The sequence below is a fragment of the Marmota flaviventris genome, chromosome 14 (genome assembly GCF_047511675.1).
Source record: "Marmota flaviventris isolate mMarFla1 chromosome 14, mMarFla1.hap1, whole genome shotgun sequence".
In the NCBI taxonomy this organism is placed as follows: domain Eukaryota; kingdom Metazoa; phylum Chordata; class Mammalia; order Rodentia; family Sciuridae; genus Marmota; species Marmota flaviventris.
Genome location: NC_092511.1, coordinates 3,222,606 through 3,366,784, shown reverse-complemented (window position 1 = coordinate 3,366,784; position 144,179 = coordinate 3,222,606).

The following is a 144,179-nucleotide window of genomic DNA, read 5'->3' as shown; positions in this document are numbered from 1 at the left end:
ACACTGCTTCCACAGACACGGCACGCACCTGGCAAACCAGGAGATGCTGCACCGATTTGGGATTTCTGGTTTCCGTAGATTCTAGGATTGCAACATTTGGGCCCTTCGCTGTGCCCCATGGCTATCAGCTATTGGAGCTGTGCCAGGCGCCTGGCCTGCATGGCTGCTTGGCTTTTCACCTCTGTGTCCAAGGGACAGGTTCTCTGTGTTCAGGTCCAGAGTTGCAGGAGCCCACACCTTAGCTGGTCCCAGGAATGCGCGCGCACACACACACAAGTGTCTCACAGGCTGGGCTTGGCAGAGCCTTATCCAGAGGGCGTCAGAATGTCCATTTAGCAAACTCTAGGCACACACAAAACACATCCAGCTGTGGCGACGAAAGCTGCTGCTCATGACATCACATTTGCATCGATGGTGGAGAGAGTGGACATTTTATACTTAAAATACGATACAACGATGGAAGTGACATAGCTATTACTCTCCACGCCTGTGTAGAGAGTGACTTTCGCCATGTTTAAATTAAACCAAGCTGATTGTGCCTACAGAGTTTGTCCAACTGTCTGTAGATTTTATTGAAAAGCATAGATGGTATGTACGCCAGGGAAATCAGGCCCAGGTCAAGCTGAAGGGGCTGGGAACCCCTTTCTCTTCCTGGGCCCCCTGCAGACACCAGAATAATGTCTTGGCCATAGAGGGGCTTGATAAATATTAGCTGACTGATTGGAGATGTGAACAGCGAATGGAATCTGGACACCCTGCGTCGCTTTATGGAGTAGATGCTTGTGCTGCAGCCAGAAACCTGGAGAGCTGGGCTGGCCCAGGCTTTGAGCAATCACACCTCATAAAATGGACAAAATCCATAGAAATAAAAAATAATAACAAGAAGACACCAAATAAGAGAATAAGCAAGAAAATTGTCTTTGCATCAGTGAAGTAGAAGCTGAAATTGCCTATTGCAAATGCCACGTCCCTGTGTGGAGTTGAACTCATGACCTGGAGGTAGGTCAAGAGGAATGGAGAGGGGTGCATGGGGGGCTCGCCTGTGTGTGCATGTGTGAAGAGATGCACAACTGACACACGATAATCAACCTCCAGCGCCTCGCCCTGTGCTCCCTGGCGCCCCCTGCAGGTCCACGGACCCCAGGCTGTCCTTGGCTCACATGCGCCTCTGTAGCTAGCTGCACCCTCCAGTTCCTAGATCCCTCCAGGTTGGAACACAAATGCAGGGAGGAACACGGCTGCTATACAGAAATGCACCAAGCTTAGTAAAAGCAAGAACTGACAAGTGACGTGCGGAAATAAAGATAAAACACTCTGCCAAAAACTAACACAGATACTCCAAAAAAAAAAAAAAGGTAACCAAGAACACATAAAGCCATAGAAAAACTTGCTGTGGAATCCTGAAAATACACTACGTCACAGCTTGTATTGTTTGCTTTTCTCAGGAAGAAAGAAAGGTATATAATAAACGTTAAGGATCTCTGTACAAAATCAGTACAGCATTACGACATAGGTGCTTCAAAAGCACACGTTCAGCTTTGTGGGCAAACAGCATCCCGCGTTGGCGCGCTACTTCCTGACTGTCTCAAGTGCCAAGCTGTTCTGTTTTTAGTCATTAGATCACGTTTGTCCATAAAACTATGAAAATTGTGTACGGCCTGAGACGGCACGGAAGCCGGCCTGCAGTGCCTCAGGGCCCTAACCAGACCGGAGACACACTGTCTCTGCACCAGTGTGTGCACTGTCCCAAAGAAGCAGAGGCTGAGTTCACGAGCCATGTTGGCCTCCACCTCCCTCCCTGCTACGTTCCTGCCCACAGTCCCAGCCCACTGCCCCTGACCGTCCAGGAGCCCACTGTGAGCCCAGAATGAGTCAGGGTAAAGACCCTGTCTAAACTGACGGGCACCTTGAAAGTGTCCACACATCCAAGATAAGAGTGGGACGCTCGTCCCAGCTTCTAGGTCATGCCACAGACGTAGAATCCGCTGACTGGGAGCTGCTATTTAAACACCCCGGTTTGCACTGATGAGCTGCTCATTTCCTCTAGTCTGCTCCTGGCCACGTGCTGCCTTCCTCCTTTCTTTTTGTTGTCACATTTTGTCAGCAAAATAGGAAGTCAAGAAGGACAGGGAGGAGAGCAGGGAATTGGCTCCGGAGAGAGGCCACGGGACAGAGCACATTCAGCAAGGACATATGAGTCCCTGCACTCAGAGCTGCCCTCAGGCTCCGCTGCCTCCTGCCGTGCACCTGCCAAGGGGAGTTGGAGACAGGCTGGAAGAGTCTCGATGGAGCTCAAAGGAGACCTGAGTCAGGTGCTTGGGAGCAGCATTGCTCCAACAAGGCCTGAAGAATCCTGTTGGGAGTTCGAGATTATTCTGGTGAAGAGGACATAAGCAAAAGCAAGAACATAGGAAAGGGGTGTGGGCTGGCTCACTGGCACACTCCTATAATCCCAGTGGCCAGGGAAGCTGAGGCAGGAGGACTGCAAGTTCAAAGCCAGCCTCAGCAACAGCGAGGTGCTAAGCAACTCAGTGAGACCCTGTCTATAAATAAAATACAAAATAGGGCTGGGGATGTGGCTCAGTGGTTGAGTGCCCTGAGATCAATCCCTGGCACCAACTACCCCCCCGCCCCAAAAAGGGGATGTGGGAGGAGCTGGCAGCAGCAATACTGGACTAGAGTTTAATCCAACCTCACTGTTGACAGGCTGCTCCCAGAGGGAAGGAATGCACCACCCACCTTCCCTGGACCCCTGATTGTGCTGCATGTTCAAGGGCCTCAGGGGTTCCTCCGTGCACCAAGTCCTCAGGTCCCTTGTGGAAGTGGAGCTGGATGTTAGGACAGATGAGGAAAACAGGATCCAGAGGTGCCTTCTGACTTTCCCAAGGCCCAGAGCTTATGGATTGCAGAACCAGAAGCTGAGACCAGGTCATCTGACACACAATGCCACACCATCAGAAGAGACCCAAAATATGGTGATGTTACACGCCTTTTGTTATTTATGTTCGGATGTGCTAGGAAGCAGAGGATGCTCACACACAGTGCAGTAGCTAGACTAGCTAGATGTCTGGGTAGTCCCGTGCAGGCTCCCAGGCGCTCCACAAAGGTTCAGCACCTTGACTGGACAATGCTGGGTTCTGGAGCAATGCAGGGTAAGGAGCACTCTGAACAGGAGCGAGGGGTGGCCAGAGACGGCTCAGAGAAGCACACTTGGCCTCGTGCCGGTGGGACTGGGACGCCTGGGTCAAGACCAGGGAGGGTCCACAGAGGCATGTGCAGGGCTGAGCCTGCCACGGAGGGACAGGCATCCAAAACAACCTTGGGGAGGGAACACAACCGCCTGTGTGTGAATTTTGAGGCAGGAAATGGTATAAAGGAGGCTGGAAAGACAGGGGATGGCCAGGCCAGGGGCTTCAGTGACTTGCAGCTGGGGCGTGGGCCAGGGACAATGGCACCAACATCCCCGGGGACCGGTCTGGCCCATCACTTCTGCACACCTGTAGTAGTGTACAGTGGGGAAGTTCACATGGGTCCAGTCTGCCTTGGTGACAAGGTCACTGCAGGGTGCCACTCTGCGGGCTTTGCTTCCACAATCTGAGCTCCAAAGCAAGGTTGCTGACGTCCCTTAGGAGTGACCTCCTGTGGCTGCCAGGAATGGGCCCTGTTCCTCCACAGGGGTCATTTCTATTGCTGAGGGCTCTGTCTGGATACATTCTCTCCACTGATAGAGTCTAGTGTGGTCTCTTCCAGAAGCTAGTCCATGGCCTGGGCTCCTCCAGAGACGCCACGGGTCTGTGGGTCCTGTGACCCCGTACACGGTGCCAGGATGACCAAAGGAACCTCGCCCTGGCAGCTGAGGACTGTGCCAACCAGACATCTTGAAATCCTCACCCTTATTCTCCTGGGGAGAAGAGTGCTCTGACCTATGGCATCCCATGGGTCCTACGTGGGTGTGCATCAGAATCATCTGGGGACAGAGTCTCACAGCAGTTCAATCCAATCTTTGAGACAGGCCAGCATCACATCCTACGGGTGGTTCTATCATGCTTGCCATTTCGAGGACCCACAGCAGGTCACCATGTTCCCTGCCAGTTGAGTAGCCACTTCCTGGATCCCTGAAGTCCCTCTCTGCTCTGCCTGGCTCTGCCTCACCCAGGGAGAAGCACAGTAGGGCTCTGGGGGAGCGTCTCCCCCTCAGTGTGCATGCTCATCATGCAGGTCTGGGGACGGGGCCCGAGAATCCGCTCTTTCTGCAACCCCCACCCTGGAACGCTGGCCCTGCTGGTTCATGGACCCACAGGCTTCCCAACACAAGGCCCTGGTTCCCGGCGTTGTCAGGAAGGAGTCTCCTGGACCCCAGGAGAGGGAGCTGCCCTAAGCATGGACACAGAGTGCCCACAGCATCCCTACCTGTGCTCGCTACCTGTCCACCCCGGGCAGCCTAGTGATGGCTCATCTCCCTCCTGCGGCCCTCAGTTCCCAGTTCTGCACTAGCCTCCTCCCTGGGTGACACTTGGTCAAGACCTCTCATTCTTGTTTTAACTAAGAACAAACCAAAACAATAAACAATGAATCATATTTTTGTGACACAGTCACACTAAAAATGATTCTTTTTATAAGTATATAAAAAATAAATGTGTGATTTTTAATTATAAACTAATATATCAAGATTATATATGTCAATAGTAAATGAAAATAACCTGTTTAATATGCACATCTGACAATAAAATCATGAAAAACAAAGGACATGGGCACAAAATAAAGATCAAATTAAAACCATTTAAAGAATGAAAACCACTGCCGCACATGAAGATTCCATGTTTAATGACTGTCCTTCTTAAAATGAAATTTAAAGTAAGCAAAGCTTTAACTGCCACATCATTTTGTAAGTTTTGACCTTGATTTTATGACAAATGTTCCAGACATGGAAAACTTGTTTCATTTTCTTTCTTTCTTTCTTTGGTAACCAGAGGTTGGACCTAGGGGAACTTCACCTCTGAGCGACATCTCCAGTATTTATTAATTTTTATTTTGAAACTGGGTCTCGCTAAGTTGCTTGTTGCCTGGGGCCTTGCTAGGTTGCTGGAGCCGAGGCTGGCTTTGAACTTGTGACCTCTTGCCTCTACCTCCTGAGCTGCTGGGATTACAGGTACCAGTCCCAGCGCCCGGCATCATTTTGTTTTAATCTTGGACAAATTCTGGTGAGTGCATCCAAAACATCTTGAAGTTAGGGTAAAGTTAGCACCTCTGGGTATGAACTCAGCTTCTTTTTAAATTATGAAATATTTTTCTGCTTATCCTGATTTTAGTCTTGCTGCTGAAATCAGCATTGCCTTTGTGGATTCCAATTTTAATCAGTTTTTTAAATTTTTTTATTTTATGATGGAGAATTCTGCAAGGTGCACATTATCTCTTTGAATGACTTCCTTTAAAATATTTACAAAGAATTGTTCCCACCCTAGGAAACGCCGGCAGCAGAGCGTGGCCTCCACTCTAGCCCCGGCTCAGTTCGCACACATGCACATGGGGCAAGCATGGTGGGTGTGGATGTTTGTTCTGCTCTCACACCCCCAGTGATGTCATTTTCCAAAAAACTAGGAGGGACTTCCTTACCCCTGGGGTGTGAACACTAAGAAAGCAGAAGGGCCAACACCAAGGCTCGCGGGACGTGGAAATCCAGGAGGAGCTGAACCCCGAGTTAGGGCTGGAGGGGAGAGGCCCGGCTGGACAGAGCAGAGGACTGGGGAGTGGCCTCTGTTTCTGGCGTAGAGGTGGAGGCCTCTCCCAGGCAGGCCCATCCCTGGGGCCCAGCGCTGGGGAATCCCCCAGGGAAGGCGGGGAGTGTTTTGCAGGATGTTCACAAGGACTTTCCAGGAGGCTTCAGCTAGGGTGGAGCGCTTGGTCCTGAAACCTCACCTCCTTCCCCTGCAGCTTTTAGCCTCCTGGTTCAGGTCACTAACTGCTGGGAAGGCAGCCAGCAAAGTGGGTCTAAAGATGGAGCAGGACCCAGCAGGACGAGGTGCAGGGGTTCATCAGTGGATACTCCAAGTCTGCTCTGCAGAGGGAAGGACGGCCGGGCCTGGCTTCCTAGTGACTTGGCAGCAGACACTTCATCACCACCCACGGCCGCCTCCCAGGGTGGCTGGTCCTGTCAGTCCACCAAAGGCCTGGAGGAGCGAGCAGGAAGTGCCCAGCAGTTCCAGGCCAACCCACAGGAGCTGGGACCTGTGCCTCCTCTGTAGGTGGCAGAAGTCGCGCTCCCTGCCCCCCACTGCGTAGGGAAGGATAAGCGAGGCCCAGGACCTTGGGCACCGCAGACACTGGGAGTGGGGGGGTAGGCTTATCTGAGTCAGCCTCTCACCTTGGCCCACGTTTTCTTCTGAACAACAGAAAACAGGGGGAAAGCAGACAAACTGCCTTCACATGTGTCAAGCAGATTCTCCTTCCTTCTCCTCCTTCCCCATAAACGCTGACACTCCCAGGTCAGCCTCATCGAGTCTGTGGCCTCTACTCTGAAATACGTCCCTTCCGGCTGCTGCTCCCACCCTGGGGTGGGGCGCTGTGGCTACTGCCTGGGTGCCCACTGACCTCCCGGCCAGCCTCCCTGCAGCAGCGTCTGCTCCCCTTACCCACTGTCCCCGCAAAACCAGGCGGTTCTCCCAACAGGAGTCAGAGCTGCCAGCCCAGTTGAGGGGTCTTTGTCAGTATTGCTATTGTTAAGTATTTGCTCAGATCAGTTGCACAAATGCGTGGGCATCCCTGGGACCCTTCCACATGGGGGTCCGCCATGTTTCAACAGCATCCCCCTCCCTACCTGCCTCCTGGAGACCCTTCCCTTCCTTAATAGTGCCTCTTCCACTTTCAGGTTATTTGCTTGTTTATTCGATGATTTATTGTAATTTCCACATGTGAGAAACTTTCCCAGAGCACTTTTAACAGAACACAAAGGTCTTACTGCCCTGCTTCCCTGGCCTCAGCCTGGACAGCAACCTCTGGCTTTCCCCTGCCACACTGTCCTACCTTTGGCTCTTGCTGCAAGCCCCCCACGAGGAACTCACAGCCTTCTCACTAACTCTCTCTTGGGCTTGAGGTGTTCTCTCGCCCTACACCTCTTGTCATCCCCTGTCCGGCCTAACACTCAGCTCCTGAGCAGCCTTTCCTGGCCCTCAGTGCAAAATCAGTGTTCTCCAGTCCCCACCTGCCATTTTTCGTTTTCGCTGGTGCCTTTGCCTAGGACATGAGACCCTGAGAGCACGGCCCCGATTTCCCCGCTGTGTGTCCTCACTGCTGGCTGGATGAATGTCAAGGGGGGCAGAGGCAGAACCTGTGGCCTTATCCATGGTGATAAAGGAATATTTTACACCTTTACAAAATGTGCATGGATTGGGTGCCACTGTTTCTGCATCAGCCCCCAGAACCTCGCCCTGGGCAGCTCTAGCAGCCTGTATGGTGGGGAGTGGTTCCACATCAAGGCGGCTCTGCCTCTTCTCCACCAGGTTTTGAAGGCACCAGAGAGAAAGCTGAATCGAACGTCTTTGCATCTCTAGTGGGCATGCGAAGAAAGGAGTTCAGGTAAATAGGAAGCTGTGCCCCAGAACCAGGGGCCTGGGACCTTATCGTGCTCTGCTGCCAATCTTGGGGGATTATGGGCCCTACTTAGAGCTCAGTTTCCTCTCCTGTAAAAGGAAGGATTTTGTCCTAGGGAAATGGACAAAAGAATTTAGACACATTTAGATGGATGCTGGAGAAGGCCATTAAAAATACGTTGAGGAAAATCTGGAAAAGGATTATAGCCAAAGTAAGTCCTTTCCCATATAAATACATTCCAAATTATGCAGCAAATGTTGAAGTTATTGGGGAGGGATGTCCAGTGACTAGAAGCAGAGCTCACTTGGGGGGTTACGATGGCTTGCTTTCATCTTCTCCTTTTCTTTACTCTCCCAGGTACAGTCAGGGAGGATGCAGGGTTTTCACAGCGCCGCCCCCTCCCCGGGTTAATAAGGCCATAAAATGCTCTGAGATGCCGCCCCATAGTCTCCAGGCTCCCTCCTGCCTGCCACACAGTGCTGGAAAGCGCAGGGACGCACTGGCTTGGGGCTTATCTGCATGGCTTCTTGGTGGGCGCGGGCAGCCTGGCCTCTCTGAACACTGCATTGCCATGTACCGCTGTCCTGGAGCCAAGGGAGGCCACCCAGAGGACTCTGAGGAAAGAGGGCCTCTCCTCTCCTGGGTTACTAATGGAGGTGCCAGAAGTCACACCTTTGCCACCCGTGGGTATGTTGTCCTGTGAGGACATCAGCATCAAAGAGCAGACCTGGGACAATAGGAAAATCAAAACACAAACAAGCACCAGCTTTTGTTGACTTTCTTGAACCCCAGTCCAACTGGAGCCCTCTCCCCAGATCTCGACCCGCCACCCTTTCCTCCACGCCTGAGCCAGTTCCAGCGCACTTGTCACAACAGACTTCAGCTCGTGCATACAGCCTGCCATCGTGCTGCGGGGGGGGGGGGGGGGGGGGCAGTGGATCAGCAGGCTCCAGGGGAAGGGCGTTGGCACCTCATTTTCTATACCAAGGGCCTCAAATTCTGACTCTTGGACAAAATCAGAGCCTTACAAATCCTCCTTGTGTGAATTATTCTAGTGATGGTGTTGACATACCGTCATCCAAGTGCTAAAGAATGCTAGAATAAACATTTTAAAGAAGCAACCTGTTTCCATTGAGTGCTAGACTTTCACCGTCTGCCTAGAGTTCAATCTCAGCTTCAGTGAAGCTTGGCTTTGAGCCTCCAGCTGCTCAGACAAGTGCAGGACAACTTTTGTGCCTTCAAGATGCGTGCAATGTCTTCTCCAGAACCGGACCTGCATTCCAGTCCCACTCGCCTCTGAGCTGCAGCCTCTCCAACACACCAATCCTGTCATCCGGGCCCTGGGCTACTATTGGATTCCCTGGTTTTCACTATCCACAGGGTTCAGTCCTTAGAGAACCACAAAATCTGTTGGAAGCCTCCTAACCTTCCTGAGATTTGAATGCTCCATCTGCCTGCAGTTGTTCTTGTCCTATGTACCAGGCATTGAGCTAGACTCCTGGTGTACCAGGATGGCAAAACTATCAGCCCTGTCCCAAGGAGCACCAGCTCATGGGGATGCAGGGAATGGCAATGCCGTGTTACACAGCAGAAACAGCACTGGGTGCTTTCAGGAAGAAGAGATGCCTGCACTAGCTGGAGGAATCTGTAGCTAAGCTTAGCCTTAATACTGAACACCGGTCATACAGGTTGCACACATACAGCTTAAACAGAGACCTGGAGATCAGAAACCTCAGGCAGCAAGCAGAAAAACAGCAATTGTGTGTCACTAAGGCCTGAAGCAGTCTCTGGAATAAGGCCAGAAGGGAATATAGGGGCTGAGCTGGGAGACAGAGCCCCACAAGATCAACCCCATAGGTCAGGGGGGAAGCCTGGCATGAACCTAAAGGCGTGAGATCTGATGGATAGACATGTAATTCCATATGCCTCCACATCCCGTTAGAGTCAGAGGGACCTGCAGGGTGTTGAGGGGGTGAGCTCTGCCCTTTCCCCGGCTTCCCAGTGCCAGAGCCGCCAGGTGCACCAGACACCTTGGAGGTTGACCTCAGTTTAGCTTCAAGGCATCATATCCCCATTGTGGCAGGGCTTCCCTGTGCCCTCACCATCCCCCAGACCTGTCCCTAGGATCTCACATGGCCCTCCGCTGAGGCCAGGGAGCTGGGATCTGCACAGTGCCTGCCATGAGGCCGTGAGCTGCTCACATCTGGAGCGATGCCGCCATCACGGTCCAAACCCAGCTCTGCTCACTGTGCAGATGCTCTGAATGGCTCACGGCTCGGCTAGGATCAAGACCTAGATCTCGTGGCACTTTCAAGTTTATATCCATATTTTGTTGCCACTTTTTCTGTTTTACAAGACTGTGAGAGGAAGGGCACCTCCAGACCCTGTGCCAAGAAAGGCATACGGCGGTAAACAGGGCGTAATTCTACCCCAGGAGCTGGAACCCGTCGCAGCAAATGCATGACCATCTTTTTCAATGAAGAACCCAGACACTAAGACGCAGTAAGACTCAGTAACACCACCTGGTTTCCTCGAGACCCTAGGACTGACTCTGCTTTAGAACCTGCACTCCAATCCCCCTGCCCCCGCCCCCCCCCCCCCCGCACGTTCCATGGCCCGCATCCCAATCCTGATCCGAAGGCTCGGAGAGAAATCACCCCTGGGACATGCTAATCAGACTCCGGGCTGCTGCTGACACAGCGGCGAGTCTGGCTAGACTTCCGCATTGGCTTGGTCCCCCCTGAGACCATCTTCCTGATTTTAGAGGGGACTTTACGACCCAAGTGCATGATCAATCCAGCTCTGGCTTTTTAACAAGGAATTAGGGAAACGTGAGAGACACTGGGTGAACAGTCTGTCTGATCGCAGCCTTCAGCCTCAGCAGGCTGACTCCTCATACCCGCAGCAGTCAAGGACCAGAAAAGCAGCCTCCAAATCCCCAAGCCTCCCCTCACCTGAGCAGGGCTCCCGTTGTCAGGCACCGGCCGGCGCAGCCAGGAGGGTCCTGTGCTTTCAGCATGGCTTGTTTGGGAAGCAGCGGAGTAGCGTGCAGTTTCCCCAGCGAGGCAGCCTTCAAAGCATCGTCCAGACTGCAGAATGGAATCTGGACGTGGGAATCCTCACAGGGCTGTGGGGCGCTTGGCACTGCCTGGCGCAGCCAGCCGCGTCAGAGCTCCATCCAGACTGCTGACCTGGCACGGGCGCTGCGTGATATGACTCGCTCACACGGGAAGCTTTAACTGTCTGTTCCCCACACCCATAGCCCTCAAGTCTCTCCAAGACACATCCTCCGGCGACACCACAATCCCCACGCTCTACTCTACTCTCTGCCAGGGCTCTAGCCTTCAGGGGTTCACAGCCAACCCCCGCAGAGCATGCCAGCCAAGAATTCATCGTTTCTCACAGAGGGATTACAATCCCAAGTTTTCTGCTTCCGTCTCTCTTTCATTAGTTAAACCGATTAAGATTAATATTAAGCATGAAGATATTGATAAACATCCTCGAGCTTTCACATAAATACCTGTCAATTGAAATCATTTTATTCTTAAAAAAGTCCAGCCACCTTTCCTATACTCCTGTACAGCAAGCTGTTCTCATTTAATTCATATGACTTTAAAGTGGCACATGGAAAGGATAGGATGGAGGGGACATGGCTATCTTTTTAAAAAATGTAGCCACATCAGACATTAATGACGCACACCAGAACCTGGATTATGTGTCGGAGGGACGAAGGAATCATGAGAGGAGCAGAGGCGCTGGGTTGAGACCTGAAGAGCTGCCTTCAGTGTGCAGGCTTGTGGCAGTCATTTGGTCCTGGGACTCAGGAGTCCCCGGCTGACAAGAAGTCAGGCTACTTGATGGCCACAGTCCCTGCCAGCTCACCATCCTGGTATTTTACTTTCTCCGACCCAAACACACCCACCTTGCTTGGAGCTGGTGGAGGCAATGAAACCGTCACCAGCTTCACTGCAGATTCAGGGCTTGAGTCCGCCCCCCTCCCTTCTTAGCTCTGGGAAAACTGTAACCACAGTGGGGCCTCCGTGTTCTCACTAGGAGATGGGGGAGGACTGCCCATCATGTGGACCCACACAGTCCCAGCAGGACATAAATGGGTTAATTCCAGAAAACCACCTGGACCTGTTCTCAGTCCACCTCTTCTGTGCTCCATGAAGGCTGGCTGTTATTATTGCTCTATTCTGTGGTTCTGATTTCACCACTGTTCTCCTACTGACTTCCTATCTAATCAATACTGGATATGCAAGTATTTTGTATTCAATTGACCCTCCACATCCAAGGGTTCTAACCATGGATTGAAAGTACTCAGGAAAAAAAAATAATTGTGCCTGTTCTGAACATGCACAGATTCTTTTCTCTTGTCATTATTCCCTGAACAATACAATAGAACAAACTTGTACATAGCGTTTGCATCAGGTATAATAAGGTATTTGCATTGGGTGCGACTGTTTACATAGTGTCATATCAGGTATGGTAAGGCATCAGGAAGGATTTAAAACACCGACACGAGGTTCTATGCACAAACTGTGCCATTCGTCCAAGAAACTTGAGCATCCACAGGTTGTGATCTTTGTGGGGTCCTCGAACTAATCTTAAGTAGATTCTGAGGGACAACTATGTATGTGTGAGCCATGGTGTTAAAGAAATAGGATTCTGTTGATGTTTGCAAAGATAAGGTCACATCTGTGTTTGGCAGGCAGCGTTTTGTCTCAGCAAAATTCCACACACGTACTGAGCACTTACTGTATGACACAGCACTCTTTAAATGCTGTTTCTTTATCATCTATATGTTTTAGGGCACTATATAAAGTGTTTTCCCTTTTTACTAATCATTTAAAATGACCTCTATTTTAAAACAAAAATAACACCTGTGCATAAAAAAATATGTGATTTTCCAGAAGTTGCCCAGGATAGGAACCCAGGAGGTCTAGCCCCAAGCCTCGATCACAGTGTGACCTGAGTGAAGGAAGGTTGAACAGGTAGCAGGAGACCAGGTTTGCAGCGGGCAGAGGAACTAGTCCTTCTCAGTGCCTCCTTCAGGTGCAACGAATTCTTACTGGGGCGTGGACCTATGAGCAGGTGTTAAGTATAGGCCTCCAGAAACACTGACTGATGTATTTGTTGTGCAAATCCCACACTGAATAGTGAGAGTAACACTGATGGCAAGACTGAGAACTGGAACCTAGGTGGAAAGTGTCTCTGCCATGGCCCCGGCAGGGCCACTGCATCCATGCCACTCACAAGGCCTAGCATCCCCAGCTGGCAAAGGGGACATGGACATTCCAGCTCCACATCAGGATGGGAGGGGAAGATGGAGAGGAAAGGCCCAGGCTGCTGTCTGACACTGTTCTGGGGACAACTCTGGAGGGGCAGTAAGCAGGTGAGCAGGGGACTCCACCCTACAAGAGAAGTCCTGGGTCCACGGCCAGCCTTAGCCGAGTCATGGTTTCAGATTTAGAAACAAATAAACAAAAGCCTCCTTCTCCCCACTATCCTGTCATCCATTCAATCTAAATTCATATCGACATGTTGAAGACGCGGCAGGGCTGAGTTCCTCTGCAGCCTCTGTGCCTGCCCGAGTGCTCACCCCCAGGAGCAGGGCTCCCATCCCTTCTCATCTCCCGATAACCCCGAGCGCCACGGATACCTGCACACATGACTTGGCACCGTCTGTTCGCCTCCTGTGCAGCCTTCTCGGCTGAGTCCAGGCTGCTCCCCTCTGTGTCCTCGTGTCACCCAGACGTCCTCAATCATCCTCACACCTGTTTCTCCTGTGGGTCCCTAGGGACACAGCAGTGTCGTGCTCACCTTTACTTCCCTGAATTCTAGCCCCGCATTTCTCACCCTCTGGACGACTGAACTCTGTGACCACAGCGTTCCTTCTTGTGGGGGGACTGACCTGTACATCACAGAACGCTGAGCAGCTAAGGGTCCAGACAGTCCCATCGCCTCGGGGCCCAGTCTACCCTGCTCAGGCATCGCTGCCCTAGTGAGACGACTGGATCAGACTCCATCCTTGAAACAGTGGCTGTGAAGCAAATGTCCAATCGCCTTTAAATTTACTTAGTGTAATACGAGTTGCAGCCCATTTGACAATTAGTATGTCTCAAATTATTTCTCTGCAAGAGAGCAAACCACAAATTCATTAATTTATTCATTTAACTAGTGAATTGAATGGATATACTAAATATTCCATTTTAAGTACTTTCCTAGCCCTGAATGGACAGTTGTACACACCAAGGTTAGCAGACAAATAAAAAGCATTTCCAAAGCACCCACATGCAGAACAGGCCAGTGAACAGCCAGGCCCTCATCCTTGCATCTGTCTCCTCATCTCCGCGGTCACAGTTGTCCCCGCTCAGCCAGTGCTACCTGTTAGTGCTCAGGTGCGAAGCCGTGTAAGACCCAGGTCCTCGCCTGGGCAATAGGAGCAGGAGGAAGGGGTCCAGGAATGAGTACAGTGACATATTTACTCACATAATCAGTGTTTATTCAGAGTGTGTTATGGTCTAGATGTGAGGTGTCCTCCAAAAGCTCTCGGGTGAGACAACGCAAGAAATGAAATGATTGGATGACAAGAGGTTTAACTTAACGGGTGCATTAATCCCCGATAGGGATTAACTTGGTGATATCCATAGGCAGGTAGGGTGTGGCCGCAGGAGGTGGGTCCCTGGGGGCGTGACTTTGGGGTTTATATTTTGTTCTGGCGAGGAGTGCTCTCTCTCTCTGTCTCCTTCTCTCTGTGTCTCCTTCTCTCTCTCTCTCTCCTTCTCTTTCTCTCTCTTTGTCTCCTTCTGTCTCTCTCTCTCCCTCTCTCTCTCTCCTTCTCTGTCTCCCCTTCTCTCTCTCTCTCCCTCTTTCTGTCTTCTTCTCTCTGTCTCCTTCTCTCTCTCTTTCTCTCTCTCTCCTCTCTATTTCTCCTTCTCTCTCTCTTTCTCTCTCTCCCTCTGTCTCCTTCTCTCTCTCTGTCTCCTTCTCTCTCTCTCTGTCTCTCTCTCTCTCTCCTTCTCTCTCTCTCTCTCTCTCTCTCTCTCTCTCTCTCTCTCCTTCTCTCTCTCTCTCTCTCTCTCTCCCTCTCTCTCTCTCTCTCTCTCTCCTTCTCTCTCTCCCTCTCTCTCTCTCTCTCTTTCTCTCTCCTTCTCTCTCCCTCTCTCTCTCTCTCTCTCTCCTCCTTTCCGGTGCCATGTCCCCGGCTGCTTCCCTCCACCACGCCTTTCCACCATGATGTTCTGCCTCACCTCTGACCCTGAGGAATGGAGCTGGTTGTCTATGGACTGAGACTCTGAAACTGTGAGCCCTAAATAAACGTTTTCTCCTTTAATTGTTCTTGCTAGTTCTTTTGGTCACAGAGATAAAAATGCTGTCTAAAACAGTGCTGCGTACTGACAGTCTGGTGTTCAGAAAAGCTGATATAATCTCACATGGCTAAAAGTCTAGGAAGGAAGAGGCGGTGAGGACAAGGAGAAAGTACCCTGGAAACCGGGATGACCATGGGGTCCAGGGCGTGCACCTGTCTTGGCCTGGGGAGTGTCTGTGGTGGCTTGAACACATGCCCCTGAATTCTGTGACACTCTTCCCATAAAGTGGAGTCTAATTCACCTCCTGAAGAATGGGAGGTGGCTTTGCTGACACCTCTAACAGAATGTGTCTGCAGAGGAGCCATGTGACACAAGAGGCCAGACACCAAAGGCAGCACAGCTCTGCCCAGCTCCCTCCCTCTGGGGACCCGCCCTTGGAGCCCAGCTGCTGTACTGCCAGGAAGTTCTGGATATGGCTCTGCCCTGTGTAGGTGGACCGGCCAGCTGCCCCTTCTGAGGTTAAACAGAGCACAGAGGAGCTACCTTCACACACCCCTGTTCAGATGGAGATTTGTGAGTGTGATAAATGTCCCTGTTCAAAGCCACTGAACTTGGGGGTGGTTTGCTGCACGGGGGCATAATGTTCACAATACACAGCTTTGAGAAATGCCTGGATGTTTGTAGCAGGTGCACAGAGTCTCCTGTAGCTCAGGAAAGATTCCACGAGGCAGACACGCACATGCTCTCCAGGAACTCATGCAGGGTGTGACGAGCCAGCGCCACACAGAGGGCCACTCCTGTGCGCAGGGAGAGAGCAGTACAGAGACGAAGGTGACCACCACAGCGCTTCCTGTGCCTGTGAGGCTTTCGGTTTGGCCAGCCCTCTGAGGACGGGCTAGAATGGAAGAATTGGCGAAATAAAGCTAGATTCAGATATCAGAACACGTTTGCATTTGAAATCTTTTTACTATAATGAAAAAATCCATGTAACAGCCCATGCACCGTCTGCATGTGCAGTCCTCGGGTATTTCCTGCGTTCACCACCACCACCACCAAGCTCCGAAACGTTTCCATCACCCACCAAAAACCTTCCTGCCCATGGGAGAGCGGTTGTTCCCTCCAGATGTTCCTGGCAACCAAGAGTCTATTTTCTGTGCCTATTTTGGATATTTCACGTAAATGAAGTTGTACGACACGCAGCCCCGGGGTCTGGCTTCTTCCGCTTGGCACACTCTCCAGGTTTATCGCCACCGAGTTTCCGTCAGTACTTCATTTATTACTATGGCCGAGTAGTGCTCCAGTGTGTGGGCATGCCATTGTGTCAATCCAGATGCAAAGTGACGGACATTTGGGTTGTTTCCACCTTGGGCTACTGTGGACACTGCCACCAGGAACATTCTTGTACAAGTTTTTGTTTGAATGAGCATTTTTAATTCTTCTGAGTCTGAACTGGGAGTAGCCATGCTGGGTCACACAGTGACACGTTCAGCTGATGGAGGAAATGCCAAGCTCTCCATGGCCCTCTTCTCCATTTCGCATTGCCACCAGCAACATATGATGGCCCCGAGTAGTTCAGCTGTTTGCAGTTTTATGGTACTTCAGTCTCCTCTTGTTTCAGCAACTAAGCTGGTGATCCATCTCATGCAGGCGTTTTAGGAATATCATCAAGAGGAATTCCAGGGGAAGAAGGAAAAGGGATGTTACCCCTGAGGCTTCCACCTGCAGAAGGGACCCTAAAATAATGAGACCTGAGCCTCGATTTCCACCTGCCTTGGCCGAATATCATGTGAAATCACACCACTTAGAGTGAACTAGCAAACCACAATCAAAATCAACGTCTCAGAGACGGCGTGGAGAAGCACGCTGACACAGTGACAGGTGTGGTCCTCACATGGTGTGTTGCATGTCACGTTCGTAACTGTACAAATAAGCCAGGAGTCATCCGTCTGTAGAGAAGGTAGAGTTTTTGTCTTTGTGCTGAAGATCACAAGTGATCCCTCTTTCCCTGTATAAACCAACCTCCTTGTTGAAACTACTACTGAAGATGTGTCCATGTTCATGATTTAAAAAAATAGATCATGTTATTATCATTATCAATTAATAAATATTTATAGAAAATTTTAAGCATTAAAATCATCAATAAGCCAAACAGAGGATAGATCACCATCACTGACATTTGGTGTATTTTCTTCGAGATAAAACACACAGCCCAAGGCGTGCAGAGGTGGGGGATGGATTTTGAATGCAGGGTGCAGTCACGGCCTTTGTGATTTCTGTGTCCCTCTGTGATCTTCCTTCTCTTCCCCTTACTCCTCCTGCTGTTCTGGATGTGAGATCACAGGGCCACCGACTGTGGACCAACCCACTGAGCTCCTTTGGGCAGCCTCCTTCCAAATGCCCCAGTCACATCAGGAATATCACTCATGAGACCCTGGAAAAAAGCAAGGAGACCCAGATGAAAAACGATTTCCCCAAGACGACACAAAGAGCCCGGGCTCTGCCCGCTGCCGCCTGGTGGAAACAACTCACACACCTTCATTCTCAGGGAGAAGTGGTGGTGTCTGCCCCGCTGGATCTTGTCCTGGGCAAGAATCGGAAGCAGCAGAGGCTCGGCTGGGTGCAGAGGTCCTGGGGCGGGACTCCTGCATCTCGGCAGCAGCTTCTGGACATCAACAATCGAATGGGTTCCCTGTCCCACCGTGGACCTGTCCTGCAGACAGGAGCAAGCCCTGGGAGGCAGAGGCCCTGCCCATCAGCCAGGCATTAAGCTGTGGGTGAGGACAACAAAGAAATTAACATTTCCCGTACATCCAGATTGTGGATTCATGTGTGAAATATTAAATATAAGTCATTTTTACTTATGTTATGTCCAGTTTGGGGACTTGACTTCATTTTCTCTCTCAATATAATCAATAGTACTTTGAAGTCTATTCACACGTTTTTATAATATTCTAGCACATAAAATCTCAAGTTCCATACATTTGATAATTTCTTGGTTCCTTTGAAAAGAATAGAGGAGAATATTCTGCCATATCCTAGTAACCCACGGGTTAGCCTGCCAACAGTGGCTACTGTCGGGCCTTCTGTCAGCCAAGGAATCCTGTCCTAAAAGCACACCTCGGGAGGACCCAGCAGCCATGAAGAGAAGCCAGCGAGCTCCAGAGGGGTGAGTGGCCTCAGTGTGGCCTGCAGACCCCAGGCTCCGGTCAGTCCCTTCGCTGGCCTAGATGCAATTGCAGAACCCCCAATTCCACATCAGCGCTGACTCGGGGCTGGAGCCTGTCACAGCTCCAAGGCTCCCACACCCACCCGTGTCTCCACCCAGCTCAGAGCCAGGCCAGGCCACCGAGTGAATCTGCAAGCCCCTGGGCGCGTGCCTGTGCCCCAGCTTGGCCTCTTCCTGCACTCTGGTCATGGGGCTGTGGACGGGGCACTCCACAATGGAGACTTGTAACCTGGGAGCAGAAAGACAAGACCGTCACATGGTGACAGCCACCAGCTTGGGGCTTTAATGAGTCACTCCTTCAGATCAGACATACTGTCATGCTCATCTTGGGAGTTAAAAAAAAAAAAAAAAAAACTATTTTTAGCTATATTAAGGAGTGGATGGGTACCATTTAAATAAAAGCAAATATGTAGTTAAAAAATGGAGTCCCATCTCTACTGTAAACTCATCTGTGGCCTTTGACCTACAAAATGGACAATAATGACTCCTTCCCGGCTGTACAAGATATGAGTGTGGCCCCCACTTCAGTTTTAGGGTGGGGCTCGGAGGAGGGTAAGGTGGAGGGGTCAGTGCCCTTGTGAATAGGCCTTTTGCCCCTGTGCCGTGTGCAGGCCTGGCCAGAAGGACCCTCATGAGGACCAGCCTCTCATCTGACTTCAACTGCCTTCATTTGAACTTCCCCGTCTCCAGTCTCCAGAACTGTGAGAAACACATTTTGATGACTGTGAGCGATTCAGTCAAGGGTATTTTGTTACAGGATCCCAGACAGACCCCAGAGCCACTGAAGTTCTGAGATAAGAAATCCTTTCCAAACCCCCGACCACTGTCTCCTCTGAGGGACAAGGGTGCTCTGACCCCCAGGCCTTTTCCTGAACTGCATTTTCCTTCTCCCAGAACTGGAAAAGAAATATCCTTCTTTCTTCCAAATGCCATTTCAATTCACTTTCACCGGCCCTCTCGGGAAGGATGAAACGGAATGGTCTTTGTAAACCTGTTTTGTAAAATGTAAACATCATGAGGGAGGAGTGGGCACAGGTGTCCGGACTTGATCTCCTCTCCCACGTGGGGTGGTCTGCTGGTCCTAGATAGGAACACGGAGGCTCAAGAAAGCGCCAAACATCTGCCTGGCAACTCTAACTTCACAAATAGCAAAGGTTGTGCGTGGACGTCCTTGGGAAGCAGGGATTAGCCCACGGGGTGTTTCTGAGGACGAGGCTGTTCCCAGGGCTCCGGTGGCCACACATCTAAGAATGGGCCACTGGCTGAGTGCACTGGCTCTCGGACGTTGTGTCCCATGTGCACATACCCGGTGGTCTCAGGGAAAGGGGTTCCTTGGGGCAAGAGTGTCCTTTCAATGAGATTAAAGAAACTCAGGTCTGCCCTTGGGAGGTGGGAGAGGAAAGAGGCAGGTGTGTGCTGGCGGGTGGGTGGTGGGGGCAGGCAGGTGGCCTGGCTCCTGGCGCAGCGGCCAAGCTTGCCCTGGACATGACCCTCCTCTCCCCAACCACCTTCATATTCCACTCAGTCCTCAGAGCCTTGCGTCTCCCAGCACAACAGCCATGCATGTCTGCAGCCCAGGGTAGCCTTTTCAGGGACACAGGATGTGCTTTTCCCCCACGGGGCTCCGAGGCCGATTCAGAAGAGATGAGCACGGCTTATGAATATTTAATGAAGAAGTGACTGTGGCAGAGCAAGGAGGCCCTCGAGTGTGGGGGCGCGGTTTTTTCGGGTGAGCTGCTTTCCTTTCTGGCTGACCCAGTCTGGAGAGGTGCGGATAAAAACCTCGGAGAGCCACTGGCATGGGCTGGACCACAGGGGCCCTGGCAGGGCGGTCAGCAGCCTTTTCCAGGATGCTGTGGGGGCATTTATCACCCTGTGTCCACTACAGAGAGTAACCGGATCCAGAGGGTCTGTGTAAACAGCCCAACAGCACACAGCGAATAAGAACCCGCATGGAAACCAGGCTGCCTGCTCAGACCTGTGCTGAGAGCCTGCCCGGTCCAGACACCTTGGGTTTCTGTATTCTTCGCATAACCTACTTTTAAATGAAATTGCTTTTCGTTTGCCTCTTAATTAGTTCATAACCATTGACCTAATGTGCTTTCTCATTTCCTGCTCTGAATTAGAAATGAAAAGAAATTGAAGCAAACTATTGTTATTCATTTTTACTGTTCTACCATGTTCCTTGCAAATTTCAATTATCTAAATCATTTCATTTTTAACTGCACAAACCAATATCAAAATGACCTGGATGGGTGTGCATGGTACCACGTGTCAGGAAAGTATTATCATTTTTCTTTTTTTTTTTTTTTTTTGCAGATTTAGAGAACAGCTCTCAAAACGACCGTGCTTCCTCTTGACTTGAAAGATGCTATTCCAGGTCATTCAGGGCTCACAGCTTCTTCATGTCACAGTGAGGCTTTGATGTCCACCTCTGCACACCGCACTAGGGCTCAAGGGGACATGGGCACTGGGCCCCCAGGGTGAATGAGGCAGTGCTGGCACAGAGAGGACATGTCCGGACAGGCTGGCTGTGGCCACCCTTGCTCCAGCTCAGATTCCTGTTTTTCCCTTGTATTACTATTATTTCTATATTTCTTTCATTCTGGGATTTAAAAATCTTCTCTAAAAGTTAAAAATGAAGCCATTCTACTGGTTGAGCCCCGTCCTTGTGAGGGGGCCTCTTCACACTAGCGTCCCTTGCAGTTGGGTGGAGTCTGGGCCAATGAGCTTGTATGTCACTTCTGCCCCCGAGTCCCCATTCACATCCATCCTTCACCCCCAACAAGTCCACCCTCAGCTGCAGCTCCGACACCAGCACCTTGCTGCACCCCGCCCCACCCCACAGCCCTCTCCTTGCTGCCTGCTCAGGGTGGCAGGGCCACTGGCTGAGTGCACTGGCCACAGCCACAGCCAAGTCTACCCAGCGCTCCCTTCCTGGAAATCCACACGTCCCGTTGACTCATGCACGCATTCAGTCCTTCAGCAGGGCCCTCCCGTGCCAGGCCCAGGGATGCTGCTTACATTTCGTGGTCCCAGTGCCTGGAGAGCCCCGGTCAGGTGAGGGGGACAGAGGCACAGCCGCCCTTTGACTCCTGCCCCGGAACCATGAGTCGGTCTTTCTTCTTCCTTTGTCTTTCCTCGCCCACTCCACCCCCAGCCTGCAGGATTAACAAGTTTAAACTCTAAGCTAAAAGTGATATTCCAGAGTGGAGAGAAGCAAGCAGCCCAGGGTAGCTAGCCTTTTAAGGGACACAGGATGAGCTTTTCCCCCCAGGGCTCTGAGGCCGATTAGAGCAAGCTTCTAATTCAAGTTTGAATTACTCCATGTGTAAGTCAGGGTGAGGGGTCACTTGGGATCAGCATTTCTTTTTCACCAGTTTGGAAATCACTGCATCTGCGTCTGCGTGCTGCACACCCTCTGGGCAGACCCCCACATTGGGCTCATTTTTCTCTCCTCTCCCATCCTGGACACTGGTGCTGGCCCCAAGCCTCGGTCCCTGCTGACTGAGGTTCCCCCACAGCCCTCCTATCCCTTGGGCTGCCTCTCCGTGGGGCCAACTCTGGGAAGCACCCTGGTCTGCCCTGGAGATCAAATGCAGACAGCCCAGACCTGCACCAGTGCAGTCTGCCCCTCCCCGTCAGCAACACAGACTGAAAGCTGATAGCTCGGTCGTGTTAAAGGCTAGGGTGGCTTTTCTCTTCTTTAATTATTTCGGTCACACTGCATGTGCTTGGACTCACATTACAAATAAAGCCCCGATGACCGACGGTCAGAGAATTTTTACATACCTTAATTACCTTTCGAAATGCATCAAGCAAGGCGAGTTTTTAGAAGACGCTGTTTCGGTATACATTTCAGCTGTAATTACTGTATGGTTTCAGTTTCAGCTGATGGTTCTGCAAATTAATGTGGTTCAGTTCAGTTTGGGGTTCATGGTGTAGGTCAGGTCAAGACCCTTGAAGCATTCCTAGATAAGGGGGTGATATTAATTTCTTACAATAATAATGACGAAGACAGACATGAAAATAACCCTTTGTCTATGACCCCATGGCCCTTGCAAAAGGAGAAATGAAAGATCTCCCAGCAATTTTCTTGACTCAGCACAGAGCTTTTGTGGGCTATGATGTGTGCACGGTGATGCCTGAGACCCGCTGGCGGCCACCAATGTGTCCATGACCATGGTCCTTTCAGAAAGGAGCGACTCAGGCCCCCTTTTACCATGCAGGAGTCCCCCAACACTCTCGCAGCATTTTTGCTAGAGCACACACAGAGTCCCACAATAGGATTTTCTCCCTGTTTTGTTTTTACAGCAGAATCTGCTTCCTAACATTTGCGAGCCTTCGTAACAACTGTGTAAGAGATGGCTGTGTCATGGCCATTTTGCACCTGCAGACCCATGGGGGTTAGCCTCAGGGCAGTGCCCAGCTCCAGAACAACCAAAGTTAGTAAAAGGGAGGGTCATGCTTCATCTGATTCTCCCAGGACACCTAGGCAGTCCCCAGGGACACTCCTAGAGCTCACTCCATGCCACCAAGCCAGTGCACAAAGCCAGCTGGTGCTGCCTTTAACACGGCTCCTCACACGTGGCTCTGACCGCAGGCTTCCCGGCACCGGCACCTCAGACCTGTGTCCTTTCTGCCGTCCCTCCTCCTCTCCCCAAGGCCTTCTTACCCCGTCTTCTTGTCACCCCGGAGTCTTTCCTCTTCTAGACTCCATCCCTCCATCTACTTTCTAATTCTTGTTACAAATAATAATAAAAATATATATAATGGGAAATAAAACGGTCTGGAGTCAAGTGAGGGGACGAGAAGGGAAGAGGAAAATGTTCATCTAGCCATCAGCTGAATGAGGGGAAGTGGAGGGGAGACAGAGAGAAAAGACCGCAGGGCATCTCGACCCAGACCTGCATCCAAGCAGCAGGAACGAAGAGCAGTGGGAGCTGAGCAGAGACCCAGGAGCCGCCCAGGAGAACAGGGTGGGCCCAGGAGCCACCCAGGAGAACAGGGTGGGCCCAGGAGCCGCCCAGGAGAACAGGGTGGGCCCAGGAGCCGCCCAGGAGAACAGGGTGGGCCCAGGAGCCGCCCAGGAGAACAGGGTGGGCCCGGGGCCACGGGGAGGCGAGCTCCCGGCCACCGGGTGTTTTTCCATAGAGGGATTCTCCTGGAAGGGCAGGGAGTGAGGCAGCCCTAGGGATGGGGAGGAGGAGCTGTTGACCCAACTCTGTCCAGATTCCTTGTCACTCACTCGGACCTAAAGGAGGTAATGCAGAGCCAGGAACCAGGAGATTTTGGGGGGAAAAGATCATATGCTAAAATATGATCCATTTCTTAATCAGACCTTTCTCTTTCCAAACTCATTTTGTTTGATGACTTCCCTGGAGCGAAAGCCCTGTGCTCTCTTTGCTGCACAGGCATTGTATTGAGACTAGAGCAAATGCTCAAAAAAATAAGTAAGGGGTCCCCAAATTTCACGGCAGGGAGCTGGGGGTGGTGACCAGGAGGGCTGCCTGGGAAAGGGACGTGGCTCATCCACAACATCACCTTCCAGGAAGAGCTGAGGACAGACATCTTATGCTTTGTTACCCTGACGACCACACAACAGAGAGAGAACAACATCTTTCTCAGTGGTCCTGGGTGGGGGGAGTTGTTATCCTTGTTTGACAAACAGGAGAAACTGGTGCTCAGAATTCCAGGTCTTAGCTAAGGTGTGCAGAATGGGACAGGATCTGGATGTCAACCCAGGTCCACAGTCACCCTCAAAGCCAGCCCTGACAGGGGGTCCACGGCCGATCTTCCCTTACACACGGAAGGGCCAGGACTACGGGGACTGTCATCTGCTAGTGAAAAGGGGGCCTGAAGGAGAGTCCCCACCGTCTCCTGAAGAGTTCCAAGAGTACTCCAGGAAGCAGGAAAGTAGGACCAGAGCTGCCCACGCAGCGCTGACACCCAGGAGCCCTCGGCTGAGACCACGCACCCAACAGACTGCCAAAGAATTGAAAGTTTTAAAGCAGACCCAGGGCCAGCCTCCAGCCGCTCGCTGTCTGTGCTGCTTCTCCCAGTTCCCAGGTCTCCAGCTCTGAAGGAGAGACGGAATCCTCCTGGCTCCGTTCCAAGGGACTCTGGGTGGAAAACAGACGCTACCATCCCTCTTCCCCGCAGACAGCACCACCTCTGCTCAGACAGGCACAGCCCACTTCCAGTCCTGCATGATAACACCAGGACTGACAACCAGTCAACATTCAGAAAGGACGAGGACATGCAGCCCAGGGCTTCGCTGTCTCAGGCTCTTCAGGGAAATCAATGAACCAAGAGGAAAGAAACAGCTCAGAATTAAAAAAAAAAAAAAAAGAAAAAAAGAAAAATCTCATTTTCAGGCTGGAAAACGCTTCCTAAAATTTACCATCCCCACCCCCCAAATGAAGTGTGTCAACACAGTGGGGACCATTCAGGTGAGAGAAGGTGAACTCCTGCATGCACGGAGGTTGGGATCAGCCAGCAGAGTTCAGAGTCCTCTCTAAGAACCAAGGCAACAGAGACAGCACTGGGTCTGATTTTGTGATAGGAGACGGGGGGGGGGGTGGGGTGGGGGGGGGGAGTTCAGGTTTTCTGGATGTCCAGCTCAGCAGTGAATGTCACAATCAGATGTAAAGCCTCGTGCTTGTAACCGTCATGTATTTCTGACCTTCAGGCTTACCTGGAGACATATTCATGCTACTTTTTTATTAGATTGCAATTCATGTACCATAAACCTCTGCCCTCCTCCTTAAGCCATACAGGGCGGTGTTTTTTGGCATGTTCACAAAGTGGCACGACACTCATTCCAGAATAGAATCAATATCCTAAAAAAGAAATGCTTTTAACAGTAACTCCTCATTCCTGTCCCCCTCCAATCCTACCCACCATTGATCTACTTTCTTTCCAATTGATGCACCTATTCTGAGCATCTCATGTGGACAGAAACATGCAGTATGTGATTGATCATGGCTGCTTCTTTCACACTTGCTGTAGCTTATAACATTACTTCATTACTTTTTATGGTTAGATAATATTCCATTGTGTGATTGTTTATCCACACATAAATTGATTGACACGTGAATTATTTCTACGTTTCAGTTATTTCTGAACATGTTTTGGATTTTCTTGGCATGCATCCATCAAGTAGATTCATCCACTAATTAGGTTGCAATTCTCATGATCTAATAATATCATGTGAACATTCTTATACTGTCTCACACATGAGCTTTTGGGAGACACCTTTTATCTAAATCATAACAGTCTCCTTGGAAACCCTGTTTCAGATGCTGCTATATGTCGGGGATCCTAGATACTCATCCTTCTAGATAATTACCCATCTTGATGTTTGCTTCTCCCTTAGAAACCTGTATGGAGCTACCTCTCTGTTAGCCTTGCCTGTTCTGGATGGGAATCTGTGGCACTTAAAGAGCTGCCTGAACCCCAAGCTGTTTACCAAGGAAGCTGGGACATGGGAGAAGTGTAACGCAGGGTCAGCACACGTGCCCTGTGGAAGGTGGGAGACGGTCATCTTCACAGCGTGCAGTGAATGGCAAAGGATGACACCTCCCAAGGATGCCTTCTGCAGTCCACAGATTGGATTTTCTCAATTCCAAACAACAGAACATGCTGGGTTGGGGATGCAAGAATCCAGCACAGCACGTGTAAGTCCATGAGCTGTGAGGTGCCGATCGACTGGCGATCACAGCTACCTCACAGATCAAGACAGACAGATAAGACACTTCCTTGATTTCCTTCAGACTCCAAGAAGGCCCTGTCCTCTCATTTCCCACAGATCCCACGCCCCGATGAGCTGGCAGTTCTCTGCCGTTTCCTTTCCCTCCTGTCCATCTCAGTATTTCCAGAGTGCGCCCTGGAAGCTGTCCTTCTCTACACCTGCAGAGGTGCTGCCTCCACCAAACCACGCTGACCCTCCGTGCAGGCCCCAGATCCACCTCCTCCAGCTCCCCACCCTTCCCACCATGGAATAACCCATCCAAACCAGAAGTAAAGGACGCTGGGACGACAGGGACGAGGGTCAGCAGGACTGAAGGGAGGCCCACTGCTCACCCAGCCAGGCCGGCACTCTCTTTCTCTCCCCTGCTGACCGACCCATAAAGAGGACGGGAAGAGCCCACACTAACAACGACTCACTAATGCACACCTCCAGCTCTGATTTTCTCAGTGTCCCCTCCCGTCATCAAAGGCCAAGGAGAAGGCTGCCTCTTCCCTCCTCGGTTCCCTGAAGCCCTTGGTGTTGGACCCTGTGCTCAGAGTGCTCATTGGTCTCCGCCCATTTCACTTGCTCCCAGGTAACCATTGGCTCCGCCTTCGCTCAGCGGCTCCCCCACTCCTGCCTTTGCAGCCCTCTGCTGGGTCCCTCCTCTCTGGAGAGCGCAGCAAACACGGGTGGGACTGTCCAACTTCTCAACTCAGCTGTCCTCCCCAGGGCTGTGACATCTTCCCTCCCTGGGTCAGACTGCTGGTGTTCACTGCCGGGGCTGAGAGACCGGGCAGGGTGATGTCCATGTGTGTGACCGCAGGACGAGTGAGGGTTGGGACAGCAGGGACAGAGACAGTGCCGGTGAGGCAGCCTCCCTCCTCTCAGCCAGGTGGACCTGTGACTCTGACAGCTCGGGAGGCGGGAAGGGAGATTGCACAGCAGGCCCGGCCCTCAGGCTGCCGGTCTCAGGGACACAGACCTGGGTACTCAGAGACAAAGGAGAGGCAGCAGGGGCTGGGGCTGAGCAGCTTCTATGGGGCCTGATAAATTAGAGCTTCCTTCAAGATGAATCTGTCTTTCTGCCTGGACAAAATACGGGTGCCCTTCTGTGCAAGCCCATCCCCACTCAGGCGCTACCCAGACGAGCCGCAGGAATGGCCTGGGAGCATTCCTGCCTCAGCGCAGCTGGTCCTGGCCTGGAGGACCTGAGTCGGGTCACACAGCTATGGTGACTCTCTGGCTACTGAACGTCCTGTTTACAATCCCGCCCCTGCTCCAGGCATACCCCAGAAAATCCCTGAGACCGTAAACAGACCCCTCTCCAGCTAGGCCTCGCCTGGACCCGCCACCGCAAGGTGGCCGTGCCCCTGGGAGCGCCTCTCTGGCCACCCACTGGGTGGTCTAAGGGCTCATGGAGCTCAGCCCTGAGGGATGTCTAAGGGTGGCTGGGTTCTGGGCCCAGGCGAGGCGGGCGCTTCTCAATCCTTTCCCTTTCAGCTCAGAAATGAAGCCCTGAAGTGTCATGGGGGCACTCAGCACCCAGGAACGTCCCCCAACAGCTGACAGGCGGGGCTCGCATCTAGAATGCCCGAGAAGGCAGGCTGCCAGCCCCGCCTGCGTGGGTCAGCAAACCCAAGACAGTCCTGGAAAGGAGTGCGAGCCAGTACTCCTCCGGCCAGTCACTCAGCACCCAGCACAGCAGGTCGGAAGCAGGGGTGGCCATGACCCCTCGGGTTTCAGGGGCTTTTTCATTCAGGAAGTGCTTTCAGGTCCCTTATTGCCTGGGACCCTCCAGACAGCCCCATGAAGCGCAGGGAGGCTGTTATTACCCTCCCTGCTCTGCCCCACAATTCCCGTGAACCCTTGTCACTTGGTCCCACCCTTACTGCTCTCAGGGAATGGCGGTGGAGGGAGCCTGGCCTTGGAGTCTGCAGAGCAGCCCTGGGAGTGGGCGCTGTCTCTCACCGTCCACCGGAGCTGAGCCTGGGCGTTGGCTTTCTCTAAGGCTGTGTCTCCTGGAAAGTGACATGAAGAGGCTGAGGATCCCACTGGCTGCTGACAGGATTAACAGATGGTGACAGTACTGAGCACCTGTCTACAGCACAGTCAGTAGCCCAGAGAGACGGCACCCTCTGCTCCTGTGACAACCAGTGACTTGAAGGCCAGCCCTACACTTTATTTATTGTGTATATCCCCGGAGATTAGCACAGCATTTGGGAAATGGACACTAATTGTTTAAAAGCAAGAGAGAAGGAAAGTAAGCAAGTAGACAGAGGCCCGGAGCTGAGTGCTTTGCCTAGGGCAGAGCTGAGGCTTTGGCACCTTATCTGATGTCCTTCTGGGCTCCTCAGCTTCTTGGAACTGTCCTCCACTGTTCAGAGATCAGCCTGCTTGCGGCTTTCCCAGGGTGCGCAGCTCTTGCAGGAAGTGGAAGGAGGCTTATGTTTAGAATGGCCGGAAACCCTGACTTGCCAGCGTCTTTGGCGTCTCAGCCACAGCTGTGTAAAGCAGCCCATCCACAGGTGTGCCAGGTGAGGCCCCAGAATGAAGGCTGTTGGAGACTGCCCGCTGGGAAGCAGCACTGAGCCGCTGACCCACCAGCCTGCTTCCGTGCAGTTCCACCCAGGAGCGTGGATGCTGAATGGATCCTTTCAAATCCCATTGAGTTATGCTAACCTTATTTAAAACCTTGAGTGTCTTTTCGTCATCACTTGGGACCAAGAGCACAAACCTGTGCTAGCCTGAGTCCCACAGCACCCAGATAGCTCCCATGCCCCACACCCAGGACACTACCGTCCCCTCTGTCGGGGTTTTTATTTTATAATGCCACTTCCTGCCCCTGGGCAAGGCTGCTTCCCTCCAGAAATCCCTGCTCCTCCTTTCTCTAGTGGACTCTCCTGTTCAGAGCTCAGCTAACCTACCTCTCCTTCCAGGAAACTCTCCCTGACACCCCAGCCCAGGTCCCTTCCCTTGACCCTCTGTTCTTTCCTTTGGGCATCTGACATCACTTTGAGCACGCACCTGGTACAGTGGCTGTCCAGTAGTGGTGGTCTCCCCTCTAAAATGTAAGCTTTCTGGGACAAAGATTATGGTGGTTTTGCACCCCCAGCGCCTGGCACATCATAGGCACTCTGCATTTGTTAAACAGAAATGTGTGAACTAGGAGAGGGTTGGGGGACTGCCTCAGAGGGCGGACCCCACAGGTCACCTTCCAAGTAGCAGGAGGGAGCTCAGCCCGGTTGCTCTGCCGGCTACGTTTCAGGACCTCAGCCACCTTTCACAGAATTACAGCCAAAGAGATTTTAGACATAATCCGACCCCAAACTCCCTCTCTTCCCAGACCTACCAGGGCACACATTCCACCAGATAAATGGTTTTCCAGGCTTCACTTGGACTCCTTCTGTGCAAGAGGCCTACATTGACACATAATAGGATTATACTACCCAGAAGAATCCTCCAAGAACTGTGTAGAGACAAGAACAATGTAAAAACGTGCAGAAGAAACTTGTCCGCCTTTTAGAACAAGCTACTTTATTTTTTATTTTTTTTAAAAGAGAGAGAGAGAGAGTGTTTTTAATTTGGTGGGCACAACATCTTTATTTTATTTTTTTATGTGGTACCCAGCACCATGCACATGCCAGACGAGCGTGTTACCACTTGAGCCACGTCCCCAGCCCAAGCTACTTTAAATCTAATAAACAAGCAAGAATATATACAAGAAATCACAGAAATAAGCCAGCGCTTGGTGGGAACTTCTCACCCCTCCCTGCTGGGGAGCAGGCTGCCCCTGAGCCAGGATCTGCTGCACAGGCCTAGCCTCTCCTTTGCCTCTCACATTTCCCTTGTCCAGGGCCTATTTCAGATCTCTGTTGTCTGGGACACTGAACTAGTCTGAGTGTCCATTGCTTTCAGCCAGATATGCTACCACCAAGAATTCTTAGCATCTCTCTGGCTTGCTCAAAATTCAGGACTGAGATAATCTTTTTTTTTTTTTTTTTTTTTGCTTAAATTACAAAGGGTTTTCCAGGTGCATGCTCATTCCTTTTGCAGAACTCCTGCCTTTCATTAATTTCCATGTGTCCAGGATCTGATGCTGGGGCACCATAGAAGTGCATTGAAGCCTTGCTGTTTCTGCGTCTAATTGTTGCAGTTAGACCCAGAAATCAGGCAAATCTGTGTCTCGTGGGCATAGAGAGGCAGGACCACCCCTCCCCCACAGTTTCCTCCAGTGTTTGTGAATATCCACCAGGACCAGGCAAGGAGGTTACAGTCCTCACAAACACAATTATTTCCATACAGAATGTAGCCTAGAAGGTTTTCTTCTACTTTTCATATGCTCTTTTCTCCACTGATTTTTTTTTCCTTCTCCTTTGCTGCAAGAGTCCCTTGACAGTGTCCCCACATGACAAATACACACTTGCCCCAGGCTTTGACTGAATTTGCTGTCTGTTTAATACCTCCTCCATATGGGATAGATTAACACAAAAAGCTTTCGCCTTGTACGACACTCACAGGCTTTCAAGTAATGGCTGGGAGTTTGGGGGTGGGACATGAACATGTAAGTGGGTGCATGTACCAAGAACAGAAATCCATTGAGTTCTCCCAGACCAGACGTCTACATTCTGGAGGGCTCTCAGCAGCCAATAAATTTGACTTGAACTTTTTTATTTCATGCATTCTGCTATTAAAGCAAACCCTTCTTTCTAAACTAAGTATAATTGCAAGATACTATTCTGAGTGCCAAAAACGTCAACTGTGAGTTGCAAACATGGACACATTTAAATAGAACCATATGTTAGGTTGAAAGGAAAAATTAAAAAGGAACCAATTATTCTACCTTTTGCTGAAGAGATAAACTGCAGTGAAGCAACTATGTCAGAAAAACACTATGAAACTGGTGGTCATGGGGCAACAATGAACTGACAGATTTTCCCCAAGGAAACTGTGTTACCAGTGCTCCTTGGACATCGTCAGCAAGACAGAACCCACAAGCTCAGGCTTTGAAGAGAAGGGCATGATACTCTGGAAGTGCATTCGGCATCTCATCCACATTGCACTTAGCACCAAGGTCACTGGACTCACAGCTACAAGATTTTGGTTTTGTCTGTGGTCCATCAATAAATAACTCTATGACCTTGCATGACGACTCCTATTCCTCTCAGAATAAGATCCACAGGTCCTAGGTCCTGTGTCACCGTCAGCACCCCATCCCAGCCCCTTCCTTCCTGAGCTGGATCAGTGCTCTGGTTCATCTTTTGGGGCAGGCTGCTGCTGATGACCCAGTTCTATACTTAAGGAAACTGAGTCTCAGGGATTTGAGATAACTTACCCAATGAGGTAGGAGTAGGACACTGGAGGTTAAGGACTACAACTTAGATTGATTTTCTAAGGCCTGAGACTTTCCACTGGGTCTTGAGGCTTTCTTTCTTTGCTTGAATAATTCAATCTGCTTTAACTGGCTGGCCAGTAACAGGAGAAGCTGGTTCATATCTTCATCCGTCAGATCTTGGTATGTTTGTCAGAGAGAAATATCAGCTGTTTCTACGTCATCAGAGCTGAATTTTAAGGGGGGGAATGGTGTGTGAGCGTGTGTGTGCGCGCTTGAAAAACATAAAATCAGCTTATTAAACCCAGGATCTAATGGAAGTATTACTTGAAGATGTGATCAAAGTCATTTAACAAAAATGAGCTGAATTTTTTTAAAAAATTGTCAAAAAAGAAATAGTTTAAAGAAAAAAAAGTCGGGTCTGCGCTTCAGCCTCGCAGTAGGGTGATTGCCAAGCAGCAAGGCCCAGGGCTTATCCCAGCACTGATGTAAATAAAGAAAGGGTTGGAAGTAACCATTCTGTATATGAAGAATGAAGACACAGAAACTATGTGGAGGGGATACCCAGTGGAAACCTGCGTAACCCTAATAGTTTTTCGAGCTCAATAATTTGGGATCACCTATATGATCCCAAAGAGTTCTTTGAGCTCAATAATATAAGAATTGCTGATCTTCCTGATTCAGAAAGAAAACATAATTTTCAAAGTGAGCTCATTGTAGAATAACTTTTAAATGGAAATTCAGGAAACTACTAAGGTCATAACATACATGTAAGACAAAGCAGCTTAACACGAAGCTCTGGAGCATATCTAGCATTTTTTTTTTGCATGTGTGTGTTTGTGTTTAGGACAGATTCGGTTGTCAGTGTGACACCTCCCTGCACTGAGTGGAATGGGGAGGCACCGGCATGTCTGTGCCATGCCACTCATCCTCGGTGTCGCTCAGGGGCTTATCCAGCTCCCGGGAGGTGGGACGTTTCTGTGCACACCTGCTTGCAATTACTCAGCATGGAGCAGTCACTGTGACTCAGGCCGGAAGTCACAATCTAATTCTAGGTGATGTTTGAGGTGGCCGCATAGCAGGAACATTTTTCACCAATAATTCACAATTTCTTAGACATGAAGTTGTGATAAAGAGAAATAGAAAGAAGGCTGTTGACAAATATTCCACCTTTCTGGAAAAAGTAGATTTCTGGTCTGTTTTAAAATATACAGAAAAGTAGTATTAACAGCTCCCCTTAGCCAAATGTGACAGCTAATCTTATCACAGTGTGTTAAAGTAGGTATTTTAGAACACTTTGATTCACTGTTAATAAAGTTGAAACTTCCTCTCTAGATAGGAAGTGAATAAGGCAGAAGAGAAGGGACTTTGTGGAAAGGCAGTAGTTTACCCACACTGTGTGTGGAAGAAAGCTTCTCCCTCACCCCGAGGCCTGCTTCCTTCATTCAAATCCTGATTTCACCTCCACCTTCATTGTCACCCTCTCTCTCCACCCACCAATCCATGCATCCCTCCATCTACACACACACACACACACACACACACACAAGAACAGCCATGTAATTTGTGAGAGAGACCCAATATAGAGTGAAAATTTTGGGTTCTTTGTTAAAAAATTACAAGAGTTTCAAAATAGAGACAGAAGAGCACTAAACCCCTGTAAGCTGGGCTGTGTGTGACCATACAGGCTGTGTGAGCAGGAAGCTGTGTGTGTGTGTGTGTGTGTGTGTGTTTGATTTGACTATCCTCACTCTTCCTAAAAAAATGCCAGAAGCTCAAATCTCTTAACTTTGCATCTCTGGGTGGCATTTATGCCACCCCCAGTGGAAGGTCCCCCCAGCCTGAAGGCTTTCTTTGTTCGTTTTGTGGTAGGAGACAGCCAAATGGCTATCTGGTCTTGCTATGTTGCCACAGAACTGTGCAAATGACTGATGTTAGAGTAAATTAGTTCCCTGAATTGTAGGCCAAAGGGCTTTCATGTCAGTTCACCTGAGCTTCTGATGAGTCTTTGGCCTCAAACTCTCATGTGTAAAAAGTGAGGCCTTCGAGTGCCTCCCGGGTGGACCGGGAAGAGCAAGGCGGAGATCCCCCTGGAAGACGGTCAGGAGCTCCAGGGCTCCACAGGTCCTCCGGTGCTTTGGTCTTCTCTGGCCCAGCTCATCTTGATGTCAATGTCCCCAGCTTCCTGCTTTGGCCAGCCTGCCCTGGAAGACCCCCTGTGGCGACCGCCTTCTGCCTCAGCTTCCTTGACAGCACCCCTCTGACCCCCCCACCGGGTCCCTCAGCTGTTGTGGACCCCAGCTTCTCACTCACTCTGCCCTTCCCGTGGCGAGAAGCACGTCCCAGAGGCAGGCTGTCCCTCCCGCAGGAAGTGCGCTGGGCTCTTCTCAACTAATGTCTTGCTTAGATCATGTTTGTAAAGTCCCAGGTGAAAAGATTTTCTTCAGGAAAAGCTACAGTGAGCAGACCCTGTGATAATCGCCATTGTTCATTGTCCTGAACTCCCGGGAGCCACACCTAGGGACAGGCTAGGGGTCTGCAGCTCTGCCCCAGGTCACGGTGAGGGAGGTCTGTTCTACCATGGTAACGTGCATAAGATAGAATTGCTCACAGAATTCATCCTTCAGAGTCTCAGCCTGCCCTAAAAACTTACTTATAAAGACTTCATCTGTCCTTCAAAGCTTTTGATAATTTCCTTCCAGCTAAGTTGCCACCTGACTTTCCTTAGCCATACTAGACTAATTACAGTTCCTCTACATAACCGCCACCCTGCCACTTGTTCATATTAATTTATACTACTCTTTTCTTAACAATGACACTCTCTCCCACCTCCTTCCTGCTGTGTCTGGTCAACACATTTCCAACTTACCCTACACATTTCTTTGAATCCTCTCATGTTGTTATTTGCATCTCTCCTTGTTGAAGGTTTTCAGTTAAAAATAAAAAATCCCTAAGCTTATTTTTCAAACACCAGCTGAGATTCCTATACTTTCTTACCCTTTAAGACAAGCCTTGGGACACAAAGCAGAATATGGCCCTCCCTGGCTTCAGGGATAGGGCAGTGATGGTGAACTCCCTATGTTTAGATTTGCCGAGCAACCGCGGGAAGAGGTGAAGCCTTTGGTCCATTGCCTTCAGGAACTCAGAATGTGGAGAATGAACAAAATCCACAGAGCCCACAGACAGCACGGACGGTGACCGAGGCATGTGGCCACAGACGCGCCGACGGTGCGTCCAACCAAGGCCCTGAGTTGGCCTGGAAAGGCTGTGGGAACTGGCAGGCCCAAGCATAGAGCCCACGGTCACTTGAAATGCTCCACGGACAAAGTCTAAGTAAAAGTCGGACTCTAACCAGCAGGTGGAGAGAAGAGGCCCTAAAACAGTGCAGGATTTCAAACTCCATCGATCCTCCAGAAGATCCTCATAATTCTTGTACAGTTCTCTGTGACTCAGAGGTAATGATACCTGTGCCTCTTCTTGTGCTGGCTTACACTTCTTGCTTCCTTTGAGAAGGATCTGTAAGGAAAACATACACTGTCCACAGGAAAAGTAATTTGAAAGAAAAAATTATATTTCCAAATACAAACAAAACCCCACAGTGACATCCCCAAATGAAGTTCATCGTACTCCATGACCACTAAGGAGCATCTCATCCTCTCCAAGAAAAACAGCACAGAGCCAGGAAGCATGCACAGTGCCGAGGTCCTCACAGACTGTCCACACACATCCTTTTCTTCTGCATGCCTGTGAGGCCCAGGGAAGAGAGGTTGCTCTCTCCAGCCACAGAGCCTGGGAGAGCAGCGCAAGGAGCAGTCTATTCCCTTGGCCTTCACTGCGCGGCCTCATCCCTTCACCTGCCTGCACACTTTCAAGGTGAATTCCAGAGCGTGGTTACCTGGTGGGGAAAAGCACTCCCGAGCCGAGTCCCGACAGATGTTCCGTCATGTAAGGAGAGCCAGGAGCGGCATGCATGGGCTTTGGTTACCAGAAACTCTGTCGGGGCAAGAAGTGATCAATAAACTCTGTTGGCCTAATATGGTCTTTCCTTCCACTTACAGGTGAAAAAAATGGATTATTGTGAAAATTGTGATAAAACAAAAATATAGGGGCAGTGATCTTGAACTCTCTATGTTTAGATTTGCAGAGGAACCGCAGGCAAGAGGTGAGGCATTTGGTCTATTGATGAGGTTTGCAGGGGACAGGGGAGAGCTTTGCACCGGGGGTGGAGGCCAGTGCGGGGCTGAGCACACATCAGAGGCTAATGAAAGCACTCGTGCTGTTGGGAAGGCTAATTGGCTGGTATTTTTCAATCCTGGCAGGGGTGGATTTTCTGAAAAGAAGTAGAAATATCACAATAATTCATCTGATAGCATTTTTACAAGGTTCTGGAAGGCACTCTCGGGGATTGCTATTGCTTCTCTTCCAAAATCCCTTAAAGGTTATCTTTTTATCAATAGAATACACATACTTCATTTTTCAAAGGTCTCCAGTGCCCATAGAAGGATTGAAATAATATAACCATGGAAAATATGCTTTAAAAACAATAGTGACATTTCTTGGCAAACAATTGACAATGTTCTACGTTTGGTTTGCCTTTGACGGTAATTAGTCGACAGTGTTCAGCTTGATTCACCTTTGAGGAAGTTGTCAGGATAACGTAGCTCTATTGCCTTTTAATTATTGTAATCATTAAAACATCGCACAGATTTGTGCCGTTCTCATTCTGTGGGAGTTGAAGCTTGTAAACTCAGAGATGGAAACCAATTTGAGGCGAACAGAGGCAGAGCAGTAAACCTGTTATTTAATTGAACAGACCCTCATTGGGCACCTACCATGTGCCGGGCACTGTGCTTAAAGCTGGGGAGATGTAAAGAGGAATTAGCCATGGTTAGTGCCCTCCAGAGGCTCAGAGACACACACAACTAACTACAAACCATTTGATAAGTGATCTAATTGGCTATCAAAAAAGCATTTTGAGAAAGCAGAGAGGGAGTGTTCCCTTCTGCCTGGCAGGGCTGACAAAGAATACCAGTTAATATCCTTTCTGTGGAAAATGCCCAAAAGCACAACCCAAGCTGGCTTAGAGCACCGAGAAATAAGTATATATTTTAAATAAGGACACTAATACCAGGTGGGCTGCATTCGGGGACTGGATCGTTTTACCAAACGGCTCTTCTCACTCTCCCTAGCTCCTTGCCTAGGTGGGGGCGCTGTCTACCTCCCACGCCAGGTGCTGGGGCCAGATGGCAGCATCAGCTCCAATGGAATATTTCTTCCAAGTTCAAGTACAGCAGGAATAGTCCTTGCATGTTTCAGAGAGACCCAACAATAGTCTTTTTGTGTCTTGTTGGCTCTGAGCCAATTAAGGGGAATGTATTTTTCTGATTGGGCCAATTAGAGGCCCCCACAGGGGCTGAAGGAAAAGGCTACTCTATCCAAACCTCCTGGGTTAAGAGCCTTGGAAAGCTGGAACTCTCTCTCTCTCTCTCTCTCTCTCTCACACACACACACACACACACACACACACTCACAGTCACAGTATTGGCTTGGTAGAGATTTGAATGGATGTGGGTGAGGCAACAAAGATAAATGATATATCTGCTGGGTCTTGAAGCAGGAAGACAGAAAACGAGGAAGGTATGCACCACAGTGTACCAGGGGGGCAAGCTACACAGAGCAAGGCAGGTGCACAAGTGGAGAGAATTAATTGACATGCAATTGTTATTACAGTCTACCTCCCTGAGCAAGCAGGTCAGAGAGGTGGAAGAATGACTTGTTGTGGATGCGGACTCACAGCATTTTCAGAAGCAGGAAACATTCTGCAGGATGAGGTTGAAGGCTGAGGGTCCAAGGTGACCAGAACCAGAATGTGCACTATGTTAGAGTCTGTAAACAAGTCAAGATGGCGCCTGGCATTTTTCAGAGGGAGTGGTTTGTGAAGTAACGCCAGCGAGCCATTAAGTGTGGAGATTCCTTATTGGTTGACTGCTGTATCTAGTTTATGTTAATTAAGATAAGCTGTGTGGAATGTATATATACCCCTCCTGTCCTACAATAAACGGCTCCCACTCCTGCTGTATCAATGTACACAAGTTGCTCGTCCCCCCCCCGCCGCCCCCCACCCCGGTTATTTTGCTGCAGCCGGACTGCGGCAGCACTAAGCATCACTGTCTACCCAGCTGGAGTGCTGGCTCGTGAGGATTGGTCTCTAAATGTGTTGTCTCTGAAGGGAAAGTGCACATGGTTAGGAGGTGCACTTTAGAGAAGCCCCTAGTGAAGTTTACCCACAGGATCTAGAGATGAAGGTGGGGAGGGGAAGAAAAAGACAGACCAGAACACTGTCGCCTGCTGATGTCTACCAGTGCCAAGAGCCCATGGCATCCTCACAGCCAGCTCTGCATTTCTTTCTCCACATTTGAGTGGTCATGTGGGCAAGCCATGACTCCGTTCCCAGCACACACAACCTCCCCACTTTCCAATTCATTACAAGACTCAGCTGTCTACTCTTAGGTACTTCATTGCAAATCCAACCAACCACAGATCTAAAAAACTATTTATAAAAATCGCATCTGTACTGAACATGTGCAGTTTGTCATTATTCCCCACTATCTTCTAAGCAATCACATAGTACCCGGAATTATAAGTAACCTAGGGATGATTTAAAGTATACAGAAAGAGTGGCATAGGTTATAAGCAGACACTACGTCATGTTACATAAGAGACTCCAGTGTCTGTGGATTGCAGTATCCCCAGGGGTCCTCGAGCCCAGCCACAGTGGACACTGAGGGACAACAGTACCATGAGTTAGAGAGGCTGAAATCTGTGTGTGTTTAGAGTTGTTGCATTGGGAATGGAGAATTGTTTTGTGCCTATAAACTCAGTTCCACATCTCCACTCATGACCCAGAAACCAGTCAAAAATCACAATAGTGCAGCCAGTCTCCATGGCTAGGCCTCACTGAACAAAGCACCTTGACTCACTTGATGAGTTGGAGATGGGGTCTAATCGAGCACTGCGATGCCTATTACCCTCTCCTTGTCTGAAGGCAAACTGGTTTGGGGAACTTGGATCTAAACCGTGGTTCATCACAGTGTGGCATTATGAAAAGACAAAGAGGAGAGGCAGATCCGCTTCTCCTCAGTCTGCGCTCTTTCAGAGAGAAGTGACTCTGCCTTCCTGAGCCTTGAGAGCCTCGAAGGTGGAGTGGGGCTCTTACTGAGGATGAGGTTCATCGGCTGAGGCAACAGCTCCTTTACCCGCGGCTCTCACACGGCCAGGGACGTGGTGCTTTCTACCCAGCCAGCGCCTCTCGCTTCAACACTGCCTTGCCGATTCTCACTCACCCATGGGGACCGCACCCAGCACCACAGCCTGGACTTCTGTCTCCTTCAGGAGGTGTTTGTGCCTCTCCTCTGAGCCCCCACAGCCCCTCCTTCCTCCTCGTAGCACTTCCTCCCCTACCTTCTAATTCTAGACCAGTGCGAGTCCTGTGCTCCAGACACCATGAGAGCAGGACCACACCAGGGTTTCCACGATGTGTTCCCAGGGCCACCGTGGAGTCTCACTCTCCCTGGACTACCTTAGATATTTACAGAATGAATAAAGAAATGAGTGAATCAACTGAGCATGGAAATCACAAGCTCAATGGTGTCTCCTCTAGCTTAGTATCACGGAGCAAAGCTAATCTGGGGTCAGTTTCTAGTTGACTTGTTCAACAATGGCAAGAGCCTACATGATCCCGGTCCTCAAACTTTATCTGGGAGGTCACTGTATTTTCCCGTTTCTGTTAACCAACAACTCTGCCAATCAAATGGCAGCTCTGGCATAGAGAGAAGAGCACTAGACTTAGAAAATGTAAGCTCAGATGCCAACTGTACCATTCAACTCTCTGAGCTCAGGGAAGAATAAAGATTGCAATAGATAGATGGATAGAATTTTATTTTAACTTATGTATGTTAATTATGGAATACAGTTCATAGCTAATCATATGCAACTTAATATATACGTGTGATTGATATAGTTGCTGTGGAAGTTAAAAAAGAAAGTAAGAAAAAAACTTTGTACAATGGGAAGGGTTACTTCAATGTGACGTGTGACTTTGGACCCCAGTCTGCACCTGTTGCCACCATAGGCACAGTCCAGACCGTGGCAAGATCAAGCTGGCCTCCCCCGTTTCCCTCCTGTCATTCCTCAGTGACCAATAGGTTTGCCTTAGTAAAACGAATGAAGTTTGCATGCTTTTCCTTCTGTTGGCTGGACAAAGTGACTCATCTTGGGCAGTGTCCCTTAAGACGACTAATTTTGTAGTGGAAGCCCACCTGCAGCCTATCAGATCTTTGCTTCTTCATTTTTCAAACGTGCACAGAGCATAAGGGAAATTCATTCAGCATCTTCCCATTCAATCACAAAAATACTGTTTTGCGAAAGCAATTTCATGTCCAGAAAGCTTACAAGTTCATTCTACAGGCCTTGTTAAGTTTTTGTTTCAGAAGCAGAGGAAATATAACCACATTTTGCCTCTCTACTCCAGCCCTGAATATACTTACACAAACCCCTACGGATTTGAGATTGGTTTGACATTTAGAATTTAGCATTCATGCTGATTCTAAATGTAGTCAAAAGCACCCTTCTCTCTTTCAGTAAATGAATTTTCAATTTACCAATAAGAAAATCACAGTATTGGACTGTGCTAAACCCGACTGAACGTTGCATTTGTTGTATAATTAATATTAATTGAATATGCATTGATTTTGTTCTTTGGACTAATGGAGTAATTTTAGAAAAGAAATGCTTGTTTCAGTAATTAAGTGGATTAAAATAGATAACATATATTTCTTGCTTAATCAGTCCAATAATTGAGTTCCACCAGTTTAAATTCACATCTACTCCCTATTTAATCAAAGTTAAATGCTATGTATATTCTGAAAGTAAATAACATATGGAAAGTACATTTAACTCCTAGAATCACATTTCAAAAATCACCATTACTGTACATGTGCTGTTCTTACAGTTCTTCAGGGACAGGCTTTCTTTCCTTATATACATACATATTTTTAGCCAGAGGTGGACACAATACCTTTATTTAATTTATTTCTATGTGGTGCTGAGGATCGAACCCAGTGCCTCACACATGCTAGGCAAGCGCTCTGCCACTGAGCCCCAACCCCAGCCCCAGGGACAGGCTTTCTTTTAAGGTTGTTTCTGAAACATCACTAGGCATTTCTGTTCCTCTGGGACGGACTGGCATGCTGCACCGCCAGCCTTGAAGCTCAGTGGCCACACCGTGTGAATTCAGCACCCAGCCCACACACTGCGAGGGTGTGTGCTGTGTGCTGAAGTCTCTCACAACAACTGGCTGGGGCAGCAGCCTGGGCTGAGCAGATTTCATCTTAAGAATGTAAAAGGATTTAAAAACTCATCAATTCAGGGAACAGGTAGATTCCATAAGCTTCCTGAGGCAAAACACTTACCAGCACAGAAAAAATCTAGGAGAACCCTGCTGCTGCGTGGCGGGCAGGGGGAGCAGAAAGCTCTCCCTGGTGATGGAGGAGCCACCTGGGGCTGCTCAGCCAACTGGCTGGCCCCACCTCTTTGGGTGTGTTTGTTTGGGTACTGGGGATTGAACCCAGGGGTGGTTTACCACTGAGCTACATCTCTGACTCTTCTAATTTTGAGACAGGGTCTCACCAAATTACCCAGGCTGGCCTCAAACTTGCCATCCTCCTGCCTTGGCCTCTGGAGCCACTAGGATTACAGGTGTGACCTGTAATCTGGCTGCTCTTGCTTTTGTGTCCCTTTAAATGAAGCAGTTGGAAATATACTTTTTCTTGCCCTAAAATTCTAGATATATTCAAGTAATAACTTGTTATTTTTTTCCCATGACGAAAATATTTACAAATGGTTGATGCAAACCACAAAATAATAAGAAAGGAGAATTTGAAAGATCTTTGTCCTAATTCCCTTTTCTGTTGGAAACATGAAGTTTGTAGCCGTCTAGATAAAATGCTGCAATAGATCACCAGGCAAACCATGACGGTGAGCTCAAATGATGTTCATCAAAATTGAGACTCCAATTATTAATGAAAGCAGCCAACGTTTATTAAATCCAGGATGCTGGGCACTGCAAGGCTTGACCTGCATTGTCTCTCTGGATCCACCCAAAGCTAAGAGCACCAGGTGTGTCCCCTGGGGTAACTGAGGGAAACTGGCCCAGGAGGTGTGCTCAGATTTACAGTGAAAGGTGAGAAGCCTGCAGAGGCCAGGAGGTGCTCCAAGAGGAACCAGGACGCTGAATGTGACAGGTGGGAGGAGCTAACGGTGGCTGCACCAGAGGAAGAGCAGGGAGGGCAGGGAGGGCCCCTGGAAAGCTGAGCAGAGCCTCGCACAACAGGCCTGGAGGTCCACGAAGGCCCATGGACATGGAGAAGGTTTGATGTCCACCCGGCAGAGACTGCTACTAGAGGTCCTGTGTGAGTTAAATTAGAAAAAATCATACTAAAATGAAAATGGCTTCATTAACATGCTGGGGCGATGAGTGAGCATTTTGCTTCACAGATTTCTGTGTTTGATATATTCCATTAAAAAGGTCAGCCTTAAAATATTATTTTAAAATTCTACGGTATCATTAAAAGACAGCCAGCATTTTTAGACCTCCATACGGAAGAAGAGCAAGGTTCCAGATGGGAGAAGATAGGCAGAGAAAGGGGTTCTCTCCTCCTCCTCTGTGATGTCCAGGAGTCAACAGGGAGGACAGGCCCCTGGGCTTCCGCCCACTGCATCAAATGCTAGGCTCCTCAAAGGCACTCTGAGGCCAGGTGGAGCTGACGCACAGCACTAACTATCACAGCATAAGCTGAGGAGATGCACAACATCCCCAACTCACTACCTTGGAGGAACACTGAATCTCACACTCTATCCAGGCAGGTACAAGGAGGAAGGTACTAGAGGTCCTGTGTGAGTTAAATTAGGAAAAAAAAAAAAAAAAAAAAAAGTTAACCAACTCCAGAGCTGCTGTAAACAAAAATCGCTTCTATTATAATCATGCACGGCACCACATATCCCTGTGAAAATCAGTCATACTGGGGCATTCCCACCTTGTGAAAGCCATTGTCATGGGACGATCTTCATGTTGACAACACCAGACGTGATTTTTAAATGATCAGAGAGACTACGGAGATGCCCATGACGCCGCAGTTTCTGTAAGGCTTCCCGCTGGAAGACGGGCCTGTGCGGCTGTCTGTCTTGTGAATATTGCAACACAGGTCTCTTAAGAGACCGGTGGCGGGGCTGGGGATGTGGCTCAAGCGGTAGCGCGCTCTCCTGGCATGTGTGCGGCCCGGGTTCGATCCTCAGCACCACATACAAAACAAAGATGTTGTGTCTGCCGATAACTAAAAAAAATAAAATATTAAAAAAAAAAAAAAAGAGACCGGTGGCTTCCGTTGGCTGGCTTTGGGAATTCTTTGTCTCAACACACAGCTGCCTCTGTGAAGAATGCAGAGAGGGGGCCCAGGTGCAGAGGCAGTGTAGCCCCTGGGAGGCCATCCACCCAGCTCCCCAGGAGCCACCGCCCACTTCCCGTTCTGGGAGGGAGTATCTCCAGTCCCAGAGAGCCACAGAGCAGATGCTGCCGGCACCAGGTATGGCTGTCCCTGCCAGCCCAGGCTGCAGCTCATGAGAAACTCAAATGATTGCTGCTGTCCTGAGCCGCCACGTTCAGGTGGTTTGTTAAGTGACAGCCAACAGAAACAAGGACTCAAGAGACAAGGAGGCTCGTTTCAAATCTGCCCATAATTCATCGAGGGATCTTGCAAAATGTTTTCTCTGCCTGAATTTTGCACTGACCTCAGGCCCCCACGGCCTGTTGATCAGACAAATAAACAACTGCCAGACACGCTCCTTTCAGACACACACCTGCACTCAGCCATGCTCCAGCCTGGAGTGCTTTCCTCTTCTCCGCAGAAAGAAGGGAGGTACAGACAGAGATGCAGAAACAGGAACAGATTTCTTATCCAGGAAGCGCAGAGCTTTGCATAGTAATAGACATCTTGCTTCCTGTTTCAAATGCCCTCTGGGGGACTCGGAGATAGTACATGTGCGCAGTCAACTCAATTGTTCTTGGACTCATTCTGTTGTGCACTTGTGACAGATTGGCATCCGGCGGCACCTTCCTGTGGGATCCTCCTCCTTCCTGGGGAGGTCCATGTGTGCAGAGTCTGTCTAGCACACCCACAGGCACTGAGCCATCTGGGGAAGCCTGAAGCCCTTTCCCCAAGGCGTGGTCCCTCCTCAGCAGTCACTGAGCTTGTCCTAAGGGACCCTGCACACCCGTGCACCAGGGCAGCTGCAGGGGCAAATCACTGGCAGAGTCATGGGGTGCTGAGGGGAGAGGAGTCCCTGTTGTACCCAGTGAAAGGCAGGGGTGGCGCAGAACTGTGGATTAGAGTACTTTCTCTGCCTCCCTGGATAACCAATTTTATTTGTTTACTGTGAATTGAGACATTCTCACATCTTTCTCCCAGGGACTCTTTCTCTGGTCACTGACCTGCAAAGATTCTGCCTTGCGAGGCATTTGGGATTCTGCACAACTGGGGTCGCACTCCTAAATGCTCAGGGTGCCCTTCATAGGTACACATACTCATATGAACTGTGCCCTTTCAAACTCGTGTTAATCTTTAACTCCAGTGATTCAGAAGTCTGATTCCAAGGAAAGTTATTCTGTTAATGCTTCAAAGGTAAAATCCATGGTCATATTCCCCTCTCAGTATCGTGGCATCGAGAGCTTTTTTCATTGCAAAAAGTGAGAACAGATTGCAGCATATCATGACAGTGCCTGTTCCTCTGGCCCCACAAGGAGGCTCACCAACCTCTCCCAGCATCTGCTGACACCCTCCAAGGCACTGGTGTTAGAGAATCACCTGATGAATCAAAGCCCCATTCTATGAGCAGGAAACTGCCCAAGTGGGAGAAGGATGGAGATCCTTTAGCTTAGTGTCCCCATCACTCTTTGCAGCTGCTGAACAGCCCCTGGACCCCCCTTGCCTTTCCAATCTGCTCTGCACCAGGGCAAGTTCAGTCTTGCTGAAGCAGCATTAAGTTGTCTACAAACCACCCGAACTCTCACAACCCCTGAAATGGCACCAATCCTGCCACTATCCTGTTCAATATGTCCCTTTGTCCCTGCTGCCTCCATGACACAGGCTGGCACTTTGGCCCCCAGAGTGGAGCGCTGTCCATCTGTCCATCTCCAGCATTATTTCCCGGCTGTCGGCCGCACCTGCACTTGCTGGCGCCTGGCAGTCATTTATGATTCCTGCCCGCATTCCCCTGCCCTCTCACCTCTGTCCCCAGGCTCCCTCTGCTCCTGCCCCTCTCTGCCTGGATGGCATCCTCTCCATCCCTGTGTCCAGAATGATTAAGTTGAGAGCAGTTGCCAATTTCTCCAGGATGCCATCCCTGAGCCTCCCCAAATACAGGTAGTGAGTGGCCCTGAATTTACCAGAGCAGCTTTCAGGCTACTTCTCCTGCACAAGGCGGGACTTCCTGGCATTGGAAGTTTGGGGACCACATCTTGTCCCTTCCTCCAGCCTGGAGGCTCCTGCAGAGCACATCACACATCATACTGAAGGCCAAAGCAAAGCATTTTTTCCTTCTCACCCAACCTGCATGTGCAAGTTGGAGGACAAGAATTAGTAGAGTGAAGCTTCTACTAACAGCAGTCAGACTTATGGAGATTTAAGTTTCATAGAATCTTCTCGAAATCCTAAGAGGAAAAAATACCTGGGTGTGGGATTTCTGGGTCCTTTGGTGTTATGGGTTGAACTGCAACATCTAAAGAATATTCAAGTCCTAATCTCCCAGGACTGTGAACTTGATCTTATTTACAAAAAGAGTTAAATTGGGACAAAGCCATCAGGATGGGCCCAACTCGGTCAATGGTTGATGGTCCTCATATCAAGGGAGACTTGGACATGGAGACAGGAGCATATGGAGATGAAGGCAGAGTGGGGAAAGCCAACAGCACTCCAAACGCAATTAATAATCCACCCAGATGCAGGAAGACCTAGTACTCCTCCTTCCCGACATCTAGGAGGAACCAACCACACCGGCTGCTCAACCTCACATTGTGAGGTCCCAGTGCCCGAGGTGATAAATTTCTGTACAGTCACCTTATTTGTGGCACTTTGTTCTGGGTTGTAGAATCTCCCTGTGTTCTATTTTCCTTTCCCCAGTGAGCACTGATTGGGATCATCTTCCCTCTGCTCAGTGGCCGTCGGAACATCTTCTCTGAAGAGTGTCTGCTCATTTTCTCCATTTTATCTACGTGGCTTTTATCTCCTCCTTTTTCAGGTTGTTATATACTCTGGAAGTAAGCTCTTAACCACACATGTGCTGTGCAAATGTCAACACTCATTCCATGGAGAGCTGTTCTCCTTATAAAATCATCCACCTCTTTGAACAACAACGGCAAAGAAATGTTTTCGTTTTTTATGAGTTTAAGTTGATCAATATTTCCCTTATTTGCTCATTCTTTTCATATAAAAGAAATATTTGCCTAACGCAAAGTCTTAAAGATTTACTGTTTTCTTCTAAAGGTTTTCAAGTTTCACCTTTTACATTCTATGTAATATTATATATGTCCTATTTTCTGGTTTCGTTGTTTCTTAAAAGAAACAAGTTGCCTTCTTTATCCTTCTCTATGTAACACATCCTTGTACTCTTGGAGCTTTCAAAATACTCTGTTTATAACCGACTGAAACCAATTGGACTAAGCTGTGGTTTTCTGTTTTCCTTCTATTCAGGTTTGTTGCGCTTCTTGTGTTTGTGAGGAGTTCAGAATTCTTATCAAATCTGGAAAAGTTTGGTTCATTGTTTGTTTCTTCAAATGTGTTTCCTTTTGCGAACCCCACCCAGCCCTGTTCTTTCCCAGTCTCTGTCCATGTGTGTTGCAGCTTGGTGGCTCCCCTTGCTGTGCCCTCAGGTCACCACGCTCTTCTTACACAGTGTCTCAGCTGCCATTAATCCCTTCCAATGCATCATTTTAAACCTCAGGAAATCTCCCAGTTTTCATCTCAAGAAGTTCAATTTGGTGCTCTACATCTCCTGTATTGTCGTCTCCTCCTCCTCCTCCTCCTCCTCCTCCTCTTCTTTTTCTTCTTTTAACATTTCATCAAAGAATTTTAACTTATTCTTTAAATCAAATTCTGTAACTGAAAATTTAGTGCAGTCAAAGTGGTCTACAAATGCTTTTAAAACCATCATTTGAATATGGTCTTATGAGTTTCTGACACCTTGGCAACACCAAGAGACAGTCAATCAAAGACACAAATACCTCAAAAAGTGTATTCTAAAATTAAAAAATAAAGTTGGAGACATTTTGATATAACCTGTCTCTTCCATTGGCCAGGGGAGATCCAAAATATTCAAAGAGGCAGGCTGATGGACAAAGGGATGTGGAAATTCCTAAGGCCAGAAGCCAACCAGGCAGAACTGAACTGTGAATGGGATACAATTTCCTTCCTGATCCTCCTTCTCCTAATCCTCCTTTTTTTAAAATTTGTTTTAATTAGTTATACATGACAGTAGAATGCACTTATGCACTTTGATACATCATACATAGATGGGATATAACTTCTCATTTTTCTGAGGGTGCTTGCTGCAGAATCACATTGGTCATGCAGACACCTACAGTAATAATGTCTGTTCCATTCTACTATCTTTCCTATCCCCACATCCCCTCCCCTCCCTTCACTTCCCTCTACCTAATCTAGGGTAACTCTGTTCTTATCTAGTGCCCCCCACCTTATTGTGAATTAGCATCCACATATTAGAGAAAACATTTGGACTTTGGTTTTGTGGGATTGGCTTATTTCACTTAGCATGATATCCTCCAACTCCAACCATTTACTGGCAAATGCCATAATTTCACTCTTCTTTAAAGCTAAGTAATATTCCATTGAGTATATATACCACATTTTCTTTATCCATTCATCTATTGAAGGACACCTAGGTTGGTTTCATAATTTAGCTATTGTGAATTGAGCTGCTATATAAATATTGAAGTGGCTGCATTACTGTAGTATGCTTATTTTAAGTCCTTTGGGTATAAACCAAGGAGTGGGATAGCTGGGTCAAATTTCCAGTTTTCTGAGGAATCTTCATACTGCTTTCATACTGGTTGCACCAATTTGCACTCTTACCAGCAATGTATGAGTGTAATGTTTTTACCACATCCTCGTCAACATTTATTGTTGCCTGTATTCTTCATGATTGCCATTCTAACAGGAGTGAGATGAAATCTTAGAGTAGTTTTGAGTTGCATTTTTCTAATTCCTAGAGATGTTGTACACTCTTTCATGTATTTGTTGATCAATTGTATTTCTTCTTCTGTGAAGTGTCTGTTCAGTTCCTTAGCCCATTTATTAATTGGGTTATTTGATTGTATTTTTTTTTTTGGTGCAAGTTTTTTGAGTTCTTTATATATCCTAGAGATTAATGCTTTATAGGAGGTTCATGTGGTAAAGATTTTCTCCCAGTCTGCAGGCTCTCTCCTCACATAATTGATTGTTTCCTTTGCTGAGAAGAAGCTTTTTAATTTGAATCCATCCCATTTATTGATTCTTGATTTTACTTCTTGCATTTTAGGAGTTTTGTTAAGGAAGTCATATCCTAGGCCAATGTGGTGAAGATTTGAGCCTATTTTTTTCTTCTATTAAGCACAGGGTCTCTGTTCTAGTGCCTAAGTCTTTGATCCATTTTGAGTTGATTTTTGTGCAAGGTGAGAGATAGAGGTTTAATTTAATTATATTACATGGGGATTTCCAGTTTTGCCAGCACCATTTGTCGAATAGGCTGTCTTATCTCCAGTGAATGTTTTTGGTACCATTGTTTAGTATGACACAACCGTATTTATGTGGGTTTGTCTCTGTGTCCTCTATTCTGTACTGTTAGTCTACAAGTCAATTTTGGTGTCAATACCATCCCGTTTGTTGTTATTATAGCTCTGTAGCATAGTTTAAGTTCTGGTATTGTGATGCCTCCTGCTTCACTTTTCTTGCTAAGGATTGATTTAGCTATTCTGGATCTCTTATTTTTCCAAATAAATTTTCTGATTGCTTTTTATATTTCTATGAAGACTGTCATTGGGATTTTAATAGGAATTGCATTAAATCTGTATGATGCTTTTGGTAATATGGCCATTTTGACAATATTAATTCTGCCCATGCAGGAGCATGGGATATTTTTTCCATCTTCTGAGGTTTTCTTCAATTTCTTTCTTTAGTGTTCTGTAGTTTTCATTGCAGAGGTCTTTCTCCTGTTTTGTTAGACTGATTCCCAGGTTCTTTTTTTTTTTGAGGCTAATTTTTCTTTCAGTGGATTCATCACTGATGTGTAGGAATGTGTTTGATTTATGGGTGTTGATTTTATATCCTGCTACTTTGCTGAATTCATTTATTAGTTGTAGAAGTTTTCTGGCGGAAGTTTTGGGGTCTTCTAGATATAGAATCATGTCATCAGCAAATAGTGATAGTTTGAGTTCTTCTTTACCTATTTGTATCCCTTTAATTTCTTTCTTCTGTCTAATTGCTCTGGCCAGAGTTTCAAGGATGATGTTGAATAGAAGTGGTGAAAGAGGACATCCTTGTCTTGTTCCAGTTTTTAGCAGGAATGCTTTCAATTTTTCTCATTAAGAATGATGCTGGCCTTGGGTTTAGCATGTATAGCCTTTCCAATGTTGAAATATATTCCTACTATCTCTAGTTTTTCTAGTGTTTTGAACATGAAGATGTATTGTATTTTGTCAAATGCTTTTTCTGCATCTATTGAGATAATCATATGATTCTTGTTTTTAAGTCTATAAATATGATGAATTACATTTATTGATTTCTGTATGTTGAACCAACCCTGCATCCCTGGGATGAATCCCTCTTGATCATGGTGCACTATCTTTTTCATATGTTTTTGTATATGATTTGCCAGAATTTTATTGAGAATTTTTCATGTATGTTCATCAGGAATATTGGTCTGAAATTTTCTTTCCTTGATGTGTCTTTGTCTGGTTTTGGTATATCTACCCAAACTGAATGAGGAGTTCATATGTGATTTAAGCAGATCAATTTCAAGTAATGAAATAGAAAATTCCATTAAAGCCTACCAACCAAGAAAAGCCCAGAACCAGTTGAATTCTCAGCTGAGTTCTACAAGACCTTCAAAGAAGAATTAACATCAATACTCCTCAAGGTATTCCATGAAATAGAAAAGGAGGGAACCCTTCCAAACTCATTCTACGAGGCTAATATCACCCTGATACCATATTTTTTCTTAACATGCTAAACCCTCTACCTGCTGCAGTACCACACAGCCTGAGGCTGAAGTCTCAAACCCACCCATTCTAGGGACACAGTCACAGGAGTCACACATACAGTATTTATAAGCACTTTACTTCCCTACTGTTCTGTTTTTACTAAGCAGAAGGAGCTCCATGGTCAAACTGTGACCTGGATCTGTAGTCTGGATTGGAAGCTCGGGTGGAGGCTTTAGGAAGCATTGTTAGCTTGGTGAAAGCAAAGTATTTTCAAGTTCAAAATTTCATACATTCAAATCTCTAGTCTCTAAAAATAATAAGCTCACAGATGTTGACAAAGGATAGTGATTCTCCAAGCTCTTACTTGTGTATTTTCTAGTCCCATCATAGAGATTGTTGCATTTCATGAACATAGATCAGAGCTCAGGTAGGAAGCCTGGATAACCAGGAGGTAAGCACTAGCACCTTGGGTCTCCATGTCCTAGCTCATGCTACTTCACGCCCCATTGACAGCAGACACCTGCACACATCAGAAATGCCTCTGAAGCTCTGTTGAACTTCCTGGCCAGACGTGAGCATCTCTATGAGTGAGACTTGGAAACATCCATTTTCCAAAACTTCTCATGTGCAGCAGAACTGATGTTGCACTTGGATTCTTACAGTAAGTCTCTGGTCTTTCCACGGGAGAGCATTTCTATTCAATTCAAATTGCACACTGCACCGTAACCAGCGTGGTCATGAAGCCATATCTAGAACAGTGTTTCTTCTCTTCCATTCTCTGTTCTGCTCGTCTGCTTTCAGACGATCAACCTGGTTGTATATGCCAAGCCTGGAGGCAGAGCACGGTGAAGGCTCAAGAAGTGCCCAGGTCACAGATTCGTTTTTGGCGTGACGCACTAATGTCATATGCAAGGGTGCGCTGCAGGAGACTTCTGAGCTTCAGATCAAGTCAAGAATTTTCAGAGGGCCAGCTGAATGGTCCATGAGGTGGCTGCTATTGTTGGACACTGTGCAAGAAGAAATGCTCCCTAGTCACGTTCTTGGTGACATGGCAAGGAAGTGATTCAAAGCCAGTGTCACCAATTCATAGCAATTGAGTACGTAAGATAGTCAAAGTTGAGGACAGTATGAAATACGTTCAGCTTTTTGAGTTTTAAAGAACATTTAAAAAAAACAGGGCATTCACCATAAAATCCTCAAAACAACTAAAAGTCCATATATCTAAGAAGATCCAGAGGGAATGTGCTTCAACACGTAGATGAGAGTGATTTGCAACAAGCACATGGATTGTTTGCAAGCAAATAAGTGCTACCCACAGTGTTTAAACTCTGTTAAATAGCTTTAAAAGTTCCCCTGAAATTCTGTTTATTAACTTAAAAGCAGAATTTCAAACCAGTTCTGCAGACCATATTATAAATTCCAACTTAGTTGAGTCCAATTCATTGAGGTTTATTTCTCCAGCAAAATCTTTTTATAAATATTTACGTTTGCAAAGGTTCTGAGACTGTCGCTGCGCTGGCAGACCCTTGAGCACAATGAGGCAGAGTGTGCACCCTCCAGTATTTATTTTAGGGGCCAGTAATTGCCCTTACGTCTAAGCTCACTGAGTCTTTAAATGTATATTATCCATGAAGTAAACACCATTCTGCTCTGTGGGCACACCTTTGCAAGAGCGTCCAACACTGTTGCTCATCTATAAAAAGCTAACTTTGAGGCTTACACTATACGACCAATCTAGTCATTTTCCAAACAAAGAGTAGGACTTGGCAATCACACAATTTATTTGACAATGTCCCAACAGTCCAACTGCAACATTCTGCAGCAGACATTTGTTTTGCTGGCAAGAACTCTCAGGCAGAAGCTCATATTTTGAGAACTGCAGGGAGGTAAATATTTGATTTCAGAAAGTTAAGTTGGTCCAAGGATTTTCAAATGTCTCCTCAGGTCAGCTAATATTTATTCTGGTCACTTAAAAAAAGAAAAAACAAAAACTCATGAGTCTTTTTAAAATGTGTCTCTAATTTAAATGTAGTTTTAGAAAACTGTGAATAGGTTTTACAAGGTTTTAACACATTTTATATTTTGAATGTGTGTGTGCATGCACAAATATGCAAACACACACACGGGGGAGGGGGGAGAGAGAGAGAGGAGAGAGAGAGAGGAGAGAGAGAGGAGAGAGAGAGAAGAGAGAAAGAAAGTGGAGAGAGAGGAGAGAGGAGAGAGAGAGGAGAGAGAGAGAGATGGAGGGAGGGAGAGAGAGAGAGAGGAGAGAGAGAGAGGAGAGAGAGAGAGGAGAGAGAAAGAAAGAGGAGAGAGAGGAGAGAGAGAGAGATGGAGGGAGGGAGAGAGAGAGAGAGGAGAGAGAGAGAGGAGAGAGGAGAAAGAAGAGAGAGAGAGAGATGGAGGGAGGGAGAGAGAGAGGAGAGAGAGAGAGAGAGAGAAGAGAAGAGGAGAGGAGAGGCTTAGAGAACAGGAAACAGCATCCACATTTCCGGACCCCTGCAAGGCTTTCCACATCAGCCCTGGCTGGGCCCCGTGTTCCTCTTCCCTTTTCTCTTCTCTGCGTGTCTGACACCCCTCTTCCTGGGAGTTTGGGGAAGAATTTCTGACCCTTTTCTCTTTGCAGTGACTTCCAACACTTCTCCAGCAGGAGGTGTCCCTCCTCTGGGAGCCCTGCCTTCTTTGGCCTCTTTGGTGAATCCCAAAGTCACGTGGTGCCTTCCGCTGCTGTACCCACGCTATGCTTTACTTTCCTGCAATCAGGAGCAGGTTTGCCTGCAGTCAGCTGCCAGTTATTGCATTGCCTGGGTGCAGGGAAACCAGTAAAAGCCCAAGACCCCACGTGGCAAGCAGACACGAGACGGGGAATGGCCGTGACATGACGGCCATCGGAACTTGCTGTTGGAGCCCTGGCAAGACCTCGAATCTCATACTTGGAATTAATCTGCAGGCGTGTGGCACCGTAGGGCAGCTCTCTGAAGCAAGCTTCATTAGGCAAAGCCCAGTCCCCCGCAACAGCCAGTGCCCCTCCACATCTCCAGCTGCATTGGAGGCCAAAACTTTCAGGGCAGGATCCGAAGTGAGTGATTTTATGCAGCTCCCTATTTATGAGGAGTCCTGGGAGTTCTGTGACATGTACTTGTAGGTTCGAATGACCCATTTCCTAGCAGGGTTTTCATCCTGGAGATTTTCAGTGGCTGTCAGCTAGCTGTCTTGAGGATCCGTCTCTTCCCATCTGGGTCTCGGCTCTTTGACAATAGACTGATTACTCCTAAAGTGACTTTACTTTCACTGACTCTCAAAGACCAGAAAGCAGGGGGTGGGGGGGGATCTGAGGACTAATTGGAAAAGTGTCACAACCCTTCCTTCTGGTTCCAGCTGCTCCCAGACACACCTATGCTCTGGTCGGGCCTCCCGGCCCATTCTCCCAGGTGTAGCACATCTGCAGTGCTCACCTACCCCAGCAAGCCCACAGAAGGTCTTCTGATGCAGAGGAGAAAGCTGCCACACCCGCCCTGGGAACCCTTCCCACCCACTCTCAGGGGCTTCGGGCTCAGCAGTGCATCTGGAATTCCATGAGATGGCCAACCTGGTTCCTCCTTTCTTTCCCATGGGGCTGTCAGCAGCAGGTCAGGATAACCTGCCAGATGATGCTACCGTGTACTGAGCGCCTCCTCTAAGGCAGCCTGGGGCCAAGCCCTTAGTTCCAATTAAATCTTCATAACAGCGACCTCACGAAGAAAACTGAGGGTCATGGGACTTGAATGTCTTGCCTGGAGGCATTCACCCATTAAAGTCACATTCCTGATCCAGGCTGGGGCCTGCCTGCCTGCCTGCCCCAGAGGTCGGGGTTCCTCAGCCTGGCTCTGTCCTGTAGCAAGATTTTTATGCACAACACGTTTTCTTCCTTGTACTTGTGTACTTATTATCATAGAATTGTTTTAAGAAAATGGAACCTGCTCTCTAAAGTACAAGTATCTTTTTTTATTAAAGCCATTTGACAGAGTATCCTTAGTATCTACGCATGTTAGTTTTTATGTAGCTTTACACTGAAATAAAACTACAGGTTGAAAATGTATTTTGCCAATTTTACACAAGGAACTTGTATTATTTTTAAAGTCAGAGAAAACAAAACATTGTTTCTAGATATCATGTCTGGACTCAATGTACATGTCAAAGCTACCAGGGACATTCTGGGTACTAGGCTGATCACTGTATCCGCTGAATTTATTAATTTTAAACTGCAACTCTGAGGCTGATGGCATTTGCCTGCTGTTTTAAATGAGGAGAGAGGCTGTTCCTGGCCAAGTCAAGTCACCCACAAACGCCCTGTGTGCTGGAGCTGGAACTCACGCCAGCGCTGCCTCCAAGTCCTGCCCACCCACGGGATTCCTGCTCCTCACCTGCATGTGCCTGAGAGGTTCTGGTTAGACACACAGACGGCGACTCAGCAGACCCACTCCCAGCAGCAGATGGAGCCAACCTCAAACCACACTCAGGTAGCAAGGTCACTCAGGTAGCGCATTGGTAAACCAGACTTCCCAGAAGTGTAAGTCTTCCTCGATTCTGATTGAGGAAGTATTTTCTGAACTCCTAGGATACTGTCTAGAGCTTTAGGGAGCAATTGTATACCCATGTGCTCAAGTAGGCAACTGTGGCCCTTTCAGTGAAAATCCATGTTCTAAGTTCCAACAAGAAGAAGGTGATAAAATGGTCAATCAAACCCACTCTTGAATTCCCTAGGTTCACGCCATGCACCTCAAATTTCCCCATAGAATCACTACGCAATTCACTGAAGTAACAAGAACAAAGCACCCAGGAACCTCGGGATTCTGTGCCAGGAGCTGAGAGTGCCAGCCATTCTGTGGCCAGTGTGGGATCCGATCCGGAAACAAGGGGCCCCTCCAAGGGCGCCACAGACTGAGAGTAGCCCAGAGGGAGGGGTCCCACCTGTGTAGGGCTCAGCACCTCCTGGAACACCCCTCCCTGGGAGTCAGTGTGCTGGGACCGCCCAGAGGCCAGGGCAGACTCGGGTTCCCCTGAGGAAGCACCGTCCACTTGGGAGCCAACAGTACATCCGTCAAGGGCCGAGGGCATGACTGAGCTTCTGGAAGGAAAGGACAGGAGCTCGTGTCTTTCACTTCACCTGCCTAAAAGGCTGGACACACCCCAGCCCAGAGGCCACTGGGGCACGCGTGCATGATGACGAGGGCCTCAGGGCACACGTGTCCAACCACACAGGACACCAGGGCACACCCGTAAGTGGACACAGTCCGGCTCACTAAGATTCTTGAAGGTGTCATGCAGGCCTTGAAGTGTGTGGTGTGTATGGGAGACCCCCCTGAGAGGAGAGACCCCACCTGAGAGGGGGACCCCCCGAGAGGAGAGACCCCACCTGAGAGGGGGACCCCCCGAGAGGAGAGACCCCACCTGAGAGGGGGACCCCCCGAGAGGAGAGACCCCACCTGAGAGAGGGACCCCCTGAGAGGAGAGACCCCACCTGAGAGGGGTACCCCCTGAGAGACCCCACTTGAGAGGGGGACCCCCTGAGAGGAGAAACCCCACCTGAGAGGGGGACCCCCTGAGACACCCCACCTGAGAGGGGGACCCCCTGAGAGGAGAGACCCCACCTGAGAGAGGGACCCCCTGAGAGACCCCACCTGAGAGGGGGACCCCCTGAGAGGAGAGACCCCACCTGAGAGGGGGACCCTCCTGAGAGGAGAGACCCCACCTGAGAGGGGGACCCCATGAGAGGAGAGACCCCACCTGAGAGGGGGACCCCCTGAGAGGAGAGACCCCACTTGAGAGGGGGACCCCCTGAGAGGAGAGACCCCACCTGAGAGGGGGACCCCCTGAGAGACCCCACCTGAGAGAGGGACCCCCTGAGAGGAGAGACCCCACCTGAGAGGGGGACCCTCCTGAGAGGAGAGACCCCACCTGAGAGGGGGACCCCCAGAGGAGAGACCCCACCTGAGAGGGGGACCCCCTGAGAGACCCCACCTGAGAGGGAGACCCCCTGAGAGGAGAGACCTCACTTGAAAAGGGGACCCCCTGAGAGACCCCACCTGAGAGGGGGACCCCCAGAGGAGAGATGTGGGGCTCCTTCTCCATTCCCAAGGGCCGATTTGGGGTCCACCTTATGTACCTTCCAAATAATATAAGGAAGAAGCGTTGCCATTGTCCTGGTTAATTGGATTATGAAAATAATGAGCACCCACTGGAGTACAGTCCTCAGTACAAAGAGCCCAAGAACCAGCCGCGGAAACCACGTCCGCAGTGGGAAGCTGATGCATGGTGTTGGCGTGTTTGTATTTCGGGTTGGGTTTGTGGTCATGTATTTTTGTGTTTTGTTTCTGTTTTGTTTCACAGTGCTGTTCAATACGAATGAACACGAAATGCAGAAGTCATCACATTTCCTTCCAGTTCTTTGTGCTTTTCTTATTGAAAAAAAAAAAAAACCTATAGATTTGGCAATCATTTTAAACTAGCTAATATTTGCAATATTCCTAAAGGTACAGATATTCTTTCAATACTCAAATACAGTCAATACAAACATGACTACAATGAAGGGCCTTGGGCATGCCAGGTTAGCACTCGACCACTGAATTCACCTTCAGACCCAATATGTTTGTGTGTGTGTATTGTTTTTTTCTTTCTTTCTTTCTTTTTTTTTTTTTTTTTTTTTTGGTACTGGGAATTGAACTCAGGACACTCAGCCCCTGAGCCACATCCCCAGCCCTATTTTGTATTTTATTTAGATATAGAGTCTTACTGAGTTGCTTAGCACCTGGCCATTGCTGAGGCTGGCTTTGAACTTGCAATCCTCCTGTCTCAGCCTCCCAAACCACTGGGATTACAGGCATGAGCCATCGCACCTGGCTATGTTGGTGATTTTAAGGAAGATTTTTATAGCTTAGATTATCTAACTAGGAGTGTTCTTGAAGCAATGTGCTCCTTGTCATTGAGAATCCTCAGAGTTTTCATGTTAGGAGCAGAAAAGGGCATTGGATTGAGTATTAGGAAAAAAATAAATAAAAACAAGGTTTCTTTTGGCTCTGCAGTTCTTAACACACACTTTTTATTAGAGCCAACAACAAAGGTGAATCAGCAGATCTTGAAGATAAACAAATATACCTCAGCCCCCCCACACCATCCATGTCCACAGGTATTTAAAATGGAATGGAGAGATTTCTAAAGGTCTCTTGGAGAAGATGTGTTTCAGGCAAAAATTCTGAGGATGGAAAATACTAAAAAGAAAAAAAGAGAAAGATTTTGATAATAATTCTTGATAACTAAAGGCCATAATTGGGAAATAAGCTTGTAGATAATCCCCCCTTGTCATAACAGATTCTAAATGGAAATGGAAATTGAAGCTATTTGGAATGGTGTTTTAAAGTGGAATAATTTGTCTCAGGATTATCACAGTTACTGAGGCAGGAGTTAATAATCTTTAATTCTGGCATATTTCATCATACTCTGCTGAATCTTACTTGTAACTGAAAAAAGAAGAAAAGAAATCTAGTTTCCAATATTCCAAAATATTGTGGGAAAAGTAATCCTTTATGATTAATAGCAAGTCCTTATGGAGACTTTGGCATTGATTTTTGTAAATTTTGAGTATTTGTGATGTACCTTTAGTATGTGTTACTTTAGAAATGACTGTCAAAGTCTGCATCCTTTTCAATCAAGAAAAGAACTGGAAATAAATGTGATTACCATGCATTTCATGTTTGTTAGTATTAATCAGCCATCATAAGGACAAGCACTAAATAGTCTCCTTCCCAATGACAGTGACGTCAACAGCTGGAACAGTGTCCAAAGGTTTACATGCAATCTAAGCTCTTTGGTAGCCAAGGGCTTTCTTTTCCATGAAGACAAAATAAGTGACTATATTTAAGTCCACATGGTAGAATACCTTTCCCATGCACATCTATGTAATTCTCTTAAATTTCTATGCTCTGCTCCACCAAACACTAAATTTACTACTGTGAGGTCTAGTGAGATGCAGACACTGGGGCCTATCATTTTGATAGCTTCTGAGAATTGGGCATTCAAAAATAAATTATAGGTTAAACATAATTTTTGCCTTGGTTTATAGAATCATGAGAAAAAGGAAAAAGCAAGGGTTTTTGTTTGCTTTAGAAATTACGATTCTTTTCACGCTGGGTGAGACATTTTGGAATTTGTTGTACATATTTTTAGGAAGATATGTTATTCTTTTAAAAATTATTATATGGTGCATTTTGACCATGTCACAGCTGACTCCCCTTGACAGTGCTTCTCAATGTTCTGTTAATAAGGAAAACCTTGATGGCACGCATTTTGAGCGTGTAGCTTAACGTATTGTGCGTATGCTTTTAAAGATCTCTAAGCATGTGGATAAGGTTTGGCACTCACAGTCATAAAGGCAGCTACTGCAATTTCGCTGACTTGAAGCGTGCAACTTAGACTGCAGTAGTATTAGTTTACAAATTGTGGCTTGGATGACCTGGCTGGCCTGGCTCACCTCTTACCTCCCCGTCGTCTGCATCTGCACATTCTCTGCCTGCCTCTGCACCTGCCAGACTTTCCTCCTCTCTCCCTAGACCTCCTCTCTTACACCTTCATTCAGAGTCCATGTCTCCAGGAAGTGGAGCAATCCCTTTCCTTGTGGCCCCGTCTCCCGGCTGGCAGGGTGCTGCATCAGCCTGGCTCTCCTGGTGGGGGGCACCCTGCGGTTGCCCAGGGACAAGCCTAAATCACCACTCCAGGGACTGTGAGCTGCCCAGGTGTCGGACTTGCTTTAAAATGAGGAGAAACAGAAACCTCTGGCCACGTTTCCTCATTTGCAATATCATCAGTTTGACTTAGGTGACATTGGTCTAGCGTGCCTATACAAAGCTTCCATTAATCGCACGCAGTCTCAGTGTCTTCACAAACTTTTTGATATAACATGAAAACATTTCTTTTAATGTCATATCATTCATAAATCACAATTCTTTAAACCCTGAAGTAAACATGAATTTTATTAAAGCACAAGATATTTAGTCTTGACTTCTATACACAGAGCACTTTTTTTTTTTTTTTTTTGTCTAAAAAACTCCAAAGGTCTAGATAGACGTTGACAGTGATAAAGAGAGACGTGATCTCCACCCATTGGCTGACTGGGTCTCCACGTGCCAGGAAATAAGTGACGTGCTCTTTGGGGCCTGAGGGACTCTTGCAGAAGAGGAAACTGGACAGCCTCCCCAGGGCCCCACCGCGTCTTCCCTCGTTCCTTCCCCAGGCTCTGCAGTCGTTCCTGCACGGCCACACGGCCATGCCCCCGGCTCCTTGTCCCATGTCCACTTGCTCTTTATCTGGGTCAGTGAGGTTTGGTAGGTAGATGCGAGGGACGATTTTGACTATCCAAGCATATTTTCAGAATTGGCATCTATCCTTCCTGCTAGCAAGTCACCCTCTGTAAAGGAGACACAGAGAATGAAGTAAGTTGGTGTGTTTGTGTGTGTGAGACCGAGAGGGAGAAGAATTTGAAAACAGGAAGGAACTTCAATAAGCAAACCTGGATCTCTTGCTATGTCATCAGGGTGCATTTTCTACAAATGCTAAAGCTACTTTTTCCTTTCAGGTTTTTCCTTGTTCTTAGAAAGAAAAGAACCACATGGTCGCTCAACAGCTTCGGGCAGAAAATGAGCCAATTGCAAAGAGGTTGGAAGATCCAGAAACTGTAGGACAAATGAAGCCAGCCACAGGTGCCAGATGCTGGCGAGGGCTGGCTGGCTGGCTGGCAGGTGCGATCTGGGAAGGCGCACTTCCAAGTGCTGCAGGCAGCGCCCCTTCAGTGAGATGCCACAGCCGAGCTCACAGGCGGGGCAGTGCTCTGGGTGCTTTGTAAGACAATCTGGCTCAGAAATGTGTGTTCTCTTGTATTTTGGTGGAAGCACCTTCCTTAAAGAAAAGTCGATTTTGTTGAGTGTGTTAGTGAGGTTTTTTTATTTGCTTGTTTGGTTTTTGGCTCTGGGTCCAAAATACCTGACAAAAGCAATTTAGAGGAGGAAAGATTTATTTTGGCTCTTGATGTCATAGGATCCAGTCCATGGCTGGCTGCTCCACTGCTCTGGGACTGAGGAGAGGCAGAACATGGTAGCAGAAGGCATGGTGGAGGAAAGCTGCTCAGGTTGTGGCAGCCAGGAAGCCGAGAGAAAGACACACACACACACACACACACACACACAGAAGGAGAGAGAAGAATCAACAAGGACAGGACCAACCCTGCTATTCCCTGCCCCCTGTGACCTATTTTTCTGAGTACTTCCACCTCTTAGTAGTCTATTCAGCCACAAATGGATTAATCCTTTAAATGAGTTAATCCACTGATGAGGTCAGAGCCTTCATGATCCAGTCATTACCTAAAAGCTTCATCTCTGGGCACAGGAGACTTTGGGGGAGACTTCGGATGCAAACTATAGCATGACTATATCACTTACACATACTGAGTCTACAGCTTGCTGAGTTTTGATGGAGGGCATGCCTATGTCTTAAAGACCACCTCAAAGGAGTATAGATCAGACCATTAGCACCAGCCTGGAACCCCCCTTTTGCCTCTTTGCAGTCAACCCAGCCCTGCCCCAGACACCCCATGACCTTTCTTCTATCACTGTTACTATGAACAATAGATGGGTTTCGCCTCTTGCAGAACTTCATGGTGATGGAATGGTAATATATACCTGGTTTTGTGTCTGGCTTCTTGCACTCAATATGATGCTTTAGAGATTCATTAGACTGTATGCAGCACAAGGTAGGTGTTCCTATTGTATTGCTGAGGTGTGTGACAACTGCAGTACAGGTCTACTCACCTGTAGGCGGATCGGTTTATTCCAAATTCTTTATTCTGAAGAAGAACGTTAGTATGAACATTTATATGCTCATCCTTTTGTGAACATAGACTTTCATTTGCCTTCAGTTCTTAGTAATAGAATTATCGGGCCAGATGGGTAATTGCAGTAGTCACAATTCTTGACTGACCATCGATCCCTGGCCTCCCTGTGCACTTGCTCTATGTGAGGAGTGGCAGGATCTTTGGATGACAGCTCTCACTCCTGTGTTAGGGTTCTACTTGCAAGAATTGGCAGACAGACGTAACTAAAATTTCTCATTAGTTGGCTTGAAGCTAGTCAAGAGAGATTCTGCTGCTGGGCTTGACTTCTCTGGTGAGGCTTTTGAAAGAGGTACTAGAGCTGTAGACGCTCTCTGGCCTGAAAAAGCAAGCTATAGACACTTCACCTGCTTGCTCTGCTACGGTGGGCAAGTTCCTTAGCTTCTCTGTTCCCCAAGTTGGTCACGTATAACAGAGAGACTCAACGGTTTTCCACCTTCTGTGTTTTCCAGAGGGTGAATGTTTTAAATATTTGGCACCTAGTATATGCTCACAGATAACCAATATAAATAATACATTTAATATGAATATTAACTATTGTTATTTACATCGTCATTTAATCATAACAACATGTGATTGCCACATTATTATGATATCCATTTTTCTTTTATTTTTTAAAAAATATTTCCTTATGAGCTTATTATAAAAGAGTCTGCGTGGGAGATGCAAGGATGGTGTGCAGCCCTGTGGGAAGCAGGCAGGGAGCACAGAACAGGAAAGACAGGGCTGGGGGCCTAGTGAGGGCTTTATTGGCAGGGGCCATAAGGGGCCCACACAATCCGGGATGCTTTGACACAACAGCATGGCAGACAGGTTTGTGGCACCGTGGTCCTGGGGAATTGGTGCCATGTCTCTGTAACTTTGCAGCCGAGTGTCCACAAAGGCCTTGCCTCCCTGGACAGGGCATGCCACTGGAGTCCCTCGCTCGCCGGGGCGCCTCTCCACCAAGGCCTCCATGTGGGAGGCCTTATGCCAGGCGGTAGGCCCAAGGCAGGTTGGGCAGTAGCTTGGACAGAAGTGCAGCAACTACAAAGAGGCCTCTTCCTGTGGGATTGGCCCAGCAACCCCAGGGACTGTCCTGGCAAGTCCTGCAGGAGCCTGGGCCGCGGAGCACTGCTGGGATTCCTCCTCCAGCAACCCCAGCACACGGATCTCGGCAAGGCTGGGATCTCGGGGGTGGCCCCTCGACTGACCTGGAGCCCGGGGTCAGCCCTCGCTTCCGCAGACTGGCTTTTCTCAACACCGGGCTCACTCGGAGTTCGGTGGCTTCCCCTGCCTGAATTCATCAGTCACAGAGGACCAAACTGAACTGCTCGTGGAAAGCCTCACAGTGCCCATGAGGACTGGGCCATCTTGCAGGATGCACCTCATCCCAAAGTCACTGTGCTGAGGCCCCTTGCTGCTCCTGTCCAGGGTCATAGTGACGCTCCTGATGGTCTCTACACGCACTTTTGTAGTGAGGAAGCCCAGCGGCTTGTTCAAAATAACAAGGGTCCTTATGTGGCTGAGCAGGATTCTCTACCTACAGACTCGAATGCAGCCCACTGTGGACAGGAAAGGACAGTGGGCAGTTGGTTATCCTAGGACTCCAGGTAGGTGTGGGCACACTGCGTGTCAGTGTATGTCACTCACACAGCTGGCATACTGTCACTCAGTGGCTGCGTTTTCAGGTTTAGGAACTCAGGCGTAAGCAAGGTCACGTATCTCGCCATGGTCACAAAACTACTGGATGCCTGAAGATTGGACTGAGGTTCCTCTGACAATGAAGAGCATCCTCTCCCACACGGCAGAATCAGAACAAAGTCAACCAGCATCTGCTTAAGGGTAGAGCGAGACCAGAATGTCAGAGCTATTCTGAAAACAACCACCACAACACAAAAGCTGACTGGCTGGTATTGGGGTTCAAGCACTGACGGCCCGGGGGACCCCACTCAGGCCAGGCACAGTAGTCCAGGCCCTTGCCATCTCCAGCAATCCTGGAAAATGATTGCATTTGTGCAGTCTTATGAACACACGACTGGAGAGAGAGAGACAGACAACAGACAGACAACTCGGGCCCAGTCTTGGAGGATAAGTGTGTGAGAGGACCCCTCCCCCTAGATGCACTGGCCGCCTGGCCCTCCCTGGAGCAGCCACACCAGAGCCCATCCAGGCTGCTCAGAATGGGGCCTGAGGAACTGGACTCGGGGCTGTGGGAATGTGACAGGGGCAGTGGGTGAGGGCCACAGGCCGGACTCCCAGGGCCCTCGCAGGCAGGAAGAGCCGCCCTGGCGGGACGGGGTGTCTGGACACCGGCTCCCTGGCACAGGCACATCTCCTTACAGCAGACAAGTGAAGACGGTTTGAGGATGGCAGCGTGCCCAGCCAGGCGGCCCAGGAGCTAGGGCCCTGCTCTCCCTGGTGAGGGTGAGGATGGGGCAGGCAGGGAATGAGGGCCTGGGTCCTGTGTGGGAGGCGAGGGCAGCTGACCTTACCACCCGGACCTCCAGGTCCACGGCTGTGGCTGAGCTTCTTTGTTCCACTTGTCACAGAAACCTAAAATCCTGAAGCCACCAGCTGGGGACACTGGGTGGAGAAGAACACGGCCACTGCCCCCCCCACACACACACACACACTCACTCCAGAGATGCAGGGTGGGAGGTGCAGGTGCCTGGGAGGGGGAGTTTGCAGGACGGAAGTCGGCCCTCCCGAGCTGAGAGTTCCCAGCCTCAGCTTCCTCACTGAGCTGAAGCAAAGGCACTCCCAGCCAGGGATCCCCACACTCCCTCCACTTCTCCACTGAGATGGAAGGAAGAAGGTTTGGAAGAAGAAAGGAGCAGAGGAGAGGGGATGTGCCAAGGAAGGAGATGGAGAGACTCTGCCTGCAGCAGCCACCGTTCTGAGTTTCTTCTCTGAAAGCCAAGAGACCTTCTAAGGCATCCCTAGAGGGGGCCATGCCTGGGGAGTTTCCAGGGACCAAGAGCAATTAAAGGACAGATATTTTCTATTTCCAGTCGCAACTCCAGGGCACTCCCCGGAAGGCCCAGAGGACACTAAGCAAGAATGCAGTTGCTCTCTTCCTAGAAGGAAGTGCCAGCCTGCGGGGGCAGCTGTGCCTGGGCCACTCTTTTAGTTTCGCATCATCTTGTGGCCTTGGCTCTGGGTGTTCCTGGGTGTGAGCAAAGAGGCCTGCGACCACAGACTGCATGACACCTTGGGAACAGGGTACCCCTGCGTTTTCTGTGAACTGGACAAAAATCTTCAGGCCTAAGACAGTTCAAGTTATCTAATATTCTCACCTGAGACTCAAGGGTGGATGCCCCTGTGTAGCTGTGCCTGGCTCTGCCCACAGGTGCTCATGTCCCTTCCCACCCTTTGGTGGACGAGAAGACAGCTTGAGGTGACAGCTGGAGAGTCCAGCTCTGCCCAGCATCGCAAAGTATGTTGTCACCAAAAGCTCAGTCTAGTCTCCAATGCCAACTCAATAACAAGGACACGGTTTTGAGAAAAAGGAAAAAGAAATTTTATTGTTTTGCTAGCAAAGGAGAAACACAGGCACTCCTGTCCCAGGGGCTTTTAAAGTGGTGACTCAAAGGCTACATTCTGACGTTCTCTGTCCGCGACATAATCCACTTGTTAATTTGGGAGATGGTCATTTCTTAGGTTTTCGGGAGCCATCCCCAAGTCTGAGTTACTTCGTTGCTGTGGTGGGTGTGTGATCAGGAACAGATAACTTTCCCTAGGAGGGGGGAGAAAGCCGGCCTTGTTTCCCTGAGACTGGGGAGATTAGGGATGGGGAGGGGAGCCACATGCTGTTGCTCAGGGCAGCCCCCCACCCTGCCACAGGGAGGCACAGAGCTGGGTGGAGCCACACTTCTCTCAGATGGTCCCTGGACTCCTCAGGTTCAGAGCATTGGCTCCGTGGCCAACTCCAGCCAACATCTGCATAGACTCGAATGACAGTGGAGCTTGTGCTTCCAAGGAGGTGGAGCTGGGCTTGGAGCCTGTCCTGGGGCTCTGCTCCTCACAGTTCCCTGCAGAGAGCCGCACACCACAGGGAGCCACCACGCTGCCGCAGAACCAGCCAGGGAGTAGTTCTGGGTGCTGAACCAAGAACTGGGGCAAAGCACAGTCAATCTATCTCAGAAAAAGTTAAGAGAAATTCTAACTAGATGATTCCAAGGGCCCTTCCAGGAGAGAAAGGCCACAGTTCCATAAATCAGCTCTGGGAGGCTTGGGGCGTGTATGCAGCTGCTCTGTGACCGAGGGAGGAGTTGGTTTTCATGAAGAGGCAGAAGCAGTCATGTCGGTGGCCTGAAATCTAAACCCACCTTGTCTGGAGCTGGCAGTGACTAAAGTCTCTCTGCTCTTAGCGGATTCAAAAACTGTGTTTTTCTGTGTGAGGGGCTGAGAAAAACTTAGAAACCTAATCAGAGTCAGGTAACAGTGTCCACAGAAACGTTCTGGGGATGGCGTGTCCAGGCAGATCCCAGGGGGACCCGCCAGCCTGGCATTGGCGGTGTGGGCCGTGGGCGCTTCCGGTACCAGCTCCTGTAGGATTCTGTGACCTGTTTTGGTGATCAGCTGTTCCCGGGGAATCACACGGGTGTCACAGAGAGGGAGTGCCAGGAAGGGGGCCGCGTGAAGCCTGACACTGTCTGCGGGAGCGTCTGGCATTCACTGGGAAAGACTCCATTTATTTTAAGACCCGTGGACGGAGAGAGCATTCCCAGGTCCCCCACGTCTACCTGCCGTCTGCTGCAGAGAGGCCAGTTATACCACCTGGGCCGCCACATCTCTGTGTGTCGAGGGGTGGGGCACTGAAGTGGCCTCAACAGCGGGTCGCGCCTTCACTGTCCTGCTGTTCTTGAGTGCTACTCCTGCAGGGCCTGTGATGAGCTCCCCCAGCACCCGCCCCTCTGCCTCCCTCACAGCGGACAGGGTGGCTGGCTGGGGCATGAGAGAGCAGCAGCCGGAGGACACATGCCCCCTGGATTCCAGCTATTCCATGCCCTGGATCCACCCACACAGGCTCCCTTGGCAGGGCATGGAGTGAAGCAGCTGCCACCCAGAGCCCCCATGCGCACAACCCACAGTCCCACCCTGCTGGAGTCCGGAGGGGGAGGCCAAGCAGCCCACAGTGTCCTCCCGGGAAGGAAGGAAGCAAATGGTCTCACCACACAGATGACCCAAGTTATTTGGAAAGGAGAGAGTGAGGCTTTCCTGGAAGAAGCTATTTAAAACCTTTGAGATTGGAGCAAAAGATAAAGGGAACAGCAGTGGAGGGGGTGGAGAGGGAGCAGAGCCCCATCAGATTCTGGGAGTGTCCAACAGATGTGTGTTGATGGCGATCCTCTCAGCATGGGGCCCTGGGGCTTTCCAAAATTGCACATTGGGGATGTCCAGGAGGGCAGGGGGATAAAGGTATGAACTGAGGTCCTTTCATCTTCTCCACAATTCAGAGAGACAACTATTTGTTCTCAGAGCGTAAGGGAGGCAGAAGATGAGTGACCATCAGGAGTCACACTTTATAACAAGGAAGTGTTCTTCCACTACTGCCATGTTATTGTGCTTCACACTTACAAGGGGCCCTTACGGAGACTGTCCTGCAAGGCAGATCATGATCTAAGAACAGTGCCTAGGATAATTCACTTATGGCTCAGAACAGTCCTGTGAAGTTCCATTATTAATTCTGTCTCCCCTGTGATGAGGCAAGGCATAGGGTGTGCCCAAGATCAGAAAGGTGGCAGGAGGTGGCATTGAGGGCTGGCTCCATGGCACCTGACCTGGGGGCCTTCAGAGCCAAGCTCTTCTGCACTGCTCCACAGAGCCTAGGTGTCTACAATGGGGAGGATTCCCAGAGAGCCACGGGACCCCCAGAGTCGGTTCCTCCACCAGATGATGGGATTTCCTCCAGGTCCTGGGCCAAAAGTTATCAGAAAATCCAAACTATTCCTGGCAGCTCAAATCTGCTGCTGCTCAGCCTTGACACACAAGAGGTTTCCCGGGGAGCAGCCCTGATGGCATCCTGCCGGGCGGAGGTGGGTCTCCCCCATGCCCCAGGCACACGCCTTGCCTGCCGTCACATGCAGTGTCATGGCTTCTCATTAGCCTACAAGCTTCTCACGTGCCTTTACTCTTTGGAGACTAAGCGCTTACCAAAGCCTGGCACATAGCAAGCACTCAAGAAATACTGGCGGAATGAGTCCATGAATTACAGAAAGAGTTTAATTTTTGTCAAGTATCTAGTCTCCCAAGGAGATAGAAGCAGCAATCTGTCAGAAGGCTGAGTTCCTTTTTCCTGAGATAGAACTTGCTATGGCTGAGTTCCTTTTTCCTGAGATAGAATTAAAAAGAAGCTTATTGCAAGTAAGTGTTTTGCTCAAACAGCAATTACATGAGGAGTACTGCATAAAATGAACACTTAGTTGGAAATGCAAACGACACCTATCTAGAAAGTCACAAAGCGAGTTTATCCTTAGTCTCATCCTTGTTGACAGGCAGCAGCTGACAGAGATCAACAAGCACCACCATGCTTCCTTTCCAAAGAATTTACTGTTGAGTGGGAAAGAGATGCTAACAGGAATTGCAAAGAAACCAGGCCAAGGGACTGTTGAAGAAGGTGCTGGAAGGAGTAAAATTTACAGCTCTGATATGACCAATCTTAGCCTCCAAATGTGTAGCACAGAAGCTGGGTGTGGAGGCAGCTTGCATCCCTCTGCCTCTGGGCAGAATCAGCACCAAGAAGAAGAAACACACGAGACCCAGAAGACAGCAGGCCCCGGCTGTCCTGGCTTCAGGAGCCGTCCATGCCAGGGGTCCACGCTGCCCAGGAGATCACTGCTCTTCCATCGGCAGGCTTCCTGACGAAGGACAAGAGGAGACTCAGTGGTTACAGTTTCAGATGGGAAACTTTTTCAGACGCTGAGCTCTGCAGGGAGAAGATAAAACATTTTTTTTTCCTTATGATAAATATCTTTGAAAACCCACTTGGGGGAGGAAAGTTTGGGCTCACGGTTTCAAATTTTTCAGCCCAAGGTCAACTGACTCGGCTCTTCTGGGCCTAAGATGAGGCAAAGCATCATGCAGAAGGGCATGGCAGAATAAAGCTGCTCAGTTAGGGCAGCCACTGGGCAGAGAAAGAGAGAGGAACTGGGGACAAGAGTCCCTGAGGACATGACCCCGTGGCCCACTTCCTCCAACCATGCCCCACTGTCACAACCCACCAGTAGCTCAACCTAATGATGAAGTCAGAGCCCCCTCACTCCCCCAAAACCTCACCTCTGCACGTGGTGCACTGGGGACCAAGCCCTGGACACACGAGCCTTTGAGAGACACTCCAGATCCAGACCATAACAACAGCATGATGCTATGGTATGACGTCTTGATGCCCCGGGGTGCAGGCTGAGCTCTTCAGGGAGAGTTTGCTCTGAGCAGGGTACACAGAGCTTGACTGCCCTTCCCTTGGCCTGGAAGCCCTCGCCTGGGCTTAGAGGCCATCCACAGGACTTTCCCTGCAGAACACGGGTTCTCATGCGACACTGGAGTTGCCAAGAACAGTCACTGTGAAAACGTCAGTGATGGAGGTGGTAGCAACAGAAAATGCCCAAGGAGACCCATGAAGCCAGAAGCTTTATCTAGTGCTGGTCCTGCCTCACCTACTGGACCACATTTCTGAGCAGGGGAGTCCAGAGGTGTCTGGCTCAGGGTTGGTCTCACTCTCCCATCCCTCCTTTGTGGCCCCCTGTATCTTCTGCACCAATCACAGCACGTTCTTGACAGCTGTTCATTCCCAAAGAGCCACACTCTTTCCTTCCCAAATGGCTGCACAGGTGCTGTCCCTGAGAGCTGTTCTGAGAGCCACCACACTACACATCCACATCTTTGAAACCCTCACTCCATTCGCCATTTGTGTGCATTTCCTGGGGCTGCCACACAAAGTCACAATTTGGATGACTTCAAACAAGAGGAAATTGCATCCTCACCCTTCTTAAGGCTAGAAGCACAGCATCATCGAGGAATCAGTTTTGGGAGGGGCCCAGTTTGCCTCTTCCGGCTTCTGCTGCCTTGGGTATCCACTGAGCGCTGTCACTCATGCACATGCCGCCTGGATGCAGAGCAGCCTTCCCCTGTGTGTCTTCATGTTGTCTTCCTTACATCTCTGCAGCCAAATCTCCCTTTCTTATAGGGACACCCATCAGAATGGATGAAGGCCACCTCCCTGACCTCAGTGTAACTGGCTTATCTCTATAAAGACCGGTTCCAAATAAGGTCACCTCCTGCTGCCCTTCCAGGGCTATGATTCTCAATATCCTTTTGATGGGACATAATTAAATCCATAAAAGGATTCTTCACACACTTTTTTGCAGAAGATTCCCTTTAAATTAGACTACTTCCCTGTGAGTTTGATGTGATTGTTTCCACTGTAGGCAAGAGGAAACCAAACCACAAAAAGGTTCAATAGCACTGTCAGTTTCCAGCTTTTAGAAAATGGTAAAGGAGGACGTGGAATCTGGGTCATTCTGAGCCTAAATGTGTACACTTCACCTATTATTCCACACTGGCTGGAATCCCTATTATTCCTCAAGGTGATTCAGGCGCCATCTCCTCTGCACACAGTCCCCTGCATTCTCTCGTTAAGAGCTGGCTTGTGTCAGCACAGCTGTACTCCTGCTGTCTCTACTGCAGATACGGTGCTGTCTGCCAGGGGGTTCTCACACATTCCTCGCCTTCAAGTACAAGCTACCTCGGGGCTGGCCCCCCACCTTGCTCACCCGGATGTCCCTGCCCGGCATGCGGGACTTCCCAGTCAACCTGTGCCAGCTTAGCTTCTTAGTCCTTGAGAGGGACCTGCATTTTGTGTGTTAAGCCAAGTTCCGTGGAGCTTGACCTTCCCTAGGCTCCACAGCATCCACCTCGAAGATCAACTGGACTTCTTCTGTGGCTGCCAAGAAAACCTGAGAGGGTTGGTGAGAGAAAAACACGTCTCCAGATACAAGGATTTTAGACAAATGTTGTTCTTGGGTCCTATAAAAAAGGCTCAGATCACTTGAGGAACAGTGTAGAGGAGACGCCTGCCCAGGACTCGGGGAGGTTGTCTCAGGCAGAGAAGGCAGCTGCCAAGGCTGAAAGAAATGTCTGGGTTGAAATTACATCTGTGTTTTCACTACAGAGTCACACTCCTGGGACACTACGGAGAAGAGCCCCGGGGCTTGCCGTCCAACGTCCAGGAGAGTAAGTTCAAGAGCGGCACAAGGCACGTAGCTCCTGGCATGATTGAGCCCATGGCCGAAACAGCTGTAGGAGACTTTTGGAAAGCAGTCTGTGTTCCCTGCAACCTCAGGAATGGGTTCAGTGGCCCACTGCACAAGCCTGCTTTGTTTCTGCGTCTGGAAAAGCTGGCATCCATTTTTAGGGCTCTGTGGAGCAAGATGATCAAGGCCAACGAATGCTCCTAAAGTCAGTTCATCGCCACATGCCGTTCCATTATGGCCACCTTCCTTCGCCCCTAAGACTCTGAAGCCAGACGGCCAAGAATGAAAGGAAAAGCCAAGACCCAGCATGCCCGGTACCAGGGCTGAAGGAGGGGTAAGAGGAGGAGCAGTGAGGAGCTCGGTTGGACGGGCAGATGATCCCAGGTCTCGGGATCCTGGTCTGAGCTGTGGACTGTCACCCGCACCCTGTTCCCCACCCTGCCGTCCCACAGGAGACCCATGGGCCAGGTGGTATCCAAAGAGGCCAGAATCGAAGGCCTAGAGAGGCAGCTCCAGGGCTGTGTTGGCCTTGATCTTGGCGTTTGCTTTTTGAATGAGCACATTCAAAAGTCAGGACAGCAGCAGCCTCTGGAAATAACGCCAGTGTGTGACTTTGTGGTGTTTTTTCAGGACAAAGTCCTTGAACCTCTGGCTTAGAAATCTCCCTGAACGATGATGAGAATGCAGACTTCTGACTCCCAGTCCTAGGCTGATCTGGAGGAGGACTGGCGATTGATAAGCCCCATCTCCTGCCACCTCAGCCCCAGCGTGAGACTTCCTTGGAAACCTGACTTCTAATAAGAGGTATAATGGGGCTGGTTTCACCCTCCTCGCCTCATCAGCCACCGCACAGAACACAATATCTAAAAAGGTGCTGGACAGATGTTGAATAACAGAGTTTGCGGGAAATGGATCCGTGAGAGAAGGGACTGGAGCAAGGTGGACCCTAGAGAGGCAGCCACTTCCTCCTGGACCCAGTTTCCAGACCCTGGTGCAAGGAGGGGAACCAAAAGGGACCTCAGAATCGGCACTGGCTGAGGAGGCAGAGACAGAGCCTGGGCAGACATGCTGCGGAGGAGAGAGCTCTGCTGGCAAGGTCCAGCCACCCCCGGAGTGCTGCTCTGTTCAGTGGAACTCCAGAGCTAGTAGACCTCGGAAAAGACAGTTCGTGTCCCCACTGGCCAGGGTGAACGCCCTAACGTTGCACAGGACACCAGGGAAGCCTTGGAGGTTGTCACTGTCATCGTAGACCTGAGTTATCCCTCGTCTGAAGGGTGTCCTGGCCCTGTTGTAACAAATCTTTGCAGCAAGCCTTGACGTGGCCCCATGGGCACCAACACCGAATCCAGTGCTGCGTGAAAAACATGACAAAATCCAGGATTCAAAAATGTAGAATTTGCTATTTCTCATATCCAATTTGTCAAGAAGGTAAAAAAGCAAAAAGATATGACTCACGACGGGGAGGAAAGCAATCCATGGGAAAAGACCCAGAATGGTCCCAGCGAGGGACTCAAAGGACAAGCCATAAGACATCACGTAGCTGGTGACCAGCACCGGGATTCCTGGAGAGCACAGGGACAGAGACCATGGCTGTCACCTCTGACCTGTGTAAGAGGCGTCCTTCCCGGGGCACAGCTGAGGACTTGCGCTGGGAGTGTTCTCGCTCTGTACCCGATCCACTACACTGTCCCCACTCCCTGCAGCAGGGCTGAGCACTCTCACCAGCCAAGGCGGTTGCTGTGAGAAATGCCAAGAATATTCACTCTGCATTTTTTTGAAAATTTGTATGGTATCTAGGTGTGGCTGATCTTGTGGATCTTGTCTAAACCTTCCCCTAATTACTCTACACAAGAAAATAGTTTACATAAGAGCATTCTCCCCAGCAGCACCCTTCCTTACTTAATCTCTACATTGATATTTTAATTAAATTTGCATAACACCAGAATTCCTTAAGATCAGACACTTAGCTTCTTTTTTTCTCCTCTTTTGTAGCATTTTGCCCCTCTTTATTTAATTCCCTTTGGGGTTTTCCCAGACATTTTGGAAGATTTTTTAAAATTTATCATTGAATCAAATATTGTGTTTTGTAATGTCAAGTGCGCTTTGGTGCAGCCTCACAGACTTTAGTTTTACTCTTCAATGTTCTTTCCTGTTCTCTTATCTCATCTTCTCAGCAGAGCCGCCTTTTCTGACTGCCCTGGACCTTTATGGTCATTAGTTTATTAACTCGTCAGGAAATACGCGGTGCCCCCTGCTTCATGTCCCTCATTTTCCCAGGCACTGGGGGCTCCAGGCAAGGGAGGCAGGAAGGGCAGAGGCCTCGAGGCCCCACCCTGCTGGCCTGTCTGGGCAGCGGCAAGAGGGTCAGTGTGGCCACAGAAGGGGAGGACTGCAGGAGAGGCCGGCTCCAGCCGCGCCCGCGGGCTCCTGTGCTCACCGGCTTCCACGGTGCCTGTCCAGAAGCCTCTGGAAATGTTTAAGAAGCAAGGATGGGATTTAATTCTAATTTAAAGAGGATTACATTGGCTTCCGTGTTAAAAACACACTATAAGGAGGGACGAGCAGAAACCAAAGCAGGGAAGGCTCTCACAGCCCCCGTGTGGCCTGGAGCAGGGAGGACCGCTGAGGCCAGGACAGCGTGTGGACACGTGTGTGGACACGCCCTGGGAGAGCAGCCAGTGGTCGGGCGGTGGACTGGCCCTGAAGACAGGTAAAACTCCAGATTTTCAGCTTGAGCCCTGAAGAAGGATTGCTTCTCGGCCTGGTGGGAGTGGGCAGGGCAGGGGAAGGGAGCATCGGGCGGGGCTTGGTAGGGGCAGTTGGTTGTCAGATCCGACAGGCGGGCCACCGGGGTCTGGCGCTCCAGTGCTCATGAGGTTAGCTGGAGCGTAATGGGGACGGAGGTCACGTTGAACATCGTGAGAAAGAACGCGGGCGCCAAGAGAGAGCAGAGAGAAGAAGAAAGAAGCCCAAGGCCCAGCCCTGGGCACGCTGTGATCCAGGGGCCAGAGGAAGGCAGACACAGCTCCGGGGAGAGTGAGGGCGAGCGCCTGGCTGGGAGGCTCAAGTCCCAGGGGAGGCTGCGTGCAGGGGTGCCCCTGTGGAGGGGGGTGAGGAGGCGCGTCCAGCCTCCCCTGCGGTCAGCTTCGTCCCTGCGTCTTTGGTGCTTTATAGCCTCCCTGTGTCCTGCTGGGAGGCTAAGCAGATTGATCAAATACTACCCATATTTTCTTCCTTAAGTATCTAAGGTAATGTCTCCTTTTCCTGCTCTTTATTTTCCGTCAAGAACCAGAAGCTGCTCTTGCCCTTTACTGACTCTGAGAGATTAGCCGTCCTCAGCTCCTGCTAACGTCTCCAATCCCTTGTTCACATCTATGGCTGCGATGGGAGTTAACAGGCACCATCTGCCCCGTTTCCAGGGTCTGGAAGATTCCCCTGGTGAACTTCTACTCTGCCAGCTAAATCCTCCTCGCTGCTCACTGACTGGCTCTGCAGCCCAGACGGGAAATGAAATCCAGTCTCTCTGGATGCTTCTGCCTGTTTCTTGATCACCGCCTGCAGCAAACATGGAGGGGAAGCCAGAGGCAGGGAGCAAGACTGGTCAGGGCGGGACGCCACGCAGTGAGCAGAGTGGTCAGTGAGCTAGCCTGCCAGGGACAGGGACTGCAACGCGTGCTGACCTGGCTTCAACCCGAAGGAGGACGTTCCTGAGCGATTCCTCCTGGTCCTGCTGGCTCTGCGAAGAGGTGTTTACCCCCTGCAGAGGCGGAGGCCAGAGGGACATGGGGGCAGCGCATCCTGCTCTGGGGAGGGCTGAAGACCTGTCCATGTGAGTGTGGGGGTGTCTCCCTGCAGAACACTCATCCCCAGAGCAACTGTTGAGAGCCACAGCCGAAGGGGCCCCAGCAAACTGATTGGCTCACAGCGGCCCCAGCAACATCTAGCTGATTGGCTCCTCTGTGGTGATGCTCATTGGGCTGTTTCCCTGCCCTTTCAGACCACGGAGCTGCTCATTGGGGGACTTTTTTGGCTCCGCCCACGTGACCCACCCAATCGGCCTCAAGAGCAGGAGGATTGTGGGAGGTGGAGAGAAGCTTGTGTGGGAGAGAGAGGCTTGTGGAAAGCCGGTGGTGGCAGTTGAGGCTCTGAGGGTTTTTCCTGAGAGGCTGTTTTGTTTGGCGTGTGTGGTTCTAAAAATAAAGTTAGTTTCTTTTGACAAGTGGCTCCTGATTGTGCCCAGCCAGACTGCAGCAAGCAACAGTGGTCTCTCTACAGTCTGGGAAATGTTGCCATGATTGACAGCACAGCAGTTTCGGTGTTGGCTGGTTTGTTCTGTTTTCGTCAGGAATGTAGCTATTGTCCTACCCTCAGTTAAGTTGAAATAAATCTCTGTTTTCAATAGAAATCTGCCATTCTGACATCATCATCAGGAAGCTCTGGGACAGCGGGTGTGTATTTGGGGGGGTGACTAGGGATCAAAGCTGGGGAGGCATTCACCAAGCAACCTATTTTACTGCATTTCTACTGTGACACCGATCCCATTACTTCAGTTATGAAAAATAGTAAGGACCAACCAAACAAAGTGCATTCATAGATGCGTCCCTAGCCCTGTGGGACCTACGACTGAAGAAGAAGGGAAGACATGAACCACCAAAAGGAAAAACAGAACCTTCATATTCACGTGAGATCACCATTAATATGTGTGCGTTGGGGTGGTACTTGGGATGAAATGCCCTGTGATTCCCATGCTGATATCGGCAGTGGACACTCAACAGATGACGCCGGTGTGGACTGAGTGGTCAGAGAGGGCTGAAGGGTGAGCAGAAGGCGTGAGATGAGAGATACCAGAATGGGGACACTCTTGGACACAGCAAGTCCATCTCTCCAGTCCCGACACACCTGTGCCGCAGGGTTTCCTTTCACATGATTTCATTCAGGTCAGGTTTTCCCCCCGCCAGTGTGTGGTTACAGAGAGTGAAGAGCTCCTCCATCACGATGTCCTCTGAGGTGTTCACCATCTCCTAAAAGCTGCAGGCCAGTGTCTTCATTCTGCCATTTCCCCAGTTTCTGGCTCAGGTAAGGCCACTCGGTGTCTGATCTCCGCTCTCAGGATTGCATGACCAGGCCAGGGTGTCAGTTCGTGGGACCAGAGTGACCCACATGCCCTAGGAGGTGCACTTTCCAAGGGCTCCCGTGGACTGTACTTCCCCGGGCCGTCTGCCTGGGGAAGGCGTGTGCAGCAGGGCAGAGTCTAAGCAGCTCTGGGTTAACACCACAACCCACTGGATTTAAACCCTGTCTGCACCTCCTCACTGTGTTCTGGGCTAGTTGCTTTTCCTATGTGAGCCTCAGTCTCACCTATAGCATGGGGGCTTTAAAAGGCCTCTCCAGGGTTGGTGTTGGGCTTGGAACTGGGATGAAACCCATGCTTTCCCCCTCTGAGGCCCCACAGTGTAGATTTAAGCCACGTGGATCCAGAACCCGGGTCCGTTCTCCCATCATACAGAAGCTCAATGGTCTTTATCCCTCTGACCAGCCACCCACCGGAGCTTCGAGACTTCATTAAGGGAAGCCTATTACACAGCACGTGAATTTCCATCTCTGGCTGGAAGCGCAGGGCGGCTCCCACCCTGGTCCTGTCCATGAGAGCCCCGCGGCCCGCAGCCTCTGTTGAGTCCCGCCCAGGCACCTGCCACGCTCTTGAGCTGGGGCAGTGGGCTTTTGAGAATGAAAGTGAGGCGTGCCTTCTTTCTCTGGTGTGTCTGTGTGTGTCTTCAGGTGCCTGGAAACACACACACTGTTATTCAGGTGCAGTTGTGCCCCACCCCCATCTCTAAGGAAAGACAAGTGAAAAACACAGAGGGGTCCATATTCAAGGGCAAGTGTGGACACAGAGCAAAGGGGCCTTTAGACACTTCCAATTATGTCAGCTCAGAAGAGCAGCGTTGATGCCTTCCTAGGACCTGAGCCGGACACAGTGTGACTGAGGAAACAAACAGAAGTCCTACTTAGTGCTCTGTGATTCTGATGCTAATGTCAAGTCCATGTTCAAGGCCCTGCATGAGTCCCTTGGACACAGAAAAGGCAGATGCAAGGCCCTTGCCCCTCGGGCCTTCTTTATGAGGGGCCTGCATTTCTAAAGCAGAGGAGGGCAAATGCTGTAGTTCTTATTCCTGGGCGAGAGGAAGAGTGATGCAGGTGAACGGTCACTAGAGCAATATCCCATCGCAGGACAGGAGGTATCTGGGGATGAGGGCCGCCTTCCCTCACCTACTCTAGAACTTTTGTGCTGCAGTTATCTATAAAATAAAGCCATGTGGACACTCTCGTGTGTCCAGAAAGAAAAAGACATTATACCTGACCTTCTTAGAAAAAAGACCCAGGGACAGTGTGGGGCAATGCGATCATCAGCGTTTTGAAAGGCTGACCTCAGGCAATGTCATTGACCACAGCCACCCCACTCAGTGTGGCTGAATGTCCACTGTCTCTATCAGCATGGAACTCAGACGGCATTCCATCCCAAGTACCACCCCAACGCACACGCATGCACACAGACACAGGTATTCTTGTTTGGTTTTACTTCTGACCCAGTGAATAAAGAAAAAAGACATTTAGAATGTTCTGAGCATTAGAAACATCAACTAGAATGAAAGATATTTACAAAAGAGGCTTCTTCCAGAAACATAATCCACATCCTTGGAAATTGCCAAGAAAATAAATAAATGTTCCATTGAATTCAGAGAAAACTGCCTCTTTACCTAGGGTTTTCTGGGAACTCTCCAGGAGAAGCATTTCCCAGAATGCAAATCTTTCTTTAGGGGAGAGAAAATTCATGCACCTTAAGAGTGGTCAAGAATTTATCACCACCCTGAGGGCCAAACCCTGTCCATATTGTGGCTTCCTCTCATTAAATTACCCTGCCGCGGGGTGGCCAAGGCAGTGCTCAGAGGGGTCTCCAGCGCTCGCTGGTGTTTATGAATCTCTCACGGCAAACGGATGGCTATGGAAGCTGGGGAGCTGTCACACACCTGTCCACACCTCCTCCTCTCCAAGTGCGGCTTCCATCCGACTCTCGATTTATGTTCAGGAAGTGCTTCTTGCCTTCACGTGGCAGATTTACAGAGCATCCCTGCACAATAATTGGTCCTTATAGCACTGTTCACACACCTATTTTCAGATTTTTCTGGCAGCAGAATTCTTTCCTATGAAATGAAGTTGAAATGTGTTTAATAACACAAGGGGATTCACAAATCCAAGGCAGAGCAGGTTCCTGGCTGCAGGATGAGATAACAGCCCTCCCTCACCAGTGCATCCTCAAGACTCTGGGTGTTTTTGCTTTATTAGCTACTAAAACACTGACAAATATCCAGTCACCAAGGAGCGCTGACAATGAGTCTCAGACAGAAATCACCTGTCATTTGAGGAGCTCTAGTCCTTGGAGTGTGTCTGCTGATACTGTGACCTGGCATGAATTGTCAAGGACAAAGGTACAAAGCTCTAGTCACGTCCTCTGGAAAGCCTTGCCTATCACAATAATTGTCACTTGTGAGGTCACCCAGAGTCACCTGGGGTATTTTAGGATTACGGATGCTCTGGTGACATCCAGGCCCTCTGATGGAGGCAATTTGGCTTGGGTGCAGGCGACTACGACTTAGCTCCACACCAGGTCTCTGTGCCCTGCCCTCTCTGCCCAACTACACACCCAGTTCCACAGCTTGACAGGAGCCCCCACGAAGGTCCCCAGCCAGCCGTCAGCAGCCACCTCTGCTTCAGTTGCTCAGAGCTTCTCAAGTGCTGTGAATGCTCAGGGCTGATTGTTTACATTTCGTGTTCTGTTTCTTCTCAGGATGTTCTTGCTCTTATATTCTTTCTAGAACATTCCCACACATCTCTCAAAACAAGCTCCCATCCCTCCATAGGTCCTTTAGGTGGTTGACTTAGGGTGGGTCCCCACTACACCTCTGTCCCTCCCCTGTGTTCCCCATCTCCTTGGATGAAGGCCCTGGAGCTCCCCCAGCTCCCCCTGGTAAATTGTCCACCAACAATCAGACAGAAAGTAGCTCTCCAGGGAACAATGTCCTGCCCGTAGGATGGCAGAGCGATGGTGGGAACCTCAGGAAGCTCTGGCCACACTGCACATTTTAATTATTCCAGCCTCCACAGGGAAAGGTGGTGTCTAGCAAAGGAACGAGCATTCATTTCACGGCCAGAGACAGGTCAGAGAGGTCCTGGGAGCTGGTTTCCCCAGTAGAGCTTAGCACACAAGGACCTTGGATGTCAACACGACCTGCAGACCTGAATTGAGTTCTGTCCCTAAAGTCTTTTCTGATGGAACCCCCACATGGGGAGTCGACATCTGGATTCTCAAAAGAAAACTGAGGGGAGCAAACAAAGAAGGGTGGATTCATGGTGGATGGAGAGAACCATCCATTGGAAGGACGAGTCAGACAATGAGGAGAGAGAGGGCTCAGGTCCCGAGCAGGTGCTTTGAAACCTGGATTCCAGCTGCACCTGTTTTCTGGGAGCAGCAGAAAGCTGTTGACACGCAGCACGCACAGGAGGGACGGCATCGCAACCTCTAGTTAGGAAGGTCCCCTGGCAAGGGCACACAGGAGGCCTTGAGAGCGTCGGTGACTCCTCGATGAATATGCCGGTGACAGCCAAGGTGCCAATCCTCACCCCCAAGCCTGCTCCCTGGTCTCCAGTGTGTCCTGAACTCCAAGAGCACAGAGTTTCCTGGTCTTCCAACTCACAGCTCTGCCCACAGTTAGCCCTCCTCGTCTGTCTCCCCACCTGCCCGCAAGCCCTCACACCAACCACAGCACCCAGCCCTGGGCCTCCTCTCCCCTGCCCTGTGGAAAGGAGGCTTCTCTGCTCCCCCACCCACCCAAGCAGCTGACCAGCAGCTTCTGGTATACCCCACTCTGAGCCCCCAGAATCTCTCATTCAGCTAAAGTTTGCATCTGAGATGGTTCCAGCAAGCAGGAAGAGGAACAGGTAAGTGCTCGCGTAACTGCAGCCATCTTCCTTCCATGTTATGGATACTGTTCTTAGCCCAGGATAAAACCTGCCAGCCTGGAGACGTGCTGGCCTCTCCCTGTTCTCTCATTGAGAGAGAGGAGACAACTTACCAGCCCCTGAGATGGGGACATACTGGTTTCCCTGTTCTCTCCTTGAGAAGATGAAGGGACCTGCCGGTTTCCCTGTCCCCCTCTGAGAGATAGGAAAACTGCCATCTCTGTTCCCAAGAAACAAACTTGGCTTCCACAAGATCAGGGGATGCTCACTGTGTCAGTCAAGACTAAACCCACCCCTAAAGCACGGCCGTGATTCTACCTGTAAAAGGTAACATTCAAGGGGGACCCGCGCTGCTGTCCCTGGTTACACACGACTGCCCCTCTCTGTGCAGAGCAAACTCGTCAGGCTCTGGAAATAAGCCCACTTCTTATCCCGAGGGTGTGTGTGATCTGTCCTGCGCCACTTTTCTTTCAGTAAGAATCAGAGCCTTGCTTTCTGGATTGATCTATCACCAATACCCTGGGCTACCACAGGCAAATCAGTTCTCCCTGACGCTCAATTTCTTTGCAAATGATCTAACAGTGGTAGAACTTCTTGTGTTCAAAACGAGAGTCCATGAGTCCAAATAACACATTTGCTGAAGACTGAATCTTAGGACGATGCTCCAAGCCCCTCTCCATCTTGCCCCCAATTTCTGATTTCTTCTCAAGCCCCAGGCTTCCTGGTCACACCACTAGTTACCTGCCACCTCGAGGTGAAAACTCGCAGTCTCTTCCCTGCTCTCCAGAGCGGTTCTGCACATGCCACCGCCCAGTCCTCTCCTCTGATGCACTTCCACTTACTCTTCAAACAGGATCAGTGTTAGCTCCTCCACAGGTCATTTTCCTTACCCTCTGCCGGACCTTATCATCATCCTCTGAACTCTTATGTGACGGGGAGGGGGCTTCTCTGGGAGATGCCCCCGGATCTCCAACCAGAAATCCATGGCACTCACGAGAAAAATCAAACTAACATGGCGGAATGCGGAATCTTCCCAACTGGGTCACACGCCCTCCCTGGGACCCGAGACAGTTCTAGGAGTACACAAGCATACTAAAACAGATTTCAGTAAATCAACTACTATGTGTAGCGAGTGACTCATTTCACTAGAGGTGCACACATCTGGCAAGATGCTAACGTGGAATATGAATGACTGATGCTTGGAAACTGGGATGATGTGGAAAGATTATGGGGTCTGCACAGAGGTCCCGAGCTAAGGTCAAGCTCTGCTATCAGCTTTCTCACCCGCGAAGACATTTGGCCACACGAATTTTGTTTTTCTTTTGTAAACTAGGAAAACAAATTACTTTCATCGTCAGCCTGCTTCTTCCTCTAAACACTGAACAATGAGAAGTGAAAAATCCTTGACCTGATACCTAACCTCTCACAGACACTAAAATATCTGATCAGTAATTGCTAAATAAATGAATTCTGATGATTTTTTGGAAAAATAATTATTTTAAAAATGTACATGAATTGCATCCATCTCAAAGCCATTGATGATATTCATTTCTGATAAAATATCAGAATTTTTTTGTGTGTGTTTGTGTCTGACACAAAGTCACTATTTTCCTATTGGGTAATTTTCTGGAAGACGTGGTGTCAGCATCCTCTCCCTCATGTCCTCCGTCCAAGCCCTCACTGATTTCCAAGAGGAGCCAATGCCTTATCCACCTGAGACCCTGAGAAAGTGTGGGTTCACCTGGCCCTTGGAGAATCCAGTGTGTTTTGTAGACCAATGTTGCTTTTGTACTTCGGTTCACTTTCACTGACCTCAGGGCTCATGTGGAAACACTGGAGGATACCAGTGGAGAGCAGAGGGTCGTGGGAGGCTGTCAGGGTGGACCCTGTCCTCTCTCAGCCGGCCCCTCACGCCCAGGCCCAGTTCCTCCCGGCTCCTCCCAGGTGACTGAGAAGTGGCTTCAGCTGGCTCCCCCCCATGCGTTTTTACTCAGCATGTGGGGAAACGGGTCAGGGGTGGCCCTTCTGCTGCACTCCACGGTCCACCCTTAGCCACACCCTGAGTGTGGATCCCCATATGGCACACATGCTGGGCTCTGGAGAGCAATGGTTAAAAGGCAAGATGCCCATCCCATCGAGGAGATAGAAGGGAAACGATGGCTTTCCTTGACCATGATTCTCTTGAGGTCAGGAATCCACGTGGCTCGGCTCCGTCTCATGGTAGTAGCCTAGTGCTGGGCGGGTTAGTAAGAAACAACCGCTCACCAAACAGGCTGGCACTTGGCGAAGGTGGGAGAGACTTCAGAAATACGAGGTCCAAGTTCACTCAGGTTATTTCTTTTAGACACTAACTATCTCCATGACACGCAGTGGCACTTTGCCACTTCCCGATGGCAACTGAGGCTCTGAGAAATAACTGCCCCAGTCTGGGAATGGTGTAGCTCACAAGCAAACCTGGATCCACCTGCGGCCAGAACCTGTGACATGCTCCCTGCTGGCTGTTAACAGGGAGCTGACCACAAAGACTACTGAGTGACTTTCACTTTACTTTAGAACTGTAATCATTGTTTGATCTCTAAATTATGAAGCAATAGTTTGCGTTCCACGTACTTTTCTCGTTTGTCCTTCAGAAGGTCCTTCAGAGCTGGGGAACATCAGAGAATCAGTGAGGCCTCTTGGCCGGTTCTCTCACTCTGCCTTTGTAGCCCAGCGCCCGCCTGAGAGGCAGCTCCTCTTCCGTGTTTTCCCGAGGTACATGGACCCTTCCCTCTGTTCCCGTCTCAGGCCACGGCATGCCAGCTCACCTACAGGGGACAATTCCTCCAACCCCCCCCCACACACACACACACTGTCCAGTAGCCTGGCATCCTTCAATTGTGAGCAGCACACATGGCACTGGGAGCCAGGGTGGGTGGTAGAGACAGCTCTGACCAGCAGACGGGGTCAGGACTGCAACCCAATCCTGGCACGACTGTGATGGCACCACTCTCTGAGCCTCAGCAGGTGTCTTCCTGGAGACATATGTGACATATGTGACACATCTAAGGACATCCACGGACGACTCTGGCCCTAAGATCCTGAGGACACCCTGCCTGGCTCCCAGTCTCCTTCTTGTGCACAGAGAGATTTTCCTACCTGTCCCTCACTGGTCAGCAGCAGGGCCTGGCCCCAGCCCGGGCTGGAAACCCAGCCTGCAGCTCATCAGCAGGGAGCATGGCTGGGCCCCTGCTGCCCATGCCTGCACGCTGACCACAAGCCTCTCCAACAGGAATGCAATGGAAGGGTTTCCTTGTCCCCCTTCAGCGTGGCTGGGTGTTAGAAGATCACATTCACAGGACAGAAGGCCCAGAGGACCCCTCATTTCTCGTCCCCCCAGTCTCCTCCAGCCTCGTGTCACCCCATTTCCACCTCTGCTCCTCTCTCCTCTTTGTTCCTTCCTCTCTCCCTCTGGGGGCTGTGTAGTCTCTCCTCAGTGATTTTCCTCCCCTTCCAATAGATACGCTCTTGTTCAGAATCTGCCCTCTTAGAGGCACCCATCTTCCCAGGCCCATCTCAACCTTGGGTTTCCCTCACAGCCCCGTGGACAAGTCTCACCAGCTGCTCGCCTGCTGTTCCAGAGCTTGGGTGGACCAGCCACAGCTTCCTCAGCTGGCTTCACCCTCAGCACCTCCCTGTGCACTTGCACAGTCACAGAGGGACAGAGCAGCAGGACTGGAGCTCATGCCCCCCAACTGGAGGAGGAGCCCACAGCCAGGGCAGGACGCCAGGGGGGCCTTCGTGTGCTGGACACAGGGAGTCAGTGCACACTAAATGAATGCAGTGTTGAGCAGCAAAAAATACACTCTGCAGCTGCTCTGGACTGTGATGTAAGGTCCACCAGTATGTCTGCCCCACGGCCCAGGCTCTCCCTTCAGACACCTGCAGCCATTCAGCAGCACGCAGAGGACTTGCCACTTCAGGAAGTCACCGTTACCGAGAGGCAGGACTGGGAAAAGAAGAATGCTGACTACCAAACAACAAACGCGTACTGAACAGTCGTGTTCAGGGAAGAAGGGTCTTTCCTGCGACCTCTGTCTCCCTTGCGGTGAGATTAGGCCTGCATCTGAGGCCAGAGAGAGTAGCAATGGCAGATGCGCCCACAGGAAGGGTCTTTCTTAAGCACTTAGGCCATGTCCTCAGGCTCCTGCTCCTTCCACTTCAGAAACAGTCCTGCCTGTCACATGTGTGGGGGTGGGGAATGGGAGTGTCCTTCCATCACGTGACCTGTCTTTGCTTCAAGCCCTGCAGCATCAATAGAAGGTGAAAGAGAGGGCAAGGGGACTCCTCCTCTTAGGTGCTTTGCTCTGGAAAAGGCTCCTATTGCCCCAGGTGGAATGCACTGGGAGGCTCACCCCTCACTGTGGTTACACACGGCTGCAACGGTGCTGGGAAATGGAGAACCTGCCCAGCAGCCACTCTCAGGTTGAGCCCACCTGAGCAGGAGTGGGAGCTCCTGTGGCCATCCTAGCCACAGAGGTGGGTGAGTGCCCTTCTCTCACCCCTTTCCAACAGAGGCAAGCTAGAGAGAGCCTCACCCTGTCCGTGCATCAGCTGGAAGGCAGCTTCTCTGGGCCATCGTAAGCTGAGGCAGTGGGACCCGTGGTCTAGCCACATGCACACACATGCCTGTGTGTGTGACCACATGCACATCTGTCACTCATTCCCCAGACACAGTGTGCAGTGGCAGATATAGTTAAATAAATAATGCTCTCACTAAATGTTCCATACTCTTGTGAACAACAAAGGGTATCAGCTTTCAGACATGTTGCCTGGTTGCTATTACAATGATTGTTTACATCTAAATTGTCTTTCACGATTTATGAGGAATCTTCTTGTTTATTTTGTTATTTCCTCATTGCTGCATGTGTTATAAGGAAATTCTGTCAATTGACACCTCTGGACATTTGTGATAAATTCACAGGAGCCATCCCAATACCCCAATCACAATACTGAGATCACACACCACCTAAGTGGCAGTACACCTTTGGCAGTGGAATATAAAGAAGAAAAGGAGGAGATGAAAGAATAAAAGAGGGAGAAAATATACAATTATGAAACCTTGGAATCCATGGAGACCAGGAGAGTGTGGCGCTGAGTGCACCCGTGAGTTGGCATTACCATCGAAACCGCACATTATCTGCTAGGACTGTAAAGACTGACGCCCTGACAAAATTTCACATATTTCTTTTTTCTTCTTTACAAATAGGGAAAGGTTTTTTAAGGTCTCCTTAAGTGGCAGAAATAGCAGGAGGGACGCAAGAGAAAATCAGCCCTAAATGGACTGCCGGCTAATGAAGGGAAGCCAGCTCCCCGCCAGGCCGTTTCCAAGGCAACCCCGGCTGGACAGGCACCATCTCTGCTCGGCTCCCTGTTAAGGCGCACAAGAGGAGAGCCAGGACGAGCCGACTGCAGCACAGTCCACAGATGAAGAGGTGACTGGGGTAACAGGGGAAGGGCCTCCTGGGTGACCCCCAAGGCCACGGTCCACACTGCCTTCCAGACAAGCATGGCAGCCTCGGGGCGAACGCACTTGGGCCTTTAGGAAGGGGGGGGGCATGTCCTGTCAGCACTCAGGAACCCAAAGGGCAGAAGTCTGACGTCTGTCATTTTCCACACACTTCCAGAACCTCAGAGCCAAGGGAGGGGAGGGTCTGCTAGTCACTCTGGGAGCTGGTGGCTAAAGGCTCCAGGAATGTGGCCATCAAGGTGGGGTCCAGTTGCACTTGAGAGGCTGAGATTTAGAGAAAAAATACTGAGAACTGCACGAAGAATCCAGACGAAAGAGCTTGGAGTTGAAGGGGCAAGATCTGTGGAGGCCCAGGAGAATTGAGGTAAATGACTCTAGCAAGCTAGGTGGAAGAATCTTCTGGAAGGCAGTGGCCCTAAAGATAGGGTGACCGATCTTGAGGATAAGAAATGCCAAGGACGTGGATGGAAAGTGCCCCCAGGAAGGAGATGCAGGAAAGAGAAAACCCCACAGAGGTATCATGAGCCAAGGAGACTAGCTCTTTGGCACCCGTCGAGAAATGAAACATTTCTTTTTTTTTTTTTTATTTTTTTTTTAAGTTTAAAACTGGTCATCAGATTTCTAATCGCATGTGGTGTGTCTGATTTTGCAAAACAAACGGACTTGGTATCAATCATCACAAAGCTGGATTTGGGGAAGACATCTTAGAGTCCCTGACTCATGATTCCAACCCCCATCTTCCAAATGACTTCTGCAGAAATGTCTTAAGGAAGCCAGGAGACTCCGAATAGTTCCTGGAGAGACTTCGACAGAGTCCCATAACTGTAGGAAGGCCACCCGATTGGGACCGAGTTTACACAATCTCACCCCACATACTGCTCTGTCTTTCTCATTGAACAGCTCTTGCTTGGTACAGAGATCTCTTTCTCCCCTGGAGTTGCAGCCTGTCAAAATTCAAACATAGATTTGCTCTTTAAAAGCAGTAAAACATCCTAATTCTATAGGAGGATGATCATAAGCTTGACATTCAAATATTTTTTTTTTTTTTTTTTTAGAATTCAGATGTAAAGAAAGCACAGGTGGAATTTATACTCCCCTGTTCACTCCATTGCATTTCCTGTAATCCCATAAGATGGTCTGATTACAAACACATAATGACTGAGCTGGACTATTTGTCTGACCGGGTGGAAGAATGGGGGCTTAGTGGGCTGCCCTGAGTGTGCACAGGCATCACCAGGCAAGATGCATTATAATCTTATTAAGATTTCCAGTTCTAGTGAGAGCTAACCCCAGAACCTGTGAAAAAAAGTCACCAGTTCTTGAAGAAGCTTCCATCAAAAATGCAGAAAACAGGATCCTCAGATCCAGTTGAGACCAGATATTTTCAAATTTTTCTCTTTCAAAGTGGTGTTGCCCTCTGTCAGCCTACCATGACTGCGTGCTTTCTTTCCTAAGCTGACAGAGATGCAGGTTTCCTGCTCTGCCTCCATTGGCCATTCATCAAAACTTGCTACGCACTCACAGTTAGTTTGCTAGGTGCTGGATTAAGTTACATGTATTGTGTTGTTTTAATCTTTAAAACAATGCTCCAAGTTTTTCCCCTCTCTCCTATGGTTTCAGAAAAAGCAAATCACTGTGCACCAAATAAATAAATAAAACAACTAAATGTCATCAGTTTATTTGGGGTCCAGCTGACAAATAATCAGACCTTGGGGATTTTTACCCCTCTTCTTTACAGTTGTGTTTGGTCATGCTTTGCCTCAGTCTGGCTGGGCTGTGGCTCTCGACAATGCTTTCTTGATATTTGGCATCCAATAGAACACGTTTCAATAAAGACTTGTAAATTCGTAATAAAAAAGAGGAAGAGAAACAGGAGAGTTTTACCTTTTCTCAAAACACCTGCTATAGTGTATGCTCCTTGAAACACGACCGCGTGTTCAGTGCTCAGGCTCAGTGATGGACGGACTGCCTCCCTTAGCCACGTACAGCACCAACTGAGTAAAACCAGGGAGCGCGCTGCCCCCACGCCACGGGAGAGAGATCCACCTTGCACACGGCTGCTCCATCTCTCCTGCTGCTCGGTTCCTTCTGTAAAGTGGCCTGCTTGGATGCTGGGCTGTGGGCTGTTTCCACTTCCCCTGACAACATGCATCTTTTCCAAGCTCACCTGAGCTGGCCAGGTTGACACAGGAGCCACAGGTAGTTGACAAGCCAGAGGCAGAGATTTGGAGGGACTGCATGTCCACACCATGACCAGGCTGGTGACCTTCAATGACCATGGTGGAACCTGATGCCCACTGACTGCCCCAACTGTGCCTCCTCCACAGACTCTAAATTAGTCAACAGCTGCGAAAACCCAGAGGTCAGGGCGTCCAATGTCCTCCTCACTCCTAGGCAGCTCTCTGTGCACAGTGAACCTACATTTTGAGTTTTCCTAGGCTGTGCTAATTTTATATTCTTTTCAATAAATGTAACATTTAATGTGATTTAATTTTTTGCTTCATTTGTGCCCTTATTTCTAAGTGCTATATATATTTTTTTCCTTTAGAAAAATGCTTATTACATTTCCAATGACAAACTACTTGGTACAATAAATTTGGATATTAAATGAAAACAGGAAGAAGAAATTTGTGAAGCACTGCAAGTTCCACACTCTAGAAACAATAACTACTAACATTTTTGGGTACTACCTTTCAGAATTCTATGCATAGATTTATTGATGTTTAATATGAACATCATCATACTATAATTTTGCTGCCTGTTCTTTTATTTTTTTATTTTAATAAAAACTCTTCCAGGATATTATTACAAACTCATTATAAACATTACTTTAATGGCTGCAAAATTATGTCCCATAATTTACTTAGCTATTATCCTATTGTTGGACATTTAGAGTGTTTCAGATATTTTACTGTTACACATAATGTTGCAATAAACATTTATTCATAAAGCATATTCACTAGTTTGGATTCTTAGGATGGATTCCCAGCAGTAAAATTGCTAGATCAAACTGTTTATAATTTTCAATAGATCTTGGTATACACTGCCAAAGTGCTTTCCACAAAGATTGCATCATGCAATTCATATGTGTATATTTGTAGAATTTCTACCCTAAAATGAGCAATTTCAAATGTGTATTTTGTGTCAAATATGCATCCTGATTATTGTTTGGAAAATATTGTAACTATAATCATTTCATGGATGAAGCCTACATTATGGCTCTTCTAAAGGAAAAAATAAGTCAATTAAGGTAGAAATGCTTTAATTAGGAAAATGTACAGGCAGGTTTTATTGGTTTTGCTGAGGGGATAGCTGGGCACCTGACCTAATTATTTCTAGTAGATCCCATCTATCGGAGCAAACACTCTACTTTGTGGAAATTATCCATGTGTGGTTGCTTCATAGATTCAAACGTTGCAGCCTAGTGGTGCTTAGATATCATGTCAGGTGCTCCCAGAAGTGATCCCTGGCTGGCCCTCTAGTCCACCCTCAGGGCTGGGGGTGGCTAACACACAGCAGAACCAGGAGCTCCAGAAAGGACACTCTCTGATATCTGTGGAATGAAGTAAAAGAAATTTAAAATGCAAGAGTGACGGCAACTATCAAGAGGGGCCTTGTCAACAGAGATGGACTCTTATTCTCCACTAAAATCACATTTGAATGACAATTTGGTAGGGATGACAGCAAATAGCATCTTCAGATAAACTTTACCTTTCCCAGTTCTCTTCCAGGGACATAAGCTTGTCCCTACCATGGTGGGACTTGGAAGCAGCATTCCATCTAATGGCCAGGTCCCAGTCACAAGGTGGCTTCAGGGCCAGCCCCCTTCCAGGGACAGGAGGGATTCCCTGCTGGAGCTCCTTGGTAGTACCAGCCAGGGACTCGACAAGTGGGTTGGATTTTGTGTCCCAAAGGGACACCTTAGAGTCCTAGCCTCCTCACTTGTGAATGTGACCTTGTTTGGAGACAGGATCTTAGGAGACGTAGTCAAGTTGAGGTCACTATAGTGGGCCCTTGCACAATCGGACTGGTGTCCTTCAAAGAAGCCCTGTGGGGAGAAGACAGCCATGTGCTGACTGGACAGACCCTGGGGCGATGCACCAGGAAGTCCAGGAGCATCAAGCTGCCAGCGTCTGCAGGAAGCCAGGCTAAGGATGGACAGACCTCCCCACAGCTCTGGCAGGGAGTGACCCAAAGTCGCCCCGTCAGACGCTGACCCCGGAACTGTTAGCAACTCTCCACCAATGTGACAGAACACCACAGAGACACAGCTTCAAGGAGGAGAGGTATTTGGGGGATGGTTTCAGAGGTTTCAGTCCATGGCCATCTGCTCCATTGCTTTAGGCCTGGAGAGAAGCAGAACATCATGATGGCGGGGGCGGGGCGTGTTGGAGGCCCCTCACCTCATCGTTCCTGGGAAGCAGAGAGGGCAGTGAAGGGGTTGGGGACAAGTAGACCCTTGCAGGGCACATCTCCAGAGATCTTCCCCTAACTAGGACCCACCTCCGTGAAGCCCTCATGATCCGATCACCTCCCAGAAGCCCCCTTCTGCACACTGCTGGGTGGGACCCCGCCTTCAGCACATGAGACCTGGAGGACATTTCAGGTTCAAACCCCAGCATGTGTAGGCCTCCAGAGTGTGGCCCTCGGTACAGCAGCCCTGGGGCACTCACACCCTCACCCATCCACTTCCTCTTGCTGGGCACACAGAAAGGCCATGGTTTCTCAAAACCTCTTGCAGTTAAGCAGGGGTTTCTCCTGAGTTCTGCTGGTGAGACATGGGCCCCGGGTACACACACCACACCCACGCTGCGCGCTGCAGCCAGCGGCTCACCTACAAGACAGCGATTCCACAAGCAGGAGGGGGCCTGGGTCCTCAAGATGTGTGCTTGAAAGCCAGCCAAGAAAAGCCAAGGGCTGGTGCTGACAGCAGCCCGCACTCACCCTCTGTGCAGTGAAGGATTGCCATTTCAGGACATTTCCTCCTCTCACCTGCCCCGCCCCATGCTGTTTTGCAGCTGGAACTTGATTTGCTGAAAGGCAATGCTATTGTATTAAGAAGAGCAGCCCCCGTGCTGTAGGACAGCCCCCCAGCAGCAGAGCAAATGGATATTGATCTTAAGAGACTGGAAAGACAGTTCTGGCGCTCTGTAGTGGCAATCACTTGGCACACGATCACTGTGAGACTAAGAAGGGACCTAGTGCAGGCTCAGCCTGCAGCTCCACAGGACACGGTTGGAGGCACAAAAGCCTCCGTGTGTGATGGTGAGAACTGGCTCTGTGTCCAAGGGATTATGAGAAGGGGGAGCTCAGGAAAGAACTAGCTCAGGTGGACAGGTATGTGATGGAACTGATGCAGTAACCTACAGGATGCACCCCAGGTGCTGAGAACAGGGATTTCACCGTGAAACACCTTCAACTTTGCTGCAGGTTGGAAATTTTTCATAATAAAAATTTAATTTGAAAGAGAATAAATTAGTAAATTTGCAAAAGGAAATCAAGAACACTCAAGAGACTTCAGAAACTCAAAAACTGCAGGTTGGAAACTGCTTCCTTGCTCTCAAATATAAGAAATGGGATTGAAAAAGGATTGGAGCAATAAAAGCCCAGAAAAAAATATCTGAGTTGAATGTTGACTCAGAAAAAAGATCAGATCAAAAATCTTAGTCTTCTGTTGCATTTAGACTTGGGGTAGCTTTATTAAGTCAAAAAGAAAGACCAGAGGGCAGAGAAACAAAGATTTGGAATCTGTATCTCAGAGAAAACGTAAGTATAGTTACAGACAAGTGAACTGTCTACCAAGTCAATGAGAAAGACTCACTTTTGAGATCATTTATTGACAATGAAATCATAGGTCTGTTTTTAAAGTCTTTTACTACGTAAGATCTAAACTTATGTTTGATGTAGTTTTTTTATTTATATGACAGCAGAATGCATTACAATTCTTATTACATATATAGAGCACACTTTTTCTATCTCTGGTTGTATACATGGCATATTCACACCAATTCATGCCTTCATAGATGTACTTTGGAAAATCATGAGCCTTCAGTCTCTCTCCAGTCGTGCAGAACTTGAAGACTGCAGGGACCCCAAGAAGGTATCCCCTTCTCAGATATGGTCCAGGAGAACCAGGAAGAGCTTCCCCGAAGGCAGGTCCGTGGAGAATAGTGGGGAGTGGAATTCCCCCGGGTTCCACAAGCAGGCCCTGCCGAGAGCGGTGGCTTCTCCGAGTGGGTGGCCTCCGGGTGTTTTCTCAGCAGGATCTCAGAGTTGTGGGGAAGCAGAGGGGACTCATGTCTCTCGCTCCTCCCCCTCAGATGACTGGGTGTGTGGCAGTTGCTCCTCCGTCATCCTAAACAGAGTATGTCAGCATAGGGACAGAGAGTTTGTGTTTCCAGTGTATCTTCTGCCAAGAGAAGAAGCATCCATCTGGACCTGATGGAAAGCACTAGGTGTGCTCAGCGGTGGGATGGAAGAGGGGTCCCCTCTCAGGAGGGGTTGGCATGTCCACGAGAGCCAGGGAAGGGCCACAACTGTCGGGACAGATGTTCCCCACCCCAGGGCTCCCTGGGCTCAGAGGAGCAGCCATCTCCCAGCCTCCTTTGCATTTAGGTGGGAACCATGTGACCAGGTTCTGGACAATGAAACAGACAAAAATAACACACAGTTCCCCTTATCTGGGATTTTTCATCCCTCAGTTTCCGTCACTGACTATCAACTGTGACCCAAAAATATTAAATGGAAAATTCCAAAAATATGCAGTCATAAGTTTTAAATGATTTTTTACAGACTATTGTTACAATTGTTCTATTTTATTATTAGTGATTATTCTTGTCTCTTATTGTGCCTAATTTACAAATTAAATTTTGTCAAAGGCAAGTATTTGTAGGGAAACCGAGTAAACACGGAGTTTGGTACTGTCCTCTGCTGTGGGCATCCACGGGGGTCTGGGACTGCGTGTGGATGTGGGTGATGGCAACCATTTCTAGGCGGTCCAGCCTGTGCTCTGCAGGACCTTATGTGCTCTCTCCCTGCCCTCTCTTGGAAGGCAAACACTGAAGGCTGGAAGGCTCCTGGGTCCCTGAGTCACTGCGTGGAAGAGCTTTCCAGAACCTCTGCCAGCCCACATCAGACTGTTCTGTGGGCAAGTCTGAAAGCTTTGCTGCATTGAGGCACAGAGTCACTCATGACCACAGCACTATCGAGCCTCCTTGGAACCTGCTTGAGCTGGCTCCTTAGCTCTTCAGATGACTTGTGTGCTCAGCATCAATCTCAGGCAGGGTTTTAGCCAGGTCCCTCAGTCCAGGAAAGTGGGTTCTGGCCTGACTCATCTGGTAAGCACATGCGCAGGTCTGCTCCAGCCTGGGGTGACAGCAGCCACACAGACATGACCTCACAAGAGCCACAGGAGATGGAGGAGATGGACACCATTATGCCACTCTGTACACCCCCTGTTTAGGACTCTCGGGCGATTGTCTCATTCTTACGACTTTGTGTAAGAGTCACAGATCCAGTAGGAGAAACTGGATTGCGTTTCAGACACACCTCACTGTAAAGCCAAAGGATGTTTTCTCTCTGTCATTCCACAGGAGGACTCCATCTCTGCAGATAATCCTTTAGTGACAATTCCCTCCTGGCTCTATGTAAGTCCCAGTTTCCTCACCCTCCATGTTTGTGGTAATGACTTAGAATGACTCACTGCCTGTCACTTCAGTCACATGATAGAAGAAAGCACATACACTCCTGAAAGACCTTACAATAAATGCTACTTGTTTTATGCATTTTAACTCTTTTTAACATTGCTGTTTGGCTGAGAGCCAATTTCTTAAAGAGTGAAATGTTGAATATTTTAAGAGATGAGTTAGAATTCCCAGAGGGGAACTTCCAAAGGTTTGAAAAGACAGGATGTGAGTAAAAAGTGACCTGAAAGCAGTTGGCTGTTGGCCGTATTTGTTTGATGAAGTTCAGAACATTCTCCAACAAAGCCTGACCCTAACAGAAAACTACCAGGAAATGAAGGAGGAAGTCGGGGAAAGAGATTCAGTAAGGAGAGGGGAAGTGATGTACTTGAGATCATAACAGGTGTCTTTATAACAGACTAAGTGTCCATGTGCTTGCCCAGCATGGCTTCCCACCCTGATTTTGTCACCTGCAGTCTGAGTTCTTCCACACAGGATGGGGGTCCACGTTTTCTCTTTGAAAGTCACTTATGGAAGAGACATGAGACTCGTCTCCATTCCCAACCTGGATGATCTGTGTGCCCCTGTGACAAACAGACGCTCACTTCTCGCAGCTCACAGCCGGGAAGCCCAAAGTCCAGGTCCCAGCTATCCTGGTTCCTGGCTTGCAGACAGATGTTTTTTCTCGCGTCACCCCGTGGGGGTGACAGAGTGAGCTCTGGTCCCTCTTCCTCTCCTCCTGTAAGGGCACTTACCTCACCACAGGGCCCCACGCTCATTACCTCCCAGATGTTCTACTTCCAAATACACCATCTTAGGCTAGAATCTCAAAGCATGAACTTGAGAGCAACACAAACCGTCAGTGCATGCTCTAACTGGACCATAGCACCTTTCCAAATCAATCATCCCAGAGGCATATTTTCTAGTCATCTGAAGACAAATGGAGGCATATGGCAATATCCCCATGAAAAGCTCTACAAACTTTTTTTGTTCCACATAGGACACCACCAAATCCCGCTCTGGTTTAAGTAATCTTAATCTGTACCCATGTTATGGTTTGGAGATCAGGTGGCCCCCAAAGGCTCATGTGTGAGACAGTGCAGGAATGTTGGACTGAAATGGTTAGATTATAAACTATAAACTAATTGGTGGATTGATCCACTGGTAGGAATTCACTGGGAGTTAACTGAGGCAGGTGGGGTGGGACTGGAAGAAGTCTATCCCTGGGGCGGGCCACAGGGCTCATCATCCCATGGTCCTTCCCCTCCCTCTTGCTGCTTCCTGGTGGCCAAGTCCTGGACAGCTCTCCTCCCCCCATGCCGTCTGCCTTACCTCAGGCCCAGAGGTGTGGAATCAGCTGACTATAAACCGAATGCCTCGACCCCGTGAGCCAAAATCGGCTTTTCCTCCTCTGTGTTGTTCCTGTCAGATCTTCTGGTCACAGCGATGGACGAAAAGCTGACTAAAACAACATCTATCCCTTTGAAGTTCAGTGGGAGAAGAAAGCCGGGGGTGGGATATCTTTGCCTGGCCCTCCCGGAAGAGAGGACACTTTGCAACATGAAGTTTTATTATTGCCCTTTTAAAAGCATAACCAAAAATCTATTTGGGATCTTTCACATTGAAAGCCCTTTAACAAACTCTACCTGTATCATTTGAGGTGATAAATCCCATGGCTAAAAATTCCATAAATCAGCTTTTCATTTTACGTGAAAGTCACCATACCTTGAGGAATCAGGGATTATTGCTCATTGATATCATGAAGCACCAACACACAAAGCAGAGATGTGATTGTCTCATCACAGAGTCAGTCTCACCCTCAGGGACTCTTACTAACCAAACGCCGCTCAGAGATGTCACCCTGAGACACCCCCCCATATGGGGGAGACTCATCTTGGTGTACCCCTCCTCCTGTGCCACATCCTTTCCTTCAAACTACTCCCACCTCCCGATAATTCTCAGGATATTAAAATGCACACTGTCTAAGAAAGGTGCGGTGAAGCCCCTCTGACCAGGGAGAGGTGGCCTCTGTCCAGCCTATGGTCCCAGTCGTCTTCTCTCCAATACAAGACCCCCTGAGTGGCCTGTTATGGGAATTACCTCCAACTGCCCAGGAGATGACCTGCATCCCTGTAGGAGAGGTTATTTGAAGGAAAAATAATGTTTTAGTCAGCCGATCAAAAGACAGGAAAAAACAAAGAGGAATCAAAGTTGATTTTGGCTCCTGGTTTCAGAAGTCTCAGTCTATAGACAGCCGACTCCATTGCTCTGGGCCCAAAGTGAGACACAACATCATGGCCGAAGAGCCTGGTGCAGGAAAGCAGCTCAGAACACAGCAGGACCCCAGGGAGGATAGAGCTCCCCTCTCCAAGGACCCAGCAGAAACCACAAGGCCCACCCCAGTCATGCCCCTCCTCTAGCCACACCCTACCTGCCTCTTTACCACTCACTCAATCTACATCAGTGGCTTGATCCACTGACTGGGGTGACCTATTTTCACCTCTGAAAATTCTTTCACTGTCTCCCACCTGAAGTTTTGAGGGTCACCTCACATCTAACCCATGATAAACAGAAACAGCACATGTCCAGAAATCTCAATAATTTAGACAAAAACCAGAGCAAGAAATAGCAACTTTCAGAGGCATCCAGGACTCACCATATTCTGGGCCTGACTTCTCTCCACCATGGTCTCAGTGCTAGAACGTCATTGCCAAAGTGCAAGGTCAAACTGAGGCCCCAGAACTACCCAGCAGAGCTCAACTGCTCCGGTGGAACAGCAGCATGGGCCAGACTCGCCCGTTTGGCCTCCCCATTCCTCAGTCCGTTTTCCCAGGACCTGCCAACCCTCTGCTGGGTGTCAGGGGGCCATTAAACATGACTTGTTGGGACACCAACTCTTGCAAACCAGGACAAGACAGTGGAAGTGTACATTGGAAGTGCATTTTAAATCAAAGGGCTAAAAATAAAAATATGTATTAAAACAACGGCTAAATTTATGCTGCCAGAAATTCAATGATTCTTAGTCTGTCCTAACCTGAACAGTACGGGTGCTGGAGTTCAGGCTGCATCTTCCAGTTAGAAACATGGCCATGTGTGGCTCCTTACCAGACACCCTCCCGGCCTTCAGCATGAGCCCCCCACTCCCCGGGCTCACTTTGTGTTTTAATTCTACCCTTGGGGCCTCATTCACCAATTCCAAGCACCTCCCTAAGTCAGGCCATGCTGAGTCCTGCAGATAGAAATCAGTCGTCTGCCGGCCTCAGGAGGCCCTAAATAATCCCATCCAGGGCACTGCCCAGATTGCGCTTGGGCCATGCATCAGGAGAAGACAGAGAAGGGCTTACCCTACAGCAGAGAATGGGAACTTAAAACAATAAAAACTTCTGTGGCTGTGAGTGGAGGGGATTGTTGGGGAGTTTGCAGTAGCTATAACAAGGGTAATAAGTAAAACTCACTTCTATAATGCACAAGGGGGATGCTTTTACAAAGATTCACCTTCTTTACTCATAAAGCACTGCAAAGTCTGATTATCCCAAATAAGAAGACCAAGCCTTAAGAGAGCACAACTTACCCAAGATAACACAGTCGCAAACAGAACCAGAATTTGCACAAGATGGCTTATGCTTCAACAGTCCTCTCTTTGCTGAATTATTCTGTAACACAGAGCTTCCATCTCTAGCGAATTAATTTCTTTCTTTACTTAAGAAAGATGGACCATCTACACCATACCAGGCCCTGAAATCTTCCTCAAAATGATAAAGAAACAAGAGGAAAATATGTAGAAAATTTCTGGTATGGTTAGTTTGGATTTTATTTAACAAGAATACAGGAAAAAAAAACCCAGAAATTCAGACAATACTGGAAAAAATATCTCTGTTGAGCAGTTTTATAATATTTAATAAAGTTAAAAGTGAACTTCTTCTATGTCTCAGAAATCTTAATCCAGGCACATTTAAGTCACTCGTTTGGACCAGTAGACATGTAAAATGAATGTCAATTAATTATTGTCTTAAAGAAAGAAAACTTAAAGTCACCAAAAGTTTCATTAATAGATAGATTATAGATACATATTTTTGGTATATTTATATTATGTATGTGAATCTCAAAAAACTCAAGTGAAATAAATGGTTGCAGAATGTGTTCATTACAATAAGATTAATGTAAATTTGAAAATACATCATACTATTTATTGATTATAGGCACATATGTGTAGACACAATATTTTAAAGAATTGAATATCTACATGACTAATTAAAGAGAATTGATAATTCTGAAATGAGACTCAGAAGAGCAAATAAGCTGTTTCCTCTCTGATCTGCATGGCTGGGTGCTTTTGCTAAAAATAATCAAATAAATGATGAAATCCAAGTATCAATAAGTGACCAGACAGGCTTTACACAAGTGGCCCTGGAGGTGGGACACAGGCTCTCATTCCCCCTCCACCCGGAAGCCTGATCACTGGGACATGAAGGTGGTAAAGGGATAGAAGACTCAAGATCAATAAGGAACAAAGAAAATCAGAGACCAGGGCAGGGAAGCAGAAAGTTCTGCCCGCCAGAGGCTGCGAACAGAGACAAGAGGAGGTGGAGAGCAAGGATCGCCACCGCGGATCAGGCCCCGAAGGACGACGGAGGCCTCAAGGCAGATCCCCAGACAACTCCCAAGGTCCTGGGAGGAGGCAGAGCCAGGGACATCAGAACCACTTCCCTGGACCGTCCACCCCTGCCAGCATGGCCCTCTTAAACCCAGCAAAAGCAAAGGTTAAGCCAAACACATTCTGACAGGAGCCAACTGGAAGCTAAGGGTAGGATTACCAACCAGTGAGATGTCGGTCCCTGCCTCTGTCTTAGAACTGGGAAAACAGGCAGCCCACAGTTCATGCCCAGTCAGGGTAGGGTGGTCCTTATGCAGAAAGTGGCCCATCTTAAAGAAAAAGCAGAGATTCTCACTAGTGGTCAATGAAACGCCCCTCCCCCAGCACAGATCACCCTCCGAAGGTAGTTGCCCTGCCCGGCCGAGTGTGGGAACAGCTCCATCACCATCACCCGACCCCTAAACATAAATTTCCAGCTAATAGTTCACCTAACATTTGTAGATGACAAATGAAAAGTAGCATACATTAGACGGGCACAGAATTTTCTTGACAATAACATGGAAAATTAGAAGGTAATTGGCGAATACCTTGAAAATATGGGGAAAATTTTCCAACATAGAATCCTATGCTAACCAAACTTTCATATGCTGTACAAAGTCCTGAAGATTTAAAGCTCATGCACACCTTCTTGATGAGCCATTAGAGATGGGCTTTTGCAAAATAAATAAATGAACCAATGACTGAGATAGCACAGAGCACAACAGGTGATCCCTGAGGGTAGGGAAGCCAAGGGCAGGTCATCAAGGTGAAACAGGAGACTCATGAGTCAGCTGAGGGTCCTCGGGCAGGGGGATCAGGTGGTGGAAGACCCTCCAGAAAGGAAGGATGGAATGGATCAGGAGAGTTGCATTCTGTGAAAGAGTTTGGAGCTGAATTAGTAACTTGGCATAGACAATTAGGCAAATGCCAAAAGGAAAATTAATTCAAGGAGGAAAATATCATTTAAAATATGATCAATACACTGCATAACTGAGCTTAGTACAACGTCAGCACACTAATGTCAGCACTGAATATCAATTTAAGCAAAAATTGATATGTGAAGTGCACCAGGAGTTAAGAGGAAGGAACTGGATACATGGGAACGTGGAGGAAGAGGTTCCAGAGCTTTCCACCCATATCCCATTCTAGCAGGTAACACTTAGAATAGGAAAATCAAAAACTAGCCATGTACCCGGGCTATCATAGAAATATTGAATGTAAATACTTAAAAGAGAGAGAGAGAGAGAGAAAGCTTTAAATGTGGAAGTGTTTGGAAAACTGAAATTAGATTTGGAGTCAGACTGACAAAGGTGTTTGATTTATTTTAAGTGTATGTGCTCAACTTTCAAACAATAGTATTTCCCACTAGCATAAAAAATGAATGAATAAAATTAGAAGTTTAGACTAAGAAAGAGGTTGGAAGAAAAATATGCTGAAATATTTGTGGGCCTTAACGCTGATCCTAAATGTGTAAGAGGACTGGGCAGGGAACCAGCCAAAGATCCACACCCCCGCTTTGCCTTCTTAGGTGCCATCATTTCAGTGTGGTCCCACTGCTCCAAAGTCTACCCTCAGAGGCTAAGGGTCTCATCACCCTCAAAACCACAGCCCGACTCTTCAACATGAAGTCACACCGGAGGTTCCCAAAGGCTGGGGAAGGCCTGCTCAAAGGGACTTTCTTCAGTATTTTGTTCAAAACAGTGAAATGTGCGGTAGTCGGACAGCAGAGATCACTGACTATCAGCCCACCAACAGCCCTCATAGAAGACCATTCATAGAAGAGTTGCTCAGAAGGGGATGCCTCCTCCTGGAAGCGGGAAACCAGTCCCAACAGGCTGAGGTCATTTGCTAAGGTCACAGTATCAGGTAGGGGCATGGCCAGGAGGGAAAGTCCAGGTTCACAGAGTCCTGGTGTGGCTGCTACAGAGAATTCTGATCTTCTCTTCGTCATAAAACTCTTAAGTAAATAGGTTAAAATGCTAAGAACGGAAACTGAGTTATTTATAAATCAATGGGAAATGAGGAAAATGGTGGTCTGTGAGCTCCAGGAACGTCTGGATCCCGGCAGGATTACTTAAAGGCACTCTAATTAAACAACCACCAACCCCTTGGGAACGCTGGTGACTGTGTCCGGGAAGCCTCATGGCCGTACCAGCTCTGGGGCCACGTGATCACCCCTCATGCAGAGTGTCTGTGTGAGAGGAAGGAGGCCCACGGTGACCTGCTGGGAAGCATTCTGTGCGGCATGAATGGTATATGAAAGCCTCTTTGTAAGTCGGGGATACCCTCCTTATACTGAACACATCATGATTTTTTCTTAGATTTAGGATTAAAGTGTTTAATCTCATTCCTAAATGTCATTCAAACTGATTTAAGAACAAGCCTTCTAGAAGGACATTTCACCAGCTTTTCTCCAGAGGACCACGTATCAGGGGTCTCTCTGACCAATGCCACCACTTACCTCTAAACACAACTGTTACCCACAGACCCTGTTTGCCAAGGAAAAGATTTTATGTTTTTAAAATGGATCAAATACCTCAGAATTAGGCCGGAAGCTATGCTACTTCTTGGAGAAAACACTGGGTCAACACTCCAAAATATAGACACAGGCAATGACTTTCTATTCAGTAGAACCCCTAAAGCTCAGGAAATAGTGCCAAGAATTAATAAATGGGATGACATCAAATTAAAAAGCATTTGCACAAAGAAACTATTAAGAATGTAAAGCAAGAACCTACAGAATAGAAGAGAAAGAATCTTTGTTAGCTACTTTTCTGACAGAGGATTAACATCCAGAGTACATAAAGAACTCAAAAATGTAACACCCCCCCAAAAAAAAACCCCACCAAAACAATAACCCACTTAATACATGAACAAATGAACTAACAGACACTTCTCAAAAGAAAAAATACAATTGACCAACAAATACTTGAAAAAGTGTTCAACATCATTAGCAATTAGGGAAAGGAAAATCAAAACTACACAGATTTCACCTCACTCCAGTCAGAATGGCAGCCATTAAGAATACAAACAATAATAAATGCTGGAGAGGGTATGGAGAAAAAGAAACACTCTTAACACTATTGGTGGAATTGCAAATTAGCACGATCCCTTTGGAAACCAGCATGGATATTCCTTGAAAGACTGGGAATGTAACTACCATATGACCCAGGTGTACTACTCCTCATTATTTACCATAAATAACTAAAGTCACCATATGTGCATACCCATGTTCATAGCAGCATAATTCACCGTAGCCAAACTATGCAACTAGCCTAGGTCTCCATTAGTGGATGAATGGATAGAGATTATGGCACACACACACACACACACACACGAATAATATAATGGAGTTTTTACTTATCCATGAAGAGAAATGGAACTATGTCATTTTCAGGAAAATGGATGAAACTTGAGAACATTATATAAGCAAAATAAGCCAAACTCAGAAGGTCAAGGGTTGTATCTTTGTCCTCATATGTGGAACCTGAGAGGACAAGGGGTTTAAAGGGCTGGGGGGAATCTCACGGAATGAAACGGGAGAGGGAGGAAGGAAACAGGAGAAAACATACTGGGAAATGAAATTGGCCCAACTGCACTTCCATATTGTGTACCTGTGCAAATATGTAACAGCAAATCCTACAACTGTGTGTGCAATTGTAATGTACCAATAAAATATATGGAAAGAAGATTGCATGGCTTCCTGGTATATCTGGATACTCTTAGAGTTGATTTGTAATTTGTTCATATGTTCAACAAATCAATGATGTACACTTGGGATGTGCCAAGCAATTTTTTCATCTCCTGAATAAAATGATGAGACCATAGTCACCCTGGACTCATGAGAGCTACATCACACACAAAGGATCAGGGAGAAAGCAATCAGCACTTAAGGAAACAGAAAAGTTGGGGACTCAAGCAGAGGAGGCCAAGGGCACACGGTCAGGATGGCAGAGAATGGCTGGGAGGGGATTTGGCCAATGTGCAAATGAGAGACAAATATGCAGCAGGGACCCATGGCTTGTGACAAAGGGACTCTCCCTTGTCCGGCAGATGCACTGTGCTCTGTGTGTGTGACAGACTCCTTTCCTGAAAAGGGGAGGGAGGTGTGGCTGTGAGCGTGAAGGCTTGCTTCCTCCAGGAGGGCTTCGTGCTAGCTAAAACATGCACAGAGAGTGGAATGTGGGTGAACCATACACACGACGGGAGAAATGCCAGAGGGCTTCAGAATCAGCAAAAGGCTGATTCTCTTCTTCATCCCCAGTGAACAGCACAGGGCCTAGAGCCAGAGGGACACTCAAAACTAAGTTAAGTTCATGAATGAATCACAGCGTATTATTACAAGGAAATTAGGAAAGACGTCCCTGTGGGTTTGTAATAGGAACCATCAAGGACCGCGAGAACTCAGTGACGCTGACTGATTACAGATGGGAGGAGGGTTCAAATGGAGCCAGTGACGACAGAATAGGCTCAAAGATAGATCAGAGGGTCATCTGAAGGACTAGATTGGATGAAGAACAGGAGTCGTGACAAGGTCCCCATAGGTTAATCTCCACAATTATGTAGATGGACTAGGAGGGATCGTGCTGTGACGGTGTCCACTGAGGTCCACTTCCATTTATTGTGGGAAATAGAGCAACAGGCCTTTACTGTGGGTGGCCCTGGTTCTTCCCTTTTCTTACCTTTCTGTCCTTACCCTTGGGCTTCCAGATCCTTGACACCCATTGTTCAGCATAATTACTCTCCAAGAAAGGGGCTTAACCAGGTGAACTCCTTCCAGACGGCCTGACTGCACTTTACCTTAGGATTCTAGAGACAAACTCTTTTAATCTTCATGTATTACTCCATCTGGGAAGGCACTGACCGCAGTAGTGGACTGGGGGGAGGGAGAGAGAAAGGCGTGACTCCAGGGATATGATGCGATGAGAGTCTCTGATGTTGGAATAAATAATTATGTGTAAGTGTGTAAGTGTGGGCAGGATGCTGAGGAAATAGGTCACTTTCATCTTATATTTTTTCCATCTTAAAATATTTTGCAAAGAGCCTTTACACCATAATCTCATTTTTCTTTAAAAAAAAAAAAAAAACTCCTATAAATCCACGATGAAGTAACAGGATCCAGTCTTGCCCTCTCATGATGAGCAATTGGAAAGCTAGACCAAGTGCATAAAGCTGCTTTCAAACCTGGACAACAGCATCTCAGAACAGTGCTGACTGGCTAAGGGGAATCAGGAAAGGAGAGGCTTGTACTTCTATTGTTCAGATCACATCCTAGACAATGAGCAAAGAAGAAATGAAGAGGAGCTAGATATTTACTATCTTTTACTTTATCTTAAAAGTTTGCCAACTCCTAGATAAAACTGATGATGGAAGAATATAATTTTGTACCATGCTATGTTTGTTACAGAAGTATAAGAAGAAGTCTCACTGAAGCCTCAAGTCAGAGCTCACTATGAGAAAAGACTTGAGGCAGGTAGAATTTTTGAAGCAAAATGGTAATATAGAGAACTTATACAAAGAAGGAGTCCCAAATCTTCATAAGGATCTCCTTGAGAGTGTGTCAATAGAATAAACCTCCAGAAAATTTATATGCTAGGTTCCCAGGCTTCATACAATAAACAATCAAGCTCCATACAATCAAAGAAGAGCATACTAAATACTGAAACATTTAGTAAAGAGCCCAAAAGAATATAGCTTGGGGCTAAACTTGACCTAGAATCAAAACTAATCTATTGGTAATCTTATAAACCATAAAGATAAGAACTTAACTGCCAACAAAACTAGAATTCAACACTCTTTAAAAGAAGATAACAAAATCCAGATACTAACATCATAGTACTCACAATGTCTAGAATTCCAATAAAAATTACCAAGCATGAGGAAAATCTGAGAAATGCAATCGTTAGAAAAAAATTAGTGCAGAGAAGCAGACTTGAAATGACAGCAATGATAAAATTATTAGAACTCTTTAAAAGTTAGTATAAATATGCATGAGGATTTGGAGAAAATATGAGAAGAGAATTTGAAGACAGAAAAAGTAAAACTTCTAAAACTGAAATACATTTTTAAAAATATAATTTGAGGGATTTAATATTAAATTGGACAATGTTAGAAGAAGGATCAGTAAATTTGAATACATAGTAAGAGGAAAAAAGATTAAAAGGAAATGAGCATGCACTAGCATTCTATAGTATAATATCTAATAGGTAAATGCATTTTGAGTCACTGAAGTGAATACAGGGACAAAAAGAAATTTGTCTGAGAATGTAATGTCTGCAATTTTTCCAAGTTTGTGCAAACTATATACTCCTAGAACAGGGACGCTCAAGTAAAGAAACCCACATAAAAGAGTAATCAAGTTGATCAAAAGTGATCTGTCTGAAAGTAACATTTTAAAAACCATCAGAAAGAAAAATAGTATGCTAAATACAGGAATGCAAAGACAAACATTATCACAGACATCTTTTGGGAAATGAAACAAATGAAGATAATAGACTGACATCTATAAAGTACTTGGCATGGGGATTTGTAAACCTAGGAATTTAGGTCCTATGGAAATACCCTTTAAAACAAAAACAAAATAAAAACTTTTTCAGACAAAATCTGAGACAAATCACCATAGGGACATTTGTGCTATTAAAGAAAAATAAATAAATTAACTGATTTTCTCAAGCTGAAAAGAAAATAATAGCAGGCAGAAATCTGAGTTCAAACAGAGAAATGAAGTGTAAAGGAAATGGTAAATAGATACGTAGATAGAAAAGATGTTTGTCCCTTGATTTTTAATTCATTTAAAACATGATACACTTGGAAATCAAAAGCAGTTGTACTAACCTGTTTATGACACATGAGAGTTAAAAGTGAACAGTAATGACAGAGGAGGAACACGGGAGCAAGGGTGTGTGGCTCTGAGAAGCAGCTGAGATTTACATATTTCAACTGCAGGAGCAGTGCTCCGCCCTGGGGGATGACTTCCCCGAGACAGGTGGCAAGGTCGGGAGATGGTGCTCAGCACAGTCGGAGGAGCTGCTCCTGGGATGCAGTGGGTAGAGATCAGGCTCCTCACTGACCGCCATCCAGCACAGGATGACCCCTACTGCAGAGAATTACCAGCTCCCAAATCAGTTACTCTCCTGTGGAGAAACTGTCTAGATCACAGGATCCATCCACCCATCCACCAATCAATCCATCAATCAGACAGGTACAGCAAACAAACAAAATTAACTCTATGAAAGAGCAAAGGGGGGTTCCAAGGCCTCCAGGGGCTGGGCTGATAGCACGCCCAAGGATTTCACCATTCTGACCACCGTGGAATGACGGGCACCGGAGAGCAGAGGTGAGCTGTGCTAAGCACGGCTGCGTGCACTGGGCAGGAACACACGGGGCACACCGTCCAAGTGCTGTTAGCATTTCCGCTGAGCAAACATGGGAAGGTTCATGGCCCCACATCACAGGTAAAAACGGGAGTTTTTAAGAAATTCCTTATTATGTGTATGCCCAAATTAATGGTTTTTTAAAAGCATTTTTTAAATACACCTTCCATACATTAAGGTCATTCAGATATTTTATAAATTTTTGTTTAGTAACTTGAATATAAACATCCAAGCTGCTTAACAGGCATCTGTCCTGTTTCATCTCTACTGTTATTTAATAAATGTCCCCACTCCAAAAATGAAACCAACAGTTCAATTATTATTATTATTATTATTATTATTATTATTATTATTTGTTTTAATGAGATTCCCACCGACTGTGGAAAGGTGCTGGTTATTTCTCTGTTTTGGAGGTAGGGAGGTTGCAATTTGGAAGGGTGGCAGGGTTCACAAGGCAGAGGTCAGATCCCAGCCTGGGCGCCTGTCAGGAGCCACAGTGCACCTGCCACCTTGTGCATCTGGCCACCCCTCTCTCAAACTCAGTGGGAGTCGGGGCCTCTGCGCCACTGGACATGATGTTCTGGACTGCACCAGGTCTTCCTGGACCTCTGTGCACACAGCACAGGGAGGGCAGTGGCCAAGGCCCTCAGGTGACACAATCACAAGTTCCATTAGACAACACAACAAGGTTCACTTAAAGTCCGTTCCAGAAACAATGAATATTTATGGCCACCCTAAAACAAGTGCGCGAAGGTTCACAGCAGCTCTTTTCACGATAGTCAAAAAGTGGAAACAACTCAAAGGCCTATCAACTAATACATGGAAAAATGAAAGTCGTTGGTCCACATAATGGAATATTCCTTCCCGATAAACAGGTGCAGAATACAACATGGATGGACCTTGAAACACCAGGCCGAGTGAACAAGGCCAGTTGCCAAAGGCCACCTCCTGCACCATTCCACTTACGTGAGATGCACAGACAGGCAAACCCGCAGGACAGAAGGCGAGTCTTGGCCAAGGATGGAGGACGGGGCACAGGTGGCCGCTAATGGCACAGCGTTTCTCCTTGAGGCAGGAAAGAGGTTCTAACTGTGATGACAATTGAAGAATTCTGAACATCTACGTCAGACACTGGATTCCATACTGTCAACAGTGAGTGGATGGTATGCAAATTCTATCTTACTAAAGCTGTTACCAAAAACAACAAGTTCATTCTGGGAGAAGGTGGCAGAGGAGCCCAGGTGAACGGCTGCTGCGGCCACGAGCCTGCTCCTGGTGCCGTGGTCCGTCATCATCAGGGTCTTCCTGAGGGGGTCAGGCTCACTTTGACGGTGGCTCTTCCTCCAGTGCTCGGCTCTGCCTGTGTTCTGAACCTTACTTTTCTGACTTCCCTGGCCTCTCTGCGAGTCCGTTCACAGCTCATTTCCCGTCTGGTGAGAGCACCCATTTTCAGTTTCTCCTGGATGCCATCAAGTGGCTCCTCAGATGCAGAGCCTGGGACCAAGGGCTGAGCTGGCGTTGACCATGTTGCGGCTATAGATGGTGGATTCTCAGCTGGCATTAGAGAGGGCTCCGGCCGCGCGTTGCAAGGCACTAATGAAACTGGGAAGGGCCGTCATCTAGAGTGACACGGGCACTGAGGCCGAGAGCTCAGAACAGAGGGCATCACCAGGGACGCTGCAGAGAGCCCCAGGCGTTGATCTCCCCAGGGCTGGTTGGCTGCATCCAATGATGCTGGTGAGTCTCACTTAGGAGAGAAAAGGAAAAGTTCAAGCTTGTAGACGTTTTGGTCAGGACACTCGCGGAGCACCAGGGACTTTTAATGACGGTGAAGAAAGAATCCCTGAGCTGGTGCAGCTGAGATGTGTCAGCCCGACACCCACAGAGGCTGCTCCTCCATGGGCTGTGCCCCCTCTGCTGTGCTCATGGCAGCACCAGGACTCTTGCATGAAAGTTATGGCATCAGCTAGGAAAGTATGAGATGAGGGCATAGAAGAGAAGACAGCAGTTCAGAGTGCCGTCAACTCACTCTCCCCCGGGGCTGTCTAGCCAGGCACAGTGTACCTGCTCCTCACTTGCAGTACCTCTCCTTCCTGGACTGAAGAGCCCGAGAAACCTCATCACAGGAGGTTGGTGCCAGGGGAACCCACTCTCTCATGTCCTGGCATCATCAGAATTCTCTGTCTACAAACCTAGGACGGAGGAGACCCCGGGGCAGAAACTTCAGAACCAACGTGCAAGTGAGGCCTTGTGAATTTCTTCAGGCAACAATCTCCGTGAAATATGCTACATGTCACCCAGCAGAGACCATTCCTGGGCCACTACTGATCTTTGACCATGGAGCAGGGCCCTGCCCACACTGTGGCCATTCCACACCTCCGTGAGTGTTTGCAGGCTGAGTGTTGGTGCCTGAGAACACCCGCTGGAGAGCCTGAAGTATTTACCGTGCAGCCCTCACAGGTGGGCCAGCCTGTGGCCTAGTTCAAGGAAATTCGGGCACTGCCCTATATCAGACCGGGTTTGTCACAGGGCTGCAATAAGAATTCTAGTTCAGTGTGCTATCTGGAGCCCCTGAAGGTGCCGATTGCTTTATAAGATGTGGACGTAATTGGAGCTCATCTAAAATGAACCTTAGAAGCTGGAAGTTCCCTAGGAAAATATAGAAAGAAAATATCAAAGATTGGGGTGCAGGACTGTGGGTGAGGTTGTGTCCCGAGTGACCTACCACCGCTGTCTAACTCCGCTGTGTGGGGAGGAATAACGTCCTTTCTTCCCCAGGTCTGGTGGGGCAGCACCTGTCATCATGACCCAGTGCTGTTCCCTGAAGGCCTGCCTCCCTGAGGGGAAGAAACCCAACTGGCTTATCTGATGGTCGCCGAAACCTCTCCTCATAATGGGGCTAGTAATAATCTTGGGGACAATTTAGGCTCCTCTATGAATGCCAGGCCACTTGCTGTCCCAGCCCCCCAAGGCTGACCCGGACACTGCAGGCAAAGGTGCCACTACAGCATTGATGGGGGAGTCAGAGCCACAGCCACCTGGACAGCCCTCTGACCTGGAGACTGCAGCTCTGAGGGCCAGATTTGCAAGGAGCAAAGAGAAGCCGTGAGCTCCCCTATCCGTCCCTCCCTCCCTCTTTCTCTGCCTCTTCCTGGCTGCCATGAGCTGACCCCGTTTCCTCTGCCTCACGTCACCTCACCTTGAGCCCAGGACATTGCAGGCAGCTGGCCATGGACGGAACCTCCGAGAGCATGAGCCAAGATAGACTTTTCCTCTTCTAAGATGTACTTGTCAGGTATTTGGTCTCAGAGATGAAAACTGGCTACACAGAGGCCATACGACGTGACCCTTGGTCTTCACAGTGCTGGAGAGCCAAGAGTCACTTGAAATGAGGTGGCAGGCTATGTTTACATTCGTCATGAAATTTCTAGTAAGATTGTCTTTCACGATCCTTTTCTTACCTCTGTTAAGTTCTTCTGATTTAAAAATACATAATAAACAGAATGCTCCGTTGAGCTAAGATGGCGAGGGTAATGGCTCTTCTCCTGGGCCATCTCCCTCGGCCTCCTAACATTCCTCCAGAGGTTGACAGGGACACATCGGGAGCAGTGAATGGCCGTCCCCGGATGCGCCCGGGTTTCCTCCGGCTCCCTCACCCAGGGCAGTGGCTTGGGGAGTGAATTGTGACCGAGGGCTGATGGCGGGCCTGGAGAGGTCCCTCCCACAGGAGCGGCACGCAGCTTCTCCATTCTTGGTTCTTGGAAGCAAGACCAAGGGCTTCATTAGCATACCCAGGGACACATAAAGAATTTCCTATCTCACTCGGTGACCCAGGCTTCTGCAGATCTTGAGATCTGGGTGGCGAGGGAGGAGGAGCAACCATGGCAGGGCTGCGTGGGGCTCTGCAGCGCTGAGGGCAGGCGGCGGGGGCTCCCTTGGCTGAGTACCGATGTCATCCCATGTCCTTGCAGGAGACCCCTCTTCTGGTGACAGTAGTCAGAGCACTGTCCTGCTACTCCCAAGTAGGAACCAAGACTATCATCATCTTTCCAAATCCCAATCAGTGCTCTCCGCTGCCAGCATTGTCTGTTGAGGCACCAGCCGCTAAAAGACAATTCAAATATTTGTTTTCTGACCTGTGCATTCAATGCATGTTGAAAGATGAACTCCTCTTAATTCTGAACCATATTTATTTAAAGTCAAATATCACAGTTTCATTTATTTCTTTCTCCAATAAATGATAATACTTTCTCCAGCTTTTGCCCAAAGCTCTTTCCTTTGCTTGTGTCTTTCAAATCAATTTCCCTAATCCATTGATTATATAAACAGCATTTTAAATTCTCCCTGTGTCCATTCATTCATTTTCTTCAATCTTCAACCTATTGATTAAAGCATTTGACCAATGGGTGAAGTAACAGCGTCACTGACATGTTCCCCACCCGGACGCTCCTGCCTGAGGAAAAGCATGCAGGTGTTAGCTTCCGCGCCATGAATGAGCCCAGCCTTTGATGCTGCATTGGATATGCGCGGCCATAAACCTCAAGGCCTCATTCCTTCCTGTGTGCCAGGCTGTCTCCAGGGCTCCAAGGCCCACCAACCTGAAGACCATGTGGACAGAAAGTGCTGTTTACACCGAGACGCAGCCTTCTATCTCCCGAGTCAGAAACTCGTCTGGACCTGTCAGCTGCATCCTCCTCCCTGGCACACTGCACTCTGCTCCTGTCCCTCTGCCCGTCCTGCCACGAGCTCCTTGTGAGGTTGACCCATGAAACAGACTGAGTGGCCTAGATATGAGGAAAGAGGAGATGCAGGGAGAGAGCCGGGGAGGAAGCAGAAAGTGTGCAGGGAACACCTGGCATCTCTCCCGCTGGCCACACTGAAGAACAGGAAGGTCCAGGAGAACGCTCTTCAAAGGACCCCCGTAAGTCACTTCACCCCAGCACTTTACCAATCCTATCACACCTTTCTTTAAATAGCATCTTTAAATAAACGTAGGACAAAAAGTCAGATACTGCTGACCAAAGTGGATTCATATTATCAGCATGTGTCTTGGCCCTGATTTCCCTGAAGAATGTCTCAGAAATTCTACACAGTGGCCACCACTGCCCTCATGGACTCCATTACCCCTCTGAAGGGGTCTCTTCATTGACCCACGTGTGGATTCTTCCAGCAGGGGCTCCCTTGACTCCCTTGCCACTTCCAGCCTGTTCAGAGAGTCTTGGCTTGGATCACAGATGCTTGGTATGTACTGAAAGCCCAGAGTCAGGGGCTGCTGTTCTGAAACACACACACACACACACACACACACACTGATTTTTGTCCTTTCTTCATTCACCTAACAAATAAATAAGCACCTGTAATATGTCATGCTTTAGTGAGTAGAATAAAATACACAAAAATTCAGACTATCAAAGCCTATATTCTGCAAGAAAAAAAAAAACTAACAAATAGCAAGTAAAATGTATACAAAGTGTCAATACAGAAGAGTGAGAGGGCACCTCTTCCATGTCATGTGCATGGAGAATATGCTGTTTACCGCCCACATAACATACACAAAGTATGTAAGTTCACAATGATCATATAGAGGATGCAAGGCACCACATATCCTGTGTGTAATACATGATCAGGAGATGGGAAATGTATGACATGGTCTGTGTTGTTGTAAGGTATGATGATGTCCCAGGTTCTACATGAATTCAGCATGAAGTAGGTCATGTAGGACACCACATGCTCAAATGCAGCCTGCAGGTGAAGCCACTCCCAGCTCAACAAACTTACTAGCTAGTCCACTGGGGAAAGGGCCCTACAGACTACTATGCCCCTATGAGCTGCACTGGGTGCATGGGAGCGTGGACATGAGCTGAGTCATGTCTGCAGGCTCCGAGTCCTTGAGGGCCAACGGGTTCATCCAGAAAATACGTGGGGACTCCAAGTTGCTTTAGAGGAGTCTCCCCCAAACTTTAAGCCCTGTTCCGGTGGGTAATGAAATCTGTTCTCTGAGTTATCACCAGAATTCTTTAACCATCAAACAAACAAAATAGAGCAAATACAAACGAATAGAAAGGAAGAGAAAACAGTGTGTCACAAGGTTGGGCAGGAGTGAGAAGGGTTCATTTGCATCAGGTTCAGGGAGTCCAAAGGTGGATTTCCCAGTCTGGATGGCTGTGGAAATGAGGTGACTTACAATCCAGTGTCCTAGAGAGGACAATTGGTGGTGTCCAATGCTAGACCTAAAACTTTGCAGTCAGGGGCTCAGAGCCTGGAGAACAGAAGCCCCCTGCTGTGAGCCTGCAGATGAAGCCTTAGACTGGAGCCGTCTCTTCCTTGCCTTCCTCTTGTCTTGGTTTCTCCAAGGTCCACTCAAGGAACCATAGGGCACGGAGCTTGGTGCTCCATGCCCCTGGAGCATGCCAAGGCCAGGAGAGGGGGGCAGTGCATGGCAGGGTAGCTCTTAGCCACTGAGGACAATGCTTACTTAGCAATACCATGTAAGGTTCTCCAGCTAGAAACAGCTTCAAAGCAAAAGTGATACATTGTGATGTCCAGGGCTCAGCACCTAGGAGATTGTTAGACCTTGGAAGCTCCCGGAGGCCTGGGCACCCTACACACAGTGGGGGGACCCCAGGGTTTAGGTACGGAGCCCAGCTTCCATCCTCAACCCCTTTAGAGACTCTGTGCTGAGATCTTTTGACTGGGGCCAGGTATCCAAATGCAGTCCCCACTGTTTTTTGTGATGACATGGATAGCAATAACACTTCATGGAACTTTGTGAAGACGTTAAAGATAATAGAAATGTCCACAGCTCCTGGTGCAGAGTCGGCAAACACTGGATTTACCAGTTTAAGTTCTACTGAGTTATTTAGAGCATATTACATCTCCAAGATCCTAATTGTAGGTCTTACAAGCACCCAGGTTCAAGGTCATAAAGGAAGCAGGAGCGCCAACACTCAGGACAAAGACTTTTGGTGTTATTTAACTTAAAGGGGATGTTGGAATGAGAACTCAGCTGGAGTTAAATGATTCAGTTCACATCCTACAGGCAAATAAGCCCAGCTGGCTCGCAGGCGACCACAGTCCATTTTCTGTAACACAGTTTTGAAGGACTGTGAGTTGAGAGGAGGGTGGGGCTCCGAGGTGAGCAAAACCTACCTGATCTCACTGAGCACCCTCTGAGCCCGGTAATTGCCTTTGTTGTTGCTAGGGTTTAAGCAGCATGATGGATTTAGGTCACCTTCAGGCGGCTGCATGTCCCCCGCTGTGGTCATTGTCACTAGGAATTGGCATATGCACATCTCAGCAAGAGCCATCCCTGTCATCTTAACATGCTATTAAAATACTCATCGCATGCTTTCTACTGGCCAAAGTACTTCTGCGTCTGTTATCCCACTGAAACTTCTCGGCCCTTCCCCACAGCGGATCCTGTGTTGGGAGGTCAGGGGACCATTGGGATTGTTTGGTTTTTGCCTCATTTTTCAGATGAGGAAATTGAGATTTACAAGGAACCAGGGACTTGCCCAGGGCCGTGCAGCTTGCTTGAGGCACCTCAGGATGGGAGATCCAACAAACAAAGGCTGGAAATTCTCCTTGAAGTTGTCACAACTTGGCATTCTCCTGCAGAATGACAACACACCATGCTGTTTCCTTCACACTTGCTTTGATCCTACTTCCCTTTCCTGAAACACCTTCCACCCACCCTCCCAGAGCAAGTGTCTCCTGCTTCCCTCTCTCAGGACCCAGGTGAGAAGCTGTCTTCTCGGGGAAGTCCTTCTTGATGCCCCAGAGGGACCAGGCCCTGGTTGGTCTTGGGCACACAGAACCTGACGTTCCAATCGCAGTGTTGGCCAAATCATGCTGTTTCACGTCTATTTTCTGCCGCCTTCCTCGGCACAGACCTCCTGGGAGACAGAAGCCAAGATTAACTCAAGTAGTGTCCTTGCTGCCTTGCAAACATGTCAAGAACATAGTAGGTGTCACAAAAATGATGCTGAGTAAGTAAGTGGATGGAGTTCGCCTAGGAACCTGCTCAACATAGATGTCAAAGAGGCTTGAGTCGTGTGAGGGGCATGAGGGTAGCAAAAATAAGAGAATGGAGCCTGGGGTCCGATGTGGGGCTGACCTGATGAGCCACGGACCCCAAGACTGCTCCTGAGTGAGACTGTGTGTGTGTGATTTTCAGCATGGTGTGTGTGTGTAGTGGGGGGGGGATCTTTGTTTTCCATGTCATGAATGGGACTTACCGTCATTTCAACACACACAAGGACTCTGCCTGATCATGATCCCACTGATTCAGTGAGAACATTATAAAGTCAGACCATTTACACCTAGTGGGACTTTTAAAAATGAAATATTGCTGGCGCCGTGGCACACATCTGTGATCCCAGCGGCTTGGGAGACTGAGGCAGGAGAATCGTGAGTTCAAGGCCAGCTTCAGGAACTGTGAGGCACGAAGCAACTCAGTGAAACCCTGTCTCTAAATAAAATGGAAAATAGGGCTGAGGATGCGGTTTAGTGGTCGAGTGCCCCTGAGTTCAATTCCCAGTATACCCCCCCAAAAAATGCAACATATTCTATGCTATACAATCCTGAAATTATTACTCATTTTTTGCAGTTTTGTAAAACCATCACATGTTCAAAAGGTCCATATAATGGGGGCTAGGGCTGTAGCTCAGTGGTAGAGTGTCTGTCTGCCTTGCACAAGTGAGGTACTGGGTTCCATCCTCAGCACCACATAAAAATAAATAAAGATATTGTGTCCATCTACAACTAAAAAAATATTAAATAAAAGGTCCATATAATATAATTATTTAAGAGTAACAGTAAGGTAGATACCTAGGCTTGAGATACACCAGCACAAAGCTTGAGAAATGACATGCGACCAGTACCTTGAAGCGCCCTACTGCCACTCCCCGTCACAAACTCCACTCAGGGAAGTGGATGACATACCATCAGCTGTAAATTTTAATCCTATTTTTCCCCTTCAAAATTGTATCACTGTTCTATTTCCCCAAATGATTTGTTGCTTAATTATCTTAATTCTGCTTTTTCTTCAATTGACTGTGCAGTATACTTGGATCTTCTGCCACTCACCTTTTCTAACTCCATCCGGTACATCTGAGCTCGTCCATGTTCCTGTGCTCAGCGGAGGTCCACTCCATGATGATGTCCCCCATGTGGTGACTCTACCGTGATGTGTCCATGCGATGTTCCATCAGGTGACCTGCAGCTGTCCTTGCTCTTGTCTCCTTGGCACATAAGCAAGAGTTGCCAGGACAGGCTTTCTGGCTCTTAGGCAAGGACGTGCCAAGTGTACCTACACCAGAGAGTTCCAACAGTCACCAAATGGGACTTTTCCAGCATGCACCAGTGAGGACCAGGTCACCTCGTCAGGTTGGAGCTCCCGCTGCTCCAGTGTCCCCAGTCTTCAGAAGCTTGCTCCCGGCCTGGGTTTTCTGTGCTCTCTGTGTGCACCTCACCCTGGAGCGCGAGGTGTGCCGCCTGCTGGGAACCTACTCTCGGGCTGTGGCCACAGCATCAGGCGTCCACTCCCTTCACAGGAGGGAAGACACGGATCCACACGAAGCAGGTGAGAGTGTGAACTTGCTCTGCCTCTCACTAGAAATGTAGCCTCAGCAAAGACCCACGTTCTTCCTAAACTGAGAAAGCATAAAATGCTAGTCGTAATTGCTACTTTATGACACCTCTGTGGGGAATAGAGATACCCTATTGAAGCACAGAGGACACACAGGTGCCCAAGGTAGTAGCTGTCATTCCCAGGTGTCACAATAGATCTGGCCTTCCCTGGTGAACAGGGCCTGGTGTCCTGGACACAGAATGGTTACAGGGTCCTAACACCTCCCCAGCCCACTGGGGATTTCACCATTAACAGCTCTGCCTGCTCATCTGCAGGCTAAGAACTTTCTAGAGTGAACCCTCCTTGAAAGAGAAGTTGAAGGCTGTGTCAAGCTCACCTCGCTCCCAGGACCCGGGTCAGAGACAAATAGCGAGAAGGGAAATGGCAGAAGCCAAGAGGAGATGCTGGGGAGGGGGTTCTGTGCCTTGTCTCATCCTGGTGCAGGTAAGTCACACACACAGTAGGCCAGAGAGGATGGGGACAGGACAGGGCTGAGGCCAGCCTTCATGGCGAATTTGGACAGTGGTGAAGACCTAGAATGTGAAACTAAGGAGAGCTGGAATTGGGTGGGGACCAACGACTGCATCCACACAGCAGGGACGTCAAACCATCCAAGTTCCAGCTTGAGAATCTCACTTGACAGTGGGACAGGAAAGTCACTCAGGAAGTATTCTCTGAACCCCAACTATGGGTCAGGTTCCTTCCAGGCACTGGGAATATAAAAACTGTCTTGGTGCCACCTCCTGGGACTTAGCATAGAGCAGTCATATTAAACCTCAAGACACACGGGGAACAGTGCACCATCCGTTCACAGCTGCGTAAAGGGATAAAAAGGAATGCAGAGAATTCCACAGGAATATGGAGGAGAGGGATTTTATGGAGTGAAGGCCTTTGTCAGATGAGCAGGAAGAAGTCAAGCACGGCAGAACATTCCACAAAGTAGCCAGTAGAGACAGATGGCAAAGCCTGCCCAGGGCCAGGAGGCAGGAGCAGAGGAGCCAGGTCAGAGGGAGCCTGCCAGACATCTTGACTTTATCCAAGAAAGCTGGAAACCACTGGTGATTCTGGAATGGAGAAGCCCCATGATGTGGCGGGTTGTTCAGGAGTGTCCTGCAGCCGTACACAGAAACAGGTCACAGTGACTTTGTTTCACTGATGCCGTACTAGAATGGGGCTTCTGCTTCCACTCAGAATTTTTCAGCACTGTCCTAAGATCATAAAAACAATACAACCAACAAATTAAGTTTTGAATTGTAGAATCTTGGTAAAATGCAAAAACCAGAGAGTGTTAAACAGTATGGGAGACCATTTCAATTGTGCTACTAATATCATAGGCCATGAGCAGCATATTTATGGTAAGCACTGCTCATAACTGGGTTTCCACAGCTGCTTTCAGCCCAGACCTCTGCCAACAGTCTCCACCCCAGGTGCCTGGACACAGGACATGAGGGTTCCAACAAAGTTTCACATGCCCGCATGATCCTGAAATGGGGGTGGGGCTCCCCCATTGTCAAGAAGCCCACTGTGGATCACGAAGGTGATCTTGAGTTGGACCGATGAAAGGTGGGGAAGCACAGCAGGGGATCTGGCCCAGGGCTCCCAACAGATCCCATGGCCTTAATCTTGGAGTTGGGCGAGGAGGGACATAAAGCCGTCTCCAGGAGAGTGACCTCACTGGAGCTTACCCATTTACACCCTGAACTTTGACAATAAGCAGGTCACAACTGTGCCTTTTCAACCAGCCTTTATCCTTGAAAGTCTGCATGGTCAACGGTTGTCGTTAAGTCCTTGTAGAGAGAAGCCTTCCGGATCTCCACGTGGCCTGGCAACATCCCCCGCAGTCTCTGTCAGGGGCCTGGGCTCACAACCTCGCGGCACCTGAGCCCTTGGGAGAGGAAACGTCTGCTAAAACCTTGAAGAACTGCTTGATGGAGGCCTCTGGAAACCAAGTTTGAGACAGGTCCTCTCAGGGGCACATGAAGGGCAAGGAAAGGGGCGCCCAGGACGGGGCCAGGGGTAACCCTGACTGCCGTTTGGACATTGAGCCAGTCCTTGTTGGAAGGGAAGCCTGGGAGGTGAGAGGGCTCAGACCTGGGCCAGCCTGGATGGGCCCACCCTGCCAGAGGAGGGGAGGGCAGAGGAAAGGGAGCACTCCCGGGGAAGGCTGAGCAGCCCAGGTCAGGCCCTGAAAGATGTCCACCCTGGGACCGGGAGTTCCAACCATTCCCAGAGGGGGCAAGAGAAATCTGTTGGCCCCTCTGGACTCTCCAGCTGAGATGGAAATTACATCCTAATGTTCATCAGGCACCAGGTTTGTGTTTATGCTTCGTTCTTTTGTCTTGATTTTAAAGTTTGATGCCTGTCCTCAGAGTGGCCATTCACATTTTCTCCATTCAGACCAGCTGCTTTGGCTCAGAGGGAATGTCCCCGGTATCTCAGGGCCCACCTGACCCCTCCTCAGCCTGGTTCATGCCCTCTTTTGAGCCAGCACCCAGGGGCACATGGAGTCACACAGGAGCGGGTGAGCCACGCCTCCCCTCTCCTGCTCCCTAACCAGGCCAACACACCCAGAATTCCCTGTGGCCTCAGGCCCCGACCTCTGCTGGTGTGGCCCCATCCCCTGGACCAGCAGCCGGTGATCCTGGGCAGCTCGGTTATCACCCCTCCGGGAATCCATCCTGAGCCTCGGTTGGTGGACCACTCCCCAGGGGCCCGCCTCACCTCTAGGAAAACATTTCACTCATGGCTTCTCTTACTCCTCATTCACCTGAGCAGGTGTTAACGAGCACTTAATTCCACTGGAGAAAGCTACAGTGAAGGGAGCAGTCTCAGCCCCACCTCTCATGGACCTTGTGGTCCCTTCATTCATTCCATAATGATCTGTTCAGCATGATGGGGGCAGCGTCCAGGCCACCAGGGCACAGCAGTGGAGCAGACGTCCTGGCTTCATACCGAGAGAGGGATTCTTCACACAGTCAGAATGAGAGCTGTGTGGTTATCTCTCATACAGATCCACACTCTGAAGACAATCACAATTCTAAGAAATCACATTATGAGCTCCAAGGACGCAGGAGGAAGAAGCCCAGGCTCTCCCACACTCTCCACTGCAAACTCTCACATGGGACAAGTGTACTAGGAATGCCACCATTAAGTAAATGATGTCCCTGTAGTGCATGCCATTGAGTGTCCCCCAGTCCAACTGTGCTGTGACATCGCTGCCTAGATACAGCCTAGGCCCACAGGTGAGGGCTCTGTATACACGACTGTCCCCTCCGACTTCAAATGTCATCTGCACACCCAGCTTGTTTTTCTGTGCTTTGGGCTTCTGATCAACTGGCTATAAATTAGTGTTCCCACAATCCCCTCCTCAGGGTCCGTTTGCTGCTAGCGAGGCTCACAGAACTCAGAAAATATGTTTACTGGTGTATTACAAATGATTCCTAAGGACACCAATGAACATCCTGTGAGGAGACACAGAGGACAAGGTGGGGGAGGGGCTCCGACACTGTCTACACGTGCCACCCTCCAGGAACTGCCACGGGTTCCACTGATGTTCTTGCACCCTCTCCACTTGGGTTTTAACGGGGGCCTCTTCACATACACAAGATTGATTCATTACTGTCCATTGGGACCAACTTAACCTTCAGCCATGATGGACTAAGCCATTCTTCACTGGGGATCACCTTGACCAACCTAAAGGAAGCTGGAGGAACACCATCATCCTGCATCTGAGGTCACCAGCCCCCAAGAGTTACTGAGGGCTGCCAGCCAACATCAGAATACAAAAATACAGTTGAAGTTTCCAAAGATTTTAGGACTTGGATGCAAACTAGGAAGTCAGAGAAGTTTTCTCTGAAAGAAACAAAAAAAATATAGTACTTGAGCTACTGTCTAAAGAGTAAGAGCTTCCCCAAAGGAGGAATATTCGAAGACACAGGTGAGGGCTCTGTACACACTGTCCCCCGGACTTCAAATGTCATCTGCACACCCCAGCTTGTTTTATCTGTGCTTTGGGCTTCTGACCAACTGGGGAGAGGGAGCCAGTTTATTTGCATACTGAAAGACTCCAGAGAGGACCCTGCCAGGAAAACAGGGAAGAAAATGGGGAGCCCAGTTCAGAAGAGGCCCCGGAACAGCCTCAGCTGGGGCAGAGTGCTCGGAAGGGATTTTACTGTGAAGAGCGGTGAAGAGACATTGAGGTTCCCTGGGTGCCACCGTGGGAATGAGCCGAGGATACTGTGAGAAGGAGCTGGCCCCTGAGTATAAGAGGGGCCAGGGAGAAACGGCCAGCTTAGTCAGAACGTTACAATGGAGAAGAAAACATCAACAGTAGAGTTGAGTGAGGTTCGGAACACAGCTGAACGCTTGTTTTGGAGTAGGATAGGAGAGAGTAACAAGTGGGAATATTACAACCATCCTCCCGGATGCCTGTACAACTGGGAGATACCGCCTCCTTTGTGAACCCACAGAAAGAGCAGGTTTGGGGAGATGAGGAGGTCCAGATAGGTGTGAGAAGACCAGGTTTGGAGACATTAGAAGACCCGTAAGACACGCGTTGAGTTTGAGCCATGCTCGAGATACGGTGACAATCTGCACGGACAGCTCTGGACATCGGGGGAACGGTCTGGGCTGCATACCTGTCGAGCCAGGGGTCATAGACAGCACTGTACCTGTCAGTGGAGATCAGTGTCAAGCAGTAGGGACTGTCAGAACCTCCACTCTACCCCGTCCCTCCACTAACCACCGAGCTCCTTGAAACTAGGGATCAAGTCACATTCATCTCCAGACACTCAACTTCTAGGACACTGCCTATCACTGCTGAATAATAAATCACTGAAAGAACGACCTAAGAGGACAGCAGGTCATACCAAGCACTTCACAAACACCTCGGTCCTCAGAACAACGCCACGTGCAAAATGGCGCTAACTTGACCATTTTTTTTCCCCTGATGAGGAAATAGGCAGCAAGCAGAGACGTATCTCGCCCAGGACCGACAGCAGGAGATGGCCAAATGGCCCCCAAGTACTGTCTGCGCAGCAGCAGCCTCCAGGCTCCAGTCCCTGCCTCCAGGTCTCTGTCATGGCTGGAGGAAGAACCAGGGTCAGGTGTTCCTCAGAATGAGCTGCCTCTCCAGCACTCAGCAAGGGAAGGCCAGGCCAGTTAGCCAGGTCCAGCGGGGCCACTGCAGCCACAGTCTATTGAACAGAAAGTCCACTTGTTCTTGGTGAAGTAACAAGCAGGTTCTGATTTCACCTGAACAGCGTCAAAGGAGGATCAGCAGGCTTTAGGGTGCCGACAGACAAGGGACTGGCGGACTTTCCTCAAGGTTCCCTGCCCCCAGGGACTTGAATCCATGTTGGTGTGAAGGAAGGTTTGAGAGGAGGCAGAGAGGGAGAGGAAGGGGGAACCCTCCTCTTCCTCTTCATTCTGATTAGAGTTTCACGTCCCAGGGGATCCTCGATAAGTCGCTGGGTTGATGGTACCTCTCGCTCATTACTTTTCCCCGTGGGCTCTTGTACTGAGCCTTCGGTGAGGTATATTCACTGGCAGACGGTAAAGTCAGACGCACCGTGAGGAAAAGCCACATCTGGTTCTGCGTGTCTAGCAAACTCAGTCCTTATTAACTCGGGGTCCTCCCGAACTTCTTCACACTCTTCTCCTCTGCTCCTTCAGATGCCTGCTGTGGTCGGGCTACGACTCATGTAAAGTAGCCGAGGGGGCATCTGGCCTCCAGGGGACACTCAATAGCTGAGAGGTGTGTTTATTATGATGTTCAAGGAACTGGGCCTCTTGGAAATTGTACAGTGGGATGCATCATGTTTCTGTCTCAAAACCTTCACACCTGAAGATGCTACAAGCAGATGCTATCACTGCTTTTGCAGTAAGAATCTGGATAAAAGACCAGCATTAGAGATGATCATCACGTGTGAGGACAAATGGTGAACTGAACACGTGTAGCCATATTTGTTCCCGCCCATTCCTTCTCTAAAATGGCATGTAAAAGGGTCTTTTAAAAGCCAGGAACCCACAAAAATAGGGTGAGCCAGAGAAACAGCAGCTTCACATTTAGGAAAGCCAATGGACAGGAAGTAAGTGAATGAGCTGATCCAAGACGCAAGAAAGCCGCATCCTCACTGGGCTCCAGAAGGCAAGACCCAACCTGATGGACTCCTCAGAAAATTCAGCCATCGCAGCGCCTGGCCTCTCTGTCCACCTGTGATCAGAGACAGGAAAACCTTCCTCTCCAAAGAGGATAAAAAAAATAAAAAAGATCTTTGGATGGCAGATGGCAGGCTCTGTGCTGCGACCTCCTGAGTGCTGCAGGCAGCCCAGCCCTCTGCGCACCTGGGAAGATGTACACTCCAGACAGAAGAGTCTCGTTCTCCTCCCCAGATCTGGCTAACCCAAGAAACAGAATCTAGAAATACTGAGAGCAGGTGGCCCCTAATCAATGTCCCAGCCGCATCCCACTATGAAGAAGCCACCGGGCATCCAGTGTATACACTCAGGGTCTTGATACTCTGCTTTCACATATGCATGCCGCAGTCTGGCTGGGCACAAATCACGAGCCACTCAAGCAGGAACAAACTTCATTTCCGAACTCCACCAGCACACTCCCCGGGGAACTCTCCCGAACACCACCCACGTGGCTCCTGTAGGAACACACCACACACCAACCGGAACTCCCTCCCCGGGGCTGTGCGCGCACTCACTCTCGGAACCCCGCAAGAACTCAACGGGAACTCCAAAGTAGCGGGCGCCCGAGGCAGCAAGAGCCATCCTATTACCGGACAGTAAAGGTCTAATGTACTATTGAATACACAACCTGTTAGAGTCTGTAAACAAGTCAGGATGGCGCCTGGCAAATGTTAGAGTCTGTAAACAAGTCTGGATGGCGCCTGGCATTTTGCCAGAGGGAGTGGTTTGTGAAGTAACACCAGCGAGCCATTAAGTGTGGAGATTCCTTATTGGTTGACTGCTGTATCTAGTTTATGCTAATTAAGATAAGCTGTGTGGAATGTATAAATACCTCTGTTGTTCTACAATAAACGGCTCCCACTCCTGCTGTATCAATCTACACAAGTTGTTCGTCACCCCCCCCCCCCCCCCCCCCCCCCCCCCGGTTATTCTGCCGCAGTCCGACTGCAGCAAAATAACCGGGGGGTGACAGATACAGCAGTCAACCAATAAGGAATCTCCACACTTCATGGCTCGCTGGAGTTACTTCACAAACCCAACAGCCTGTTTCAATCCAACATCATCTTAATGGCTCGCCTCTCAACCATACTTCTGGTAAAATGCCAGGGGCCATTCCGAATCGGCTGTGGCTCTCAACACCTGCACAGAGGCTGAGGATGCTTGAGGAAATCCCCCACTGTGAAGGAGCCCAAAGCACAGAGAAGGGCTGGAGTGGAGCCACTGCCTGTGATCCCAGCTCCTCTGAAGGCTGAGGCAGAACTGCAAGTTCAAGGCCAGCCTGGGCAACATGATCAGACCCTCTCTCAAAATTTTAAAAATTGAGAAAGTTCTGAGGATGTGGCTCAGTGGTAGAGAGCACCCCTGGGTTCCATCCCCAGTACCCCCAAAATGCAACTTACAAAAAAAAAGAATATGCAAGAAAAAATAAAGAGCAAGGACAGAGTTCTCCCAGATAAAATGTGTTACTGCAGAAATAAAAAACTGACAAGAGAATTAGAAGATAAAGCTAAATAGAAAAGTGGGAAGTGGAAGAACAATGTTGTTCAATGAGATGGAAACAGGAAAGAAAAGAAAAATATCAGCACCACACAAGAGATGTGATGGTTCAGAACCCGGAGCAGAGTGTGGAGCGCAGGGAATCTGGAAAGTTGCTCAACACAGGTCTCCGACTGCAAGACCAAGTGTCCAAACAGAAGCCCCTTTGTGCCCACCAGGGGACAGGGGTGTGGCAGAGCCCCAGGGAGGATGCGTGTGCTTGGCCCTCTGCTCCTCTTTCCCCCTCCCCCTGCCTCAGTGCACTGCAGGGAGAAACTTCTCCTCTGACCTGGACCTGGCCACCTGACTTGCAGTGCAGAGGAGCACGGCTGGACTGGACCTCACCCACGTTGGAGCAGGGGCTCAGTGTGGGCTGCGCTGCTTCTCCCTCTGCCTGCTGCCAGGGACCCTGAGAAGGTCGTGCTGCAGTGAGCTCATGCTCCTTCAGCCAGGGTCCCAGCAGAGAAACGCTATGCCTGAATTTGACTCTAAAGATGCAGAGAACGGTGGGTATTTGACCTGCAGACTCACGAAGTGTAAAAGTCAGTGATACTTTAGGGCCATTTGTTAGGCAGCACTACTGCAACAACAAAAACAATTTCATTAATATGAAACTTTAGAATGCAATGATAAAGTCAAAATGAAAAGAAAAAAGATCCTAAAAGAGTTCACAGAAAAAAAAGTTCATGTACACATTACTTTAGATTTCTCCTAAGGAATCTAGAATCTAAGATAAAAACAATAAATAACACTTTCAAGTTTCAATAGGAAAATGTTCTCCTATCTAGATTTTGCATGATCAAAGGCGTTTTCTGACATGCTGGGTCTCCACAAATTTCTCTCTCATACCCTCGGCCTCGGGAGGTTGATGGAGAAAGCAGAAGGCAGGTGGGGGGTGGATTAAAACAGAAAGCGGAATATAGAGAGAGGAATCCCACAGGGGAGGAGAGGAAGGGCTCTCAAGGTCAAAGGTGGAGGGAGACCCCAAGGTCTGGAGATCCAAGGGAGAGCCACTGTGCCTGGACACGGAGGTCCCCTGCCCGGAAGCAGCTGCGAGACCAGGTTGGGCAAGTTAAGGTGCTGTCACCAGGCCTTTGGCACAGCGCCATACCCTTAACCTGATGAAGCAACTAGAAAATATTTCCCAACCAAATGCAGAAAACGTTGAGTAAGAAGACAAGACGTGACTCAGACAGCAGGAATCTGATCTCCAGAGGGGACTCCCTGGATGACCGTGACGGGGAGCCCCACAGTGACAGCTGTAACGTTGGACTGGGTGCCGCAGAGCCACAGGAGAAGAGTGGGGGCTGCCCAGAGGGTCTTCAGGAGAGGCAGCAGGGACCACCACCAGGATCCAATACAACGTGCCTGCAGGGCAAAGGGCCGAGAGAGGAAGGCCCAGGAAGAGGAGCAACAGGAAGGAAAACCTAGACAATGAACCAGACAATCACCAGCCTCGGGAGGACGCTGACCACGAGGACCACGGTGCCCACGGCCCTCCCTTGGGAGGACCGGGAAAGCCCGCCAGGGGTGGCAGTGTGAGCGACTCAGTGCTCGTCTGCCATGAGGCAGATCACGCCTCAGATTGGAGAGCCAAGATGACGGACATACGGACTTTTTAAAAGCCCAGAAAAGTAAAAGCAGTTAAGCTGGTTGCTCCCAGCCAGGGAGGACGGCAAAGCTGTTGGCTGCGAGGTGAGGAACTGCCGCACTTCATCATGAGACCTCCAGCAGTACCAGCAAAATGTGACTCTTCATTATAACAATGAGAAATAAAAGTCTCCAAGATCCACCATCAAAAGACACAGGTAACCCCGGGACGCTCAGGGTGGAAACGTCCCTTGTGGGTGCTCCATCGCTTGTTCCCATTGGTCCACTGTCTCACGGTGAGTCACAAATGGGTTTGGTGCTGGAATCGGCTCCTCCACAGCAAGCGGGCAGGGTCTTCTGTTTGGTTACCTCTCAGACTTCTCGGGGGTAATGGTAGGACAGGGTCCCTGCCTGGGAAGCACATGCTCATGGTCGGTTTTGGAGTGGCCACCCCAAGGACACAAGGTCATGGTTTTCACCTACGGATTGAGACATTCAGTTTCATGGGGCCTCAGAAATCCCCACTAATCCCCAACAGCTGCCTCGCGAATGCATCACGAGTCCTTGGTTAATCTCTCGTGCAGCAATCGCCATCCAGCACCTGCTGCTTCCTCGGGCACTCGCCTGCATGTTGGGACTGTCACAGGGAGAGTTGACTTGGTTGCGAAGCAAGAGCACGTTCAGAATCAGTCCGAGTGAGGATCGGGGAATGCCTTGAAATCGGTGTCACCCGTTCAATTAACAAGATGACTTTGCGCCTGCTGTCTCATCGGATTCTCACCAGGGGAGCCTGGGGAGGGTGGATTTGCCCACTTCCTTGAGAGCTGAGCGAACTGAACCACAGGAAAACTGAGTGACCTTGTGAAGTTCCTAGAGCTCACCCAGGCAGGTCTGAGGCCTTGACTCTTTGGCTTCTGAGGCCAAGCTTAGGAGTGACTCAATGCCACAACACTGCCTCCGAAGATGGCTGGCCCACGCTCCCCACTCAGAGCAGGCAGCAGAGCAGCCGTGGCCCCACAACCAGCAGATTCTGAGTCTCGCTGTCTAGTGGCTGCAGCACCTCGGTTCCTACGAGCTGTGCCCGTGGGTAGTGGGTATGCTCAGTGACCTCCCAGAATCAACTGCAAATGCTGTCACACTGCACGTGGCCCTTCACAACCCCTCCCAAGCTCAGGGACAGCAGCAGGGCTGGTCTTTCGGCTTCCGCATTCCTTCCCGAGGAACTTGGCATGACGGGACGGGAACATCTGTGAGCCACGCTGGAGCCTGGCTGCTGGGGCGAGACGCACGTCACACCCTGGATGACTGGACGCCTCGGTTTAACATCCCCTGGAAGCTACAAGTTCAGGTCCCTGGAATCCGGCAGCTGTCCATGAGTTCAGAGGTGGGCACCGCTCTGCCTTGGGCTGTCCTCCGAGAGCTGAGATACGGAGGCTGGACAGACGGTGCTCTCAGCCAATTCAGTGGGCTCTGGGCTGGAGACACAGAAAGGGTTTCTCACGTCCACACAGACTGACAGGAAGGAGAGGACAGTGAGAAGGAAGAGCTCACTCACCCACTTGTGGTTGGTGTTCCAAGCCTGCAGCTGGAGAGTCTCCGTTTATCTTTATGGTCTCCCATGACAGATGCACACGCCGCCTTCACGGCACGTAGAGTAAAGGACAGTCATGTTCACCGTAGGCTTGCTGGGCGTCTTTCTTTTATGCTGAATAGAAAGCTACACAAGGGCAAGGATTGTGTCTCCCTTACCGCCCTTGCACGTGACGTGAGGTGTGCTTGGTGCCTGCCCCATGAACGATACTCAATAACTAACTTCTGAGTGAGCAAAATGACTAAGAACGACTGTGTGTTTATTCTTTCTGGTGAAAATGTACCTTTTCAAGCCTCGGGATTTTGAATCTAATTATTAGAACTATAAATTAAATATTTCAGTGACATTGAGTTGGTTTGCTAGAAGACAACATAATATGGTGATTAATGAGGTTACTGACTTTGCATGCTTCAAAACTTAATTTTCAATTGATTAAAAGTCTAATTTTGTTCTCTGAGTGCTGGAGGTCTTTGTGTGCATGCTGAGCTACATGTCGATTGGTGCCATACCTGTGTGCGTGGCTCAGTCCTGCGGCCCGACGCAGATCACCTGGAAGGCCGAACAGCATCTCTCAAAGGCTGCTTCCCTTCCTCCCTCGCCCAGGCTGGTCTCCTCGTCCATTTAGTTCTCACAGCTGTTTTGAGGGTAGACATTGCTCCCCTGAATCCCAGGAGAGCAGCTTCTAACAACCTAAAATTCCCTTGTTCCACATTCATCAAACTTCAGCAACCAAACTGGCCTCAGCTACATCTCAATTTTCACAAAATGACAATAAGTTAGAGGTGCCCGGGGAGGCCCTGGTGACCCCAGTCAGATCCCACCTGGCATCTCAGAGTGAAATCTCAGTTGCCAGGAGGTGGACGATCCCTCCTAGAAGGGATGCCAGCAAGAGGCCCTGGGAATTCCTCTGGCCCTGTGTCTGGAATGCCCTCCACCGGCCACACCTCTGTGCACAGACTGAACTGATGCAGCACAGTGACATTGACAGGTGACGAGATGTGCTCCTTAGCATGACCAGAAACAGCACTGCCCCAATACCCACCCAGGGAAGATCCAGCATTTCCACAGGGACGGGTGATCTCCTCGGGGCCGTGGTCTAGCTGTGGGGGTCCTGCAACAGGACTGTTACTGGGTCATGAGAGATCTACTTAACCTTCTGGACTTTCCTCTCACCTAAGCTCAGCTCAGCACTTGGAGACGCCACTGTGCCGCATAATCAGGGAGAGAGGTCAGCTCCAGCAAGACACAACACTTGCTCTCCAGGAGCACCGACCCAGCAGAGCACACTGGACAGCAAATGGACCCGCAAAACCGAGAGGTCAGTGCCAATTGGAGGGAAGAAGACTGTGGAGGATACAACTGGGCCAGGCCCTGGAGGGGAGGGACAGTGGCCCCAAACCACTCTGCTTGTTTCTTAATCACTTCAAAATAGTTCCCAAGCCCCTCTGTGCCCAGACTGAGGTGGTGAGAACCTAAAAGGACAAAGGGACAGTGCTACTGTCACAAGAAGGGCATTCATAGTCAGATGACGAACAGAACAAAAACAAACTTCCAAAGCTCCAAAGAGGAGAGCAGGCACAATGCTGGCTCTCAGGGATGTGGGGCTCGTCTCTTGCTCCGCAGACCCCAGATCTCCAGGCAAGTCATGGCGGGAAGGGGTTTCCATCCCCATGTGATGAAATAAAGTGCTCAGGTTTTCCAAGACCTGGAGGAGTTCATGGCTGTTTCCGTGTTCCCGGAGTGCTGTGGACAGACCTGCAGTGTCCAGGGCTCTGTGCTGCCTGGTCCCGCCCAGCCTGCAGCCTGGGTCCTACCAGACCTCTGAGCATCAGAATCCCTGGTCTCCATCCCTTCTCAGCCCCACCTACCCTCAGGGACATTGTACCAAGCTCATCTTTCAAATGAGCAAATCGAGTCTCAGAGTCCTTAAGTAAAAGTTCCAGTGTCAGGTACATATTTAGTGGCAGAATCAGGATTCAAATGCGGCATTTCACGAAAGCGCATTGGTCAACCCTCTGCTGTCTGTGGAGAACTTAGCACATCAGCCATGACCTCACCTCAGCATGGGAAGCCCCCCTGTGGTCATGGCCTCTTCGGGGCCCTGTCTCCAGGCAGCACCCAGGGTTTGAGGCCAGAGGCAGCTGTCTGCACACCGGTTCCACTGGGCCCAGCCGTTGCCATCTTGGAGCTAACTTGGATTAGCGGCCAACATTTGGATGGAGGCTCCTCCTGAGGCAAAAGGCAATGGCAGCAGAAGTCCAGCTCCCCCGGCAACGGTCTGCCCCTTCAGAATCCTGACCCTCTGCCTTACCTTATGTCCTGCCCACCGGGTCCCTTTTTCTGATCTTGCAGCCCTGGGAAGCATTGTGATTGTCACCCTGGTGTCTGGTCTGCTCTCCAAGAGCAGCAGCAGTCAGAGAGGTCATGCAATCCCAGGGGCGAGTCTGGGTCCCTAAGCATGTGACAGATGTCTGAAAATACTGTGCAGGGAGGAGGGACCTGGGGTAAGTCACAGCAGCAGAGGCACTGAATGAGCAGGAGGGAGGCCGGTCTGTGAAGTTGGATCCGTAAATACACCTGAGTGGAGCACGGACCAGGGGACCAGCAGCCTGTTCCGCGTGTCTGAGGAGTTCTCTCCCCTCCAGGAGCAAGGGGCTCACTACCCGACAAAGGGCCTTCTCCATTTATGGGCAATTAGCGTGTCATAAACGCTGGCACTTCTGGATGGGGGTGAGGGTGAGCATCTTCCCCCCTGGAATATTCTCAGCTGTCATGGGATAAATGCTTCTTCTTTCTCCTAAAAGGAGAAACATGGGGAGGCTCAGAGAGGTTCGGTGACCAGGGGAAGCCCAGCAAGGAGCGCAGGCAGGAGCAGAAGGCGTCTAAAGCTGCGGCCTTGGGCCTGTGGCTGCCTCAGGGATTTACTGGGTTCCAGGGTGTTGATCTCTTATTGACCAATTCGCATTAGAGTGGTGACTCCTCGCAGTGGTTTATTGGGTCACTTGCAGGGACACCGAGTCCAAGGAGGGCTCCTGGGGTGTGGCTCAGTTCTGGGGTGTGGCCTACCATACGATGCCCAGGTTCCGTGCTGGCACTTCATATAAGCAGCTCTGGCCCACCCTTGCTGCCCACGAGAGCTGTGCCCCAAGAAGTGGGGTTTAGGAACTTGGGGTGTGCCTGCAGCAGTGACTCACATCCCAGCTCACAGGATCCCACCCCCTGCCACCCCTAACAGGACCTGTGCCTGCGGCAGTGACACTCTCTCTGCAGCAGCAGGGTTCCTGTCCTGTGCAGGAGGGGACTATGGCTCATCACCCCAGGGAGACTCAGAGCCATGCAGCTGCGAGACCCTCACCTGGTGAAATTCACCTCATCACCTGCTCTTTAAAATGGCCACTGAGACTCCAGAGGGCTGGGAGTAAGGGACAGGGGAGGGAGTGGCGCGGTGCAGCTCCTGGGTCCCAGATGAGGAGAAGCAACCTGTCTGAGAGGATCCACAAAGCCACAGAGCCCTGCACCCTGCGTCACCACCTGCAGGCCTTCGCTCTGAGTGGGAGCTCCAGGCACTCACCCCAGGGTGCTGCCTCAGCAGGGTGCAGACACCACAAGCTGGACCCAGGATGGGCCTGGGAGAGGGCAACCTCACAGCTGGCGACGACTAGAAGCCTCCGTTTCTGTCATGTAATAATCACAAATGTTTAGGGTTGTGGTGAGGAGGGAAAATGTACTAAAGTCTAGTTCTGCCTGACAATAATGGAGACCTAATAAATGGCAAATGCACCCTACCACGAAATGCAGCCCTCTGAGGCCCATTTGGAAAAACTCAGAGAATAGTCACATTTGGATTTTTTAAAAAAGTGAAGAAAAATTATAGAAGCCAAACAGCACTATTTTATGAGAGTATATATAATATGATCACATTCCAGGTAACTGCTAGACGGTAAGTATTGTGGTTTAGATACGAGGTGTCCCCCAAAACTCAAGTGTGAAGCAATGCAGGAAAGTCTAGAGGTGAAGTGACTGGTCATGAGAGCCTTAACTAATGGGTTGTTAACCCACTCGACTGGATCAGCTGGTGGTAACTGCAGGCAGGGAGAGTGTGGCTGGAGGAGGAGGGTCACTGGGGCGTGTCTTGGGGGTTCCTATTTTGTTCCTGGTGAGGAACACTCTCTCTGTTTCCCAGTGGTCACGTCCTGAGCTGCTTTGCTCTTCCATGATGAGCCGCTCTCCTCCACTTCTGCCATGATGATCTTCACCTTGGGCCTGGAGCAAGGGAGTCAGCTGTCTATGGACTGAGACTTCTGAAATTGTGAGCCCCCCAAATAAACCTTTCCTCTGCTGAGGACTCAGTAAGAACTGAAAAGCTGACTACAACAGTGAGACTTGTCGATATGCAGGTGTCATGTGTCTATTATTTTAGTGATTTCTTTATATTTTCCTTTTCTCAAAAGGAATCCAATTAATCAAAATCCTCATCTTTTTTTTCAAAATAGGACAAAACCCATAGAACAGTGTGCTTAGCCTCTCCTCTCTTCCACCATGCCGTACTCCAAGTTTGTCATTTTATGTGATTAACACTTTGAAAATAAGCGTAAGCTGGAACTCGGTCACATATTCCAACATAGGTTGGTGCCTTTATTGTCACCACTGCTCTGGTTTCTGTCTTCCTCTGCACCCATTAATAGGCACCTACTGACGTCTGCGAATAGTGATGGTTCCAACTCTGTCGCTTCCTCCCCACTCCCAGCTGAGAGTGTGGCTAACCATAGAACCCTAGCTTGGATTTTCCCCCTTATCATTGCCTTGAAATTATTATGCTACTTTCTTCTTATTTATCATTGCTCATAAAAATTCTGCTTTCTTTGAGGGTAATCTGTCTTGTCTCTCTGATTCTTAATAATGTTTCTTTTCATTTTACTAATGTAGTGTGAGCTTCTTGTTTATTATGTATCATACTTGGGACTGATAGCAATTTTTCAGTCTTAGGGAACTTTATTCAATTGAGGAAAATTCAAAGACTTTATTAATATTATCCTTCTAACAATCATTCTGCTTCCTTTTATCAGGTATATTCAAATTTTTCTCATTTCACCCAACATTTCTCTAAATGTGTCTTTCATATGTCAACCTCCTTACTTTTTTCTGATGGTTTTTTTGGTTACTTTCCTTAGATTTATCTTCCAATTCACTGAGTCTTTCTTTAGCTATGTTTGGTACACTATTTATTTCATCCTTTCAATGTTTTAATTTTAAATTCAACAATCATTATTAATTAACAAAATTCCTGTTGAATTATTTTCCAGATCCTTAATGTTATATATTCATTTTCTGCTTTTTATAATTTATTTTGCTCTTTTTATCCTTTTAACTTTTTTAATACACTTTTTAAAAATCTAGATTATTAAAAATTAGATCATTATTATGTATATTTATTGGGTAAAAATTCTCTCAATATTTTACAGAGTTTTTGCTTGTGAGTCCAGCTTCAGTGGAAGTCATTTTCCACGGGAGTCTGCATATGCACTGGGTTATAGAGACACCCATATCCATAAATTTGGTGTTGGCTTCTGCCCCACTCCTGTGGAATTATACTGACTCCATATAGTTTCATAGGTTAGGTTTTCAGCTTGTTCCCAGTCCAATTTGAAATGCAAATTCAAACTGTATGTGGTGCTGAGGCACATGTTTATTGTTTAGATATATCTCATTGTGACCACATCTTTCTGTTCTCTTTTTTGGATAACTAAGGCCCCAGGAAAGGAATGAACTAAGAGATGGATTTCACACTCCATTTCACTTTAAGTGACAGAATCACCCTGGGAGCCACATGCAGAGAGTCTAGCATCACGACCAAGGTTTTTGGCTTCAACCCTTTATCTGGGCATAGGCACTTACACCCTGTTGTCATGACTGGGTTACACCATTAACATGGACTGAACACATTTGTGTCTTTCCACATGTCAGAATTTGTTAACAACAGTAAATTCGACCTCATCAGCCTTAAGTTACTGAGTACTCATGGTCATATGGGTAGCCCTGAGCAGGACAGTTGCAAGTTCTTTATTCCAGTCTGATCTTAATTACTAATATCTGTAACACTCACGTCACATGCCTTACTTCACACAATGATGACATACAGTTAACAGGAAGGCTAAGAAAAAGTCAAGGGGGCCTCAGGGTTCCAAGAGGCCTTGCCAAGAACAAAGGAAGAGAGCACCCGGCTATAGTGGCATATTCTTGTCATCCCAGTGGCTCAGGAGGCTGGGGCAGGAAGATCACAAGTTCAAAGCCAGCCTTAATAACTTATCAAGGCCTTAAGAAACTTAGAAGACCCTGTTGCAAAATAAAATATATACAGGACTGGGGATGTGGCTCAGTAGTTAAGTGATCCTGGGTTCAACTCTGACACCAAAAAAACAAAACAAAACAAAAAACGCAGAAAGCAAACAGAAATGCAAAGGCAAAGAGTCATGCTGGTGGTCAGATAAGGTCTTTAGCAACCAGTTTTCAGGGTGCCAGCTTCAAGTGAGCCATGCATCATCCTGTGCTGGAGAAACTGCAGAGCAAAAGGTTGAAGACAGAGAATTAAAAGTTAATCACTAGCAATTTCCCTGGGTAAGGCTGCTGTGTCCAGGTGATGGGGTCCCTGGGATGCCATGGCCAGTCTGGGGATTCTCCTTCTTTTATGGGCCTTAGATTAGGGGGTTAATTCTGGTGAGATTGACAGGCTCCTGCATGTGATACTTTGGATATGATTTGATATGCTTAAGTATCCATGGAGTCCTACTGGAATTTGATAAGTAAACTTTTATTGGCACAAATTAATATTCAACTTGTGGCTATGGTTGTGCTGGGGAGATGGTGGCATCTTACTTCTACAAAGTGTAGAGTCGGTCTACCTTGTCATTTGTACACAAAGTGGAGTAAGCCATGGTAAACTTCTACTTTATAAAATGAAATAACTAAGGGTGGGCTCAGCCTGAAAACTGCTGCTCTATACATCAGGTTGAGACTCCGAGCAGGACACAGCCTGCTCTAGTTCCCTTTCTCTTGAATACAAACTGGACTTGGGACTTGATTTGCCCAATAGATGTTGGAAATGAGAGTGGGCCAGCTCTCGCCCACCCTCCCAGAGCCCCGGGGATTCCACCTGAGCTCTATTAGGAGCAGGTGGCCCTGTCTTAAAGATGCTGTAGCTGGGCTATACGCCTACAGTGGTGGAGACCACGATGAGTGTGTTCTGCAAGACCACAGGCACCGGGGTGTCACAGTCCCTGCTGATATGAAGCAGCCACGTGTGTGAACTCAATACTGGGTGGAGCAGGGAACACCAGCTAAGCCCAGTGAGCCATGAAACTGCCACGAGCAACCAACCACTGTCAACTTAAATGGCCAACTTTCAGGGTGGTTCCTTGTGCAATAACCGATATTAGAGAATCCTATGGGCCCGGAGGCTACGACGCCCTCAGCCTTTCCAGACAGCCTCCTGCGGGTTTCCCGTGGACTCACGGGGGTCATTTGGTGACCTCGCAGATGCTCACGGCCCTGTGTTGTTGCTGTGGCTGTGGGTCCTCACACCTTTCTCCTCCTGCCCAAGAGTTGGGCAAGCTGCTCTCTGACCCGGCGTCACCTTGCACTTCTGCATGATCAGTGTGTACCTGTCAGGGGGCCAGAGAGGCCTCTGTTCACGCTGGCCCAGTTCTCACCCCAGGGACTCCAAACCTCTACACTGAGAAAGCAATCTAACGGGGACCTGCTCATGAGTCCCCCTATGGGAGTGTCTCTGGGCTCCTGGGCCTCAGCCTGGCATGCTCCCCACCTGTCCCAGAACAGGCGCCCTTCTCCAGAGTTGTATGGACCCTGTTCCCACAAAAATGAGACCCTCCCAGCAAAAACACTTTGTCCCTCTGTTCCCTCCACCTCCCATTTCCCTAATGAGGTTCACCCAAAACCTTTTAATAAGTCATCCCCTGTTTTTCTGAAAGACGCGCCTCATTCCTGCACTCGACTTTGCAGTTTGGGTCATTTCCTTGATTCTCAATACCTGGCTTCCTTGACATCAGGGATGTGTTCATCACTCCTCCCCAGTGTCCAGCAGGTGGAGAGCAGGTGCCCACACAGAGGTGTTTTATGAATGAAGGTGCAGACCAATTAACTGTCATTCGAGGCAGAGGGCCACAGGCATCCAAAGTGATGAAATAGCAGTCTGTGGCCTTTGCAGGAGCCTGGTGGGAGGGACGGTGGAACCACTGTCAGAGAAGTGGACTCAGTTCTGGGCTTGGAAGGGAGGAGGAGAGTGAGGGGTGCAGCTAGAGGGGAGCTCCTAGGTGGCCACCATACGGCACATGTGTGCACAGGCCGGGGCTCGGACGGGGAGTGGGATAACAGGGAAAGGCCCCAAAAGACCGCAGGATGGCTGGAAAAGCAGCCAGGAGTGGGACTCAGGCTGGAGAACCACCTCGTCCAGGTGGGGCTTGGCTTCTCACACCTGTGTTGCCAGCTGGGAGACCCAGCCCCTCCATCTCCAAGTGCAACACGCACACCCACTCTTACCTGTCACCTCCATCACCCCACCCGAGTCGGTGCCGTCTGAGCAGGGTGCAGACGTGCTGCGCTTGAGGAGGTAAATACACCCAGGGAAATGCCCACCACACAAATCCAGTGCACAATATCTCATCCATGGGCCATTTGTTGGGATTTTTAGAGAGTAAGCCGGGATGAGAGGCCAGAGACCGTACACACGATCGCACACGGAAGTCACCGTGACAGCGGCTGGCAGCAGGGAAGCCACATGCGTGGTGTCTCCGCCTGCACCAGGGCTGCCTGACAGGCCACAGTGCCTCCTGCACTGCACAGATGGCACCTGCTGTACGGGGTCCGCAGAGCTGCTCTCCTCAGAGCCAGGCCTTAGGAGAAGTTAGACTCCAGTGGTCCCTGGGGTCCTGCCATGCGGGCAGTCAAAACTGCCTTCAGACCAAGAGTCAGTCCAGACGCTCAGGAGCCTAGAGGGACTTCCTGAGGACTCTGAACTGTGCCCCGGAACCCCAAGCCAGGGGTGGGTACCTCTCTACTCTTCCGTCTTTAATGCATGAAAATTTTTAAAGTGTATTGGCTCTAATATGCCGTCCAAAATGTGAGCTCTCCTACAAAAAAATTAATAAATTGGAAAATAAACCTGGGTTGATTTCACACTTCTCATTTCTAGTAATCTCTTTTATAACTTTTGGTTAAAAGTTTTTTTGCCACAAAACCAGAAATATTTCAGATATTTAGTTATAAAACTAAATATCATGGACCTGTGTAGCCTGCACTCAGACCAACAAATAAAACGGGACTGGTCAAGCTGAGGCACATTGTCCAGGTCAAGCGAGAAGCCACATGACCGCTGCGTGTTGATCGTGGACATTGCTCCCCCATTTCTGTGGGAGCTCGTGCTGAGTTAGTTACGGCATGGCCGAGTGCAGCACAGTGCCTGACGTCCAAGTCCAACAGGTAGCTGTGGATCGAATGGAAACCACGTGAGCACAGAGCACAGGATACGTGTGAACAGAAGAGTTTGAAAATAAAACAGAATTACAGCTCCCTTCTTTCTCTAGTTCTCCAAAACTCCTCAGATGAGATTTCAGTACGTCTCGGGAATGGGAAGGGTCCTGGGAGGGAGCGTACTGGGCCCTTGCAGTCTGTCTTGTGAGCTCTGTGGACTTGACGTTGTTGGCGTCCAGTTAAATGGGAACGCAGGAGACAGGATCGGTGCTCTCCAAGGCTCCTTCCAGCTAGCACGACAAGCGGTTTTCAGTATCAGATCCCTTTCATGGAGAAGGTTAAAAATCTCTCTTCTACCCAAGCTTATGTTCTGAGACCTACTGGGAGGAAACAGAGAGATGCTCAGTCACAAACTTTGTCCTCGTCCACTGTGTTCCCCTTCATGAACATCATTAAATCTCTAGGTGACGTTGAAAACACACTGGGCGTAAACATGCTCACGGATACCACAGAGTCACTCTCCACGCACGTCTGAGTGTGCAGCAGCACAAGCTTGGAGACGAGGTGACCTTCAAGGACCGAGTCAGATGTGGGACTGGCTCCACAATGCAGACCGTCCTTGCCCTGGACATACGAGCCCCACAAAGAGGTACAAGGCAACTTCCTGGCCACTCCTCAAGCACGCACCAGGAGGACCTTTCAGGACCACTCCAGCCATCTGTGGGCTTCAGGCACTGCTCAGAGGAGTGTCACTGTCCTACCTGAGCATTTACAGGACTTTCTCTTTCACTCTGACCTGCGCTCGACCGTCACTTTACAGAACATAATATTCCTCTTAGGGACTGGAACCCACAGGGAAAATGCTTAAGTACTCGGATTTCAGACTTTGTCAACGACTGGAAAGATGAAAGGAGGAGAACAAAGAGCACTCAGGGAGGCTCAGGTTGGCCCACAGGGCAAGGTTCTCCCCAACGTTGAAACAGGATCTGCCATGGCGCGGCCATTCTGCAGGGCACCGGTTGGAATCCTGTGCGTCTCACTCTCCCTGCAAGGTAAAGGCACAAAGCAAGAAAATCTTGCTCAACCGGAAATGCAGATAATTGAAACCCCAAATAAGCTGTTTAGGGAAGGTTCTCTATTTCAGAAGGAGAAGCAAGCTATAAGGTAAAGGCAGTTATGGGTGCTGGCTGGGATCAAAGCCTGTCCCCACCCCTTCCACCAGCACGGCCTGTGATGTCCTGACACTGCCCTGTAGGGGGACGCCAGGCCTCTTCAGGTCCTTAACTCTGTCTGAAGACTTAGCTGCCATCTTTGCATTCACCTTATTCACGGAGAAACATCAATTTGCAGAAAATTTTCTCCCAGGGTCAAAGCACTTAATGCTCACTGTTGTGTCCTGAGTTATCCTCAAAATTCAGAATTCCCAAATCCTCTCCTTTCCCCAGCACCTTCATTCCAACTCTGTGTGTACCAGAGGTAAGAAGAAATGAGGACAGAAGTAACATGACCAGTGACGAGGAAATGATGTCTCACCTTGGCTGGGAAACCCTGCCCTGGCACTAAGCCTGGTGTCTGCTGTCTGGACTCGGGGCGGGGGGTAGGCTGTGCACTCAGGGAATTCCTGAATGAGTCTGTGAAGGTACCTGTGAGCCTCAGTTCTTCCCTGGCAACACAGGGGTAATAATACTCATCCAATATAGTTCAGGTAATTATGAGAATCAAAATGGTATTTCAGTAGCTTTTGCTTGACACAAATCACTAAGCATGGCATAGGAATTGAAGATTATGATCAGATGACAAGGGGCTGCATCCAAGTCCATCTGACTCCTCATCATTCACAGAAAGGCGTTTTCTTCACTGTTAGGGTCAAGCAAGGACCATGAAGAGTGCCCCACACAAGCTCATGACCTTGCAGACTGTGACCCAAAGTGGGGCACTGTCACGCAGGTACAAAAAGGATCTCGGGTCTCAGGCACTGTCCTCAAATGCCGACTCTCAAAGTGTGCTGGAGCACTGCTGGTCACAAGGGTTCAGCAGCCCAGTGGCCTGGGCACCTGGATCGCCCAGAAGCAGATCCTCTGCAGAGCTGCTGAGTCAGAACTTTGGGTGAGGCCTATAAATCTTCGGGCTCTCCAGAAATTTCCTGCGCATGCTAAAGTCTCACAAAAACCCAAGTTTGCAAAGGGCCAAGCTTCAGGGGACAGGACTAGCTAGGGCTCTAGGAGCCTGCCTCTTCCTGCCCCTCTACTCCAGGAGGAACTTCACCTTCTAGGGAACAAAGAGACTCCTCTGAAGTGTGTAAAGCATAAAGTTAAGAAAACAAAGCATCAGAAAGGTCTTCCAACTTCTCTAAATCAGACTTGCTCAACATCAGGACCAAAGCAGGCTGGGACCCCTGAGCCCCAGTCCTGGGGAGGTTCTAGGAAACTGAACTCCCCCAAATTCAGCCCCGAAGGGAAACTGCAGTGCCACTGGGATGTTCCAGGCCAGGACACTGCTGTGCAGGCCGACTGGGGGGGTCAGCCTCTTCCCCCAGTGGCAAAGGCCAGGCCACTTACTGCCCATGAACCTTTCCCACTTTGCCTCAGAAAGGGACGTGACCATGGGGCACATTGACAATGAAATGACACAGGTAGCCCTCCCACACAACATGTAAATTAGTTTTATGGTGAAAAGAGGAACAGAGTGTGCAAAGCCCCTGTCCACACTGGCTCTCACCACAACTCCACATTAATGATCTGTTCCTCTGAGCAATGGTTAATAAAAGCATGCATGCAGGAGTAAGATTAAATAAAGACACACAAAAAGGGTTTGGCAAACTGAGTGCACTCAGACCTCGATCATTGGTTTTGTTAAATTTTTATCAATACAGAAATGAACAGAAAGGGCAGAGTGTCCAGCCACACAGGACTATTACAGGAACCCAGGAGAACTAGCTGGGTCCCAGTGAGAAGGAGGCGGGCCAAGACGCCTATCAAACGCCCAGTAAAATACGATCTCTAGTCTTCCATGGAGTGTGAATGAGGCTGAGTTTGGCTGGGGACCGCTCATGCCGCGTGTCCCTGAGGCAGCACTAGTGAGAGAAGCACTCACATCCAGGAAAGGAGGCAGGACTGGTGGGGTGGAGGTATGTTTTCACATACAGAAAGCCCTCCACAAGTTTCTACATCATTTTAGAATACATTTCTTGCATAAACTGTGATAAAGTCTAAGGGAAGAAAATTAAATTGTCTCTTTAGATATTTAATGATTTACATATATGATGAAAGTTTGCAAAGCTGTTATGGTAAATTCTGCACGTCCATAAACTCAACAGTGCAAAAAAAAAAAAAAAAATGTGGATCTAAGGTTTTTTTAGGAGATTGCAAACATGCAGATTTCTGACCACCTCTGCTCAGTGTCCTGGGCTCCACACGTGGTCATCAGGTGGAGGGGACATCATCCTTTATGGTTTGGACATGAGGTGTCCCCAAAAGCTCCCATTAATGCAGGAATGTTCAGAGGTAAAATGACAGAGCTGTGAGAGCTGTGACAATCAGTCCATCCTAGTTGAACAGATTAACAGGGTGGTAACTCTGGGCAGGTGGGGCTGGTTGGAGAAGCTGAGTCACAGGGCAGTGCCACGGAAGGGTCTGTCCTTCCTGAGCCCCTCCCTGTCTCTGTTTCCTGGCCACCACAAAGCGAGCAGTGCTTCCCCACAGCACAGTTCCTCCGTGACGCTGGCCTCACCTTGAGTCCAGTTGAGGTGCCCTACCACGGGCCTAAGCTGGTCTGTCAGGTATTTGGGTCGCAAAAAGGAAAAGCTCATCCAGTCAGCCAACATCTCTGGTCCATACACCTCCTCTGTGGATGTGGGGTTTTACTGGAAGAGCCCTCTTTCAGGAAAGGGCCGACTCCTTCCTCACCTTGGCCTCCATTACCTCAGTCAGCCACTCTGCCCCGGCAGGATGAGGGTGCGGTGAGATGCATTTAGGGCACCGGGTGAAGTTCCCACCCTCCCTCACAACCTCACAGTTTGTAAGACAAAGGGCTCACAGAAGACCTTGAGCCCTGTGCATAGAAGCTGTGGCTGCAGGGTGCCGGCCCTGCACGCTATCCCCATCTCCACTTTCTCTCCCATCTCACCAGTGACACCTGAAAAGGATGGGCCTCTCTCTGTGAGCCGGTCACACCTCCTCTGATGGCCGCGGATCCATCCCCCACACATACACACGCGATTTCTATACTAGTTGGGACGGGTACGGATTTCAAAAAGAATCTTTAGAATGGCTTTTTCTAAATCTACAGGTTCAATGCAATTCTCATCAAAATACCAGAACTAGACAAAACAGTCCTAAAATGTATATGGAAGAATAAAAGACCCAGAATAGTCAGTCACCCTGGGCAACAAGAGCTAGCTGGAGGTACCAGGAAGCTGATGTCAAAGTATACATAGAGCAATAGCAACAAAACCAGAATGGTTTCAGCATAAAACAGACATGAAGGTCCATGGCGTCGACAAGAAGACACAGGCAAACCCACTTAGTAACAGTCTTCTCATCTTTGACAAAGGCACCAAAAGCATACATTAGACAAATGGTAACCTTTTTAACAACTGGTGCTTGAAAACTGGTTATCCATATGTAGAGGAACGGACGGAATGGACTAGGGGTCTCTCTCTCTCTCTCTCTCTCTCCCCCTCTCCCTCTCCCTCTCCCTCTCCCTCTCCCTCTCCCTCTCCCTCTCCCCCTCTCAAAAGTCAATTAAATGTGGATCAAAAACCTAGAAATTAGACCAGAAATGGTGAAGCTGCTAGAAGGAATCCTAGGGGCCACAGTCCAACATACTGGCCCAGGCACAGACTTACTTAATAAAACCCCCAACGTTCAAGAATTAAAACAGAGAAACAGTATGGTTTCAGCAGAGGAGAGCGAACACGAGGAGAAACCACAAGTGGGAAAAAATCTTTGCCAGTTGCTACTCTGAGAAGAGATTAACATTCAGAATATAGAAAGAACCCAAAAAATCTAACACTGAATATATTAATGACCCAATCAATAAATGGGCAGAAGATCTAAAGAGATATTTCTCAAAAGAAAGAAATACAAATGGCCAAAAAACATATGAAAAAATGTTCAATATCTTTAGCAATCAGGGAGTTACAAATCAAAACCATACTGAGATTTCATCTCGCCCTAGTTAGAGTGTGAATCCCCAAGAACAGAGATGCAAATAACAATTGCTGGGAAGAAGTCGGGGGAAATATACACATTGTTAGTTGGACTATGAATTAGTACCACCAGTTTGGAAAGAATATGGAGATTCCACAAGAGACTAGGAATGCAGCCATCATGAGCCCCAGTTATGGCATCCCCTTTTATCTATCCAAAAGAACTAAAATCAGCACACTGTACTGATGCACTCACACCAGTGTTGCTCAATCCACAATAACAAAGCTCTGGAACTAATTAAACTAGATGCTCATCAATCGATGAATGGATAGGAAAATGTGGTATACATACACAATGGAGTTCTACTTAGCCATAAAGAAGAACGAAATTGTGTCATTTGGTGGTAAATTATGGAACTTGAGAACATCATGCTACGTGAAAAAAAAAAAAAAAAACAGACTCAGAAAGTCAAGGGTTGAATGTTTTTTCTCATATGCAGAAGCTGGAAGGAAAAAAAGAATAAGAAAAGGGAATCCATCAAAAACAGAAGAGAGATCAGTAGAGTAAAGGCCAGTGACTCAGGGGAGGGCAGGGGAGGAAAAGGGAAGAACCAGGGAATGAGGTTGATCAAATCATCTACATGTACATGCATGAATATGGCACACGCATCCACTTTTATATAGGACAATAATGTACCAACTAAAAGTAAATAAATAGAAGAAAGATCAGTAGAGTAAAGGAAGGGGATCATGGAGGAGGGGAGGGAAAGCAGGTATTGGGGACTGAAAGGTGGAAAACTGTTCTATGTGTTCATGGATATGTGAAAATGAACCCCACTAGTATATGTACAACTAATGCACTAATTTTTTAAGAGCAGTTTTTTTAAAAAAAAAAAAAAAAAGAATAGAGCTACAACCAAAAAGAAAAAGAAGAACGCTTTCTGCTACTTCAAGCAGTGCTTATGGCAAACTGCTTTACGTCACCACCAGGTAGAACCGTCGTTTTTAACATTCCACACAACTGTCTAAACTCTCTATTTTTAAGATTAAGAGCTGTCAGTCCTCAGGTAGTCTCTGTCATCCTCCCTGCATTTCTGCTTAACCACCTTCCATGCAGCATTTTCCACAGTGCTGAGGATGAGCTAGGGCCGCAGCACACTAGTGCTAGGGTGTCACCACTCAGGTGAACCCCAGGCATCCTAGGAGATTTCATGGACTTTTCAAATGTAGATTCTTAGCAGGCAGCAAGGCTGTTATTCACTAAGAGACTCTATTCTGCAACTAGATTTCTAGATCAAGATTCAGTTTATTAGAAAGAATCAGTACTTATTAATTGAGGAAATAGTTAATAAGCACCTATCATGTACTGAAGAAATTAAAATTAGTAATTTCTATATGATAAGAAAAATCAGCCGCTGGATGTGGTGGTGCACACCACTAATTCCAGCAACTCGGCAGGCTGAGGCAAGAGGATCTCAAGTTCAAATCCAGTCTCAGTAACTTAACAAGGCTCTAAGCAACTCAGCAAGATCCTGTCTCAAAATAAAAACCAAAAAAGGGCTGTTGATGTGGCTCAGTGGCTAAGTACCCCTGGGTTAAATTCTTGGTGCAAAAAAAATAAAAAAATAAAAAAAAAACAAAGAAAAGAAAAGAAAGAAAGAAAAAAGAAAAAGAACAATAATTAGCATCCCTTGGGAAATAATCAATACTGAAATGGTAAAACCAATCTTCTTACATTTGCACAACATTTAAGCATTTTGATTTCCTTTTCCAACATTCATTTTATTTGAAAACATAATTTTTGGATCCAAGGACAGGCTAAATTGCTGCCCTGCTGTCAAAATAGGTCTTAAATATGACTCTGATCTTCAAATTTGTATCTGTGTGCAATGCTATAAATAACCACTATTAGACAACTACTGTGTGCTTATGTCTCTCTTAAGAATGGATATCCCAAATGTGACTATGCAGTGTCCTGCCTGAGTCTTGCTCACCACGGGCTCAACAAGGACAGAGGTGTCATGGAGCAGCAAGAGGACTGAACACCTAAGACTGGATCCCTGTTCTCCAAGAACCTTGCACCTCTGAGTCTCGGTTCCCCTAGAACACAAGATGAGGCTAAGAAGAGCCCTACGAGGCGACTTGGTGACTTAGACTAGCTTTCTCTTGAACTTATGTGGTCCTGAGACATTGAAGCACTCCACAAACTTTGTTGAGATTTCCTGAAGTCCAACAGATGTCAGGAATTTCTTGCCCAGTGCAGTCCAGGTGGTGCCTGGTGACCGCAGAAGGCTTGGGGACAACTGTGGCATGTGCAGTCTGGAGCCCTGGCTCAGGTTCCACCTCTCCTACTAGACACAAAATAAATCATGTCATTTGAATCTGGCAAAAACCTCCTTGTGGTGCTCTTCGAGTTGCAGGGAAAAGATTAAGCAAGAGAAAATATTCCCAAAAGAAACCCAGTGATGGAAATACCCTGCCAGATGGAAGACAAGCCCACCTCTCCTCCACACAGGCCTGGGGAAACGTCCACACCCAGAGATCCTGCTGCTCAATTTATGTGGAATACATTAGAAATAGCAAGAAGTAGCTATTATTGTGTCATAATGATTCTGAACTAGTAGTCGAAGTATCACCCCCAAGAGAAAGGAATATCAATGTGTTTGGGGTCTTTCCAGGACATGGAAAGTAGATCAGTGTTCAAAAATTAGACAAAGGGAAGCATATGTTACCTTGATGCAAAAACTGTCAAGGAAAAAAAAAAGGCTAGAAGAGGGGAGTTTGCAGGTCCCAACTCAAAGAAATGATACATGTTTAAGGAGATAATTACCTCAGTTTGATCATTACACATCAGACACATGCATTATCACAATGAACCCCATAAATTTGCATAATTGTTACATAATAATTTCTAAAAAGACTAAAAAAGATCATCCAATAGATTTATCCAATAATAGATTGCACTGCTTTTTTTCTAAACAATCTTATTTTTTTATTTACTTTTTATGTGGGGCTGAGGATTGAGCCCACTGCCTCCTGTATGCTAGGCAGGTGCTCTATCACCGAGCCCCGACCCCAGCCAGCCCTACACTGCTTTCAGAAGTGAAGAGATCCCCATTTACAGAGACTGCTCCAGGAGGTAACTGGAAACTTCCCTGCTGGATGCTGGGGAGCTTCCTAATGCTTGCGGTAAGATGAAGGCTCTGCACTAGTTGACATAATTGCAGAAATCATTTATTATCCACCAAGCTATTACCATAGCAAGAAAAGATTTGCATTGATGTACATTGCACTGTTGCTGTCATTATTACTGTAACTGTTTTGAGTGAATAGTGATTCTGGAAAGAGCAATTTGGGTTCTCTGATCTAAAAACTGCAGGCAAGAGTCGCTCAACCATGCTGAAATTGCAGAAAAAAATGGGGGCCTCTGGTCCACTCCCTGATTTTTTCTTGAGAACAGGCATCTGGATGTCCTGTTCTGGGAAAATGCAGAGGAAGATTCTGATTCAAAAAAGGGTGAAGAGAAACAGAACGCTCCTGTTTTCATTCCTCTATCTACTCACTCAGCTTCACTCACATATCATCTAAAGAAAAAATTTTCCTGAAAAACAACAACAACAGAAACCATTGTTCTCAAGAAGAAAAAACAGAGCTACCCAAAAGCCCTTGTCCAGGAGGAAGGAAGCTGGCCGAGACTGACGTCACCTCTTCCCACGGCGTGGCCCTTGTATCATGGCCCTTTGTCCTTGCCTTCCCCTGTCCCACCAGGTCAGGTGCACAGCCCAGCAGCCCCCGCCCTCTCTCTGTGCTCCTCCACCCCCACTCCTCCCCCGCAGCGCCACACCCCTGGCTTCTCTGCGCCTGCCTCCTGTGCACCTGTAGGTGACCCTGCCCCCAGAACTTCCTCCTTGGGCATTTCTTGGGGCGCTCCTTTGGTTCTCCTCTTCCCCGTCACCTCTAAGGGGGTACGAGAGGCTTCACTTCTGTGCTTTCCTCTCCACCCGGGATCCTTTCTCACACGTTCTTATCCACTTTGCGCTATTTATGTTTTTGCCTGTCTTGCTTGCACCCCTACCTCCCCACCTGAGCGCCACCTGCCCCTCAACATCTGCAGCACCCCTCAGACTCAGCCCCCTGGGGCTTGGGACTCTTCCCTCCATCCTCCCTCTATTTGAGCCTTTCTTCCCCTGTCCCCTCATCTACGTGATGAGCTCCAGCCTCCGGGCACTGTTGCCCAGTTGTCTGTGGCACTCACTCCTCTACCCCGAAGGCCCCGAGGCCTCCTGGACCGTTCTCCCACGTCTTGGCCACCCACACCGAGGGAGTGATGGAAGGGAGCTCGGGAGGAGAAGGTGCTTTCCACCACTCACAGCTCCCTCCCCCACTGGCTTGGGAGAAAGGTGGCAGAGACCCGTTGGGGGGTCTCAGACCTAGCGCTCGGGCTGGTTTTGACTGGAGCTTGGTTACAGCTCCTGCTGAACTATCTCCAATCTCTGTGCAAAAGCCCAAGGACCAAAAGGGACAGAAAGTGGAGTGGCAAGCCCTCTGTCGTGTTTATGATCTGGGAGACCTTCCTCCGAACTTGGAAGAGGAAGGAGAGGGAGAGAGCCCCCCTGGTCCCATGAATCAGATCCAGAATATTCATCTAAAAAATATCAAGAACAACACTTCATTGTTACTTTCGATCTTTCTGTCTGTGTTGAGACAACTGAACCCAAGAGAGAGTGTGCGGCTTCTCATTTGGAGACTCGCGGTTTTGAAGTGATGGAGCACTGAGGCCACAGCACACTCGCCCTCGGTCACAGGGGCTGTTGTCTTTCTCATGCCCACTCAGGCTCCACCAGAAGGCACCAGGCAGGGCGAAGTGGTGCTGTGCTGAGTTCTCCAAGGTGCAGCAGCACATGCAAAGACAAACTGCACATTTAGCTGTGGTTAGAGAAAAATTAGGAAAACAAAGGGCACGTTAGTACTGGATCTCTGGGAGTATGAGCTCATTTCCTTTTTTCTTTGTGGTACATTTTTAACAATTTTCATTAATGAGCATTGTATTACTTTCAAAGTGAGAAAATGTATATAAAATGAATAAACAGAAAACCACTAAAAACACACTCAAAAAAAAAAATGAGAGGATGCCAATATGCAAACCT